At 28.6% G+C, this 107,722-nt stretch overlaps 10 protein-coding genes across 14 annotated transcripts; 4 read left to right on the top strand and 6 right to left on the bottom strand.

The window, feature by feature from the left end:
* Window positions 1-4,264: 4,264 nt before the first annotated feature.
* Window positions 4,265-5,657, bottom strand: LOC113866253 (transcription factor RAX3-like). Its single transcript, XM_027501132.1, has 3 exons — window positions 5,522-5,657; window positions 5,226-5,355; window positions 4,265-5,030 (listed from the first exon to the last, which is right to left on the bottom strand). Exons 1-3 carry the CDS (start codon window positions 5,655-5,657, stop codon window positions 4,265-4,267), a joined length of 1,032 nt encoding a protein of 343 aa, XP_027356933.1.
* A 7,581-nt stretch (window positions 5,658-13,238) lies between these two features.
* On the bottom strand, window positions 13,239-21,300 carry LOC113865197 (branched-chain amino acid aminotransferase 1, mitochondrial-like). 4 transcript variants are annotated; one of them, XM_027499601.1, is made up of 10 exons: window positions 20,993-21,300; window positions 17,196-17,263; window positions 16,898-17,069; window positions 16,049-16,225; window positions 15,790-15,921; window positions 15,560-15,658; window positions 15,224-15,340; window positions 14,627-14,722; window positions 13,737-13,849; window positions 13,239-13,492 (listed from the first exon to the last, which is right to left on the bottom strand). In XM_027499601.1, exons 1-10 carry the CDS (start codon window positions 21,068-21,070, stop codon window positions 13,378-13,380), a joined length of 1,167 nt encoding a protein of 388 aa, XP_027355402.1. In that variant the 5' UTR covers window positions 21,071-21,300; the 3' UTR covers window positions 13,239-13,377. The 4 variants fall into 4 exon arrangements, with proteins under 4 accessions (XP_027355402.1, XP_027355401.1, XP_027355403.1 ...); XM_027499600.1 differs by having other exon boundaries at window positions 13,308-13,492; window positions 15,790-15,924; XM_027499602.1 differs by having other exon boundaries at window positions 13,378-13,492; window positions 17,196-17,260.
* A 12,182-nt stretch (window positions 21,301-33,482) lies between these two features.
* Window positions 33,483-35,057, top strand: LOC113865645 (homeobox-leucine zipper protein HAT9-like). Its single transcript, XM_027500344.1, has 3 exons — window positions 33,483-33,973; window positions 34,464-34,543; window positions 34,742-35,057. The coding sequence occupies exons 1-3, from the start codon at window positions 33,491-33,493 to the stop codon at window positions 35,055-35,057; spliced, it is 879 nt and encodes a 292-aa protein (XP_027356145.1). The 5' UTR covers window positions 33,483-33,490.
* A 4,790-nt stretch (window positions 35,058-39,847) lies between these two features.
* Window positions 39,848-45,211, bottom strand: LOC113866252 (homeobox protein knotted-1-like 2). Its single transcript, XM_027501131.1, has 5 exons — window positions 44,849-45,211; window positions 44,573-44,695; window positions 44,322-44,454; window positions 40,313-40,566; window positions 39,848-40,051 (listed from the first exon to the last, which is right to left on the bottom strand). Exons 1-5 carry the CDS (start codon window positions 45,209-45,211, stop codon window positions 39,848-39,850), a joined length of 1,077 nt encoding a protein of 358 aa, XP_027356932.1.
* Window positions 45,212-56,768: 11,557 nt separating this feature from the next.
* On the bottom strand, window positions 56,769-62,592 carry LOC113865636 (endo-1,4-beta-xylanase 1-like). Its single transcript, XM_027500331.1, has 7 exons — window positions 62,385-62,592; window positions 60,223-60,590; window positions 59,967-60,132; window positions 59,377-59,729; window positions 58,986-59,163; window positions 58,282-58,818; window positions 56,769-58,068 (listed from the first exon to the last, which is right to left on the bottom strand). Exons 2-7 carry the CDS (start codon window positions 60,585-60,587, stop codon window positions 56,953-56,955), a joined length of 2,715 nt encoding a protein of 904 aa, XP_027356132.1. The 5' UTR covers window positions 60,588-60,590; window positions 62,385-62,592; the 3' UTR covers window positions 56,769-56,952.
* A 3,664-nt stretch (window positions 62,593-66,256) lies between these two features.
* LOC113865389 (zinc finger CCCH domain-containing protein 20-like) lies at window positions 66,257-67,857 on the top strand. Its single transcript, XM_027499893.1, has one exon. The coding sequence runs from the start codon at window positions 66,393-66,395 to the stop codon at window positions 67,179-67,181; it is 789 nt and encodes a 262-aa protein (XP_027355694.1). The 5' UTR covers window positions 66,257-66,392; the 3' UTR covers window positions 67,182-67,857.
* Window positions 67,858-81,337: 13,480 nt separating this feature from the next.
* LOC113866251 (transcription factor RAX3-like) lies at window positions 81,338-82,485 on the top strand. Its single transcript, XM_027501130.1, has 3 exons — window positions 81,338-81,473; window positions 81,769-81,898; window positions 82,083-82,485. The coding sequence occupies exons 1-3, from the start codon at window positions 81,338-81,340 to the stop codon at window positions 82,483-82,485; spliced, it is 669 nt and encodes a 222-aa protein (XP_027356931.1).
* Window positions 82,486-85,415: 2,930 nt separating this feature from the next.
* LOC113864955 (protein EARLY FLOWERING 3-like) lies at window positions 85,416-90,952 on the top strand. Of its 2 annotated transcripts, none has more exons than XM_027499224.1 (4): window positions 85,416-86,497; window positions 86,744-87,594; window positions 89,317-89,368; window positions 89,495-90,952. In XM_027499224.1, exons 1-4 carry the CDS (start codon window positions 86,282-86,284, stop codon window positions 90,521-90,523), a joined length of 2,148 nt encoding a protein of 715 aa, XP_027355025.1. In that variant the 5' UTR covers window positions 85,416-86,281; the 3' UTR covers window positions 90,524-90,952. The 2 variants fall into 2 exon arrangements, with proteins under 2 accessions (XP_027355025.1, XP_027355026.1); XM_027499225.1 differs by having other exon boundaries at window positions 85,606-86,497; window positions 86,879-87,594; window positions 89,495-90,906.
* A 1,208-nt stretch (window positions 90,953-92,160) lies between these two features.
* LOC113865940 lies at window positions 92,161-95,973 on the bottom strand. Its single transcript, XM_027500768.1, has 7 exons — window positions 95,815-95,973; window positions 94,801-94,887; window positions 93,549-93,818; window positions 93,258-93,419; window positions 93,046-93,099; window positions 92,765-92,908; window positions 92,161-92,547 (listed from the first exon to the last, which is right to left on the bottom strand). Exons 1-7 carry the CDS (start codon window positions 95,971-95,973, stop codon window positions 92,161-92,163), a joined length of 1,263 nt encoding a protein of 420 aa, XP_027356569.1.
* Window positions 95,974-98,083: 2,110 nt separating this feature from the next.
* On the bottom strand, window positions 98,084-101,176 carry LOC113865947. Its single transcript, XM_027500775.1, has 7 exons — window positions 101,018-101,176; window positions 99,775-99,861; window positions 99,426-99,701; window positions 99,159-99,320; window positions 98,964-99,017; window positions 98,738-98,884; window positions 98,084-98,467 (listed from the first exon to the last, which is right to left on the bottom strand). The coding sequence occupies exons 1-7, from the start codon at window positions 101,174-101,176 to the stop codon at window positions 98,084-98,086; spliced, it is 1,269 nt and encodes a 422-aa protein (XP_027356576.1).
* Between the last annotated feature and the right edge of the window lie 6,546 nt (window positions 101,177-107,722).

Genomic DNA, 107,722 nt, shown 5'->3' with positions numbered 1-107,722 from the left:
TGTTAGTGAGTGTCATTATCATTGCATAAACAAAGAAGGCCATTCCAAATTCCAATTGATTATATGATACGGATTTAAATTCGCTTAGGATTCAGAATCCAAATAGAAGGGGACTTGTTATTATTAAAAGTATTACACATTAATAATGGGATTAGAGAAGTCGTCGTTTCGCTGTTGTCATGGTTAAGGCATGCCCTGCCTACAGGGCCTCAATCACGGATCGGTGTTAATTTGCTTTGTTTTGTTCAATTATTAATTATTATATTTCTGTAAAGTATGAACTAACTCGCAAGTCAAGTTTTTTAAATCCTTGTTTTATGTTGTAGGATTCTTCTCTTATGTTTTTTTCCGGCTTCGGGATATTCCCTTTTACTTTACAGAGCGAAATTATTCATTTTATAAACTTTATTGTTTAAATAACTACTAATTGCTGATAGTTTATTAAGCATGCCTTTTCAGATGTTTATTTATTTTGCTTCAATTGAATCTATATTGCTATAACATGTTTAACTTATTAGTAGGCAAAAATGTTAGTTCTTTTCTTATGAATTATGATCAATTTGTAGAAAATGCTTCCTTCTTTAATTTCTAGAATAACTGCAAATGGTTTTCGTCCAACGCGGTACACTCTACTTTTTATTAACATTAACATCATTAATTGAGGTTGCTGAAATACGATATAGAGTACACAAAATGAGGGTGAAAGAGGGATTTGAAGGGAGGATATTCCGTGCAACTATATAATTATTGAAGGAGTTAGATCGGTAAATGGGGCCAAAGTTTGAAACTGTTGACAAAATCATTAGTAACGAGTTTCACGTATATGTCAACCAATTCTAACAAATGATGACCATTACTTACCAGACAATATCCATAGTCAACAAAAATTCATCTAAAAGCATTACAACTGTAATCAACTACATATATGTACACTCAGTGAGCTAAGCTATGTGTCTGCTACGACTACATGATAATGACTGCTTTGACCTTTTGAGCAAATAAGTAACAAAATGGTAGCGGTTGGTCTATAGACTAAATATTTTGTGTTGGTTGCGATGACCGATGATGTAAAGCTAAATCTTCTCTTTTTTTCTTTGTTTTCCACACTGGCTGAATAGATGAAAGTCATCACAAATGGGAGCTCTACATTCTGTGAAGATCCATGCACAGATCAAAACCAATGTTTTAGTTTATTTTTATAACTTTCTTAGTATAACTTATTAAAATTGCTATTTTCAGTTTATCTTAATAAATTTTATCATTAAATTTATGACATAAATTATTATTTTAAAAAATATATTAAATAAATACTTAAATAAACAGTATCTAGACACATCCTAAATCTTATAAAAAAAAAGAGTGGACAAAAAGGGAAAAAAGTAAAACACACGTTAGAATTCAAACTCACACTTAGCTACGTATTAATTTGAGGGAACCATTTTTATTTTGTAATGAGACTTTTTAATGCATATCTAAAGATACATTGTAAAAATTTATTTATAGTAAATATTTATTCAAAATTATAAAATAATATTCAGCCTAATATATTAATAATATTTAACAAATATATATATATATATATATATATATATATATATATATATATATGTGTGTGAGTGTGTGTGTACTTACTCATATTAAGAAAACAATTTTTTATTATAAAACTTAGTAAACTCTCTTTACTTAAATTTGTTTTTGGAATTAAATTGATTAAGCTTAATTAATCTATCAAAAAATTATTTACATTAAAACAATAAAATAGAACCCCCCCCCCCCTACTAATATTATCTTAATTTTTTATCACTGTTTATCATTGTGTTTTGGGATTTTTCTGTACTCAAACCAGAATTGTTATAAAACAAAATATGTTAAGTAACGTGAAAACTTTGACTTTATTAATAATGATGGAAAACAACTGTAAGAAGTTCCATGCGTCATAATCATATATCAATTATATCTGCTTATTAAGACTTCCATAGTCACAAATTTGGACGCATCACTGTTTATGCTCCATTATTGCTGTCACCGTGTAAATTTGGAAGTGGGGACTTTTTTTTTTATGTTTCTAGACGAAGAACAATAAAATACATGCGGGGTATTTTATGTTTGTAGAACATAAAATCAAAGGGTATATATTTCTCGAAATTAACCTAAATGCAAATCTTGCACTGAATGATTGAGCAAAGATACACAAATCCAGTACGAAGAGCATAAACAAATGTGATTTTAGCAGCATTTACCATGTATATTCAAATGAAAAGTAACGTTATCGGACGAAATTCCTTGAACTTTCGGCATCCCGGTACATAATATATATTAAGCATGTATATGGGACATGTTTATGATCACTTACTTGAAACTTTGATAGCATTATTTTTTAAAACTCAATAATATTATAATGGGATGGAGTCAATCCAAAATACAGAAATATATATCAACACTAAAATTATGTACAGTTAAATTATAAATTAATAAAGTATAAAATTAAAATATAATTTATAGAATATGCTTTAAAATTAATAATATTAAATCAAATATAATATCATGGTTCATAATGTATTTTTATCTTAATTTTGAAGTTTTTTTTATTAATATATAATTGTTTAAGAAAGTATAAATTTTAAAAGGATGTTGAAGCAAGTTAAGACAACTCAAAATATAATTTTAATTCTCTAAAAAATATACTTTGTTTAATTTTAAAATTCTAAATTCATTAAAATTAACGTGAAAAACGAGTTAGAGAGATGGGTCGAATATTGTATGCTCACGTAATTAAACAAAGTACTTGTAGTAAAATTGTAAATATAGAAAATTATAATAGTTTTCATGGTTAAATAAATATCGTTAAAAATATAACTTGTAGTGTACTTCGACTAATCTGACGTAGATTATTAAACACTTGCTAAGATACTCCATCTCTGCACCATGAACTACTTCAATAAAATCAGTTTCTGAGGTTTTCAACTAATTATTATATGCAAAACATTGCACTGCATACTACACATTTTCCTTTATGTTTTTAACACTTTGATCGATGGGTTACATAATCTTTAACCCTAAGATATCTATTGTGGTAAATTGGAAAGAAGAATGCTACTTTCTACACAACTATTTTTCACAACAATTCTTATAATTTAAGAGAGAAATAGAAAGACAAGAGAAAAAAAGTGTATATGGATGGGTGTTGTGAGATAAGGTAAAAATAAATTATAATTGTGAAAATTTACTGTAAGTATAACATTTCTCAATTATAAACTCTTATTTTATCGGTAAAATTTGCTAATGAAGCTTCTGCGATTCATGCAAAAGCTATATTAATGTTAAATATTGCTGCTAAAGAGGAACTCATACCTAGCTAAGAAAGTATTTTAGTGATAACTGAAGAATAATGATAGTTGGTCGGGTTCACTAGCTTCTATAAGCTTTGTACCCACATAGAAAAGCAATTCTGAATGATGTTCTAACAATGAAAACAAATCATTTGAGTAAAGACACTGAACTTCATGTTACAACAAAAAGAGACTCCTCTCCGTAATATAGTTAATGGTCTAAAAATGCTTTTCACCCTCGCAAGACTAGCTAGCTACCTAGCTACGCTGAAGTCATTGATGACCTGATAATGCTAAGCAGAAATGAACTTTGCGGGATATGCTTTATGGTCAACAAGGACCACGTGCTTCATAAGCACTCTTGCATTTAAGAGTAGCATATATATCCACACCTACCATATTATCCAGAGATGACTGCAGACTATATGGCACCGTCCCTAGTGCCCCTTTCTACGGTTGTCTAGAATTTAATTTAATCTCCTATTGGTATATGAATAAAAAATAAATGTCTGAAAATAACAGTACTTACATACCAGTTATAATATTATAGTTTTTCTGACAAATGCTTATCTCCTGCGACCCATGCAGTAAATAAAAAAGGAAACGAATCATGTGTTTCTCACAGGAAGCGCAAGATCAATGTAAACTAATTTTATACACTTGAATTTAGCTATGTCCAATGCTGCAAAATATCTTGTTAGAACATAAAAATAAAAAGATATATTGAAATGATTCTCAAAACTACAGCCAAATAATACTCAAACAAATCAGATAAATTGCATTGTCACAGTGCCACTAACGGATCAGCACACGAATCTCAATAACAGACATATTGCTAGTTATATATGTAGCTGATTTTATTATCCATATGGGAATCAAATACAAGCTTCCCTTTTGCTAGCTACAATTGGCTACAACAAATAATGTACATGATGCTATTGAGCCCCCGGGTAGCTCAACTCTTGGAAAGAACATTCTCGTGGCATCTCTTGCCTCACACCCTCATAATTGGAAGCAACAATTGGAGGATTCATCAAAGAACTTGTCTCACCCCAATTAGTGCTTTGGCCACAAGTTGAAGAAGTGCACATTATCTTATCAGTAATCATGTCCTCTCCATAGAGGAACTCCAACCCACTTAATCTGTGCGGATAATAATTAGTAGAAACCATTTCCCCAATTGCTGCAGTGAAACTACCTTGTCCTTGCATCAAGTCAGAACAGTACTCATTAATCTGAGCAAATTGAACTTCGTTGTTGTTAATAGAGTTCATGCAACAAGAAGAGCCAACAGGGATTTGCTCTTCATGAATATTTTGTTGTGTTGATGAGGGAGAACAACCATCTGGGAACTGAAGATTCAATCCATCAAGGATAGGTTGATAATCATCAGAGAATCTCCCTCCAAGCTTGATTAACAGTTTTCTAATAGAGTCTTGGTCGTTGAAACTTGGACCTTGGTTTGTGTATGGCATCGGTGGCAGCAAAGGAATCTGTGGCCAATATGGCTGTTGTTGAGTACTATTTTCCTGAACCATGGATGAAGAATAGCTCTCATGCTTAACAACACCGTTTCCTTTGTTACGTGCTTGTTGTTCCTTCCGATGCTTCCCTAGAAGCTTCTTCTTCAGCCTAGTGTTCCAGTAGTTCTTTATGTCATTATCAGTTCTTCCTGGCAATTGGGCTGCAATCACTGACCACCTGCGATTTATTACACAAAAGGGTTCAAGCAAAATCAAACTCGATTGCACCAAAAATATTAACAACATGTGTTAATTCAGTTCATTTAAAACAAATAATAACATTTTTTTTGTTATTTTAAAGTGGTTTTGTTTTCTAAATTAAATCTCTAAATTTAAGGGTTAACGAAGTTTAATCACCAAACCAAACACGTACCTGCTTCCAATACTAATGTAAAGGCTGCAAATAATGTTGTCTTCTTCTTCGGAGAAACCTCCGTGCTTAATGTTAGGGCGGAGATAATTCAGCCACCTCAGGCGGCAACTCTTGCCACATCGCTTAAGGCCTGGAAATTTAGAAACGAAATTCTGATGATATACATAAAAAGAAATTAAGAAAGAGAAGTTCTTTTAGTATAGAAGATTTTGTTTACTGAACGATGAGCTAGTCACAAAATAAATAGGGTTAATTGAGTAGTGTGTAATATTAGATATTATGAATAACTATAATACCAATCTTTTGTGGCAAAGCGATCCAGTTACCACCAGTTCCGTGCTGTTCGATGTAGGATTTGAGTTTGGCATCTTCTTCTGGCGACCATGGACCTTTCTTCACGTTTGCTTTGTCACAGCAAGGTGCCCTTCCCATGTTGTTGCTCTAAGCTTGCTTGATTGATTATTCGGGATGACCGTTCTCTACTTACGGTCAGAATATGAGCGAGAGAGAGAGAGAGAGAGAGTTATTTTTTAATTATAAAATTGGGAGCAGATAAACATGATTCCAAGAACATCCCATCGTACAAATTTTATATAAGGTGTGGCAGAAAAGAAAGGTATTTATATAGAAAATTCCAGAAATTTAGTATTGCCAGAATAGGAGAATAAGGTTCGTTCTTCTTGTCTTTCTTAAACCGGAATCAATATTTCTTGCACCTTTTTGAAGTCCACTCCACTCTGACCCTCACTGTCCAAGGATATACGAGCATACGACATGCCTAAATTACTCTCTTTTGCTCAGTATTTCCTGCTTCACTGTTCTTTTACTTATTTATTTCTCCATTAAATTATTTGGTATACACGTTACACCCCTTAAACCATAATTCATGACATTCATTATCGGTGACATTTTTAATTTGGTGAAGGAGAATTACGATGTGCGTATATTGGGATTTAAAATTTTGGGTGATGGCTTGCTTAAGTTGTTCTACTGTCAGATGATATTCGATCAAACAATTATCTTTTATCGTAAAACAAATATTATAGCCTTGACCACCTATTTTGATGGTAGTTAAGCTTTCAAAGGCAATTAATTGAGTTTTTAAACTCTCGAGTTCATTAGTTTCCCCCCTAAGACGTATTCAAAACTTTTAAAATTGCATTTATTTTAACATTCCGTCAAAACTCAAGATTGTGTTGATGCAGCTTATTTTGCGTTAATTGTCGGGTCTTTATTTTATTTTTGGTCCGGAGAGATAATCTCATTCGAATCAATAATATTTACAGTATGGTCAGATTAATTCTCTTGATTTTTTTTATGTCTAAAATTTAAATTCAAGACTTTACTTAATGAGAATGAGAATGTAACATGTATATATTGGAAAAATAAAGATTAAAAACATTTTATTCTCTGAATTATGACCCTAATTCACTTAATTTTCACCCTTTATATATACCTAATTTAATAATTTATTATATATGTATAGATTATATTTTATAAATATATTTAAAATTATTAATTTATAAAAATATTTTTATATTTATAATTTTAATTTTTTTTAAATTCATGATAAATGTTAAAATCTAAAGCACTACCGCTTAAAGAATGAAAATATTCTCTATGCATATATCACATGTTATTACTAAGATAAGTATCAAACTGAAATCTTTAATACTGGTTTAAAAAATAATAATTTTTTTTTATCATCTATAGAAGTCCAATACACTCTTTAACGTGGCAAAAAGAAAGTAATTTTTTTTATTTTTAAAAATAGTTTTAAAATTATATTATTTAGATAAAACAAAGCCTCTTATTTATAATATAAATAATTGATTAGTTTTGTAAAACTTTTGTTTTAAAATTAATTAATAAATTGGATTGAAAAGTAAACTTATAATAAAAGTTAAAGGAGTGAGTCTAAAAAATTTTACACTCAATTTAAACTTTTTATTTAATTTATATTTAACATATTATAATTTTTTATTTTACTACTATTAGATGTACGTTAAATAAAAGACTTAGATTAAATGTAAGAAATTTTAGATATATATTAGTATGAAAAGATGTTTCATCAAAGTTAAAAAATGTTTAATTGACTTATTTATGAAATAATTTATATCTAAAAATTTATATTAATGTTTTGATATATTTTATCCTCCATTATTATAAGGTCATTAGACACAATGACATTATTAATAATAATAACAATTTGTTTACTAAAAATGTTAAAATAATAAAAATAAAATTTTATATATAAAATAAAATGCAAATACTTAAAGTATAAAAACTAATTTGTTTACGGGAACAAATATATATTTTAAGCTATGTTAAATTTATAACTAACCGGCTGATTAATCTAGATGACATTTCTTTAAAAATCTTTCTGTGTTATGAAAAAAAAAAAAAAACGACACCGATAAAATTAATATAAAATGGTTCTATTTATATAAAGGCAAAAGCATAATTAGAATGATGGTTTTCCTTTCGAGAACTCAAAAATAGGATGGCGACGTACGAGGAGTGATATAACAACATATTTTTTTAACATGGTTTTGACATGATTTTTATGATTAGTTTTTAGTTTTCAAATTTTTAAAATATTTATTTCATAAATTAATTTTTCAAAAACTATTTTAATATTTTAAAAAAATTAAACAATTGCACAAGTTTATTTTTAATATTTCTAGTGGAAGGAAGTCATAATTTATTTTTATTGATTTTATTTATTTAAATAAAAGAAAATACAATTTTACTTTATTTTCTTGTCTTATTTTCTTTTGGTCCTCTTATATAGGATGGAAACTTTCTCTGTCAACACTTGTTTCCCCTAGCTACGTACTTTCATTGGCAGGCTATTCAGAAGATAGAAGTTATAAATTATTCATCCAATGGTTTTCTGCAACGTTTTCTATAATATTATTTTTTATATTTCATATCAGTTATTTTATTTTTTGAGTTTTCTTTTGATCATTCTTTGTTATAAAAAGTATACAAATAAAATTCTCAGAAAATAAAGTATACTTTTTAAGTTGCGTTATGAAAAATAGAAAATTTTATATACTTAAAAAAGAGTCATCTTTCTAAAAGAATAAATTAAGAGAAACATGAAATGAAAAGAAAGGTGTTTCCATTGGCCCGTAAAAATAAAAAGTGAAAAGGGTGGATAATTTACCCAGTGAAAAGGTGCAAAAGACAGTGCATGGTCTAAGAATTTGAGAGTCTAACTTGAGAGAGAAAGATAACTTGGATGGTAATATCGTAGGGTCAGTAATTCACTAACCAAACTTCACCCGAACGAGGAAATTAAAAACTATGACGTTGAAAATTGTCATCAACTATCAAATCCGTCGATATCTCTTAGCGTTTGCATCTCGTGTTCTAAATTTAAAGGTTGTAGAGTTTCTAGAAGCACAAGAGATAGGGCACAATCGGCATTGAAATTATGTGGAAAATTTGTAGGATCTTCTTCCTTTTTGGTTGGTGAACAAATGACCACCAAAGCAACAAAGATGATAAGAAGAACGCCGTGAGGACCGATGCAGCATGCAGGTTGACCAGCGAGCATGCTATAGCAACTTTTAATTTTATTTTCTTTATGTCATTAGCAAATATAATATGATCGTATTAAAAGTAAAAATAACCAATTTTTACTAAACAATAACTTATCATGATTGATTGTGAAGTCTATTAATTAACTTTAATAAAAATTATATTTTTTGAATTATAACATGATCATATTATATTAATCAATATGATAAGAACTAAGAAGATCTAAATCCCAATGTACCCCTTCAGTTCAGAGTTTCAAAGTTCAAACACCACAAACATTAATAACCAAAAATTTGGAAAGAGAAGAGCGACAAGTAATTCTAATTAAAAACAGAAAACAAAGCTTCACCTTATAATATAATTAGCCCCTCTGCCACCACAAATTGAAAATCCTTAAGTCATAACTCAGAAGTCTCAAAGATTTTTGTTGTATCAGAATAACCTTATTTTTTTATTGAAGAAAAGGAAGAATCGTAATTTAACGTATTAATGCGGTACAGTGGATGGTGTCACATCAGGGGCGTCATTTGATCGACCTTAGGATTCTCCAAGTCCTCCAGGTTGGTATGGCCACGTGTTAGTGCTTTACAGACTTGAATGAGCACCATCACAGCCATGTTACCATGATGTATAGCTAGGAATTTGGCACGCAACAAATCTGTTATCACCCATTTCACATCATTGATTTGGTATGAGAAGAACCTGAGTTTGGTACCGTTTTCTGAGGAGGCAAAGTGCTGGTTACTGTGTTGTTGATAGCACCAAAAAAGGTTTCCCCGGCTATTTTGTGAAGGTTGAATTAGTAAATATCAAATAAAAGGGATAAAGATGAAAGTCGTTTCTTGTCTAATTGAAAAAATAAATCATCTACTCAATAGGTTTTGATTTGTGTCAAATAAATCATACCCATTTATAATATGAATAATTTTGAGTTAAAATACGTATAAATTCATGGCTTAGTCAATCTTCTAGTAAACTAATGTCTTCATAATTGATTGTAACACAGTTAGCAATACAACTACAACAATATCTAATTAATCATATGTAATTGAAAAGTTAAACTGTTTAAAACTTGTTATAAATATTAAATAATATATGATAAATTTGTTGCTATATGATATTGATTAGTAGTTCACATCATTATATATAATGATGAAAACTCAAATTGAAATGTTAATTCATTTTTATATAAAAAAAAGATTTCGAGTTTTAAATATATTACACACTATATATTTTACCTATACTTTTATTTCACCTGGAGTCTTCTATAACTTAAGTAGTAAAGAGTTTTTTTTTTTTTATAAAAACATCATATCATCAGCTAAATACATCAATTGAAACATTATTTGTCTCCCTCAATGGCAAGGAATTCAATACACATGAATTTATATTTATTTTAATGTTATTAATTGTAATTTTTGTATTGAATTTATGTTTATAAGTTTTTTAACACGTTTCTAAATATACGCTTTATTTGTCATTAAAAATTGATTACCAATCACATAATTTCTAATCAAATGGACTCTTAATTGTTAATTTTTTTAAAAAAGTATAAAGATTATTGAAGCAAACTTTTGTAATATTTTATTGGTAAATTTCTGTATATATATATTCTTTTACTCAGTGAAGACGGAATTTGATTTGGACCCATTTGAGAAGTTACAACAAAAAACGAAAGGCATGGCGACACTTTTTCTTCTAATGCATGATTGTTTATGTCCAAAGGAAACTTTTAACATACAAAACGAAATTACGGAGTCAACGAAGCGATTATGGTGCCAATTAAAATAATTAAGACCGAGAACTTTGTTACATTAGGAGAGAGCTAAAACTAGCTCTATTAGTATCCTGTTTTCGGATTAGTGCATGTTTTCATTGACCATCAATCAACTTTCGAAACATAAAATAGAGACGCAATCTAAAAAGATGCGATAGGAAAAATGAAAAGACGATAATGAAAAGAAAAAGTAAAAAAAGTCCAAAGATGGTTCAGCGGAGAACTACAAGTAAGGACAGAAGTTAATTAACTCTTGTTTATAATAACACTTAAGCATTATTATAATTTTTGAATTTTTATCTTTCTCTTTTCATTATAATACATTATTTATCACGTTTATTATTTTTCTTCGTTTTTTTTCTCTTTATCTCTAAATATAAACAATGGAAATGTCTATTAAATATTTTTTTAATTAAATAATTGAAGGGTAAAGACAAAGGCCTGCGATGTCGAGTTGGGCCACCAGCATAAAATATACATAATGTTTTAATTTCCAAGCATGATTTGACCTACAAGTTTGAAAAATCAATCATTCCTTGACTATCTTATTCCTCAGTAGTCAGTAGTACAGCTGAAGCCAACTTCTCTCCAGGCCTTTTTATCTTTTATCACTAACTTAATAGATTAAATAAATAAAAAAATAAAGCAGTACAGAAGAAACCAAAGAGAAAGAAAATTAATGAGTCTAAACCAATGTATATCTACAGAGAATTTTCGCTTCAGTGTGATGTATTAGGATTCAAGCATGCATGTGGAGTATTGATGTGATAAATCATGCTAAAACCTAGCACTAGTTTATTTTCACTGTAAATAAATCAATCGTTCATACAACTTTCGGGTTTCATTATGTTTGAAAAATAAACATGACAATGATGACGTAGAAGTCAGCTAATTGGATGAACATAAGCACATAATTCAACTTAATTAAATTGGGTATTCGTATTCCACATTGATGGAGAGAACGTTATGATGAAGCTGGTTTAATTGTCATGAAGTGGCTGCGGATTTCGAATATTGCAGAAGAAGTTGCTCCCTGAAATTGACAAGGGAAAATTATTGAACTTGTGGGGAGTGAAAATGAAGGGTTCAAGAGTCGGACAACTTGACTTTTCATGGAATTGGGATGGGTGCATTGAACAGTGAGGTATGCTATTTATTTTGAAAAATGTTACAGATCAATATCTCAATGTATATATTCAAAGAAAAAAGTTATAAATGTAGTAAATAATATAATATAATAAAAAAGTTGTAATAGGGGAAAATAATGCATGTTATATTAATTTATTTTACTTGGATTTTTTATATATATAATCATTAACATGTGTCGCCTTTCTTTGTGCTAAACAATTTTTGTTTCCTGTAAATGAGTTCCGGCAAGTTAGCTTCGTGTAATAATATTACTTGAATAGCTTAGTTTGGACCCTTTTTTTCTTAAAAAATATGCTAAACATAATTTTACAATAATTCTAACAAAAATTAATAAGCGAAAAGAATCATATATATACTCATTTTTTATTTTATTTTATATACATCTTCACGTTTACAAATTTAAATCATATACAAATTAATAGTAAATGTTAGCAGTGAAATACCACGTCAAAGTACTCAGAAAAATATCAACACATTAGCGAAAAAGACTAGTTAATATTTAAAAGAGAGACAATTTTTAAGTAACATATTATTTTTCAATCAGAGAACACAAAAGAAAACCAACAGAAAAAGGCAACATAAGGTAATTTCAATATTTTCATAATATTCCCCTGTTTCAGCCTATTTCGCGATTCAACTCACAACGAGGTTTTATTTCTTTCCAAGCTTATAAAACGCAACACTACTTTTTATTCCTACAAATAAACGAAAATTTTACTTTGACAAGCGGCTTCTAGTTTGAATTTAAATTATATTTTGGAAAAAATACAGAACCCCTCTCCCCCTCCCAAAAAACAATTGATTTTTAAAACTTAAAACATAAAATGTGTTAAACAATATAAAAGGTACATTTCTTAAAACTTTGTTCAAGAATTTTAATGAAAGAAGGAAGGAAAAAATATGAAGGACAAAAGAGAAGAGTTAATACAAAACCCTACATTTAGTAAAATTTCAAAATATGAAATTATAAAAGTTTTGAAGAGTTTATAAATTCTTTTCTACTCACCTAAAAACTTCTAAATAAAAATAACTATCGCATAAGTTTCTTCTTCCTTTTAAAAATTTACCTCTCAAATAATGCCTAAATAAATCCAAGATAAAGTGGAATGTTCACACTTCAATAAACTAGATCGACCAACCAAAATTAAGGGAATGGATTGAAAAAATATATTACTTGTACTTTTAAACTAGATTAAGGGAAAATTGAATATACAAGTAAAATGAAAAAAATAGTATAATAGAGATTAATTATTAAAAAAAAACTTACTATTTTTTATGCAGTAAATTAAGATTAATTTTTAGTCCACAATTTGATAATAATTTTTGAGTTATAATATTTTCATAATAAACAGTCACAATAATAAATATTTTTTATCTTTCTTTATCACATCACTCATCTTATCAACCTCTCCTCTTTTTATTTTTAAATTTATATAAAAAAAAATAAACAAGTTTATTTTACACTAATATTTTAAATTTTCATCAACTTATCTACTAATTTTACCAAATATGCGCAATAATATGATTTCGGATGATTAACCACAGTATTTCAGTTATTTTTACTATACTATAGCATTGAGAATATTAAGGAGGTAAATTTTGTTTTGAGAAAATATTTATTTTTTAAGATTTATTTAATTAATTACATTGATCAAATAAACAATTCCAAACAGGCTCTTAGTCTATTTCAACGATCCATCCCTTCTTATCTTCAATAATACCCGTTTGAATTCCCGAAATAGTACTGTACAGCTCTTCACTAATGGTTCCAGAACCTGTTTTATATTCCATCCTGCATATATACAACGTAATGTTTCAGGAAAATTTGGACGCATGTGACGCATTTATACGTGTTCTAAAAATTGCAAAAAAACACGTATAATTATTAATAAAGTCTGATAATATATATAGAGAGAGTTTTGTAGAGAAGAATTCGTAGTGCTCACTTATCTAAATTTTGTGTGTAAAATACATTCTTACAGGTCTATATACTTCCGCTGTTGTTATTTGTTATGTGTGTATTACCATTGTTTTACCTTTTATGCTGGTATGTGATACTCCCCACGGGAGCAACACCAACCGCAGTTCCTGTGCAGAAAACTTCATCAGCCTCAATCAGTTCATCCACGGCTACAGCACGCTCCTCAACCTGAATCAATTTGGTCAATATATTAACAAGCATATCTGAAACAGAAAAATAATACACAAAATTTTTAAAGATGATAAAATCTACGATGTGATTGGTTTCTTATTGTTCTCTTCTAAAAGGTCTTTTTATCATGAAAAGAAAGTATAAATAATCTTAGCTGCTAAAATGATAAGAACTAAGTAACACAAATCATTCTCAAGAGTAATTTTAAAAGAATTGCTACAGAATCTGAACGATCCGTACAACAAAATAACCGATTAGGTGGGGCAGGTATCACTTGGTGAAATCCACCGTTAATTACTACGTGTATTCCATTGTCTGAGTGTTAGATATGTGAGTAAAAAAGAGTGTATTTAACTTCAATTTAATTTAAAGTGCACCAGAATTTAAAAAAGGATAAAAAAAAAAATCGTACTTATTTTAAAAATAAACTTAAGTTATAAGAAAATGCTACCCTGATCTTTATAGCATTGCTTTGTTTGAATTACACTCACTTTCTTTTAAAAATATTGAATAATCTCTTTTATTATGCGTCGTCAATAGCACTGCCTTGTACTTGCTTTCTAAAAACTTCAAAAATAGAAGTTTGTCGTATAAAAATTTGAACTAACAACAACTGTTATCGCTTTAGCAAACTTAATAAAGGATTATTCAAATTGATATCTCGTAGGGTGATCGGGAATTCAAAAAGTGAAAAATCAAGAAACAATTAAATGCAAATTAATGAATATTAGATCCCATTATCATGTAGAAGCCACAAATATGTAACACTACTACCTGGTAGCCAAGATCACGAGCAATTTCAATTAAGCTTTTTCTGGTAATTCCGGAAAGAATAGTTCCATTGGTAGCAGGTGTTGAGATGCATTTGCCCTGAGAAATTAGAGTAAGTTAGATTTGCCAGTTGTAAGCGTATATAGCGGTGGCAATTTGTTGTGCAGAGTGATTTCACCAAATCGTTTAAAACATTCATAATTGGGCAAGTAACAATTCAACCCAACCTTTCTGAAAACCAATTCTTTTTTAAAGTACAATCTTATGTTTTTTATCTTCAGTTATTTGATAATATGATCTATTAAATATAGAGAACGGCTCTCCTTCATTTCATCCCCTGTTTACATGCATACTACTTTTGAAAAAAAATTCGATCGCCATTCACATCCTTTGTTTTCTGTATGTCTTTCTTCTACCACTTTTGTGTAGATGCCACCTTAAATGGTAACGTCTAGTTCCGAAAGACATGTCATGTATGATGTTTCCCCATGCTAGCTTACAAACACTAGTTTTAACTCGGTGTGTCTTCTAACTTGCTTGAAAAAAAAAATGATCTATCTTTATAATTAAAGAGAGAGAGAAAAATAATGCGAAGAATACCTTGGCAATAAAGATGTTACAAGAAGAGACCTCCTCCAGATTTTTCTTGGTGAGGGAATCAAGGTATAGCACATCCGAAAATCCTCTTTTCTTGGCTTTAATTTGTGCCATCAAGACCTACATGTCAAGATATATTTAAGTAGTGAAATTGAGTGCTCCAATATGCATAGGATCTGAACCCCATCAAAGTCATTTTTGTATCTGTGAAATATGATGTAAATTGCTCGGCCTTGAACCCCTCTTTATATTTTTTATTTCAAATTGTTAGATTAATGTTTGTTCCAAGCCTAAAGAAAATAATAATTGATTTTGACTTGATTTGAGTGTAATACGTACCGGGGCATAATTGGAAATGGTTTTAACGCTTCCAGTACCGCGGCGAGAAGCACGGTCAAAGTTTTCCTCCACATACAAGTTGAGGGGAGCCGAACCTTCCTGCGGTGGCAATAAACCACTCAAAATCGAATTCTTGAAGTAATTTAATGTTGGATATATGGCAAACCAGCTACAACAATAACTAGCAAAAGAAAGAGAACATTCAATAAAAAAAAAAAAGTTAGTGTGACCTTGAAATAGTTGCGCACAGGGGAAGCATATATGAGGAAGGTGCATTCAGGTGCAGGAGCCAAACCCAAAACTGGACCAGTCCCAATGAGCAAAGGCCTAAGGTACAACGATCCTTTGCCCGGTGGAGGAACCTGCTAAGTGTTTAAAGTAATAAGTCCAATTATACGTTGTTGAACGAGAGAGTTCAAATCTAGCATACTCATGCAAAGTTTGTCATTTGTCTTAATTAGAATTGAAACTGAAGAGGAATAGTCGTACCCATCGCTTGTTTGCCAAGACAGTTTGCTTCAAAGCATCAACAAATTGGTCAATGGAAGGGGATGTCATGCACATTCTTTCCGCACCAATCTTCATGCGGATGCCATTTTCTTCTGGACGGAACAGCAGTATCTGCCCATTTTCTTTTCTGTATGCTTTCGTGCCTTCGAATAATCCCTGTTTTACATTTCAAATATGGTCCTCACGCATGTTCTCTTTGTTTTATTAACAAATAATCACTGCATGTACCAATTACTCTTTATTTTATTCCAGTTTTTTTCATGCACTCTCGGTCATTAAGTTAGGACTGAGATTCTATTAATTAAATTGATAAAAAATAATAATATATTTTTTCTCCATATCATGTTACTCAATAATTTTAGAATATTCAGATTCAAACGCCAAGTAAATAGGGGGACTAAACAATATGCCTGTTATTGCAATAAACTAAATAAGTGGATGTAAATTTAAATATGTTTATATTAATTTAATCAAGATACAGTTGTTTAACCTTATTTTTACATTAAATATTTAGACAACCCCTTATTTAAGTTGAAACATGATATTGACCTGCACTTGCTTCGATTTTTTTGGGCACTTGCATTTTCAGAAAGAAAACTTTCTATTTTATCACCTAATTTGTAATATTTGCATGGATTCCTAATTAAGATAACCAACTAACTATGTGGGCTCGGCTAAGGTCTCTTTCTTTCTTTTTAATTTTTTGGAACGATTCATTGCAATGAGCCAATGAGGCTATAGTTAAAGTCCTTTCGGAGTGTATTAATTAACTTGATGTCTCAGAAACAGTTTCTTAGAAAAAGAACAAATGAGAGTTTGGTATCACACCTGACCATAGTTTAGGACTCCAGCTGATGGACTAAGTTCAATGTTACAATAACGACTGAGTTGTCCTTCTCCAAAAGTTTGGCCCATTCTACATTTTGTAATGTACATGTAATCAGTAGGCATGAGTCCAAAACCAAGATTATCCCAGTCCACGTCAGCATACTCGTCATCACTATTAGAACAAAGAGTCATTTAAATATTTAGTACACATTAATCCCCCAAAATGAACCTTTAAAATAGTATATATACAACCATTAAATATATATAATATTGTTTGTAAGTGAAATAATAATTTTACCTGTAAGTTGGGTTGGGGACGTGAAGAGGGGAGGACTGAGATGCATAGCAATTGTAAGCTCCGATCTGCTGCAATATAATTTTGGGTTGGAATCGCAGATTTAAATTAGTTTTTCCATCAGCTCCACAATAATACCATACCTCAACCCCCTCTTTAATTGTTTTTTGTTTTTATTTCGGGTGTGAGGGAATGAATGTCCATTCATTTTTCCACTTTTAAGTCTCTAGCGAAATTAATATTTTAAAAAAATTAAATAGGCATTTGGTTGTTAGGTTGGAAATTTGAACTAGGTCCAAACAAATGCTTAAACATATTAAACTTTTAATTATGTACAGAAGAAAAAAACATTTTCATTTATTTAAAAATATTAATCAATACCCTTAAGGTGCTAATTAAAGAATTAAATTTATTTTAAAATAAATAAATATTAATGTACTTTTCTTAATTTTTAATAAAAAATATTATTTATTAGCTAATATTCTTAAAACACTAGTTAACAAGACCTTACACTTACTAATTTACATTAAATGACCTTATCCTAAATTATATATTTTGGTTCTTTAAAAATGTGATATCACAATAATTTTGAATTTTGTAAAGTGTATCAAATTAATTAACAAGTTTCTCATGTTTTACATAAATTTTATAAAAGAATATACATTAAAATTAAGGAAGTTTCATTTTTCTTGTAACGAAAACATAAAATTAAAATATAAAAATTAAAGATTAAATATCATAAAAATTAGTTTATTTAATCAAAATAGATTTAATAATGATTTATACATATTTTATTATACTTGATGCCAATCAAAGAAGTTCAGTTGCAAACTAAAATAAGTAAATAAAATAAAAATCTCATTTGATTGAATAATCAATTAAAGATAAAAAAAATACTAAAATGCAATCACTTGAAATGATAAATAAGACATGACATATATTTTCCTTAATTTATATTTGTACACATTAAAATAACAGATTAGATACATTTTATTATTATATTATGTTTATTTTAAATTCAAAATTTTTATAGGATAAAATATATATTAAAAAATAAAATAATAATTTAAAATCATCTTAATCTAGTGGTTTAAAAAATATTATAATTTAAATAAAATAAAATAAAAGTTATTTTATCACATTTTCTTATTTTATTTACCAAATTAATAGTATTATAAGGGTTATATATTTTTTAAGCTCATTTGACATAATCGGATAAAAAATAAAATATAAAAATTAAATGAGAACAAATATGATAAATGTAAGATAAAATTTTATTTTATTTTTTATATTTAATACAGACTAAAATAACAAACTAAATACATAATTTTATTATATCTTATCAGATTTTAATTTAGTTTTTCCCAAAATAAAATTTACATAAAAAATAAAAATAAAATAAAACTATATGATAAAGTTATCATATATTATTAGTTTAACAAATATTAAAATGAAAATTAAATAAAAATATGTCTTTTTTTATTACAAGCCTTATTTGTTTGGTAAAGAAAAAAAAGAGAAAACTTGTTTTATTTGCCAACTATATGTTTATGTATTGTAATAATATTAATTTTTTAATATTAAATTTTATATTTTTTAAAAAATAAATTAAGCTTTAAATGATTAAACTAATACGTGATACTAGTTAATATAAAAACTTAAGAGAACAAATTTTAATAACGTTATGATTGGGTAGACACATACGTCTGTTTTATTATAATTGTTTAATGTTTAATAAAAAGATTTATGACTAACAAGTGAGTTTTGTTAAATAAAAAATAAAAAATAAACGTGGCAGAAACGTTTAAAAACACTAAACAATAAGGCAAGAAAGAAAACACTAGAAACAGCATCCCACACGGATGAGGACGAGGGAGGTGGAAACATCATCAACGATTGAGGGATCCTACCAAAATTAAAAACATTATCTGCACTCTGTTTTGTGATAATGATAAATTTCTTTTTATAACAATAATAGTAAATTTGTCATTTAATATTATATTATTTGAAAATCGATTACTTAAATTATACGATATATATAGCCACACACATAACTAAAAGTCCAATTTTAACATAATTAATTATTAACTTTTAAAAAACTATAATATTTCCAATATAAGGTAAAAGACAATATTGAAAGGAGAGTTCAAAAAGATGATGAGGTTCTTTTGGGGCACTTGAGGATGCATAGTTGTTATCTATCCACATCATACCGAATTCGAACCCCAGCGTCCATACCGCTCTATTATTTTATAAAAAATGTATTTTAAAGTGAGCTTCTTTTTGTTTATAATTTAGACTGCAATTAATTCACCCCCTAACATGACTAATTCTATTTAGTCCCTAGGAGAAAATTCAATTGTAGTTTTTAAATTATTTTTTGACTATAATTAAAATAATGTTTTAATAAATTAATAGATATATTTTTTCTAAATCATACCCATTTTCTAATGGAGACAATTTTATTCCATTAGCCAATTAAAATTACTATAATTTTAAATATAATTTTATATTATTGTAATTAAAAATATTCTAAAAATTATACCTAACTTTATTTTAGCCTGTGATTTAATGCATAAACAAATGTTTATATAATTTATATTTATTATTTTAATCATAAAAAATTAATTATCATTATTTGGTTTTTAATTATTATAATTTTAATCTTATACTTTAATATTTTTAAGTTAACATGATCTTTCTAAAATTATTTTATCTTATGCATTAATTTTTTATTACTTTTTATCAGTATTTTTATAATAAAAGTAATATAAATAAAAAATTAATTTAAATATATCAAAAATATCAAAAAATTATCATATTAACATTAATTGTTAAATCTTGTTATAATTATTAAAAATTATATTTATAACATATTATAACTAACTAATAATATAAAAATTTTATGTGGGTAGTACATGAAAATTAAAGTTTATAAATTATAATATACACACGTTTATCTTTATCAGTTTAATTAAAATGAGGCACCTTAATTCCTTCAATTAAAAAGGTATCACAGAATTTATCATCCTTGAATCACTGTTAACATGATTTTAAAACAATTTTTTAATTTATAAAATAGATTTTGTAATTTATATAAAATTGCATATGATAAAAAAAAATTAGAATGATAAATATTGAAAGGTTTTAATGATATTTTTAAAAGGCATTTTAAATATTTTTCATGAAGTGTTTATTACGTTTTTTTTTTAATTTGCCATTAGCCATTAGCCCCTAACAAATGAAGTTGACAGAAACATAAATTATATTTAAGAAGTGTGAATATCGATGTTGAGATCAGGTACAATACTATTAAATAAGGGTTGATTTATTATGCTGTGATAATTTTTAAAAAGTTAATAAAATAAAATAACTTTAGTTATTTTGTTTGTCTGTGTAATTTAATTGAAAGTATTTTATAAAAAATAATATTTAACATTATCAATATATTAAATTATATTAAATATTGTGAATTTTAATATTTAAATTATTATATATCTTTTTATCATCTCTAATATCACATAGATTTTAAAAATTATAAAATATATCAAAAAAATTTACCTAATCGGTCTTTAAATAATATTTAAAAATCCTTAAATAACTAAACCAACAACACTAATCACTATTAAGAAAAAATAAACATAAAGATGAAACAGACAAGGAACTGAGGAAACAAAGATAAGGTATAAGGACAGGAAAACCTTAAAAAAAGAGAGAGAGAATTGTATTAGGAATATAACAAAGCACAGCCTCAGATTGTGGATGAAAAAGAAAGCGTTAGAAAGTGAGACATTGATCACCTTAGACGAAGAAGACGCACAAGCAGCTCGAAGAAGCAAATTCCTTAAACTGGGAAAGCACAGAGTCCTTCGAATCATTGTGCTCGCTACTTCAGTGTGAGGGAAGCCCAATCCAATCGTTTAAAACGCACCAAGCACTGGGAATTCCAATTAGTGGTTGTGATGGTGGTGGGTATGGAAATACAATGAAGACGAAAGCACAGACGTAAAATAATGGAGAGACAAGGACATGCAAGATAAGCAGAATAAGGAGTAACGCCAGCTCTGCATTGAGGAGCCATTTATACAATCGGGAGAGTGCTGTTTGATTTTTTTGGAACACTGCACATGGAAAACATTTATGCATTCAATTTTATATTACATTCATATTAAAGAATGGGAACCACTTTGTTACTTCTCCAAAAACGGGGAGGATATTATTATTATTATTATTATTAACTTATTTTGATATAATAATATAAAATATATTTATATATTATAATCAGACATCGGTTAAGAAAAGTGAATTAATGGTTGCTGAGTAGTTATTTTGTAAAGATAAGGATCATCTGATGAAAAAGTTACTCCAAATTGTTAGGGGTAAAACCATGAACATGGCCACACTGATTGGCTGGCTGGACATATCCAAAATGTTGCATTACCTATATCCACGTCAATCCATATCCTCTTTTAAGCGTTAGTGGAAATTCATCAATGGATCGTCGTTCAAGTTTGAAATGCGCTTCTTAAATTTATAATAAATTTTATTTATTAACTTTAGTATTTAAAAGTTGAATTTAAATATCAAAAAATAAAAAATTATTAATATATATATATATATATATTGTATTAAAATTATAAAAGTATAATAAATATTTTTTTAATAAAATCTGACTATTATTAATTACTTATCAATTTTTAATGCATATTTAAGGACATAATTTAAGAAACATTAAATACATATTATTAAATAATTCAGATCCAAAACTTAGTATAAGCTGGTGAAAAATTAAGATTAAAATTTTTAATATAAATTTCGACACTATGAAATAGCACACATCAAAATGCAGTATGTGTCAAATTTTAATTTGTATAATAAAAATAATAAATAAATATTTTTAAAATTATATCACTGTAGTACCAACAAAACTAACATTATCATGTCATGATTATTTTGAATAATGTGTCATGGATTCTAAATCACTAAATGCTAATAAAAAATTATGTTTTTTTTAATAGTTTATTTTGATTTAAACATGTATTTAGGATGTTTCTAGTGAAAAAAAAAAATTAATATGTAACTATTTTGCAGACCGTAAAATTTCTTAGCACAAAACTTGCATCGTGATAAAAATAACAAGTTAAAGTTTGTTACAATGTCTTAGTTTTAACTTTAAATAAATGGTAATTATAATATATAATATTTTATAATGTTAGTATTAGAAGTTTATATTTTATTTATGTTATTGGTACTTATTATCGCTTTACACTATATTTAATATTTTATATTAGTTCATAACAAAATGTGAAAATCACATTTTCGTTTTTATTGTTGTCAATATAATATGTTAGTTAACAAATTAAAATTATGAATAATGAAAATAAATATAAGATTTAGGTATCTTTGAATTATAAAAATGTAGATTAAAATTAGGATGCGGATCAGTTCATTTAATGCAGGAACTGAGTATGGATAATCTTTTAAAAATAATATCATTCGTTATCACCTTAAATGTATTTGGGATGATGTAACGTACAAAAATACTGTTCTAAAAATTTATATTATATATCTAACAGTGTTATTTAATTTGAATACTATGAAGATGTGGAGTGCAACAATCTCCTCTTTTGAACAAATTACATTGCATCAATCCAGTCTGAAAGAAGGGAGAAGAAAGAATAAATCCAAACGAACAAATCCACGTAACACTCCTTTCTTTATCTTTTAGGAGTCATCGTACGTACGTGACAATCCTTTCTAAATGATAAAAAAAATAACATTAATAATAAGATAAAGAGAAACAAAATTAGAAATCTATAACGTCAGAGCATATAAATTTTGACCAAAACTAAATAATTATCTGTTTAAGGATAAGGCGATAATAATAAAAAAAATCATTAAAAGATTGGTCAAATATTTTTGTTGACGTCGGGATTGGTCAAATAATACCTTATAAATTTTTAGATAAGAAGATTTATAGTTTAAAAATAAAGTTAATATTGTAAAAAGAATTATAAAACATTGTATGATATAAAAGTTGTGAATTATTAAGGTGACGCTAAAGGTGTAATCAAGGTTTTAGAAGATATTATATTAATATTTGATCACGTGTGAAAGAGATTTTAGAATGAAAGAAAGAATGATAAAAAAATTTGAGTATTTAGTGAAGTTGAAAGATGACAGTATCATTACCACCAACGTTATAAATGTGGGCAGACACAAACACGAAAGGAAGAGACTATATTCGAGTACATAGAGGTGAAAGAAACCTAAAATGAAGAGAATAAAAGGAAGAATGATGAAAATTTTGAGTACTTAATGTAGTTGAAAGATGGCAGTATTACTACACCAATGTCATAAACTTGGGTAGAGAACACGAGAAGTAAATATCATCACCACCAATGTCATCAATGTGGGGAGGCCACACTGTAAGAAGTAAGTATCACCATCACTAACGTCATAGATGTGAGTAGAGATCAGCAGAAGTGAGTGTCAACTGTACAAGCAATGCTAGAGAATTAACTGCCAAAATTAGAGAATCATGAGTGGTAAGATAGAAAAACGACATTACTTTGAGATGAAGAGGAAAGAAACAAAGTCATTTTAACTTATTATGTATTACTTAACAATAAAAATTAATATTATTATGATAAAACTAATAATAAAACTAAAATTGTCTAAAACTAATGAGTTTATGCATAAATCTCAAAAGAGCCATTTACCAACGCTCACAATTTCAGGCTGCTGGAGTTTACTCAATTTTGAATTCCAATATCGATTGTGCTTACCCACTCCTCACGTTACGTTAGCTGTTGTTTCTTAATGTGGGATTTAATTAAAGACCCCAAAAAATGCAGTATTTAATTAATAAACCCTCAAAATGTTCTTACCTAAAAAACGTGGAACATAGTCCTTTCAAGGTTTTTCAAAACACGCAAAGGTTAAAATATCCTATAGATACTTAAATTATTTGATAGGATTAAATAATTCATGATATTTTAAAAGTTTACAGGTATGTTTTTAATTATCTTTTCACTATAATTTTTTTTATAATTATTTAAAGATTAATGGTCTAATTATAATTTTAATTAATTCAAAAACTTATTAAATAAATAAACTTGCGATTTCTCTCTTGAATAATTTTTTAAAAGAATCAATCAAGTCTTTATGCTTAGTGAAATCTTGACAAAACCTTACAAAAAAATTTAAAATAATTTAAATATCCAAATACCAAATTATAAATTTTCAAAATATAAAATCTTATGTAAAAATTCTCAGATAATTTGATGACTTATAAATTAATTTAACCTTGAAAAAGGAGAGGGTCAAGTAATAACAAGAACCCAGCGGCCATTATTCATTTTTCAATCTAAAATTGAAAGTTTTCTCTCCATCCACCCATCCAAAGTTTAATTTTTTTGGATTTCTTTAATTGTAATTATTATATTTCTGGGACGGGTCAAGTTTGACCCAAGACAATGCACTGTACAAGACAGACGCCAGGTTGCAGTTTCAAGACTGAAGCTGCTGTATATTTTTTTGGACCCAGATTGAGTCCAAATTAAAATAATTGGGCCATAATTTGTGGTCTCTTTAGTAATACTTATGGACCATCCTATCTTGTCATTCACAAAAGCTATATTTCGTTGGAGTAGGCATAACCTTTTAATTAAACAAGATGTTGATGGCTATGGACAAAAAATATAGAAAGATAGGTTGACCGAAAAAAGAAGAAGATACGAATAGTTAAATGATTATTTAATCACATACATGAAAAATGATAAAATTAATAAATAAAAAGTTATTTTTCTTAAAATATGAAATTGAAAATAAAATCATTTTAAAAAATTTATTTTATATTAATTATTATGTTTTTCATTTTTATGTCTGACCGCTAAAGGATACACTTGTATACATCAAAAGATAAAACTTCATTTCTTGTGTGTATACCTTTTTCTACTTTTGTTCTTAATTGCAATATTCAAAACTTATTATAGGTCTATCATCGTGTAAGAACAAATCTTAGTAAAAGCAATATGGTTTAAAGAGTATGAATGGGAAACAGACACCAAATTCATTTGCAGTTTTTTTTATTTTTTTTATAATACAACATTTAATATAAAACAATCTTAAAATTTGAGACTTATATCGAATTATGTAATATTTAAAAATTTTCTCTCTTTGCATAGAGACAGAAACTTTTTAAGATTGAGATCATTTACAGTTTTTTCCCAGACTAATTTCATAAAACCCATTGTCCCTATTATTATTACTACCGAAGACAAACACTGCGATTATAAAAAGTTGGCTTCTTGATATTATACTGAAAGGAGTGAAAATTGGTTGACCTATGCTATTATTGATTCAATGAAAATGGATTATGTTTTTTTTTTTTTTTTTTTTACATGTGTACCAAAAATGTTTTTTAGATCGTAAACAGAGATAATTGTTTTCTGAGTTCTAAAAATTATTTAAATAAAATTAATCTCTTTTGATCAAGTTTTATAAATAGTTAGGTAAATGAGAATTGATTCAAGTGGTATATGTTTTATTTTTTTTTAATTAGGATCTACCGAAAAGAAAAATGCAACAAATTCATTATTTAATCATAAAATTATGGCATTTAAAGCCATGTAGATAATATCCATGTACTAATTTCCCCATTTTGAAAGAAGCATCCCGAGGATATTTCTTTGGTAAAAAAAAAAAAGCTAGTGCTAATTTTTAAGAATGTTAATTAGGCTTTCTGTATATGTGTGTATATATATATATATATATATATATATATATATATATATATATATATACCCGTACAATTACTTAAGTTGTTGGTTGCATGAGTTACAAACTTTTTTTTTTCTAAGATGCAGATACGAACATGAGTACTTGAGATTTTATTGAATTCTTACTCAATCTCTACTCATTTTTTTCTTCAAAAATAATATAAAATAGACTAAAGACAAAGTGGGTGGGGCTAGCTTTTTTGTAAAGTTGGATATGATTTGCTTTTGGTAAACATATAGTGAAGTGTCTCCTGAACATTGAAGCTTATGTGTTGATTTAATTCATTTTGCAGAAATAATCTTAAAAAAATCTTAGCCAAACATGTTTCAATCTCATTTTCAATCAATTTGTTTTCTCTCGCGTTCAATTTTTACATAATTTTGTTATATAAAAATTTCTACATCTATCTCTCTTGATAAATGCTTATAAATTTAAATAAAGCCTGGCCTATTTATTACCTATGAAGAGATAAAAGAACAAAAAATTCTTTATATAATAAAGTTATGTAAAAAAAAAACATAAAATAATCCATTTCCATCTAATAAATTTGTATATATCATAGGAACTAAGATTGAAAATTGTGTCCAGTATCATATGCCAATGATTAATGAACTAAGCATAATCTTGGCTGAAAGGCAAACCTTTTCAAAAAACTTTTCTTTATTTCACATGCCTAGATAATATGACCGATTAATAATTTGTGTGTATGAATCATGTTTATAAAGGAAATTTGAGTGATGACACGTTGGTTGGTATTTGCTAGTGGCATTGGCTAATCCCTGTTTTACTCAATAAGTGGGGTAATGAATGAGTCCAAAGAGAAAGAACTAGATGCTAGCTGATTAACGACAATAATGCACAAAGGGCATTGGAATGATTACGTAGATTACAATCAAAACGAAGCCTGTATTCTAAATGCAGACAAAAGTGGTGACTTTGTTGACATGGACGATTGGTAAGGAAGAAAAGAAAAAGAAGGGATGTGGAAAAGCCAAACAATAAGCACAAACCCAATTTCCCACTGGTCGACCAGCCTTAAAGGCCGGAACATATCTGAAACCTTATCTCCAACACCACCCTCTTCCTTCATCCCCCATCATTGCCAACTTCTACGCTCCATAACCATCATCAATTCATCATCATAATCCTCCTTTAGAATCAAATACCCAATCATGCCAAATTATTGGTTGGTCCACCAACTCTATCCCTTGCCTCTTGCCAACGTGGCACCGCTAATTCATTAACATATGTGAACCAAACTATATAAAAAGAATCAATGTGAACATGCCCCTTTACTTTCTTTACCATCTTGCTTGCTAACTGCTACGGAACAAGATGATGAGAATATCAAAATTAATTGGAGAACCAGCATCAATGCCATGTATCGGACATTGATCCTTCAATTTGAAGCTACTTTTCTTTCTAGTTTCTTTTTGGTGTCTAATCTAGTACTCCATTTTGAGCTAGAGACTGTTTTATGGTCCAATCCCAATTATTCCCAATCATACTTTGGTTTAAACGAGGCTTTTGATTTTGTCCACTGTGCCTAAGTCAATGTCTATCAAATCGTGCAAGAGGCTTGTCTGTTTAGAGACTATATATACACACAATATATATTTTCATGATAGAAAATCTTTAGTTCAACTTAATTAGTGCTATTGTTTATGCCTTAAAGTCTATGAAACCTATTTTATAAAATTTTAATTCCACAAGTAACAATTAAAGGTGAAAAAAAGTTCAAATAATTAATGGTTACTTGTCACTTCAATATCAATTCTCAATCATGATCCATTGAACTAATTGATTCGTCGGTGATTCATATCAATCATGTCCAACCAAGTATGATTTTTTTAAAACCAGTATTACTTTGTTTCAACCATGTGTAACTATTCAATAATCTATCATATATTCTTTCAAACCGACTGTCAGAAAGCATTAAATATACAAATTTACCTTTATACATGGATAAATTAATAAAAAAACTAAAGAAATTATACATATAATCAAATTAGAAACCCATTTTTCTTAGTTGAAAAATATATTAGAAGAGATAAAATTTGATTTTATAGTTTTTATACTTAAAAAATATTATTAGTTAGTATTTTCAATTTGAGAATCCTTTTAATATTTAAAAAAAAAGTGTCTATTGTTACTCTTTCTTGCTTATTATTCCTTTTCAATTATTTTTATATTTATTTTTAAAATATTTTTAATTAAAAATTAGTTCAAGTCCTAGTCTATCACCACTTCTTTTCCTAAAAGTAACTAATTAAAAAAATTAAAATATATATCATAAATCTTTATACAAGACGTACCAAAACAGAAAATGTCGTCTCAATGCATGTTAGACACTTTAGGAAGCAAAAACATGAAGAAATACTATCCATATACAAGGAACTCAACTAATCCTACCTATATACACATCATTCAACTCATTAAAAATGACACTTTTGAGTACTGTCATTTACTGGTCCTGAATAGCAAAGGATACGTAGGGTCCCGTCAGAGTCAAGCAAATTGCACTGGGACTGTACTAGTTTTCATTTCCCTATATCCTGATAATGAAGCACGTCGTCCAAGTACGTCTATAGGCAATTCAAAAAATATCAATTCTGCTTATATGATATACGTTCTAAATTACACTTGCTTATATTCTTTGCTAAAAGTAACCTAATTTAACAATTATATTAATTAGTAGCGTAAAACCTCGACATTTACCAACAATGATCGAGTGCAAGGATAAATAAGTTGACATCTAATTCTCCAAAAAAGGTTCAAATATCGGATAAGATAATTATTAAGAGAACATCTAAATCGTGACAATGTCTGATAAGTTAAACTCGCATCAATGTCCCTGAAGATACTATATGACCAAAGACTAAAAAAACTCATTTCCATATATTCATATCGTGTTTATTAGAAGTGGAGGATAGGATCATAAACACAAGCTGGTTTGGTGGCTTAATCTTGTCGACTTTATACTTCAAATTCTCGTTCGCACCTCTACGAACACCATATTCTTAATATCGTCTTCACGTATGCCTCTTGGTTAGAATTTTTTTTAAATTTGTGACATTAAGATTCTTACCAAATAGTTAATTATTAAACGTGAAGTTCCTGGGGATCTCAAAATTCCATATAGTGGCTGTCTTTTTCTAACCCTAGAGACTTGAAAACAAATCACTACTAATCCAAAGTTGACTTTAATCTCACTCATAAGCAACTTGCCCTTGGTAGGAAGTGCATCTAAACAAATGAATTTTTGGCATAAGAATAACTATAAATTTAAGAATTTCGCATTTGCTTACGACGATGCACCAAAACAGTACCCCCCCCCCCCCCCATATTCCAAGAGAGAGAGAGAATTCATGATGACGGTTGTGAATTGCTGGATGCAAAGATCAAGAGTGGGAAAACAAATGATAAAGATGTGATCTGAAAGCTTGAGAAACATGTTTCTCAGTGGATGTTGCTTTCGTTATTCAGTTGTCATTCTTCCTTGCTTCCTTGATGGGTGCGTAGCTGCCTTTCAACTCAAACCACCAACTTATTTGTCTTTCTTTCTTCTTGATGCGCTGCCCCATTTTCTCAATTATTTTCACAACTGAATGCTATTCAATCTCTATTACAAAAATCATAGATAAAAATAATCAAAATTTTTAAAATGATTGATCAACGTATACAATCAAATATATTTATGAATAACTTTTTAACTAATTAAGACATTAATAAGAATATGGTTGGAGATCTTGAAAAAAGTTGCTTTAAAAATAGGAATTTCACCTTCATAGGTCATACAAGACTGTTTGGTATCATTAACCATTTTCAAAAAAGGAAATGTCAGTTTGTATATATGAACATTCTTTTTTCTGTCACGTATGCGCCATATATTATTGTCTCTTTTTCTACTGTCTTTTGTTTCATATTTATGTAATCTAGTTTGTTCTAATTTGTTATTTCTTTTGATTAAGGTTCGCAGTGGAAATGAAATTCGATCCAAATCTTTCGTCAAAATAACATACAAGACTTGTCATAGTCCAAACAAAGCCAACGTCAGCTTATTGACTTCAGATGCAAGAGAAATTTTTGACGTCATAACCTTCATTACTCTAAAAAATTATAATAAAAGATAATTAAAATTTGTACTCTTTTTAAATTGAATGAATAAAAATTATTTTTCTCACTAACGTGACTTCGAAATTAAAGTTGACCTCATACTTATTATAAGCTTAATTACTTAATTCGGAATATATTGGGTGTAAAGTTATGATAATTATTAACAATTAGTGGATAGTGGGAATTACATTATATTGTATAGATCGATCTTGGATTTTTATTTTTATTTTTTTGTTGAACTAAAGATAATTTTTAGCCTTTTCACAGATATAGCTAAGAATTATTTTTCCCTCAACGCAATGAATTAAATCTAAATTAGGATATCTTAGATGCATAATTTGTTATATTTGTCAACGGAAAAAAAAAAGTGTCAGATTCCAAAAAATTCAAGTATAAGCTACCTTTATTTTGTCCATAAACTTATAAATATTGATTGCTTTAGTTTATAACAAAATTATAAAAATAAATCTTATAATAATAATATTTTAAAATTTTATTTATTTACTAACAATTTTGTGTGATTCATATAACTATTAGTAAAATAAAAATCATTAGTATTGTTATGATTAATTACTTTAATTTGTAATATTATAAAATGTCATTTATTTACATGTATTTTTATTTTTATTATAAAACTATTAATTCACCAATAACTTTGAAATAGTCATTATTAATACATTTAAACGTTGAAAATTTATAATAAAAATCTTATATTTTATACTAATAAATAATTTTGCTACTATAAAATTAATATATACCATCCATCGATATATTAAATTTTAGTATATTACATATATATACCTTCAAAATCTATATTAATAATATTTGATAATTTATATTATTTACTTTACACAAAAAATTAGTAAAATAAATTTTATAAAATGAAGTATTAGAATAAAAATTATAAAATTAAGATCAAAACCATTACGAATACTTACAATTTCCGATATTATACTGAAAGTTTGCTCCAACATCTTCTGTTACATAGTTCGAGTATTCGCAATTTGTATACTCCCATCGGTCGTGTGGACGAGGTTATAAGATTCTATATCTTAGGCATTAAGCAAATAAATGAGATGATTTTTTTTTATTAAAATTTTGTAAACTTTAATTTTTAGGATTGAGTTTAAACATTTATAAATAATTTTTTAATAAAATAATACGTAATTATTATATTAAAATTATAAAATAATAATAAATACTTTTTATAATAAAATTTTATTATTATTAATTATTTATTTTAAGACTGAAGTTAATAAAAAAAATTTATTATTATTATTTTAAGTAAAGCGTTTGAGTCAATCATCACGGAAAAACTTTTTGTGATCAACCAACTGGAGCACGCGTCCTACCATGGTCAACGCCCAATCCTTCCTACCACTGTCTTATCACACTCTATATATATTAACTGAAATACTTTACTTTATCTTTTGTACCAAAATTTTAGGAAAAATAGTGCTGCATTTTAGGGCAGGAAATTTTGGAACCTTCCGATATTTTTTTAATAATTATATAAATTTATTTTCTTCAGTTTTTTAAATTCTCATAATCAGATGTTTTAATTTTTAATTATTTTAATTAAAATTATTTAATAATATTTTATTTGAAACTCTTAAATCTTTATTTTTTTAAAAAAAAAAGAATTCCATGAATTGAACTCACTTTTCTTTGAACGCTCTTTAAAAAAATCACAAATTAAAATATCAAATTTTACATAAAAATAAACGATTTGAAGTTATGTTTTCTTTGAAACCTTAACCACATCTTTATTTATTATTATAAATCTAAAAAAATTAATTTCTGAAAGTTTTAAATTATTTTTAACAAATTTTAACTAAGAATTAAGAATTAAAAATTATTTAAAAAGTAGAGTTAATTATATTTTTAGTTTTACTAACTTGTATATGTGCAATTTTTGTCCTCCGAAAAGTTTGAGTTAATTAAGTTTTTTTTATTTTTAATATTATAAACAAATTAATCCTCTATAATTTTTTTTTACCTTAAATTATTATTTTTTTTCTCAAAATTTTTATGAACTGAATTGATTAACTATTTTTATTTAAAATTAAATGATCAAAATATTAATTTTTCCTAAAATAAAAAATAATAATTTTCTCTCTTCATGCTTTAATCTTACATATTACAAAAAGATTTTAATTTTTTAATTATTTACTAGTTTTTATTTTCAAACTTTTGAAATGATTTCATATTCTACTTCCATTACAACTCTACAATAATTTGAATAGAAAATAAAAATATGAGAGATTTGAAGTAGAAGAAATTAATGAAAAACTAATTATACATAATATTAACAATAAATACAGTTAATAAATTCATGAAAAAAATTAAAACTAAAATCATGCATAATCTAAACTGAAGGAATCAAAAGTATGTTTAAACTTCAAAGGTATAAGCAATACATTTTTAAAGTAATTGTCAATGTACCAACGATATGAATTTAAATTAAGTTTTTTAATTAATTTTTAGGAAATATCCTAAAGATACTTCGTAGCAAGAATTATTATTATTTTTATCTTAAATGTATCATAGATATTGAATAGAGAAAATTATTTGATGTAAAAAAAATTGATGAAGACTTAACGCTAAAAAATAAAAGTTTATTGGCACAATAAAATTAAAATTTTAAATGCTAAATCTAAATAAAATTATTAAAAAATTAGAATCGTCTGTTAGTTAATCATGATAAAGACAAAAAAGAAAACATTGCAATTAAAACATAAAGGACCCGAAATATTATCTAGATTATGGATTCTCTATAGTGCCACATGCTTTCCACGTATACTATATACCATATGTAATGGTACAACTGCATGACTTTTGCAGAATTTGTCCTGCATGAAGAGTGTCCGAGAGAGTAATTAACTTTATCATGGTCAACCTATTGGCCAAAACAGTGAGAATTTCACGTTTCTAGAAAAAGAATATTTCTTATTATATATATATATATATATTTATTTATTTATTTTTTATTTTATTTTATTTTCCTTGCATCTCTCAATTTCAACAAATAGGAAAATATAACAGAATGTGTATTTATTTCGTTTTACTAATTTAAAAATAAAACTGTTCAAATAGTAATAGTGTTAATAATATGACAAACAACATCAATATTCGAGAAGATGAAACTATATACTCATATTCCATTCTTTAATGCATTAATTATTTCATTTCTTGCTTAATAAATAGATAAATGAGTCCCCACAAACCTACTCAATCATAAATTGTTCTCTTCATCACACCCTCCCACAACTCTCCATTCTTTCATCTTACCTCACATCCTCTTCTCATTATTATTACATAATATTCATAAGATTGCTAGCCACATACTGCATCAATTAATTCAACGTTGTTCAGCAGGGCTTCCATCTCAGCATACCATGGGTTTTGATATCTCTAACTCAGGGATTCGACTTGGTCTTGGTCTTGGCCTCCATGATCAGTCATCAGAAAATTGCATGAAGATCATTGATGATGAGCACAAGCATATACAAAGCCAGAAGAAAAAGGAAGAGGATCCGTGTAATAAGGCTTCGTACCCATCACTTACGTTAGGACCCTCTCATGATGAGGCAAATAATCAACAAATTACAAAGACTGAATCGGATGAATATTATTATATTCATATTCATCCACATGCCTCTTCTCCAGGCGCAGTGTCTTCATTTTCTAACTCTTCCAGCATCAAGAGGGAAAGAGATCAATTCGCGGGGGAAGAACTTGAGCTAGAGGTAGAAAAGATTCCATCAAGGGTTGTTGTTGATGTTGATGAAAATGGTAAGCCCAGGAAGAAACTTAGGCTCACCAAAGAACAATCTGCAGTCTTAGAAGATAGCTTCAAAGAGCATTCTACTCTCAGTCCGGTATCTTCAAAGTTCTTAACCAATTAATCAATCATTCTCAAATTCACCTGAAACATCTTTCTACGAATAATTTTTTATTTAATGAATCAAGACTGAATTGATGGATTTTAATGTTTTTAAGATATTAAATATTTTTTTCCTTTTTTTATTTTATAAATAGTATAATTATTAATATGATTCTGGTATTGTAGCAGGATTATAGTTAAGATTTTATTAATTAGTGTCTTAGAAATCAAAAATATTTTTTTTATTGAAAAGAATGATAGTTCGATGTTAAAAATATGATAAAAGTATATTAATGATAATAATTTTTATTTTTATTTTTTACTTTTAAGACACTAGCTAATAATAATTGCTTCAAAATAATTATTCCTAGTTGATATTAATGCTGTGTGATTTTTAGTCTTAATTTCGATCTTAAAGTTTTCTAATGCTTGGTGGTTTTGGAAGGTCTTTTAATGCCTTTCATTTACTTTGACATTTGCTTCAGAAACAGAAACAAGAATTGGCAAAGAAACTGAATCTGCGAGCGAGACAAGTGGAGGTCTGGTTTCAGAACAGGAGAGCCAGGTAGTTTCTCTCTCATATATATATATATATATATATATATATATATATATATATATTCACATAAAATACAAACCTATACATGATATGCTCCAATCCATGTTCATTGACAATACAGTATTATTATTTTTCTTTTCTTTTTGCTAGACATAATTGTTCTTGTTTTAATGTAACTATATATGTGTGTTTACGTACATGTAGGACAAAACTGAAACAAACTGAGGTGGATTGTGAGTTACTGAAGAAGTGTTGTGAAACTCTATCAGATGAGAATAAGAGGCTGCAAAAAGAGCTGCAAGAACTAAAATCGATGAAAACAACGCAAGGACACTTTTATATGCAGCTTCCAGTAGCAAGCCTTACAATTTGCCCTTCTTGTGAGAGAATTTGCGGTGGCAACAACGGAGGGATTAACAATGGATCCTCTCCCACCACGGCTTTGCTTATTGGCCCGAAGCCCAATCAACACTTCTACAAAAATAACTATACATTCACTCAATCATCTGCAGCTTGCTAGCTAAGGAGGCTAAATACAATTTCATTTTCTGGCAATCCTTTTCTTTCTTTTATTTTTTTTTCCCCTTACTACTCACGAGTAATTAAGGTATTGGTTAAAAATTAATTAAAAAAAAACGATTCTTTAACCAATTTCTTAAAGATACTTGTTCTTTTTTTTTTTTTGGGAGGGGAGGGGGGGGGGGGGAGGGTATCGCTTTGCCAAGATATACCTAATATAGTCTACATGAATGATTAGGTAAAGCAATCTATCATGTGATATTGTAATTAATTGATGATAGCTTATTAAGGGATCAGATCGATTACACTACCATCACATGCTGTTTATAATTAATGCATGTGATTTACCTACAAGAATGTGGATCAACTTATGTGCATCTCATTGCTTTAAGAATTAATGAGTAATGTTATCCTTTTTAGCATGATTCACCTTTAAATGGAAAGGACCCCTTAAATTTCTGTCTGCAGTTGATGTGTATTGATCCTGCTCATCAAAAGTTGTGTATAAACTTTCAGCAAATGTTGCTTTAAAGAATTTTTTCTGCTATATAAGTTTGTGAGGAGCTTAGATCATTAGAAGAGTAATAATATAATTCTCAATTTAACATTATTTAACAAATCAATCTTTAAATAAATATAAAACATATAATAATGATAATGATGAAAATAATAATAATAATAATTTTAAATTTTATCATAATATATTTTGAGATAATATCATTGTTTAATCTACTTAAAAACTTTAATTTACTGATCTGTTTTTAAGTTTATATGTTCATTAACATATTCAAAAATAAATTATTAAAAAAAACTTACTGTAAATTAAGCTTTTAAATATGTTTTCAAGTAAATTATATTTTTAAGTAATTTAGGTAAACCAGATTTGGGTATAATTTGAGAAAAACTCAAACTTACATTGTATTATAATTTAAATAATTTTTATATATATATATATTTTATAAAAGTAAGGAATTAATCTAAATCTTATCTCTCCCAATAAATAAAAATAATTTTCATTTATTTTTTTCTCATCCTTTCGTATATGTGCACTTGTTTAATGAATATTTACAAGATGATTTTATCTCAATATCTATCATTAGAGGTTGTTATCGCATGAATTATATGCGTAAAATTTTATATTAATTTAAAATAAGTTTGGACGGTTGGGTTTTAAATTTTTTTTAATGATTTTGAGATAAAAAATATTTTTTAATAAAAAATTATTTTTAACTACTTATCATGAATTTTAACATATATTAAAAAATTATTAAATGATTTAATTATAATAAATATATAATGAGTTTAAGATAATACATATTTTAATTTTTAATAAAAAAAACTTTAACTTCTTAATATTTATTTTTGGACATACAATAATCAATATTTTGAATGTGTGCTCAACTGCATGCAATTTTTAAATTAACAAATAACATATTTTATTCAAAATTATAACATTTAATTTATTAATGCATTCGATACTTGATATCTTGTAAGCAATAGAAAATTGTTATATATATGTTATTGTTCCGGGCTTTTAAACAAACATTAAAAAAATTGTTCTTAAACATATGTTTTAGCTTGTTCATAAGGACTGATTATTTTTAAAATTAATTACAAGGTAAGTATTTTAACTTCTTTTTAAATTGATTAATCACAAAAATCATACTGAGAGTTTATTTTGAATAGTATGTGATAATATTTTTTATTTTAATTTAATAAGAATTTTAAAATTAAAAATGATGTTACAGAATAAGGCAAATGTTAAAAACTCTTTATTGTTTAAATCAAAAATAAAAAACTACTTAGTTTTTTAAACTAATATTGTAAAGATGTTAACTAAGAAGATCCACATAATAATTCAAAAAATACACACTGATTAATAAAAAAAGAAACACAAAAATATCCTGATCCGTTATTTTTTGAACGAAAATGTAAATGTTATTGCTTCATTGAGACATCGAGCAAAAGCGACCAAACGCAAACGGCTACAAAAGACAAAGTTAAATGGCACTAATGATTAGCATCGAGATTAGTCCCTATTTTGTTTCTCACGCGTGGGGTTATCTGTAGAAAGATGCATGAATGATTCCATGCCCAGCAACATGTTAATTATATCATACGATATATTTTGAAACCTTCTGTTATATCTTTCCATCATTTACTTTTAATGTTTCTATAACAATAATAAAACAGTTTTGAAACATATATTTAAAAATATATAATAAAAAATCAACAAAAATTATGATACTAAATGTTATAAATACATTGAAAATATATATAATAAATAATTACGTATTTTATGGGCACATAAAAAATATTAACAATAAAAATGCTACTAAATATATCTAATATTTTAAGAATATAAAAAACATTCTATGTTTATCTTATTTGAAAATTCAAATTTTATTTTTTTTAATACGTGTCAATAGACAAACATAAAAATATTAAAAAATATTATTTTTTTGTTTTTAAAATACTTGTTAAAATTAAAAAAAATACTCTTAACGTATTATTATTGTCAATAAAATTTTTATGAATATTTTACAAATAAAACCAGAGGTAGTAATATTTTAAAATTTTAAATTAGTGTTCTAAGGATAACAATCAAACAATCTTAAACAATACAAATTTATTGAAAAAGATGTTAAAAGATGTTAAAAAAATATAAAGATTGTATTTATATATTTTAAATTTTTTGAATTTATTAAATATTATGCTCCTAGAATTATCAATGTCTTGATCAAGCTAATCATTTCTGTCATAATCGAAATTCCGATGTGCACCAATTGTTTGTTTGTGTCGGCGTAGACCCAATGAGGCACTGAGGAAAAACACGGGCGTGATAATGATAATCAGTAAACTAACTACTTACGCGTTCTTCCCATTGGATGCAGCAAACAAGTTGTTATGCTTTTAGAGGATTGTATGCTTAATCACAACATTAATTAATTGGGTAAACTTTCCACGTTTCCGCACACACGCGTTGGTAAATCATTCACTCTTGCCCACTAGATTTTCATTCTAATTAACAATTGCTCCATTTTATTTTAAAAATTATTTCTTATTTAATAGAATAAAAAAATTCATTGCTAATAAAAAATATAATAATATTTTTAAATATTTCAGCTTTTTGTACAAAGTAAATTAAATAAAAAGAAATTTTGTAATTAATATCACACGTCAACTTTTTTTTCTTTTATTGTTGAAGGTTTGTAATATTACTTTTTTGTCGTAATAAAATTAATTATATCACATAAGTGAGGCCCAAGGTAATGATTGCAACTATAAATAGTTTTTGACCAACGGGTTGGTTTCTTCTTGGTTAAAATGGGCCGACCCATTAAAAAACAAATAAAGATTTTTTACTTTGACCAAAACTAGAAAACCAAAGGTTTTTGACAGTAAAATGAAGGATTTGGAAAACAATGACCAGGGTAGTAAACTTCCAAGCACAAATACTATTTATGAGTCTCAGGTATCACTGCCTTATTTGAGTTTATTTAATTAAATAACCGAGTTCATATTTTTTAATGTGTATCCCACCGTATCATCGTCAAGTTCAACTCACCCTAGATAGATTTCAGCAATATTAAGATCAATTTCATTTTTTTCTGCCTGGTTAGGACAGATTTGTCAAATAATTTTAGTAATTTAAATCAAATTAACCCGATCAAAAATAGGTTAATTTAAATTTAGTAACTAGTTTTATCTTAAATTCTGCAGCAAATTTTCGTCAAAATAAATGATTTTTTAAGAGTTTCATTTTGGGGTATTGTCAATATAATTTTTTTTATATTTTTTATCAATTAAAATTGGTAAATATAATTTTGTTATTAATTGTTACAGAAATGATTAATCTCACTGATATGACAATATATAATTGAGTAACAATGTAAGTTTTTTATACTATCAATGCTTTAAATTATTTTTTTAAAACATTTGCTTGTGTAATTTAATTTTTCAGGATTTGTATAACATGAGTTAAGACATGAGATATGGATTGTTCTATCGATTAAGTTATTAATTGTGTTTATCACTTATAATGTGATACTCCTTTAATATGAGCAAATCCATGTTTTAATTCCTAAAAAATACGCCCAATATCGTTTTTTTTCCTTAATATTTTTTTCATCAAATTAATTCAAGTCTATGATAATTTAGTTGACACATCCATGATCCATCCATGTCACTCAAAAATAGTTCACAAAAGTTGCACGAACCAAGTTGTTAACATGACCTCTAATTTATTGGAACGTGATCCATTAACTACATGCTACAGATATTTCCCTAAAAAGGATCGTGAAAAAGTAAGATTAACAAAACGTTGAAAATCACCATAGATTTAAAAATGAATTAATGTGTGCATTGTATACAATTAATACAGTACAGATTCTACATGTCGCAAATTTCTTCTTCAGGGAACAGCAATCAAACAACAAAATTACACACTAAATTCAGGCAGATGAGGGGATAAAAGAAAGATACAAACAATCCTCCTGAAAGCTAAAGATATCCAATTAAACAATGTAACATCTATATGAGCTACTGCTGCTACCAGAGACTACTTACATACTTAAAACACCAACAACAATCATTGATAATTAACCAAAAACAGAAAAAGAAAAGACCACTGTGGCAAACTTCCCAAGTACTGTCACATCCCACAAGCGAAACAAATTTTCACAACATGCCATATATATATAGAGAGAGAAAAGATGTAAGTGAATTGTCTTTTCGACAATGTATATGTTGTCCATACTACTTTGATTTGAATGTTTATATATTGGGTAGTTATGGTCCCAAACGGTAATGGCCATCAACCATGTAGTGGGCATCCATATAGAGAGCAGTGTTCTGCGTATGCAAGCCATCCATCACCATAAATTGCATGTCTTCCGATGGTTTCCAATGCCGCTTCCTTTGGTTTATGAACCAGTTATTTATTTGCTTCTGGTCCAAACCAGTTGATTCTGCCAGCGCCACCTTCTCTGATTCCTAAGGTTATATATTATATATTTCCGGAAGAATTCATTTAGAAAAGAGAGAGAAATTTATGAAATCAGAAGAATACATAAGCCATTCTATTAACTTCAACTCTAAATTAGACATTTAAATTAAAAAATTATCTTAAACATTTTTATATCTCTAATATTATAAATATTGAATCTTTTTTTAATAAAACTCTACTATTAATTTTGAAAGCTTAAACTCAATCTAACAAAACCGAAATGTAAATGGAGCAACAAATTTACATACCGAAGGATAAGGCCATTTGTAATGTAATTCCCACCAGCTAAGTAGCTTTTGCCTTGCATCTTTAGGCAGTTTTCCTTTTTTCTTCTTCTTTGAAAGTTCTTGCTTAAGGCTACTTAAGTAACCACTGTACTTCCTGAGCAAGCGGTTTTTGAGTTCACGGTCTTCTGTCCGAGGATCAATCTCGGGCAGTTCAGTTTCTCCGCCACTGTTGTCTTGATCCTCTTCCGATGAACCAATGTTTTCACATTTATCATCTGCTCATTTGCTCAACATGGCAATGCACACATGTCTAATAAGTAAACACATGATAAACCGGGGGGAATGTACATCTAGCTGGAAAGAAACTAACTACTATTAACTATAAATAACTATTGAAACGTACCATTTCATAAGACTAATGCACGGTCAGGTCATGCAGATTAAAAGGGATGATAACATTTGAACACACGTAAAGAAGAGAGATATGAAGAAAACAAAGAAAATAAGATAGATGATAAGTGATATGACAAAAAAGAAGAGAAAAATGTAAAAAAGAAAATACTATTGAATTAAAAATAACTAATAAATTTCAGTTACACATTGCTTATATATGTGTAAAGTAATTCTCTTGTGAAAAAATCATCAATTTAATTCAATTTCATATCCGAAATTCTTGAAATCTGTCTTCATCTTCTATGCTGATATAGTATTAGAGAAAGAAAAAATAGGGGACAAGTAATTTGGTTCCTATAACATATTTACCCTTATGCGTTTTATGATTACATGCTTGTAGTCCTAATATTTCCAAACATACTAAATTATAGACTTAGATCAACCTAAGAGAAGAGCCACAAACAATATAAGAAAATTTAACATAATTAATATCATGGAACCTACAGCTTTTGTGGGAAGTGTAGCTTCCTGATAATGATAAAGCTAGCTCTGTAATGCCAAAACGAATATAAACTAATTAAAAGCGACTCTAAATATCAATGGGCAAAAGCATATAAGGGTGTATTTCAAGGGAAGTTGAGATTCTTTTTCGTAGGAAGAAAACGGTAACCTTTCCTGTTATATTTTGGTTTTCTTCATTTTCTAATATTCAATGTACAGGTGAATTGAATGAACTAATATAATATTCCTTTCTCCTTGCCAATTAAGCCTAATTCATTCCACCGTTTTCCTCAGGTTACAAATTATTTTTTATTCTCGATCAGAGTTAAGGTACTCCAAAACTAAACATAGGGTTTCTAATACAGTAAATCTTGCGTAGTGAGGATATTTATAATTAAGAAGACAGACTACCTGAATTATGTATCATCCAATAAAAATACACCAGTTTTCCCCCTTTTGATTAGCAAAATTAAATTATATATTCATTTAAGGTGCATTCCTAACATTAATTTTAATATGAATTTGTGAATTATTAATTAATTCTTTAATCAATGCATTAAGAGAACTAATTAAAGAATTAAATTTTTTTATAAAAATATTATTAATGTATTTTAACATTGTTTTTAATGTAAAAAATATTTGTAATTTCTTAATAAGTGTCCTTACTTTATCTATAATACTTTATTTAGTCTACTTAAATTTTTATATGAACCAAAGATTATTAATAAAAAATAGTAAATAATATTATTTTAATTTTTACATGTGCAAATAAACAAAATATTTTTCATTTTTAAAAATAAATTAAAAAATATAAGTAACATTATATTACTTCTTATTGTGGGCCGTAATCTCATAAAATATTTATGCCAAAGTACTTGATAACAGCGTTCTCTGATCATAATTCATAGTTACTATATTTTAGTAGGTCACGATATTTTATCAAGTCACATGAAAACATTATAATTTTGTCAACAAATTATGAAAACACTTTTCTTATATATCATGGCATCACACTTGTTATACATCAGGCTGAATACAATACAAAGGAGAAAATACTTGGGTACATGTATCTATTAATCACACTCTTTAAACACTTACTCACACGCACGCTAATTTGTTGGTCAAAATTTCATTCATTTAAATTTTACATAAGAAAATTATAAAATAAAAATATATAAAAATAAAAAATTATTTGTTTTATATTAACTTACCACATTAACAAATAAACCTTTTAGGGAAATCGGAGACTTTTTACAATTTTATTCATTTAAAAATTATAAAATAAAAATAGATATAGACAAAAGATATTGAATCACGTACATATTGTGTGTTTTTCTTCATGTTAAAATGTTATTTGAATATTTTTTTATTAATTTTTTAACATGTGTTTAAAAAAACAATAAAAATCTATGTATACTATATTTTTATTAAAAATCATAAAATATAACATAATTTCTTACACTCATAACATTAAATAATATATTTTTAATAAAATTTTATTATTTTTAATTTTTTTAACATGTACATTTGAGTACATGCATGTTAAAAATATATTTTTTTATTTATCACTTTAAAATATTAAAAAAGTAATAATATTTTATTATAAATACTTTTTGTCAGACAAATTTAAAATTTGTTGTCTTCCAATTATTACAATAACATTAATACTTTTAATGAAATTATTATATTTTAATATAGTAATCGACAAAATTAATATTATTTCAAAATAAGTGCATTAGTATTAACTTACATCTACTACGAAATGAAAGAAGCACATGATACATTTATAGAGTCAATCTGCAAAACTTACAAACTAACAGTATTATTGGGGATTCGGGTGATTGGAACAGCATCCAATGCTACATTAGTACTTGCAGCTTTAGACTCAGAAGAAAAACTGAAAAATTAGGATTAAGATTAAGTGACAATATAAAATATTATGATAAATAGTATTTTAATAAAAAAAATATTTGTGATTAAACAGCATGTGTTGTGTTGTAAGACCCAGAACTGACCTCTGCAATGATACGAGTTTATGCGAAAACATACTATCCCCCAAAACCCAAGGAATCCTTGGAAGGCATTTTCAATTAAAGAAATAATAATTGTATGAGAAAGTTTTACAGCACTTTTTATATATAATTTAGTTTATATAAAAAAATAATAATTAAATGAGTAAAAAAATTGTTATAAAAATAATACAACTTATTCATTCATAATAGTTTTAACAGTCTGGTTAAATTAAGATGTTGATTAAAGAATTAAAATAATTTTTATTTAAATTATATTAAACTGCATTAAAAAATAAAATAATAATAACAATTTTAATCAAAAAAATAATTTAAATTTCTTAATATTTCAAATATACTAGTTAACATTTACTTGAATGGAATATATTCGTTGAATCGTTAATTGGGAAACTCAGAAGAATCATTTTGTCAGTTCTCAGAATCTTAGTAGTTTGGGAAAGGAAGAATTTGCAGAATAGAGAGACTAGAACGTGGGTGATTTGTGAGGATACGAACAGTGCTTATAGTAAAAGCTTACATTGAGCAAATGCTACTAGCTAGAACTGTAGGAAACATAAAAGTTTTTTATTAAAAATATAAAAAATAATTTAACACATTTTTAAATAATTGAAATTGTTTAATTAGGCATATTGGATGTTCTTTAAATAATAGTATCTGTAAGATACCTAATATGATTTAATACACAGAAACAGAATTTAGCTTTGTCAATTCTCAGAAACCTTTTTATAACATAAACACTTTTGCATATTCTCACTATTTTTTTAAGAGAAAAGGGATATATAGACTCGTAGCCCTAGGTGGGGTGATTAGGGTTATGTGCTTGATGAATGTTTCTACCCTCTTGTCTCTTCTGGGTCCCTCCCAAGATATGAAGGTAGAACTTTCGGTCAAAGTTTCCTGAACCGGACACCAGAAGAACTCAAGTTTACTAATGTCAAGAATCTCAGATGATACGGATTGTATAGTTTAGAATTAGTTTTTGTTTTCAATGACATAAAATTAAAATTAATGAAAATTTCTGTTCGAGAAATTGAAGGCAATTATATATAGTGAGAATAGCCAAATAGGGTCCTCCACTCGTACAAAAAGAAAGATAAATTAAATACCAGAGAAGATCCGCACGGTTCCATTGCAAAGCATGTTCAGCTGAGTTTCCGTCCTACGCATGAAATCCATAGCCTCTTGTATAGGCCTCGTTAATTCCTCTCGATACTTCGCCAGCATGTCACAGTAAGCTTCCTGTTTTCACACACCATATTTCCAAGTCTAAAACTCTTCATAATTAGCAAAACAAAGCCCAAAATGTGAAAGTGGAGGAAATTAACAATTCAAAAGCACCAACAATTTACACACACACCATGAATTGGTCAAGTTCTGGGTCCTTGCAACCTTCCCTAGACCTAACCGAAGATCGCTGCGGTGCCTCAAAATCCCGTCGTACCGCAGCCAAACGCGCCACAACTTCTGGCGGAGCTCCCACCTACAAATATGAAGAAGCCACAGTCACATAGTCAGAGAAAGGGGAAATAATTTATAAAAATAAAATATTAATTTAAATGTACATATATGGGGCATATACACGCACTTAAAACTTTTACGCTAATGAGAGATCAATTAATTAATCATTGCGGACCTTTTGGCAATCCATGTAAACTTCTAAAAGATTGGAGTAGTGAGGATGGGCAATGATTTTGGCTTTTATGGCTTCAAGTTCGTTAGAGCTCTGGCTCCCTCCTTGCTGAGTGTGGTGAAGATTTGTTCTCATTAGAGGATAGTGGAAAATAGGAGAGCGAAGGTGGGAATTGTTGGACTCGGTTTTCACACTAGGGTGTGGTTCTTGATCCGATTGAAAGCAGTGATCCGATCCACCAGATTGAAGATGAAAGGTGTTCATGGGAAGCTGATGGTGGCAGTTTGATCCTCCGCTTGAACCACCGGCCAAGGAGTACAACAAATTTGCCCTTGGACTTGGGTGATTATTAGTGTATTCCTCCATTTATTCAATTAAAATAATAATTTGAAAAAAGAAAAAAACTCCCTCAACAGCTATATAACCCAGCTGAACAAGAGCTTCAACCAACAGGTACTAGTAATACTTGAGTATGATGGGAAGAAGCGATGGCCACAAACCCTATGTTATTTTAGATTCGAGGAAATTAAGGTGTGCATGTACAGGTTAAAACCCTAAAGACCTAAGAGATTGATAATGAATAAATAAATATTATGATATGGACCGCACCGTCAACTGCATAAGTCAGATTCAAATTATGTTGAAATCTAAGGTGTCCATAGTGGGGGAAAGGGTATATATGACTTAGAGGACTTCAAAAGGAAGAGCAAAAGATGATTTGCACCACCAAAGTTTGGGCAAGGACAGGGTAGAGAAGAGAGATAATCACATGATTTGTTGCAGAGCTGAGAGAGGGAGAGAGGGAGAAAGGGAGAGAGAGAGAAATGGTGCAAGCCACACCGGCAATGACACCGTGGCTACGATGCAGTTGACAAAACTATGTTCAATTTTGAGGAAAATAAAAATTTAACAATAATGCATTATAGCCTAGAAGATAAGCCCACCGTTCGCCCTTGGCTTTCTTGCTTCCAACTTCTTTTTTTTCAAACCACATCTATTTTTGTTTAATCTTCATTAAATCATACAAGAACATTATGAGCGAAGTCACATGGGATAATCATAGGAGATAAAAATATTTTCTCACGATATTTAATACAGTTATACTCAAACTCGAAATTATATGTTAACATAGAATTCTGACTTCTACTTTGTTTCTCAGCCTTTTTTTTTTTTTTAATTTCAGGAAAAATTATTGCACATTTCAAATGAAACTCTTCCGCGTATTTTGATATTATATTTTAACTGTCATCATGTCCCTCGCACGTGAGCTCACTCCTGTTCTCTCCTTCCATCTTTTAGATACAAAAATATTATCTAATCCAAGGTTTTTTTTACTTAAAATATTAGTTTATATAAATACGATTAAATATAGATTTTATTTTTATAATTTTGAACTTTTAAAAATTATTTCCACTTTATATTCTTATTATAATGTAACATATATATAATTATATCATATTCACAAACATTTAGATATGACAGATGACATAATATGGCTAAATTTAGTCATATTATTAATAAGCAGTAATAAATATTAAAATAATTAAAAATTAATTAATTAATTTAATCGTATTTAAATGAACTAGAAATATATTTTACTTTATTTTAACACTTCATTATACATTGTTCTGAAATATGTATAGAGGGAGAAAGAGATTATTAGTATAATAGTCATATTATTACTTAGATTTACATTCGTATTTTAATTATTTTTAAACAAAAATTACATTAATGTATGTCTATTTTTAATAGTGAAACGTTAATAATTGTTTTTGACATGTCTTTTTTGTTTTTGATGCTGGAGGTTCAACATCCAGTGTGAAGACGAGAGACTGAGGCCTATCTGTATTAAAAAAAATGAAATATCGATAAAATTGAAAAATTTATGCTTTCAAGTTTGAACAATTAGAACCTTAGAATTGGTGAAGTCACTTTTACCTACCAAAACCTAATTGGTTAGATATAAACTCAGCATCAAGATGCTCTCAAAATGACCTATTGCCACTTAATGTAAAGTCACCCTTTGATTATGCTCCGTGACCCTGTATCCATTCTATGTAATTCAAAAAAATGTACGATCACTTCCAATGGCAAAGACTAAAATGTAAATTGGAAGCGTTGGAAATGGATGGATAGGTGGATCTATATTACCTTTTTACACATTTTTATTATATTTTTTACGATTTTTTTTATCACATCTTATGATGATATCTATCTCTTTTAATTATAAAAATATTATATATATATATATATAATAAATTTCTTACTCTTTTATAAATCAAATATTAAACAAAAACTATACATATTTATAATCTTAAAAATATAAAAATAAAATTAAAGTCCACATATAATTTATGAATATTATTTATTAAAATCATTTTTAAAAATTATTATCAAATAATATTTTTTAAAATTTGTTTGTTATGTTAAATGAATTTTTAAATTATATATTTACTTTTACATTTTAACATTAAATTAAATTTTAAATTTTTATATATTTTAATTTTAATAATATATTAAATTATTTATTATTAATAATTAAAAATTTTCAAATTTAATAAATGTAAAATAATTAGATAATATATTTTTAATTATTTTTAAAATACATTTAATTTAATTATAGCATTGTACGGAAAATTAACAGCCCAAAACTAGGTAATATTGCCCCTTTTTCTATCTCCACCCTGATGCGCGCACACACTATCACACTGTCTTTAGACCCCACGCGCCCCACCCTTTAATAGGGCTCCATTTCTAAAACACCCCCCCCCCCCCCGAGAGTCCCGCGCTCCTCCCTGTGCCTGTGGGGGCCACAATTTTCCGCCAAATAAATTATATTTAATGTTTATATGTATTAAATTTTGCAAAATATATTTTTTAATACGCGTACACAAATTGAAAAAGGTCCATGATATTTTCTGGATTCATTTTTTATATATAAAATTTGAAAAATATATATACTAAAATTGATATCTTAAAAAAATTTTAAAATATAAAATTAATAATTTTTAGTGTTAGTAACCATAAAATAACAATAAACAAAAATTAATTTGAGTGACAAATGACTTAATATTATTTAAGTAAAGTTTTAAATTTAAATATTTTTAATAATAAATTTACTTACTATATTTATATACGTGATCTAAGTCAAATTCAGACTAAATTGTAAGAGAAATTTTAAAAAATTGTAAAATAACAAAAATTTATTAAGTTTTAAAATTTGTTATTGATAATTTTATAAAAGTATAACACATTATAAAAAGTTAAAATTAGTTAATAATTATTCATTTTAAAATAATAAAAAATAAAAATTTATCAATAATTAAAAAAGTTATTAAAAAATGTCACTAATAATCTTTTATCAAAAGTTAATATTAACAATTTTAAAAAATAATATTTTTATAAATTTTTTCAAAATATAATGTTTTAATTTTTTTTTTCATATAAAAAGAAAAACCCTATCTTGCTCAGTTTTTTCCGAGACAGATTGGACGTTTCCAACTTTCCCAGCATAAAAGGGTCGAGTGTGGCCAAACCCCATCTATGGCTATGAGCTGTGTCCGTTAGCTTCGGCTTCCCTTCTCCACTGTCCGCTACTTCCATGCATTTGTCATTCAAATTCACCTTTTTTTTCCGCCCCTGCCTTTTTCCATTTGATATTTTTAATAAAATTTAATTATAAATTTAAATGTCTTTAATATTATTTTTAATTAAAATTAAGTTTTATTTAATAAAATATATCAATGTTAAATATTAACCTTTATTTTATATAAAATTTTAATTTTCATAAAAATTAACATTAATGCACTTAAGTTTTATTTTTCATCCTTTCACTTTGATGATATAGGCTGATTTTTATTGATTATTTTATTGTATGAAGTATTAAAATTAAATTTAATATAAAAATTTTATGTAAAAAACCTGTGTATTAAACTATAAAATACTAATTTAATAATTAATTATCAATTATTATTATTATTATTATAGATAAAACTTTTATATTTATGCGCATTAGATAAAAGAAACATTAAGATGATTATTTCATTTGAATTGTTTAAAAATATATGATAAAGTTATATATATCATCAATAGATTTGAAAACAAAATTTATTTAATAATTATTCATAAATTTTAAAATGTTACCTAAGATTAAAAAAAGTTCATATATAACCTTTTTATTACTTTTATAATTTACTAAATATATTAACTTTCAAATAAAACTTTTATCTGAAAAGAAACCTTTTAAATAAAAGTTTTGTTTTAAGATTAACCACATCCGTAAACCTGAGTTTAAATAATGCTTTGAACTTTGAAGCCTTTTTTTCCAGTCAACAGAAAATTTTCATTGAAGATTCTTTTACTTTTACTTCAGTTGTTGCGTTGGGTACAGCAGAGGTGCATTATTGGGCCTTTGCCTTTTGCCAATCACATCACCATCTACATCAACTTATATGTGAATGAGCTGTTACGGTCATGTCAATCAGAATTACTCGTGAAAAAGAAACAAAAAATCAAATTGAGGAAATCAACTGAGAACCTTGTCTGATTTCAAGTTTAATTTTTAGATAATTATGTTTATTTTATTATAATGTAATTTTATAAAATATTGATATTTTAATTTCTTAACACGATTAATTCTAACTTTAAATTTATGTTTAAATTATTGGAATAAATTATATTTTTTATATTAAATTAAAAGTAATTATATTAAATTTTATTAAAATGTTTATGTTAAATACTTCGACATTCTGTTTGTTTCTTGAAAAAAAAAAATAACTAAGGAACAAATAAAATTATAATTTTTTTATGTGTTCGAATTCTTTATTTTTAAATAGTTAAAAATGATTAGTTGGATTTAAAAGTATTTAGGTTTTTAAATTAATTTATATTTAAAAGTGAATAAAATAATAAATTATAATTCATTAAATATAATTTAAATAAAATATTTAAATTAAGTATAAGAATTTTTAAATAAGATTCTGCCTTTATATATATATATATATATATTAAAAATATTTTTAAATAATATTAAATATTTTTAAAAAATTTTGTCATTTAAATAACATGTTTGTTTTAATCTATTTTGCACCTATTTTTTTTTTTTAACTTTTTTCTCACTTCATTCTCACAATATTTTCTTTTATTAATTTTTATGCTTTATTTTTTACTATGCAAAAAAAAAAAACCAATAGATTACAGTGAACAAAAAAAATAATAAAAGCATTCACGAAAAAAAAAAACTCTCATGCCATAAAAATTACAGTAAAATGGGTGAGAAAGAAGAGGTTACGTGGAACACTCTTATGATTATGATAAATAAAATTTTTATTTGTTTAAATAATATTTTTATAAATTCTTTTGATTATTCTGTTTTTTTTATCACTACTATTTTGTTTTCTTCCTACATTCAAACTTATCCTAAATTATATTTTAAAAATTGTCTAAAGTTTCAATTTTAGACTTAACTTGATCATTTCTTAATTAAAAGTATTTAATTACTTTATATAACTTAAAGGCGATATCCACTTAATTAAATAGTAGGATTCGTGACCTGACAGGTCTCTAATTTTGTCGAGCTATTATTGTAGTGTAATTTTAAGAGATTATTCGAGAGAGAAATTTTGGAGGAAAAAAATAAATTTTATTTTAAAATTAATAAGATTATAAAATATTTAAAATAAAAACAATTGTGAAATAAAAATGTTATTTATTCTTTTCTCCTCTAAAACTTCCTGGACACAAAATTCCGAAAGAATGTGATATGATCCTCTACGCAATGTAAGTTAAAATTAACAAATAACAGGCCATTAACTTGGGTAATTATTCTTTTGATTATGAGCATGTACAATCTTGACATCTTGTGCCTGCCACAATCAAATATAGCAAATCTTTATAGTTTGGTAAAACGAAGAACTATTCAACAATATATGTTAAACGGGAGACAATAAGGACCCATGTCTGCCATTAAATCAAATCAAATATGTTGAGCAGTATATAGCAGCCATCTTTAGTATATTTAATTAGTCATAATACCAAACAACCAACCTTTTAACTATTCGTTAAGCAGCAACTAATCAAACTTTAGAGTAAGAGTCTGAGGGAATGCTTTACTTTTGATTTGTAAAATTGATAACAATGTCCATCAACATGCAATTAATAGATGATGTGGAAGAATATTTTATATTTATCTTTCTTTATATATCAGCATTAAGTAGATGAAATTTTATAAATATTTGTTAAAAAATAAAAATTTGCACATAAATTTTTTTTTAAAAAAATCACGTGACAGTGTTTATTAATACAACTTTAATGTACATTATAAACAAATAAACTTTTATTTCACATGTTTCATTTCTTTTTATTTATTTATTTTCACCGTATCACATTACTTAAATGTTATATTACAATGCAAAAAGTTTATCATTTACTAGCACTTTAATATTGGATAAGTCATTATTAATATATTTTTTCTAATAAAAAATTAAATTATTAACATGTATGTTTAAATATATATATATATATATATATATATATTTCAAATATAAATTAACCTCCTATCTTTTTCTAAATATTTACAGCTAACGAAGTCTATATGAACCACTTTCATTCTCTAGTTGAATCCATCTTCTTAGCTTCCATAAAATCAACTAATAAAGTACATGAATCAATAATAATCAATAACCAGCTTACGAATATGCACACACTTAACACTTTCGCTTGTCTCGTCAATAATGATCTTGGACATATAATGTGTCACATGAATTTTTGGTAAAATTAAAAATTCAAATTGGTTTCTCACAAAAATACAAGAATGATACCATTATTCTCCAAATTCCAATTTTTTATTCTCCTCCCTACTTTTTTTTTTCTCTTAAAAAATAAAATCTCCAAATTAGTAACTTTCATTTCCTACTCACCATTCCTTGGAGCCTCGTCTATCGCACGGCTCTCTTTATAGCCTCCTCTAACACATGGGATTGTTTAGTGCATCCACTGGGGATCTTAAACATAAGTTTCATGTTTGTCTTCATAACTATGTTAAGAGTTATATTGTTGGAGCCTCCAGCTTCAATTTCAACTACAAGCTAATTTAAAGTTACAAATGAAGTACGGTTGGTGTGTGGGACTAATTCATATCATAGGGAAGCAAATTGATTTCTTATACAAGACTCCAAACTAAAAACTTGATGATGTTGTATAAGATTTTGTGGTTGGAAGAGATATTGCTATTTTACTTCACAGGAAGAACAACATGATTGTATGGGGAAGGGAATTAATAGTTTGATATTGGTTAGATGTAAAGGTGGTGCTCATACCCACCAACAAAAGACAAGTTTTCGGGATTCATTATACAAATTAAAAGTTAAATCGTTCAAATCCCATGCTATTGAGCATTGGAGAAGAGATAAATCTTCTATATTATCAAGAGTTTTTGATTGGCTGTGTTCTAGAGAGAGGGCGAGGGAGCGAGGAAACAAAAAGTAATTGAAATTTTGAGATTTAGGACCTATTTATAGGAATTTATTAACAATCTATAAAAAAAAGTTTATGACTTTTATAAATTGGTTATTTCAGTAGTTTTTTTAATATAACTTATCAAAATAAATCATTTTTAATTTATTTAAATAAAGTTTATTATTAACTTAAGATATAAATTACATTTTAAAAAAATTAAATAAGTGCTACACATTCTTAAAAATTAAGGTGTGTAATCCTATTTTATAGGTGATGTGAGCGAATGCGATCCTGCAAGATGCTTCTATAAATTTCACATCCATTGGCATCCCTTCTCACATTCATTTCTTGTGTTTTACGTTTCTGATATTTTTGCCCATGTGAACTCATGTGCTTTGCGTCTCAATTCAAAGGATGCGTCATATCCTTCTTCCTCTTCTGCTCAATGTCGTATGAAAGCACACCTCCCTGTAAAATATTTTTTAGTTTAATCCAATTCATAATTATTTTTTATAGATAATTTTCTTTTATTGTTTAAAATTAGTCAATAACAAGCTTAAATAATAGTTTCTACAGAAGGCTTTATTAAACAGCTTTTGACCTAAAAGTTGTTTTTAAATTAAAATAGTCATAAAATTATCAAATAACTTCAAATTTATTTAAGTAGCTTTTAAGATGAAGAAAAGTTTTGTCAAATTAAAGAGTTTCTTAACGTACCACAAAGGTCATTCATACTTTTCCAAAATCCAACATCTTCCTTTTCATAGCTAACCTGCATGAAAAGTATGCATTAACCACGAAGCATCTCATATGCTTTTAATTGGCACCATATTCTGCAAAACACCCATGAAACCATTTCACGTGAAAGAGAAAAATTAGCTTGAAAGTCTTTTTGTTCCATATGCTGAGAATCCCAACTACTCTTCCTTCAGAAGGTTTGTGCACTCAATCACAATCAAAAGCGCCCAAAAATTGTTCACATAATCTTCTCAATTTCAATAGTCTATATTCTTTTTACATGAACTGCAATAAAGTCAAAATTTTCGGAGCGAATCATACAGTAGACCACCTTCTTTTTTAATTTCCCAGTTCTTTATATTTATAATTAAATTCTATCTTCATTGATTTTTTCCTTGTGATCTTTATCTCAGTAAGCTTATTAATTGTGACCTAGTTGCTTTCTTTTACATTTCTCACTTAACTCCCATATTCTTTCTACCATGGTATATCTGGTACGTAGTTTTGGGACGGAACTAAGTTTTTGTGATTTCTGATATCAGAATCAGAGAGTGAGTTGTCCAAGCGTCAGCTAGCAAATGAAATACAGTGCTTGAGCCTATGGTCTTTGGAAGAGCCTCACGATTCAATCACGAAGATATTTTGAAGTTTTATTACAAATGTAACTATAAAAACTGAGAATGAATTGAGAATCGTTGGGTACAAATTAACTGCATCTTATGCAGTTCTTTTTGCAGCAAATCCTTTTATGTTGAATTTTTATATGATTATATCATGTAAAAATGATGTTTTTATACTCTTTATTATATACATTAAACAGATGAGATCTTATCGAATTTTGAAAGTATTTATGAAGTAAGATAAATATAAATTTTTCATACTACAAGGTCACGTAAATATTTATCATGATAGAATTCATTTTCAAATTATTGTGGTTTTTTTTAAAAATTGTTGTTTTTTTTAATATTTTAGGGGAATATTACTGATACAATATAAGAGGTCATAGATGCAATTAATATAAATTTATGTGTCTTTTCAAGCAATAGTTTAAATTTTTTTCACTATTAATTACGACTTGATATATGATTTGGCATATGATCTTTAATAGGCGCAATTTAGACATTGGCATTAATATCAATCAAGTAGTCCTTAACATTATAAATAATTTAATATAGTCTTACATTGACAATAATCAATCAATTTGATTTTTAAAATTAATATCATGAGTTTAAATCTCTTAATATAATAAATTTTTATTAAAAAATATTTTTTATTTTAAAATTATAAAATCATAATAAATATTTTTATTTTAATAATTTTTTATTATTAATTTTTTATACTCAACTCTAAAAAATAAAATTAACATCTTCCTATAATCAATCAGGCTAGCTTGGTTTCTAAATTTGATAATAATTAATTAATTTAGTCCCAAAGTTATGAATCAAATTAATTGACAAGCAAAAAATTTAGAGATCAAATTATTGATAATTCTAAAGATAAATATTAATTTATTTTTCATAATATCAAGAGGTGTTTAAATTAAATGTACATGTTTAACTTTTTTAACAATAAAATCTTAAATTTAAATATTGTTTTTTTAAAAAAGATATCCACTAAAAAATTATACTACTTTGAGTACCAAATCTAAAATAAAGTAAATTTGTCTTTTTTTTCTCATAATTCTCCACTATTGTGCATAAAATGATATTCTCATTGAAATTTATATTGTGAATAGCAGTTATTGCAAACATATATATGTAAGAAAAAAGTAAATAAGATATTCAACTCAAGAATAAATTCAAGACACAACTTTTTTCTCATGCAAAAATTTCATTAACTATTATTCATGTTTTGTGTTGTAAACGGATATTGAATATATTTTTCTTCAAAAATTATATTTTTGCATATTAGTTCTACTTTATTATTATTTAAAAAATGAAAAAACATTTATTTTTGCATTCATTGTTGAAAAAATATGGATAATTTATACTAAAGATTATTATTTTTATAGTATTAAAGATTAAATTGATTAATAATTATTAAAATTAACTATTGAATTTATTTTTGTATTGTCAAATTATCCAATAATGCTGATTTTAGTGATTAATACTTAAGTCTTAATAAGTAATTAAGTATCCGTATCTATTTTCCAGTCACATCACGGATAATCCATTGCTTTGATGAATTAAAGCGAGAAATAAATAGCGATCATTAATTCTTTTTTAAAGGTTTGTGAGATTCCCTTTCCTTCCACTTTTTAATTAAAGTCACATCGTCCACAGCATTTCTTTAGCTATTATTAAATTTAATTAAAGTTAAATCATTAACACTAAATATTAATTTTTTACCATATTTAATAAATTTTTATAAAATGTAAAATTCATTAATTTAATCATTAAATTATTTCATGTTACATTTATAATCCTGCATATTAAATTTTATGTAATTTAAATATTTATAAGTGTATTAATCAAATTTAATATTTTATATTTTTAATATATTATATACATTAAAATAAAATATAATGTGATAGAATATATGTTTATATATATATATATATATATATATAAGATTTTATAAAGTTAATTTATTTAATAAGAATATTTAAATTAATATTAGATTGGTTAATTTAATATTTATAAATAATCATAAAAGTGGATGTCAAATAATTTTACTCATTAGTATGACTCTAAGTATATAATTTGGGGCAAAATTAATCGAATTAACTTAATATAATAATTCGAGTTAATGAACCTCAGATGCTGCCTATATCTCGGGTTAGTACATTTATAGACATTGCAGTCATCAATAATGGTAGATTGGTAGATGGAGGGAGGCTGTCAAGTTGACGTTAGCAGGCTTTTTGCTTTTTGTTTTTTGTAGAGACTGTATGGGCCATCGTACCCTGTTGGATTTCATGGCTGCTTCTTAATAATAGACCTTTATAAATGATGATAACAACCTTAATTACATGAAACTCTAACTCAGCACCGTACACCTATGCTCCATGTAACTATAATCACCACAATTTTTGAATTTTAGTTAATCTATTTGGATTGAAGGAAGAAAAACTCATTTGCATCCTACTCTGATATTTATTCTTTTTCCAATGGTATATAACATTCAGGGCTTTTTCATACATTTTATTAGCTCAATTCTATTGGGTAACCCACTGCTTGTCCAGTTGTCCCAACCTGAAATTGGTCTCAAATATTTTATCGTACTATTGGATGCCGTTAAACTCCCGGGTATTCCTTTTTTATTTATATTGATTTATACTTTCCTGTTAAAAAATAATAAATAAAAAACTTAGGAATAAAAAACATTTATAATAAGTTTTTTTAAGTTATTAATATATAAAATGTCAAATATTCATGTATAATATTTTAAAATAGGAGTATATTAATGTTGAAATAAGAAAGTAATCATCTTACATAAATACTATATAAGTTAATTACATTATTTATGTGGTTGTGAATTTTTTAAGAAAAAAATTTAAAAACTGGTTTAATGGACGAAGCTGCTTAGCCTGCAACCTACTCTGGGCTGGTTTGGACTAACAACTAAATTAGCCTAACCCAGCCCAATTCAAATAGAATAGCACAGCTCATTTGGGTTGTTTGAGAAATTCAAGTTAATATTGACCCCAGAGAAAATCATGTTCATAGTAATTTCGCGAGTGACAAACAACTAGTTTAACTTGATCAAAACAGAAAACAACTAGTTTAAGAACAAAAGCAGCAAATTTTATTTTATTTCTTTTCCAGAATGTAATGTCCAGCAAGCTATCATTAACGTCACACAACCAACTCTGTATTCAGCGAACAGCATATAAAAAAAAAAAAAAAATATTAAAATCATGAATGCATGACAAGACAACCAAGAAATACTAACTCCAAGGTGAAGCAGGACACTTATAAATTAATTGATACCACTAGTGACGAGTCACCCTTATCAACAACAAACGTCTTAGAAATTTTCTTTGCCAAGGTCACAACTTCCACACTGTATGTTCCACTAAAGCCTCTGAAGCTGAATTGACCTTGCTCATCAACATAACCATGGCTGTGAGATAGCCACTCTTGTTTGAGAGCAAGGTATCTTTTCCCAGCTTCATTGAGATCACCTTCTGCATCCACCAAGTGTGCATTGTCCCGGCTCATAAACAATTCCCAAAATCCCCATAGCATTATACCATCTATTGCAGAATGTGCCATTGCTTCCCGCAGCATAACTTCTAGATCATCAGCTCTAACATATTCATTGGTGGAAGACACATCAAGCTCAGTGAACCATATTGGAAGACCAAGAGTACCCAATTTATCAAGGGCAGAACAAACTATAGGTCCCACAGGACTATCTATGTGACCTTGAATTCCTATTCCTCCAACTGGGGCACCTTGCCCTTGCAACTCGAGAATATGTTGAATGTACTTTTCTGGAGATGATTTGGTGTCACATCCATCTTCAACATGATAATCATTCACAAACAGTGTAGCAGATGGATCTAGTTGGTGTGCATTCTTAAACATGTTGGCCCTGATATCCTTACCTAGTCTATCCTGATAAAATGAACCATGCATCATTTCATTATTAACATCATAGTGCCTGAACTTCCCCTTGTAGCGAGTCAATAAGCTAGTTAAGCGGTTTTGGACAGCTGTCATCAAATCATTTTTATTTAATGATTTGATCCATTGCTGAACAGTGCCATCCACTTCCCAGAAGATACAATGACCACGGGCTTCTATCTTGTTCTTCTGACAGAAGTCTAACATATCATCAGCATCCTTGTAGTTCAAATTCCCTTGTTGTGGCTCAGTCCAATACCACTTCAACTCATTCCCAAAAACAGCCCAGTTAAAATGCTTCACAAAGAAGTCAACAAAATCTTCATTGTCAATATTGGTTCTACTGATGCATGATCCAATTGGAAAATCATTTTGTATCTGTCTAACTTTCACAAATGTTCCAAGATTACTGCTTGAGTCTAGCCCAGAGAATTTTAGGATTACATCACGCTTACGGACCTTCAGAGCAGCAAGGGAGAAGTGTTTAAAATGAGAAACGGGGAAATGACAAACAAAGTAAATTATCAAGTATCTTAACATTCTTCTTCTGTCATATGTTACTCGTTCAAATCAGTTCAAGTGAAAGACATCTTGAACTTGATAACGTTCCATGTGTCTTAAAGCATTCTGAAAATCAAATAAGATATGATATAGAATAGACGAAGATGTTACCTTGTCTGTCTGCCTCCTTAAATATTTAAACCGAGCTTGTCTATCAACAGCAAAAATTTGAAGTCCAGCAACCATTAAGTCGACACCAGAAGCAGGACCTTGGATATAAACCATAACCTTAGATGGCTGCTTTTCAATTCTAAAGGACCCACCAATTTCATGCCACCTGTCATCAGCAAGCTCAACTTGTCCTCCGTTGACCCACTGGTTGTCAACACTAAGGGCAATGTTCACATTCTGAGGACCGGTTGATCCAGAACCAATCCGAACCCAAGCAGAGACTTGATAAGTTAGAAAGAGTTTCAATTTCTCAGTGATCATCTGAGCAGGACCCATCCATGTTTGTGTGCGATTGGTTACAAGGATATAGCGCCCGCTTAAGGATTCATGAGGCCCAAGAGAATCTCTTGCCATTGGTGGAATTATACGCGGTGAACCGGCTCCAACACTCAAAGTACAATTACCAAGTGAGAACCATCCGTTGGTGCCATTAGCCAGATTACTATTCTCAATTATATTAACACCAAAAGCAGCACTCTGCAAAAAAAAATAAATCAATCTTTAGGTCCTAAAAACATACAGAATTGGCTACACAAAGAAACAATATCAAGGCAATATAGTTAAGTTTTTTATTTTGAAAACGAATGTGCAAAACGAAATTTCAAGAACTACTAATATATATCAAAGTTATTTATAAATCCAACCTCACAGTCAGGGGGTGTAGAAGGTGGTGTTTTAGCTGCATGCTTGACTACCAAAGTATTGACAAGAATGTCAGTGCCTGCAGGAGGACCTTCTAAATAAACAACCACTTTTGATGGGGAACCATTCAAAAGGAATTTTCCCTGCATTTGAACCCAATCTTTATCTGTTGCCTGCACACTTTAGTACACATAAGCTTTTGTTCAGCAGATAAAAAAAATGTTAAGAGTGCATTCTAATATCCATTGTTATTGATTTTGAAAGAACTAAATCGTAAAGTACCAACACCAAGTTTCTTTTCTTTCATATATGCTTACTAACAAATTGCAATGAAAGTCATATAACTCAGATTATGTTGAACACAGTAACAAAGAAATAAGATAAGAGACTGACTTGGCAATGCCTATATACTGCTCTCGAAGATCTGGTGCTTGAACCCACAATGTAGCACGTACACCAGAAGTGGTGACATTGTTCCCAAATATCCGAACTACAGCAGTAACCTCATAGGCAAGCTTGCGCTGCACTCGTCCAGTGATCTCCTGCTGAATTCCATTCCAGCTTTGGGTACGTTCTGTTGCAGATACAAAGAATTTTCCAGACTTTGGAAGGATTTTCCCATCTCCCATGGAATCATGTAATACAATCTTGCAGCCTCTTCCAGACCAATTATTCAGGCCATCCTCAAACTGGGGATTTATTATGATATTTTCATCTTCAGTGGAAGCACACCCCTTGTTTGTTGTCTTCGGAAATAAGGGCAAAATGCATCACAAGTTAGTGCGTAAAAAATATATAAAGATTTCACCAAAACAAGGAAAGAAATGAAAATTATACATATTCATTGCAATTTTGATCTAGCAATCGTGGAAGTGAAAACTGCATGAGTATTAGCTTGATTATCAATGTTCATTTAATATATTAGATTTCACCAAGATGTAGAATTCACAAAGATGTAACAGTATTTGGAAGTGCATTATTACATGATTTTCATAATCAGTTGGGCTGGAGCAGATGATGTCTACTGATTGTATAAGCAGGTCAACTCCAGGAGCAGGTCCTTCCAAATAAAATATGACCCGATCAGGCATAGTGGACAATGAAAATGACCCTTCCAACTTTTCCCAGCTACCCTTCACACAAGAAGTTCTGTTGAAAATAATGATAAATGGTATAAGCATTTCCCCCAATCGCTTTAGAACATGAGAAACTACATAAAGGAATTATGAAATTGTATACCTTCCAATGCACAAGTAGTTAGCATCTGAATTATGATATTCTAGTTTCAGAGTAGCTAGAACATCAGTAGACCCTTGAGTAAGCCCAGATACTCCAACACAAGCTGAAACAAAGTAAGTGGAACCAACGGAAATTTTATCTGTGATATCTTGCTCAAGGCCTTGCCAGCATTCCTTCCGGTTTGTGATAACAGCATAATTACCATGCGAGTCCATTTCCACACCTCGCTGAGGACCTGATTCAGGTGAAATTACATAGCCATCACAGCGATTGAGATGCCAAGAGTTCAGCCCGTCTGAAAAGTCATGATTTAGTAACATATTAGTAACCTTGCTCCCACTAGGACCTGAGATGATTCCCTTCATTACCTGCCAGAGAAAGCAATATCAGAAAACAGTTAGAAACTTGAAGGTTGACTTTGGCAAGGTGTTTTATGAATTGTTGATTGTTTTGCCACTCACAAGTCAGATTTTATTTTTGGTGAATGGGTATTTTTATACATGAAAAAATAGGTACATCTTACATTTACGAGGACAACAGTTACCATATTATGAATAGATGAGCTGTTTTCTATAATCCATTTATTTCCAATGTTAATATTTCCTATGATTCCCCAAGCAAACTCCTTAACATTTCATTATGGTTAATGCAGAACTCTTATTAACAAATTAAATAAGGTAAGGCAACACAAGTATATGAAAACTTGCTGGATAGTGGGTAGTAAAAGTGCATGCGTCAACTTGGTTTCCTGTATTCATCTTCAGTAAGTTTTCCATAGCTTCTCTAGACTTCTAAGCCAATAATAATCCGCAAGGAGACCTTCAATTATGAAGAAAAGAAAAACAAATAAATACATATTTAAACAAATATGACTCCCTAACAGAACACTCATGGTGAAGATAATTTTCTTACGAAGAAAGAAATAGGCGTAGCAGGGAGCCTGAGGCTTAGGATGCTTGTGCTCTCAGTGGGAGTGAAAGTTGGAGACTCTGCTTGTGAAGCCGAAGGCCCAGAACCTCTTCAATATATATATATGCACTGACACAGCAAATTTGAGAGTGAAGGCTACGTAAAACTGTGGGACCAACCAGCCTAACTCATCAAAGAGAACCACATTGTTGAAAAGCTGTTAGCTTTTCGTCCCAATTGTCCTTTTGTCAGAACATACTATATTAAACGGGATCAAATGAATTTCATAACTTCTTATAGTTAAAGACCATTTTAAATAATCCCAAGAAAAAAAAATCCTTTCTGTTTTTCCTTCTTTTATTTTTGCTTCCCTATTGCTTTGTCTTGCAGATAAGCAATGCTTGAATTGGAATGGAAGCCTGAGGCTCGCAGGTTGAGGAAGAATGCCTTTGTTCCTTAATTTAACATTACCACTAAATTCGAATGCACGAGACTTGAAGGTTTTGCAAGAGTTAGGTGGACATAGCTGTACCGTCCATTTATTAAATTGGCAAAGTTACTACACATTGAATTTCATAATATATAACATACAAATTGCAGAAACCCAACCGAGAACCACCCTGACAATAATATCCACCACGATAAAACAAAATAAATAAATAAATAAACATCCAAGTGAAAAATAAACAAATGCCCACCACTCCTAAAGCATATATATTTATCATTCTGTTTTACAAAAGCCAAATATGGCATGGTGCAAGTTAGTAAAATGAAATGTTTATGTATGCTCATTCATCCAAGGTATATTATTACAAAAGAATTCTTGTGAGTTAGGTAAACCAAATGTAGCCTTGTCCTTGTGCACACATTGGGGGTTCCTCCTTCGTGAAACTTGCGGTTGTTAACGATAATTATTAGCTAATGCTGATAGGTTGACTTAACTCAACTAGAAAATATTTTTACTTTTCATCCTACAGCACGCGATGATACTTGTTAGCGGGGAAGACAGTGAAAGTGAAAGAAATCAAGCCTCGCATCATGATTCATGAAAGAGGGGAACAATGAGCAGTGTTGCTCCCTTCTAAATTCTAATTACGCAAGACAAGATAATGAAGTGCGAGATTAAATGAAAATGACCCAAGCACCCTCACCCTGCTACGGATCAAACAAGTTATGGCACGTGCGAAATTTGAAATTTAACAGAGATTTTAAAACTGGTAATGGAGCGAATTAGAAACAAAAGTTGTAGTTACCTAAACCCGTTAAATGTCTGCGATCCAACAGAAAAGCACCGGGTTGGTTTTGCTGAAGCGTAGTCAAATACATTAACGTAGGGAGAATGAAGAGCGCGACATTCCATGATTGTAGTTAAAGAAGGAAGACACCGCGCAAAGTCTACTGAATCACGCGAGCTTTGTTCTTTTTCTTGGATTTTTTTCCCATTTTAATTTTTTTTAAGCTAAGAAAACTCTTTTCGTTCTCATTTTCGGGTTAGTAGATGTCGTTGGAGGAGTCAATGGGCTGAAAAGCCCAAGCCTATATGCTGATCCAATACAAAAGTTTGACAATTCAGAATGTAAGAGCATTTTGGGCCTTTTCTAAACAGACATTCCTCTGCTGACCCAAAAACAAACAGATATTCTTCAGAACCCATTACCAAATAAATAAGGCAATTGATAATATGTCCTAATTTTTATACAACTTCAATCATATGTCCGCAATCATGGGGTTTCGGGTTTCATATCATTGATGTAATTTCAATGGTCATTTGGAGAAGTTTTGCGCAGTATAAGAATATTACACGGCCTTGATTTTTTTATACATTATTATATTATTAAATTTTTAATTAATTAAAATGTGAAATTTAAAATAAATATATTACAAGTTTTAATAATTTTTAATTTTATAGTAGTTTTTTGTTAAATAAAAATATAGAAATTTACATTGTCAAAAAATTTTAATTAAATTTATATTACATTGTTCCATTAAACCATAATACAAGATATTGCATAATTATACAAGTTTGAATATGCATCCAAACTTATCTACCAACAAGTTAGTTTGTATAATACATATTTGATTTTGTTTTAAATTTATATTTTGTGTATGAAAAAAAAAATAGACCCACATTATTATAAATATTTTTTACTTAAATATAAAGTCAAATGTCAATGGTTTAAATAACACACGCGTATGTGTTATATATATTATTCATCTAGTGTTCCATCGCTATCATGATGTTAGTGGGGAAAGAATCACTTTAATAAATGGAGTTGTTATTTACAGAAAAAATAATTATTGAGTTTTTGTCATTTTTACAGTAGCTTAATAGAAACGTTAACTAAACCTTACTTGATTGAAACATACAAAAACACACTTATCACGAAGAGAAAATTACCTGCTAAAAATTTTAGGTCTAAATATTTATCCGCAAAAACTACGTACACATAGGCCTTACTTTTCCATCCACCCATATCACTATATTATTTTAAGATAAAAACTAACACAACATAAATCACTATACATAATATAACTGATTATTTATTTTTACATAATATCACATAATCCATTGTCCCCAAATCACTGAATAATAATAACCAAGTGTATATTTTCAACTTGACAAATACATAATTAATGAGTGTTAATATAATACTTTTAAGCATATCTTAGAAAACTTAAATACTAAATTTCAAGTTTGTAAATTAGTTATTGTATAAAGTTTTTATATTAAATCTGAATTTATTTGAATTATTTTGATTATCAAGACAAGCTAACAATGTCTCTCTTTTTTTTTCTGAAATAAAAGAAACTATAAACAGTGGACTATATGCAAATATAAGATAAAAGACAATGTCAAGTGGTTTAAATGGAAAGAAATATTACTTTTTATGGGTAAGCTTTCAAAATTAAAAATTTATTTCTAGAAAAAATAATGAGAAACAGATATTTTCATTTATTTACTTGACTGAAATTAATTAAAAATCTAAAGTGACGTATAAATATTAACAGTTTCAGAGGGCAACTGATAAAAGACAAGGGTGGCTTGGCCAACTGAAGAAACGTACAAATGAACAATATATAGCGATCAAATTATTTGGTTCAATTCTTAAAAATCACATACGAGGATGCGCGTGAGATGAGCTGGCCTACGTTTTTATTTGATCTGAAATTTCTGTAGAACCATTTTTTAAAACTTAATATCGATTCCATAAAACTCAATAAAATCAGAATAAATTACGTTAATTTAACTTGCAAATAAAATATATTAATTTTAATATTATGTACAGTTAAATTATAAAAAATTAATAACTATACAATTAAAATATATATTCAAAATAAATAAAATATTATTTATTAATTCTTAAAAATTTTATCATCAATACACAATTACTTAAAAAATATATAAGTTTTGAAGAAAGAAATTATATGAGTTGAGACAACTTGAAGTGTAATTTGATGCGTCTTTAAAATTTACTAAATTTAATTTTAAAACGTTAATATTAAAATCGAAAGACGTATATATGCCGGATCCAATCTTTTACACCTATTCACAAAGAGTATTTCTTTTAATATTTATTTATTGATAATGTACTAATGGACTATCACGTGACTCGCGTGTCGCCACAACCAGCAGAATAAGCGATAGAGCATTTTTTGTATAACTAAAATTAAAAATTCATTTTAAGGGGAAAAATAGTCAGACTCAAAAACCATTCAAGTGGAGTATTTTTCAGACAGGGGTGCCTCCCAATTATTTTCGAGAATTTATAAATATTTGTGTGAAATACATCATCTGCCGTATCTTTGTTTTAAAACAATACTATGTTCATACATTACATGTTGACAGTTTTATTTTTTTAACTATTTTTACTTTTATTACACTGCTTAAGTTGTTTTTTTTTTTAAATTCTCACATGACTTGATTTAATTTTACACTTCATTTTCTTATATTAAAAGTTTATTTCCGTATTAAAAATTCTTTATACATCAATGTCAGTCTTAGTTACGTTATTTTTTTATATTATAATTATTTTTATCTCAAGTCTTAGTTACTTATGAAATGATTTTTAAATTTTTTTCTTTCTTTGCTAAACTTAAACTATTTATATTTTTTAACTTAAATTGAAAAATATCCATGCAGAATACAATACATTTAACGTTTCATCTCAATTTAACTTTTTTTCTAACATTTTATAGCCTAATTGTATGAAAAATTTCTAACCATTATTTCTAAAATGAAAAAATACAACAAACACAACGTTTAAATTGAAATTTTGTCTGAGAAAAAAAGTTCTCAAATATATTATGAATAAATAAATAAAATAGATACAGATTTAATATAAAACAAAAAAGTCGGCTATAATTTATGCATCGACAGTATAACCAGAAATTAAAAATATAAAATTTTCATTAAAAAAACCATTCATTGCATAAAAATAAAATATATGAATAATTTAAAATATTTAGTGAAATATATAAAAAAAATCGACGATGAGTTTATAGACACATAATAAAAAAAACCCTTAAAATAAAAGTTCATCTTGTCCTTTGCTCCTTTATAAAATTGCACCGAAAGTAATGCACACTTGTTAACATTAATGACATTCTCGACAAGTTTGTTTTACGGGTTTACATCGTCTTTCTCATTTTTAAGAATTAGTAATTTTAGGTATTGTATAAATATTATAAAAAAGATTTACATTTAAATTATGTTAATGAGACAAGTGGAGAGTCAAATTTGTAATTTGTCAAATATGAAATAATATTTTATTTTACTTGATCAATCCTTTAGAGTTAATTTATTGATATTGCACTTAAATATTCAATTAATATTTGGTATACAGACACTTAATTAATTTATAAATTAAAGAATTGTTTAATTATAATCATTTAACGTTAATAATAATTTTAAAAAACAAAACAGTGCCATGAATAACCTGTAACTGTCGAATCTACCATTCCACTGGATGGAGAAAAATCGGCGTTGCATTCTGAACAAAACTCGAAGCTGGGCTTGCACTTCTTCTCCTTGGCCACGTGGCTAAGATAAGAGCCAGCAGCACCAACTCTTGTAATCTAAGCTACCCAAAGCCACGTCGACTTTAGATATTTTGATGTTACTTATTGTTGACTCAACCTTGGTTAAACAAACCGCATGCTTCCAATCCTCTCCTCTGTGCACTATGCGCACCACCACTTTATATACTCATTCATAATGATTCACATTTCAGAGACGCCCCCTAACTCAACTACTCTACGCCATGATCCCAAACCTTCACATTCCTCAATCAGAAAATGGAACTCTCTCTCCATTCTCTTCCAATGCACTTGAAACACACGCGCTGGCCGAGGTTTTCGACCTTTTCTCCACAGATCAGTTCCGAATGTACCAATTCAAGGTGAGGGAGTGTCCACGTGGCAGGTCACATGACTGGACGGAGTGTCCGTACGCCCATCCCGCCGAGAAGGCTCGCCGCCGAGACCCTCGCAAGTACCACTACTCCGGCACGGCCTGCCCCGATTACCGCAAAGGAAATTGCAAGAAAGGTGACACGTGTCAGTTCGCTCACGGCGTCTTCGAATGCTGGCTACACCCCTCTCGCTACAGGACTCAGCTCTGCAAGGACCGGACTGGTTGCCGGCGCAGAGTTTGCTTCTTCGCTCACACCACCGACCAACTCCGTTCACTCTCGCCCGAACCGTTTGTTTCTTCTCCCACCTCCGTCATTAACTCTTCGTTCTCCGAGTCGCCACCCGCTTCGCCCGGTAACTCTCGATACCGTGCCTTACCTGTGAGTGTACGCGAATTGGTTAACTCAATGCGGAATGTTCAACTGGAGGAGGGGGCTTCTTCGAGATGCGTGTTTGGGTCGCCACGTGGCGGGTTTTTGAGTTTGAATGGGTGGGAAGAAGAACCTGCTATGGAGAGGGTGGAATCGGGAAGAGACCTTAGAGCGAAAATATACGCGAAGCTTAGTAGGGAGAATTCGATTGGGCCGTTTTCAACCCCTGCCCCTGATATTGGATGGGTCTCGGAACTGGTGAAGTGAAGATGAAACTTGGAAGGAGTTTATCGCTGGTTCTTATGAATGAATTCGATGCTGGCCTTTTGATTTGGCTATGTATAGTTGAGTTGTATATAATGCAATGGAATAAAATTCTGTGTACATAGTTGAGAAGCTTGAGACTGTTTGAGTCTCTCTGTTTCTCTGTTTTGTAATTTGACATTTTTAGTTATGTTCTTTGTCATGGCTGCCGAAGATTGAGTGGCAGTTCATTGTATCCATTGTTTATTTTCGATTTGATTTTCTGTTCCGATGTATGTCTGAGAAACATCAGAAGAAGCTTGAAAAATGATGTTCTTTTTATGCTGAATAATAATGAAATGTAAGTACATTTTATTCGAGTCTTGGAAGCAAAAATTCGATTACTTGAAGCGAAATTTCTCTTCTTCTCTTATTTGACCAATGGAATTGATTCATCTTCGGATTTCTTAACCTCTTGCCTACAATTATGTATGATAAATGGTTGGGAAGCTTAGATTCTTCAAGTATAATTGTTTGGGCTTCTTCATGATTTTTTATTGTTCTTAGTCATGCCCATTTTCTTTGATTTTGGAATTTTCAGATCACCTGCAATTTAGGCGTTTGAGACCATCTTTCTCGCGCTCTATTGTATGAAGTGGTCATTGTTTATCTCCATAAATTACGCGATTGCAATGTATGTGTTGTGCCAAACCTCGAGAACTAGGATCAACAGAGGCAATCAAGGTTATTATCATTCCACTAATCCAAATATCTGTGTAGTTATATCATATAACTGAAGAAATCTTGACCATTAAAATAACTAATTTATTTATTTAAAAAGTCAATTTATCCATGAAAATAATTAAGTTATTAATAATTAAAGGTTTAAGTTTAATACTACACCATGACAAGTTTTTTTAAAATGAAGAAAATCTGCTCCCATATCGTTATAAAAGTTGTGTGAAGGCGAGAAAAACATAATTTTCGTAACCATCCGTGGAATACAGAGAGTTATTATAGTAAAAGATTACTTTAGGACCTGTGAACGCGACGTGTGGAATAATATGATCCTTGAGTAGTTTCAAATTTAATACGTTGTCTTCCAGGTGTATATAATAGCATTCGAGTTCATTTATGTTTGGTTCTAATTTGTAACTCTCGTCTATCGAGTTGGTCAGGTGAAACGTGAGAATTTGGATCAGATAATCAAATTCGGAACGTTTTGAAATCCGAGTTATACGAATGCAGGTGAAGTTTTGTAATGGCCTCTTTTGTCAACAGAAGGTAAGCAAACATGAAGAATGATGGTGACATTCAATTATTTGTTTATCCAAAGATAAACAATTTGCCCCACAAAACCACTTTGATATCAAGGTTCACTTGATGTAACTTGGGATCTAATAAGTAATGGAACGAAAAACATTTAGATAAGCACTCAGTTCAATGATTGAAATTTAGGAAGATCAAATTTAATTGTAATTATTTAAATATTGTTACGTTATATATTAACTAAAATTAAAGTTATATTTTAATAATTTATGATAATATGAAATATAAATATTTTATTAAGTACATAAATGTTGTCCTACTTATAAAATTTTTTGGTGAATGTTGCATTGTATGCCTTTACTATTCTTATGTTTCTCATTTAACCCTTTACCATCCTTGAATTCTAAAGTATTTTTAATTTAATTTTTTAATAAAAAATAGTATTTTATTATTTTTTTAATAACAATTTTAAATATGAATGAAACGATATAATAACTTTATCATTTAGTTTTCCAACATAAAAAAAATGGAATTGCCGATCCTTTAACCAAAAAAGTATATAAAAAACGTATTGATATTTTATTTTAAAATAAATATATAATAAATAAGGTGATATGATAAAAAAATTGACAGAAGGAAAATTAATCTTGACAGTGTTTAAAAATAAGAATTGCTAAACCGATCAAATATCAAGTACGGACATTAAACAAAACGTGCCTTGTACAAGTGAAAACTTAAAATTCTCGCAATATTTCTGTATACATCATCCCATCGATACCTCTTATGTTAATTAGTATTAACTGATCAGAAAAATTTGTAAAATTTATTTGATTTTTAATACATATATATATATATATGAAAAATGTATAAAATGAATATTATTATGTGAAGACATAATAATTAATCAAAATTAATAGTTCTTAACATAAAGCATTACATTTTTAAGATTAGTTATGTAACTTTAATTAAATTTTAATATTAATCATTTATATACAACTATATAGTATGAATTTATCATTTTTATATAAAAATAATATTCTTCACTACATTTTCTGTGTGCCTATGAAAAGCATGAGTGGCCTTGTCATAGTAATTCACATTCATACCGATTCAATATTGCTGTCCTCTCTGATTAAAAAATTCAAAATAAAATAAAACAGTATTGCGCATAAATCACGAATTGTTTATTTACTAGTTCTGGCTGATGACAAGTGATTCGAGGTCCAAAATGTGCGAAAGTATGGTTACTCATTACGTTAGTGGTGATGAAAAAATGATAGAAAATTATGGAAGATTTGGGAGTTATCTCTAACCCCAATTGCTTATATTAATAATACAGTAGGGTTTATCTGAACCCAGATTAGATATGAGACGTGGATGGCGATGCTGACAAGGCGGGCCTTATCCGCTCTACTCCCAGAAGAATCTTATAATTTATCCATTTGATGCCACTTGTTGTTGGTACTTGACTATTTATTATTATATTCAAAGAACAAAATAAAATAAAGTGGATAATATCCACTGACGTGAAAATCTAGAGTTGGAAGAGACAAGATGTGGTCAAGGATGCACCATTGCTATTGGGGGCCCTTTAAGTTCAAACAAAGCAAAACGTGGTTGTTTTAGCCTTAAGTAAGAGGCAATAAAAGGGGTAAGAGGGGGGACAAGAAAGGAGCCATGGTAGGCGACAAATTAGTATTATTTCTTATCGGTAAGTAAAAGTATATCAATGAAAAAGAGACAAAATTGAAGTTGGTTTCTTTATTCCATAGTAATTCCACATTTGCTGAATTTTTAGGAAATGTTACTTCCAGTTGGGAAGTTCTGTAGGGGCCTGCTGCGTGGAACTGTTCATGGAGATTATCCATCACCAATCATAATCCAAACAGGCAATGTTTCTTCACAAAGCAAGCGCGGTGTCTATGCAGTTTGCTGGCTAAAATTTAGTCTTTGTTTGATTGTGTATACGTGCTTAAATTAATATTTCGGATCTAGTAAACAATATGTTGATGTTATATATTATCATAAATATATTATCATTACATAAATAAAAAAAATGGTTATATAATATTTTATAGGATTATATCACATAATTTTTTGTTATCTACCTAGTTACATTTAAATTATATATAAGTCACACATTTAAATGTGATAAATGAGTCTATCACTAAAATTATTTTATATACATAAAAACTGAAATTTGAGACTTTCCTTAAAGGCTAGTGAATCGTTTGTCATTCGGATGTATGATAATTTATGCTAAAACTTAAAATTAAATAATTAATTTATTAAATTTATATTTTATAAACAATAAAATATATGTTCGAAATCTATTCTTAAAATAAACAAATCAAAGCTAATATTTTTAATGGCTGAGAGCCTAAGTTGAGTAACGTACTCCGAACCATCCAAAACTGTCGTCCCCACCTGTCGCTTGATGGCAAAAGCCTCGTACTCAAAGCCACATGGTCGTCTTAATTAACTAGCGACCTATTGCGAGAATATTTTTAAAATTTAAGTATAAAATTAAATTTTAATATTTTAAAATAAAAATATACTGTATAATTATAATCAAAATTGTATTTAGAGTCTATATTGAATTTATATCACATAAAATTTTCATTGTTCAATTGTAATATGTAATTATTTTTTAAGCGTATGTAATCATTAAAACTTTATTTCTGTTGGACACCTCTTATCTAAATACGGATATTTTTCATATGAAAATTGAAATTTTCACACTTGAAGAGCATATATTTTAGGAGGAAAAAGCGATAAGAAGTATAAGAAAATAATATTAAAATGTAAAAAAAAATACAATAGAAAATTAGAGTCGCGTTAATCAATGCTGTTATTTCCGTACAGAATCCAAACCATATACCATTTATACCTGTTACCATTATCCGTCGACCATTGAACCAGTTCGAAGAAACCACTTGTGACTTTACGACACTGGCAGTACATTCCACCTTTTGCTGATTTAATTATTATCCCGTCATTCGGGCGGCAGCTTTGCCGTGCCGGAGACAAAGGGTAAGGTCCGTTCTGCTGATCGACATATGAATGACGGTGCGGTTGTACGTATAGAATTTAAGTTGATTTACGTAAAAGGGTGAATTTAGGTTCAATATCGTGAGTTTTTTTAATTAGTATACAATGCTGATTTTCATCACATTAATATTGAAAATTAAATATAATTTTTAGTCACTATATAATTTTTTTGTTTTTTAAAATCTGGTTTAATTTGAATTTAATCTGGATGGTGTATATAGTGAATGATTTTGTCATTAAAAATTTTTTACATATACAAAAAATTAAATTTAAAACTTTATTTAAGTGATATTAAACGTTTATTATTTGAACTAACTTTTATTAATAATAATTAATATTTTTATGTAAAAATTATTATACTGTACCATTTACTTTTAAGGTCATATTTGAGAAAAATAAAACATACTTGTGTTAGTTGTAATATTAGTATTTAGCTACAGTTTAATTAGATCAAGTTTCTATATTTTTGTTATGATATATTTTAATTAAATGATGACCTACAAATATTCATAAAAATTACTATATATTTAATAAAAGTCTGTTATTATAAAAAAATATTGTTATTTAAAGAATGAAGAATTTCAAAGTAGAATATATATGTTTTTATTTTTAAAAAGATATTTATCTTTTGAAAGAAACAAGTATATCGAAGTATTCTAATTAATTAATAAGAGCATATTTTATTATATTTAATGTATGATGGGTTAATTATGTGTGCATACACATGAATCTGTACATCTATGTTGAGAGAGAGAAAGAGGGAGAGAGATTGTAGCACGGAAGCACAGGATATGTGCTTGTCCTTTTTATTAAACATCGGATTCTTTAGTCTACCATCAATTGCCTGTTTGTTTTCCATGCAAACACTGATGTACAAATATTTTTGCTTTAAGTGAAAAAAAGTACAGAAAATACCCGCGAAAGAAAATAGCAAAAAAAAAGGTGAGGAAATGATATTAGAAGATTTTCTAGTTTCTTTTTTTGTTTTATAATTTTATTTGTCTTTAATTTTTTAAATTTTATTTCTTATATTTAACTCTTTATATTTTCACCTATTTAATTTTTTTATAAATAACATATTCCAATAAAATTATGATGTATCGTTGATTTATATGAATTATAAATATATTAAATATTAACACGAAAATAAATCATATAAATATACTAAAAATTTAATTTTTTAAAAATAATTTGTATTTATCTTTTATAAATGTATATACATTAAAAATATATAATATATCAGTAATATTTTTTTTTAAATAAAATATTAACTCGAACATTTTAAAAAACAAGGTTAATGTGGAAAGTTATTATTTACGGTGAAAAATGATAGTTTGTAAATAAATAATTCAAAAGTAATCGGAGAGCTGGATTTAGGTCTTTTTTGGTTCTTTTAAGTGTGTTGTGATTAAAATATGCGTTGTGCAACAGATTGTTAAATAGGAATAATGAACAATGATAATGTAGAATTGAATTAGAGTGTTGAGGTTTTTATAAAGACATGCTTAAACAAGAACTAAATTGTAGGAACGGAAAGCAAAACAAAGCAAACTAAAAGTTAATACATGGATGTAAATAATGCAAAAAAAATAAAGGTACGATTCTGTTTATGGTGAAAAATGTTACTTTGTAAACAAATAATCAAAGAGTAATTTGGGAACTGGATTTAGGTCCTCTTGAGTTCTTTTAAGTATGTTGTTTAAACGTAATGTCCGAATTGGCGTTGTAGAGCAGAGGATTGAATAGAAATAGCAAATGATAATTACGCTAAACTTAATCAAACTTGGAGGTTTTTACATAAATGTGCTAAACAATAACCAAATTTTGGAAACAAAAATAAGTAAAATGAACAAAAACAAATGCAGAAACGTAAATGTGCAAGAATGTAAAGGTACGACTCATAGCAACAACGAACAACGGGTACCGTGAGTCTCTTAATAGTTGGTGTCTGGCGTGGTGCATGGTTTCAGCGTGCAAAGAATTTTAGGTGCGATGTCTGGGTGCAAAAAGTCGTCCTCCGGAGAGTGAACCTTTGACGTATTTATAGGTAAGGGAAACTACCATCGTTCTCATTTTTTTGCAGACACTACTCTGTAACTGCCTTCAACTGTTGCCCGTTCTCCACGACTAGCTTTAATCGTGCTGTCGGTTGTGGTTTATTTCATAACTGCCATTGCTCATAACTCTTCTTCATGTTGAACTTTCGTCTAGTGGTAACTGTTGGTAACCGCTTCTGAGTCTTATAATAACTTTTGAATATATCATGACTCTTATAGACTTAGAATATTTTCTTTTTATTTTTTATTTTTTCAAGCAGTTTTGAGATAAACTTAAGAGGCTCATTTACCATTATGATCTTAGAATAATTTTTTCTTGATTTCTATTTTTTGACTAATTTTGGAGAATCTGAGAGCTTTTTTTGTTCTTGTGAACTTAAAATATTTTCTTTGCTCATTCCTATTTTCAAGCAATTCTGGAGAAAATTTGGAGCTCAACCAAGGTTGTGAACTTAGAATATTTTTTTATTACCTCCTAGTTTTCGAGCAATTTTGAAGAAGAATTGGAACTTAGTCAGTTTTGTGGACTTAGAATATTTTTTGACCACTTTCTATTTTTCAAGTAATTCTAGAGGGAATCTAGAACTCAACCAGGTTCATAGACTTAGAATAATCTTCTCCTTAGTCTTATTTTTTGACCAGGTTTAGCTATTCTGAGTCCAAAGACTAAAAAATCCTCAAAAGCTCCTTGAAAAGACTTTTAGTCTTATAAACTTAGAATAATTTTCTACTATTCTCTTGTCTTTCGAGCAGTTTTGAGAAGAATTGAAGGTATGACAAAAACCTCTAAAAGAACTCAAAATGTAACCTTTTCGATAGAAATTAAGGTTCTTCTCAAAAACTTTTCAACACTTCTTGGGTTCGAACATACTTTTCAATAAAGAAAAAGGCTCTTTCTCTGACCCCCTAAAACTCCTTGAAATGTAATTTTTTTCTAGACTCTCAAAACTCCTTGAAAAGTAAATCCTCTAACATGATTTTATAACTTAAAATTTTTTTCTTACCCCAAATAGGCTCCTAACAATGACAAGTAACAACCATATATCTCCTTGTAGTTGGTGTCTGGCGTGGTGAAGATTTTCAGCGTCCAGAGAATTTTAGGAGCAGTATCTAGGTGCAAAAAGTCGTCTCTTAGAAAGTGAAGCATTGACGTATTTATATGCAAGGAAAATCACCACCGATTTCCTTTTTTCGCAGACACTTCTCAGTAACTGCCCTCAACTGCTGCCCATTATCTACGACTGGCTCTAATCGTGTTATCGGTTGTAGTTTCTTTCATAACTGCTATTGTCTACAATCCTTATTTGTGTTGTTGAACCTTCGTCTAGTGGTAACTGTTGGTAACCGCTTCTAAGCCTCGTAATAACTTTTGAGTCATATCATGACTCTTATGAACTTAGAATCTTTTCTTTTTGTTTTCTATTTATCGAGCAATTTTGAGAGAAATCTAAGAGGCTCATTTAACATTATAGACTTAGAATAATTTTCTCATCGATTTTTATTTTTTGACTAATTCTGGGGAATCTGAGAGTTCTTTTTAGTATCGTGAACTTAAAATATTTTCTCTGCTCATTCCTATCTCTTGAGCAATTATAAAGGAAATCTGGAGCTCAACCAGATTTGTGGACTTAGAATATTTTCTAACCACTTCTTGATTTTTGAGCAATTCTAAAGGAAATCTAGAGCTCAACCAAGTTTGTGGACTTAGAATATTTCCTGACCACTTTTTACTTTTTGAGTAATTCTGGAGAAAATATTGAGTTCAGTCAGGTTTGTAGACTTAGAATATTTTTTTACCACTTCTTATTTTTCAAGCAATTTTGAAGAGAATCTGTAGCTCAACCAGGTTTATGGACTTAGAATATTTTTTTACTACTTCTTGTTTTTCAAGCAATTTTGAAGAGAATTTGTAGCTCAACTAGGTTTGTAGACTTAGAATATTTTTTGACCATTTCTTGTTTTTTAAGCAATTATGTGTGCCAGGAACTTTAAAACTCTCAAAGACTTCTTAAAAGACCTTCGGTCTTATGGACTTAGAATAATCTTCTCATCAGTCTTATTTTCGACTAGTTTTAGCTATTCTCAATCCAGGGACTAGAAAATCCTCAAAAACTCCTTGAAAAAGCCTTCAGTCTTGTGGACTTAAAATAATTTTCTACTACTATTCTGTCTTTCAAGCAGTTTTGAGAGAAATATAAGGTGTGACAAAACTCTTTAAAACAACTAGAAATGTGACCTTTTTGAAAAAAAAATGAAGGTTCTTCTAAAAAACTTTTCAACACATTTTGAGTTTGAACCTATTTTTCAATAAAGAATGAGACTCCTTCTCCAATCCTTTAAAACTTCTCAAAATGTAGTTTCTTCATTATAGAAAAAATTACTTTCTAAATACTCTCAAAACTCCTTAAAGAGAGAAATCTTCAAGATGAATTTATGATTTAGATAATTTTTCAAGTCTTTAATTTGTTAGTGTGAGGGTTTAAGATCCTTACTCTAATAAGGTCTTTATAACTTAGAAATTTTTTTCTTTCTCCAAACAGTTATACTCAAAGATTAAAATTACATGTAAAATATAATAATTAAAGTTATAGTTCAATTTTTAAAACATTTGATATTTATTTACATTATATATACACATTTTAATAGGAAAAACAAATAAAAATGTATAAAAAACAACAGACAGTGTAATATAAAAAAACAAAATAAGAAATATGTAAGAAAGTAAAAAAAAGGAGGGGAGGGGGGGTGTTAAATGTTACGATTATAATACATTGAAAACAAATAACACACAAATGATGCGGATGCCATTTTGGTCGGTTGTTGACACTTGAAAGCGGTGATGAAGCTGGAGTCCGTATCTCAAACTAAGGGAACTGACCCTTTTTTAATTATTAACACCTAAATTACACTCCCGAAAATTAGTTTTTTTTTAAATGAAATTTTAGAAACTATTTATAAAAAATACAGAATAAAGTATTTTTGTGTTTGGGATAAATTTTGTCATATAATAATAATAATAAAGTATATAAGTTATTTTTTTAATGCCAGAAACGAAAGGTGGCTTTCACCTAATATCTGACAATGGATTAATTCATCGTTCATCCTATTACTTTAACCTGCCATTTTAATTCATTGTTTCATTTGTTTGGCCCACACCGTTTTGTTATCCGTGCATGCACGCGCCACATTAGCTTTGCTTTCTTGTAGCGTTGTACTTTTTCTACTTTTTATTTTTTAATTTGGTCCCTCTAGTTTGGTGTTTAAGTTATATAAAAATTTGATTTTTGAAAATTTTCAAGTTATTTGTTTTTTTTTAAATTGCATAAATGCGATCTCCTTTTCCTTTACTTTAAATCTTTATTTCTTTATTCAAATTTTTGTAAGATTAATAATAGAATTGAATCATAAATTATTTTTAAAAGTACAAAAGTAAAAAATTTAATGAATATCTGGTAAAATTTAAAGAGTTCTTTATTTTAAATAAAATTTTGTAATTTTTAAAATATAAATGAATCAATTAAAAAAACCGAAATCGTATGTAGCCTTAAATAAAAAAATAAAAAAATACAATTAAGCATTATATAAAAAAATTATTCATTTGTTTAAGATAACTTTTATCACGTTACAATAAAAAAGTATATCAGTTTAGTTCACGTCAAATACGAATTATCATTGTCATTTTTTAAATAACATACAGTTAATTTTTATAGTGAGTGAAAATTTATCTCATTGACAAATAAGGTGGTGCATATACAAAAATTCAGTTGATATAATTTGAAGAATTAATACAGTAATATAAATTTTGTTGCGTTTACCTGTGTACTTGGCTAATCTATTTAATCAAAAAGAGTCACTTGTTTAAATTTCTTTAAATCAGTGACATTCATAATCTGCGACTGCGAGGAAAAAATAAATAGCTCATATACCATATATAAAGAGTAAAACAAAGTAAAATGAAATATTTAGAGTATAATATTTATGATTTTTCAATTTATTTAAAAATGCGTTATGCATAATAACAGAAACATATAATTTTATTTAACAATGAATATAACAAGATTTAATATTTATAAAAAATATTAAATATAATTATTTACGGTGTAAAAATGATAATTTATAAACAAATAATTCAAGAGTAATCTAGAGACTAGATTTAGGTCCTCTTGAGTTTTTTTAAGTGTATTGTTTAAATGTGATGTCCAAATTGATGACATAAAAGAGTATTTAACAAGAATAGTGAATAGTAAATACATAAAATTAAATTAAACATAGAGACTTTTACAGAAATGTGTTCAAACAAGAACTGAAATTACAAAAACGGAAAATAAAGCAGAGTAAATTAAAAGTAAATGCACGAATGTAAATAATGCAAGAAAATAAACATACGACTCCTAATAATGATAAGCAACAACCATATATCTTCATGTAGCTAGTGTCTAGTGTGATGCATGTTTTCAGCGTGCAGAAATTTTTAGGTACAGAAAATTATCCCCTGGAAAGTAAAGTTTTGGAGTATATATAAGCAGAAGAACCATCCCTGTTCTCCTTCTTTAGCAGACACTTCTTAGTAATTGCCTTCAACAGCTGATGTGCATTATCCACGATTATTTGTGATCGTACTGTCGATTAGGGCTTCTTCCATAACTGCTATCATCCACTTTATTTCTTCATGTAGTGAAACCTTTGCCTGGTGGCAACTGTTGATAACCATTGACGATTGCTTCTAAGTCTTGCAATAGCATTTGAGTTCTATATGAGAGAATTCTAAGAAGCTCATTTAGAATTATGACTTTAGGATAATTTGTTTTTGGTTTCTCGTTTTGACTAATTTTGAAGAATCTTAAAGCTCTTATTGGTTTCGTAGACTTAAAATATTTCTCTGATCACTTCCTGCTTTTTCTGAGCAACTCTAAAACTCAATCAGGTTTGTGGATTTAAAATATTGACCACTTTTTATTTTTTGAGAAATTTTAGGTGTAACGGACTTAAAAACTTCTCAAAAAGCCTTCAGTCTTGTGGACTTAAAATATTTTCCTGTCAGTTCTATTTTGGGTGTAAGGGACCTTAAAAATTCTCAAAAAGCCTTTAGTCTTGTAAACTTCAAATATTTTCTTGTCAGTACTGTTTTCAAGCAATTTTAGGTACAAGAAACTTAAAAACTCTTCAAAACTTATCAAAAAACAGACTTAGAATATTTTTGTCAATTCTATTTTTGAGCAGTTTCGAGTGTGAGAGACTTTAAAACTTCTCAAATAACTTTCAGTCCCGTGGACTTAAAATATTAGAGCTCTTTTCGTGATCTCTCAAAGATTATTAATTTTTAGCATGTAAAGATGCTTCTTTGAACTCTCAAAACTCCTTAAAAAGCATATCTTTCAATATAGTTTTATAACTTAAAAAAATTTTCATACCCCAAATAATAATTGAATTAAATTTTTAAATGGGCGTTGATGATATTTCGAAAGTTTGGTTCAGAAGTCCAGTTATTTTTAAATTGTGAAAATATAAAGTATTGAACTCTGTTTTCGAAAGAATAGATACCTTTAATTATAACACCGTTTGCATCAGTACCGTAATACTTTTTTTATTATTAATTATTTTTTAAAAATTATAAAAGTAACGCGAACCTCAAATTTAATAATCACTGTTCGTATTTTATATGATTTTAATAAAATTTAAATAATAAATAAAGACATATTAAAAAGAATACAATAAAAGTTATTATTCTAACCCTCGTCAAAAGGTTTAGCGGTCATTAAAAACACGACTTTGGGGTGAGTGTCATGATGCATTGCATTTGTTCCGTTCATGTAAACTACTTCTTGTTGGTTTCTATCTTTGTTTTTAAAACATATTAAAAATATATACATATAGCTAGCTATCCTGACCCTGTAAGTCAAAAAGCGTACCAGAATTTTACTTATCAACGGAATATCATCAAGATGGCATTTTAAAATAAAGATCTAAAAATCTAAATTTTATTTTGAAGTTAATAAATTTAAAAGTATTTTATTATTATCATCATTATTATTAAATATTTTATTACATTAAATAATTCAAAATTAAAAAACTATGAAACTTTTTAGATTCAAAATTTTATTTAGGCTAACGATAACTACAAATCGTGAATGTGGTATCACTTGAAAATAATAACATAAAAAAGATACACAGTTTAATAATTTGTTTTTTTAATCCTCTTATCTAACATAATTCTTAAAAATGCTGTTATTTTGGATGGGTCCTAAAAATATTTTGATTTGATGATGAAAACTTACATTTAACACATACTAGTTAATAGTTTATACAATATATAAGCATTATTATATTAAAACAAGTTTTAAAGCATTATATATACATTGCGTTATTAGTAGGTATAATAATTAATGGAAGACAATATCATAATGATTAGGTTCGTATGCCGGTAAAAATAATTTACATTAAATCATATTAAGTTAAAGAGAGAATTTTTAAAATTAAAAAATAAAGTATTTAAAATTAAAATTTAAAATTAAATGAAAAAAAGGAAATAGCTAATACAAGAACAAATATGCAATACAATAAAAAAATAACTTAAAAAATTGAATTAATTTTTAAAAATATTGTTATTTAGAAATTAAGACTCGCATATGAGTCGCTTGGATAACTAAATGAAACATCCGTGTTTCACTTTTGGGTGGGGAAACTTGACCAAAATTTGGTGATTGACCTGAAAAGTATCCTTTGTGTTTTGTCAACGCAAAGGATCCTTTCATGTATTAAAGATATGCTTTAATAAAGTATGATCGTTTATGTTGTCAGAAAATCTTGGTCTTGGGCTATTTTTCTAAAGCTGTTGGTGGTTTTTTGTTGTGTAGACTGTATATGCTCTTGGCCCGGATACTCTTCTGTTGTTGTGGAGTTTTAAATTAACATTATCATTGAAAGTGTTTTTTTAAACTGTGAACTCGGTGAATAATGACCAAAGTAGGCCAAGGAAATTAAACTGTTATTCCTGAATACAATTGATTTCTTAAGAGAAGAAGTGGAATTGTAAAGATGTACTCCATGTTTTTAGAGAATTGAATCCTTTTGCTAATGCTTTAGCCAAATAAGGTTGCTTTAAATCTTTAAACTTTCGGGCTTTTTTTTGGTTTATAATGATTGGGTATGGCACCAAATGCTCTATATATGCCTACTTGAAGGTTAAAAAAAAAATGGTGTCTAAAAGTAGAAAATGGGTGAGAAATCCCCCATCCCATTTTAATGTTTATGTTACAGCGCTCAATAAAAAGTATATATATATAATCACAATAGAGAGATAATTGGTTTTGCTATAAAATAACATAGAATATAGTTATGTTACTTTTGGTTCTTTTTATAATAAATAAAAGACTAAATTATTAGGATCAAGAAAAATAATTAATTTAATTATTTTTTATAAATATAAATTTTATTTTAAAAATATCTATAATATTAAATGGTGTAGTTAGTAATTTATATATTTAATGATATTACTAAAAAAAATAAAAAAATTTAACAATATTTGTTTAAAAAATTACTCTATTTTCTTTCTTATAAAAACACTAGAAGTAGTATTATTTAATTTTTTATAATATTTTAAAAATAAAAAATGTGAAAAATTTTCATGATCGAGAATTTTGAGATGGATTATCATTATTGTTATAAACAATAGAATGATACAAAAATAAGAAGTCAATATCTTGGAAGTTACTGTAGCGATTCCACCAACTTTATAAAACCTTCATCGGACGCTCGAAGGTTATTGTCCTGTGTTTAGCTCAGCACAAGTCCCTAGCGCGTGCCATGGGAAGAGCTCCTTGTTGTGACAAAGCAAATGTTAAGAGAGGGCCTTGGTCTCCTGAAGAAGACGCTACCCTCAAAGGGTATGTAGAGATTCATGGCACCGGGGGGAATTGGATTGCATTGCCCAAAAAAGCTGGTATGATTATATATTTTCCCCCACGGATACCCATTTTCATGAATAAGTATTTTTATTTTTAATACTCTATAGGAGCTCAGATAAACACGACTATTCATTTAGTTTATTCAACTTTGAGAGGGACACATGCTTGAGGAAGGAATACTTTTTCTTCTTGTTCGTCATACACACATATGCGTTTCACTGTTATGATATAATGTTGTGAAATCAGTAAATCATTATCTATATGCTTTAATTTTGCCCCTTTTGTTTCGTTAGGAAAAAACTTCAGGTCCTCATGTATATTATATTGCAGGCCTTAGGCGGTGTGGTAAAAGCTGCCGTCTTCGGTGGCTAAATTACCTTAGGCCAGACATCAAACATGGAGGCTTCACTGAAGAGGAAGACCACATCATTTGCACCCTCTACAGTCAAATGGGAAGCAGGTAAATATATATATATATATATATATATATATATATTTTGTAGTTATTCTAATTCAAAACTTTATTACTTTAATTTTCGGATAAGCTATTGATTGTTAATTGTTATACTTATAGGTGCACACCTTTTGCGTTTTGGTTAAACTAAATATGGAATTTTCATCGTGAAATTTGTGTTGTTCTCCAGATGGTCTACCATAGCCTCTCAGCTTCCTGGCAGAACAGACAACAATATCAAAAACTATTGGAACACGAAACTAAAGAAGAAGCTAATGGCTGGAAAAGTTAGCTTCAAAACGATAGCTGACGATGACACTCAAACTCAAAATGAAGAGACTCAAATTTCATATTTTCATGCTTCACAAAATCAAAGCTCTACCATAGTCTCAGAAACTGGTGCTGAATGGAGTAATAATTCCATGGTGTCATTGTCTCAAGGTGGTTCAAGCATGTCAGATTTGTCTTCCTTTGCAGTGGACAACGTTAACGATTGTGTGGCAGAACATGAAGGTCATAAAGCAATGGATTTGTTGTTGGATTTTGACTATGGATTTCCTTATAATATTGTTGAGGCCTTTTTACTATCATGAGATACGTGAATCTGCGCCAAGTAGCTATCCTTAGTTAATTGGTTGATTATAGCCGCGCAAGTGTTGAGCCAAATGGACAGAATAAAAAATGTTATAAGTTAAGGGATTCTAGAAGTGCCAAGAGAAGAATTAGTTCACATTTTTCCCATTTGATCCTGTATAATTCAGTACTTCTGTATTGTTCAAATTCAGATAGGAATATATAGCACAAGGTCATCGTTTGTTTTAAGCAAATAGGAGAGATTTATATTTTCAACAAATGCTGTATATATATATATATATATATATATATATATATATATATATATATACAAAAAATAAAATAAAATAAGATTATTTCATACTATCCTATATTCATTTTTTTGGGTTCTCTTTCTTTTATTTTTCTCTTTTTTATAATATCGTTAATTATATCTTTATTTATTTTTATTTATATCGTCTACCTGTTTAGTGTGTTTGAATTTACGTAAAATTTGTATGAATGGACGTCTAATTTTTAAAATAAAGACGCATGAGTGCTTGATTTATGTTGAAATATTTATTAATTTACGTTTAATTTAAAGTTATTAATAACTTATTTCTAAATATGCACTACATCTACATAGCAGTTAAAAATCATTTTTGATGCGAGACAAACATGTTATATGCACTTACTTTATACTAAAAAAGTGGAGACCAACGTACAATTTCCCATGTCTGCGTCTTTGCTAAGGTTCGTGCATGAAGGGGAATGTGGTTGTGGGGCCTTGGAGACTTGGGTTACTTTGATTTTTTCTGGGATGTGGAAATGGTGACAAGACAAAAGCATGTCTGCCATTTTTTAGTTTGATCAGAGCTCACGAAAGTTGCCTGGCGGTGTGGCCAAGTCAAATCCTCTGAATTCAATGTCGGATCCCTCTGATTCATTCTTTTACCATTAAAGATTCTCTATCTTTCTTTTATCCCTCACTCTCGTGATTTATTTTTATCAGTCACAGTAAACGGTGATTAGCCTTAGAACTCTGAAATTAGACTTTTTGTTTGCATTTGCGCTATAAAAGGTGGGCTGAGGTGGGGATTTGTGCCATTATCATCTTACTTATTAACCTAATATTTGGTCCGAATTTTTATACGAAATTTTGACGAATTGAAAATTGAAAAAAGGGTTGACTATCCAATGCTTCAAAATTAGCAAATGTAGATTTTATTCATATTTAATTTCAACAATAGTACTGTAGATATTATTATTTTTTACGGTGGACCGAAGCAAGAAAAAGAAGCAGTCTTGGAATTGGGTTCTTGGAACAAAATGAGGCACTGGCTCTTTTTTTATTTTTGTTCAAAAAGGAGGCTCTCTCTCTAATCAACATCTGCTCAATGTGAAGTACCGGTCCATTAGAGATGGGCCAGACCATGTAAAAAAACTTTGGGCCATTTGGACTGATTGCTATTCGGATACTCTTATGCTAATTGCTTACTACATTTGCATTTTTTACTTAGATCTCCCTTATATCTCTAGTGTTTTTGAAAAGGAGAGTAAACTTTACGTTTTAGTAAACGTAAAGTACGTATTAAATAAGAACTTGATATATATGCATATAGTTCTTACTTCTTAACTTTGGCCTAGAGTCAATGCAAACTGGTTCTTGAAATATTAAAGAAAACTATGTTTAGGCAATGAAGAAGTTTAGATTTGGAATATCGATAATAACATTTAACGGGCAGTTAAGCACTGGAATAGTTTCAGACTGACCCTTCAATATTATTTCAAAATTTTTAATATTTGAAAATAAATATATCACCTAGCCCCTTTAGTTAGTATGTGCTTTTAATTCTTTGACTTCATAAGAGTTTTTTTTTTTCCTTTTTTGCATGTTTTGTGCATTTGATTACTTATTTTTGTCAGTAATATTTTTTTTAAAAAAAAACTAAATAAATTTTTTAAACTAACCTATTACCGTGTCCGATGTTAATTGTTCTCATTAGTAGAGAAGTTTGTTTCACATATTTAATTTAGATTTTAAAATTTGAAGGAAAGAGAACAATGTCTGATTTACATGAATAGTGACTTGAAATTATTCAGTATGAGTGTTTATAAACATTTACATGAAATGTGTTTTTCAAACTGAAAATAAGTATGGGTTTTTTGGGTGCGCATATTGGGCACTTCTGCCATCTTTTGCTTCTGTTGGGTACAGAACAGATAACATATCAGTGACCATTGCGGATTTCATCGAATCTGCTTTATTTGGTGTATTTGGTGCTTTTCGCACCCTGTCATTTTAAGATCCCCCATGGACCCACTCAGAATTACGTGCAACAATCACAGCCCAACACATGGACTTACAAAATGCTCCAATCATTTTTTTTTTTACAGAAAATTCCGTATACATATACTTTACTAAATAAATAATTACTCAACTAAAGTTAAATTGAATTGAGTGAGTCTTCTGTTCTACTTCTATGTATTTAAAGACACATATTTTAATTTTAATAAAAAATATTTTTTAATATCTTAATACACATATAAAAAATGCGTTATTACATTAACTTTTCGTTTGTCGCCAATGATTCAACGTTGCGCACTATCATCAGGCCTGTTCTACTTGGTTTAGGAGAGCATTCCACTAACACAGAATTTTTGGATGCACAGCCAAACTTCTTTTTTCTCCTGATTTGGCCCACAGGAATTTATAAACATATAATGAAACAATTCACATATTGTTTAAAAATAATATTTATAATGTTACATGTGTATATCAAACATTGTAGAAAAGAATGGGCATGAACCATAACCGGAAAAAAGATTAGGCAATAAGAAACGAAAAGAATATTGATTAGATGTGAGATTGCTGCTAAAGGGAAAATAATTCCCTAATTTGGAGGAGGTGAGTTGTTGGATGATCTTTCATACTATAAAGAATGAAGAGTAGAAAAAGAAAAAGAAAAGTAGAAAAGTGTCATATTATAAAGTAAGTAGCCAAAAAACACAATGAAGTTATCCAGAAGGAAAAGGAAAGAGTAGATTAGGACAAGAAAATCCAATTAAAAAATTGAGGGCAGGAAGGAGCTTCTAGTTCTATCCAAAGGGCCCCACAAAGTATGCACTTTTTCGGGGTTCTCTTCTGTAAAATGATGATCCTTACTTCCATTCCCTTCTTCTCTTCTCTGAGGAATCCCTAAACACAACTCTGTCTCTCACATCACCTTATCTCTTCTTACAGCTTTTTCTCTCTCTCTTCTTGAATTTGTTCCCTCTCCCTTGTCCCCTCCCAACATCACCCCTTTTGGCTCCGAATTTCTCGGGTTTTCTACCATTTTCCTCTGTGTTTTCTCACATCAAGTACTATTGCTCTGACCCGCTCCTCTTCACTACTGTCCCTATATTTTCTATTACGAAATCCACTGTACTCACCATCACAACCTCTATTTTGATTTGGAAACTACGATATCTCTGTGAATTTTATTTACATACTATTCTTTCCCTTTCTCTGGGTTTGGATTTTGGCAACTGCTCTTAGTTATTGTAACTGTAAGCTATATTGAGCGTGTATTTTAGGTAGCCAATTGAGGACAGTTGAGATTTGGATCACATGGAGAGAGTGGGTAAATTCGACAGTTGTAATTGAAGTTCGGTATTTGCATAGCCAATCGTTTGCTTGGGGGTTTCACGAGATTTGATTTTGTTGTGTTGGTGGGATTGATTTGGGGGTGTGGATTAGATTAGGGGATTATGTTATGCCTTGGTTGCGGGTTTGCAATCTAACATAAGAGAAAAAGAAAGGGGGTGTTTTGTGATATTATTCGGAAGAATAGCATGAAGAGAGGGAAGGATGATGAGAAGGTGATGGGGCCAATGTTCCCTAGACTCCATGTGAATGATACGGAGAAGGGAGGCCCAAGAGCACCACCTAGGAATAAGATGGCCCTCTATGAGCACTTTAGTATTCCCTCTCAAAGGTTCAATTCTGGTGTTCTGCCACTCAACCCAAATACTTCTAGTAGTACAGCACCACCAGCATCTTCAAGCCAGGTAATTTTTAGATCCTGTGACTGTGGCTTTGCTTATAATCCTAATTCTTATTGCTATGATTTTTGTTTGGTTTCTTTCAGTATAAGAACAGTTTAATTTGGCAATTAGTGATTCTATTTGTTTTTTATGTTCTGACTAATAGTTGGTCGTATTCTGATATTGTGTAACTGTGTGCATGTGCAACTGTAAGAGATAGTTGTTTTTGTCTTTTTGAAAGTCTGGATTAAGTGGTTAACATATTTGCAGGGTACTGTCCCTGAGAGAAATTATGTCTTTCCTCTTCATTTACCCCAACAAAAACCTATTCGTCGATCTGAAAAATGTATTTCTCGCCAATTGGAAGGGGGGAATTTGAATGCTTCGTTGGTACAACTTGAACAGAGAAAGAAGGTAGATGAAGATGACTTTAGGGTTCCTGTATTCATTCATTCGAGGAATGGTCAATCTAATGATAAAAGTGTTGAGAGTTTTGATGGGAAAGAACTCCCTCCAACAGGCTCTAGGTTTTTTGGTTGTTCAGTAGCAGGGCAAAGTGATTCTGAAAGGGATCCAAAGCAATTTAGCTCCTTGCATGTCAACGTGAGAAAAGATGTGAGGAGTGAAACTGATGGTCTTCCACAAGCAAGTACAAGTAAGGAGCAACCATTAATACCCATCAGAAACATATCAACTGGAGAAAATATTGACACCTCGGTAAGGCAAGCGAAGGTAACTCCAAATCAAGAATTTCAAGATTGTCGTGTATCAAAACTTAACAGATTACGTCAAAATGATACTTGCTTACGGCGGGACAGTGGAGTGGGGATCCAACCCAATGACATTGGATATGGTGGTTGTCTTGTTGAGTCTACTAGGGAGACAGATAAGGGAAATGCACCTACAGTGAACCAAACCAGTCCAGCTGAGGCAATCAATGACACTGAGCGTCATGATACCAGGAATGACAGTCCAACAGGGAGGGTAAATTTAAACAAAAGTGATAGTGTTTCCAAGATCTCCAGGGTAGAAAATTTGTCAATCATGAAAATTTCTCCAGATGATGTCGTTGGAATAATAGGTCAAAAACATTTCTGGAAAGCTAGAAGAGCAATTGCCAAGTAAGTCATGTTACATGTCAATAACATCGGTATTTCCTATAGTGGTCTTAAATGCGAAGTATTATCTTGTGAAATCTTTTTCTGATGTATAAATTGTGAACTTGTTTAATTTCTCGGACCTGACAGTATCTTCATTGTTGAGTTTTGCAAATATTATAATTTTGTCATGAAAAATCCTTAATTTGTTTTCATGGACAACCCTAAATATTTAGAATACACAAAGGTACTATCTGTGGTAGATGCTTGATATGTCCACTGATTTGATTGTCCTTAGTATGTTGGAATGATGGGATATCCTCTTACCTTCTTTCTTATTTTTACCTCCATGTTTGATTAGCTAGAATATGTAAAGACAAGAAATGTAGGACCAGAAAACTTGAATTTCAGGAAACTGCTCCTTACTGATGTCTGTTTTTTCCCTATGTTTGTTATTAGATGTAAAGCATATTTCTTGCATCCTTAATTATACATACTAGGCAGATGGGCTAGATACTTTCATTTCAATTAAGGAGTTGTACATGTGGCATTGAAGAAAGAAAAATTGATAGTCCTGGGGTCCCTTCGAAATTGGTTTTTTTTTTTGGTTTGTACATTCAAAGTCCTTGACATTGTTTTAATGGTGGGTACTGGTTACAACAGGGTGGTGAGCAGTCTTAATATTATATTATGTTGGAGGGGACCCTTGTGACAGCATATCATCTCATGATTCACTGTCTTCTAGCAACTGGATTTTGGATATATTCCTGTCTTGGTTTCCTCTTACTTGGTTCTCCATGTCAGCACCGGGGCAAGTTTCTTTACACTGCACTGATGGACTTGAACTAAGAAGGGAACCAAGTAATGCAGGATGACCCTGGATCTGGATGTATGGTAGGAACACTTGGAGAGTATATGATGTGTCCTCAATGGATGTTATGATGATAAGGGGATTTTGTCCCCCACCTTTTCTCCAACTTATCTAGTGTCTTTGTTTTCTGCTTAAGACATTTTGGGTTGGGATTTTCTTTTATAATACACAGTTAGTTAGTTGAGGTGTTCTGATTCCTGCCATCTTTAGCTCCACCAGATTTCTTATCATATAGATATTCTTGTTTGATTTTGATATATATGTGCTTGCTCCCAGCTCAAGACCCCAGAAAGAAGAATACAGTTTTACAAATTTTTCTGGAGTGGTTGAATTACTGTGAATGCAGAATATTAATGTCCCCAAAATTGGTTGTATGCCCCAATGTTCCCTGGTGTCTGGTCTTTATTCTGAAGAAGGACAATGAAATTGTGCAAATATTTCTCTTGAATTATATATATTTTCTGCAATCAGTTAATTTAATTGGTCTTATATACAAGTTTTTTACTATTTTAAACCACACGAGAAAGTCTTATGACCAAAGATTAGGCATGTTATCTTTATGATGCAGGTGTGGTTATCAGATTTATGTCTTGTTAATTTACATTCAATCCTCCTGAAAGAATCATGTTTGGATTTCTATGAAGATATAATATATATCAATTGTAGACTGGAAGATATTCATTGTCACCAGTTACCTGCTGATTGGAGATACTTTGATGTTGTTAGTTAGTGTTTTATACATATCAGTGCTTCCAAAATGATCATATATTGTTCCAAATGCTTCATTTTCCGTTTTATTTTGATTATACATCTCAAGGCCTCATTGGATAAGTATTGTGCAATTTTCTTGATCCAACTCTTGTTCCTCTCTACAGTCAACAGAGAGTGTTTGCTGTTCAAGTTTTTGAGTTGCATAGACTGATAAAGGTAAACTATCTGTGACACTGTTCAGCAGCTTGTGCTAGTCCAAATTGGAAAGCATGTTAGCTTTTCTTGCACACACACACACACACATTGTCTGTTCGTACAGAGTAATTCCTTTTATTTAAGCAGGTCCAACAGCTGATTGCTGGATCACCAGATATTTTGCTTGAAGATGGTGCTTTCCTGGGAAAGTCTCCCCCAAAGGGAGCTACTCCCAAAAAACTCACACTGGAATATGTTGTAAAACCTCAGCAACAAAATATTAAGCACAAAGATGATTCTGAAAAGCTAAATCATAAAATGGAATGTTCTGCAGAGAATGCAGTTGGTAAAACATCTCTTTCATCAGTGAAAAATGGTAGCCACCTTTCAAATTACACCCGCTTTCCTGGAAATGCACCCCAGGCAAATGTTGGTGCTGCTGATAGTGGAATGGGTCCCTGGTGTTTCCATCAGTCACCTGGGCATCAGTGGTTAATTCCCGTTATGACTCCTTCTGAAGGGCTCGTCTACAAGCCATATCCTGGGCCCGGATTCACAGGAACAGTTTGTGGAGGATGTGGGCCTTTTGGGCCTACTCCTCTTGGTGGTACTTTTATGAATCCTGCGTATGGAGTCCCAGCTTCTCATCAAGGAATTGGGGCTCCACCAGACACTCCTCCCGGCAGTCATGCTTACTTCCCTCCATATGGCATGCCAGCTATGAATGCAGCAATGTCAGAATCTGCTGTTGAACAGGTGAACCAGTTCTCTGCACTAGGTTCGCAGGGGCAAAATGGTCATTTACCTGGAGGGGAAGCCAATCTTAATACAAATAATCAAAGCTCATGTAATTTACCACTTCAGAGAAATGGAGCAGTATCACATGTTATGAAACATAAGACATCTAAGGAGTTTGAGTTACAGGGGAGTACAGCTAGCAGTCCCAGTGAAATGGCGCAAGGTACCAACACAGGGCAAAGTGCTGAAGAAAGAGATGTACTTCCCCTTTTCCCTATGGTTCCAGCTGAACCAGAGTCTGCTCCCCAGTCTCTTGAAACCGGACAGCAAACTCGGGTAATCAAAGTTGTACCACATAACCGAAGATCTGCTACTGCATCAGCAGCTAGAATTTTTCAATCAATTCAAGAAGAGAGAAAACAGTATGACTCAATCTAATGATGTTTGTTGACAAGGATCGTTCCAGTAGGTAACTGCTAGTTCCTTACTTCCTGGGAGTATGGCTTCATGTAACTGCCTGTTGTATTTTATACTTTTTGGTTTTGGTTTTGACCTTGTTACAGCACATTGGTATGTAGCTACATATGGCATATCAAAACTGGTCGAAATGTAATGTTAATTGTATGTTGTCTTCACAATTACTTGTTTCTTATTGATTTATGACAGAGTGGGTGCTCTGCTCCCTCTGTGCTCGGGAGGAGGTTTTTGACCACTATGTATAATGTATTGTATTACTTGCTGGAAGACAACACTAGTGATTGTAATACATGTTAGATGTTATTCTAATTGATAATTTGTTGTAATTGATCAGCCACCGGATATATCACTCCTCTCAACTTGCATATGATAAATATTTTAACATTTTCTTTACGTGGGGACGCATGCACGCCATTCCAAAAATTATTTGACCTTTCCTTCTGTTTCTTGAAATACGTAATTGCGTCTCTTTAATCACACGTTGATTCTACTCCAGTAGAAGCATGGGATTCGGGATTTAAAGACCGGAGCAGCTCACTCGAGGAGAAATCTCCCAGTACTCTCAACCATAATGTTATTTCGTTCATTTTAAACTAATCATTCACAGCAACGCAAAACTCTCTAGATGGTTTATTTGGCTGAACCATACTCTCTTTTATGAGATCCATAACCCACTGCACCTTTTTTCTTCAATTTTAAAAAATTATATTCACTTTGTTTAAGAGATTAATATGTTATACTTTAATTTTATTTTAAGTCATATAAATCTTTAATGTCATCAACAGTTAGCTTTAAATTTGTACTGTCCATTTTGAGATTTTAAAAATAAAAAGATAATTTTGGATAACATCCTTAAACTAATAATAAGGGTGTTTGATGGTTTTATCTTGTACAAGGTTTTAAGCTGTGATGTGTTTAAAAATTTGTTACGTGACACTAAGTTGCAAAGAGAGGAAAACTGACATCCAAAGGCTTGTTCATAGTTTTTCACGTTGATGTGAGGTTTATTTATATTAAAATGGATTAAAGTGTAGGACATTTTATCTCTCGGAGAAAAGAGTGAATTTTATTAGGAAAAAGAGGAAAAACAATTTATTTGAAATGCTTTTAGATGGACTTATAATTTACTCTTTTTATTTATTAATTTATATTTCCTTTTGTATAGACCATATATTTTGAACCTTCTCGTCCCCACCAAAAAATATAGACCATTTATTTTTCCAAGTCATTTGTATAGTTAAAGCATATATAATCAATTGGCTCACTTTCAAGTGGCCTTGGTGCCTAGTGGCTGTCAATATCTGTTGAATTCAACATAGAATATGATGCCGCATTGGAGTAACTTAAGATATCGGAACAATCTATGCACCCACAAACATTCAAAATTTGTGGGTTGCCATGACATTTTTCAAAGGACATCTCAGATGAAATTTCAGGTCTCACAGCTGTTACTTGGGCTTTAGACGTTTGGCTCCAAAGAAGAGAAATTAATTATGGGAAACAGTCGAGTCCATTACATTTATGCATTTTTATTATATGTCAATCGCATTTAGACGAAACAACCACATAAATACAAAATTTACAATAGAATTGGAAAGTCAAGGACAATAGGGTGGTCTTCGTCCGGGCCCTCCAAAATAAAATGTAGGCTCCACTCCATATTTAACATCATTGAGGGAGCTGTAACAGTAGGGTTCTTCAGCCACTGCATTCACATTTTCAGGATACTTAAGAGAAAGTGAATAATCCTTAATTCTCACATTGCGCATGTAGCTTGCGTGCCCATATCGTCCATTTGCGAAATCTCCACTACCCATCCCTGTTGCTGTGTGAGGTTTTTCCTTTTTTATCTTTGCACTTGATACTTGTCCACCCCATTCAACCAATGTGGCACTGTGCCTTAAAGACCCCAATATTTCCGCAGGCCAATAACCAACAGGCACGTTGTTCTTTATTTTAAGATACCAATTTCCTGCATCTGCATCCTATAAAAACAAATAACTACGTTAGTTGACATAACCATACGGGGAATCAAATCAAACGTTTGACGTATAAATGTAAAGTTGTGTAAGATAGGTCATACATACACACACACCTAAAAATTTGTATTGTTTTCCTTACTAGTTACGTAATGTTTTTATTAATGTTTAAGGCAATTCAATATCACATGAACATAAAAAAGCATGTAATTGTAATCATTACCAGGAACAACCCAACGTTGAGATCATACTGTGGACCAAAGTCGGACGACAGAGGACCTATGGTAGCCCCAAGCGCTACCTGGCCTGTTTGCACAAACCCAGCGCAAGTAAGATCAAAGCAACCCGTTGACTTGTATGAATCCCTCTGAAACACAAAATCAAGAAACCAAAATCCAATGCTTGATTTCCCCCCTTGGAATTTGAGGTTACACAAAAGCAACTAAGATTTAAGAATATCAACAAACAAAATAATCACTTATCTTTCAATATTTAACTACTTACAGTCCAGTAGGCGAAAAACCGGGTAGCTCTGTCACGATATAACTTTGGATTCACCTACATCATACATAATAATCATTAAAAATCACGTTTGAAATATACTGAAAATCACAATCAATGTATACTTGATCATGCACCAATCATATAACAAAATTAAATTATTTTATATGGTTAATTGGGAATTGGATGTAGCAAGTGTTGTGACATGAACCAACCATCCACCCCGATTCGACGCTTTCAAAATCAGGACCGTTGCCGGCCTTAAGCCATATTTGAGCAGTGGTGAATTCGTCTGTCATTTCAACCTTTGGATTCCAAATGTTGATGTCTGCTTGTGCACCAATGTAGTTGTACCCCAATGTCACTAGATACGATGACTGCATCACCATATCAGACACCATTGGTTCTATTATTACATATTAAATTAGCTAAGCAAAATAAAATATTACCATTCACGCGTCCATTTAATTCTTTACATTAAATGTATAAATTAATAATATTAATACCGAGCGATTTTCTGGAATAAATGCACTTCCGGCGTTGAGGTCTGAGAAATTAAGGTTGAAGCCAATTGTTGAATTCTTAAAAACTGCAGGGGGTTTCTGCCCGAAGCGGTCAAGAGAAGCAGCTCTGAGTAAGTCTTCCTTTAGAATTCTTCGAATGGGGACAGTTCCTTTCCGACAACTTCCACTCTTCTGCCATGTCTGAAATATCATTGAATCCGATCCATCATTGCTGCTCGAATTTCGGGATTCCAGCAGAAAATCGGGCATCATCTGCGCAGTTCATAAACCACCATCATTCATACTGTTTTTCCTTTTTGCCGTAATAAAAAGTATTACTCTTGAGTTTCAGAAATTTATCGTTATTCTGGACGATGTCCATGTGTCTAACGACAAAAGTAAATTAAATGGTATTAAACTTGATGTTATTTATAATAGTGTCAACACTTTCAAAATAAAAAATAATGATTTTAAGAATAAAATGGTGAAAGGTTTAAAAGTAAGTTAATTTATAATTTTAATTGGGTAATTTATATATAGAGTTTAATGTGTTTGGAGTGTCAGGATTTTCTTTATCAGCTTTTGGAATATTAAGATGAAGTCAATTTATTAGGGTGATGATATGATTAGTGTGGGATTAATTTGTAATTTATCAGTTAAAATAAAGCGTGGGGTCTTTTAGAGCATAAAGTTAATTTTCTAAATTATTCAACTTTTTACTAAAAACTCATTTGCTAAAAAAATAAATATTTTTTCTCTAAAAATTAATAATTTTAAAATTATTTAAAATTTATATTTTAAAATTAAAATTTTTATTTTTTATAATTTTTTAAAAAAATTATCACTTAAAAATTAATATTTAAAAAATTAAAATTTCAAGCGTAGAAGAGTACGAAAAAGTAAAATAAAGAAAAAACTCTCTAAATTATGAAAACTCAAAAAAAAAATTAGTGTTAGAAAGGTATTAAAGAGTTTATAAAAATTCTTAAAACCTTTTACTTTTAATTAAATAACTTACAAATAAAGATTAACTTTTCTTAATTTCTTTTTTTTCTTCTCCTTCATTTTTAAATTCATATCTAAATATAGCTTAAATATCCATGAGATGAGAGTTAAATAGGTGGAGGGAAGAGATAGATAAAAAAAGAAAAAGAAAGAAATATAATAATATGATGCAAAAAATAGAAAGTAAATGTAAGAAAAAAAGGTGTATAAATAATAATAGTTGCACCCTAAAAATGATAGCACAACATACCTTGATAGTGTGGTTTCTTAAGGCAGGATGGTCAAAAGCAGGTTGCTTGTAGATATCCACGCAATCAATAATATCCCCATCTTCACTCTGAAAAAAAAAAAACTCAAAACAATAATATATGCAAAACGATAATTTAAAACATTTATAATTATTTTTAAAATTTTAAAATTATATATTCCATATATTTTTATATAATTTTTAAAAATTAATAGATACCTTCAATAAATATACAAAAGTATCTAATTAATGTATAAAATGCTCATAAATATTTTTTTAGAAATGAATTATTTATTTCTGATTCTAAGTCTTATTTATCCAATTAATAATACTAATTAAAGAATTAATTTTCTAACTAATTTAAATTATTTTTAAGCATTAGCAGTTACCCACGATCAATCAATAAATCATATAAATTCTACACACTAGTTATTATTTTTTTATAGTTCATTATTTATTCACATTTAGATTTTAAGCAATTTTTTTTATATTTTTCATTTTTAAAAGTTGTTTATTTAAGTATTATTTAATAAATGAAGCCCTCAAAATATATTTTGGTGAATCAAAATTTTCAAATACTGACAAACACAATGTTAAAAACGAATTTTAATTTTAATTTTGTTGTAGGTTATTCTATTTACTTGATATTTATTTTTTGTATTTTAATTTTAATTGTTAAAAATGAATTTAATATTTTTCTTGCATTAAATACTTTTTTTTAATTAGTTTTTATTTTGAAAATTTTCCATGACAATGATTATGAAGATGTAACTAACTTGTTGGTTTTGAAAATTAAGAAAACTGTTTTCAAAACGGAATTTGAAAATAATACTAATTAAGTAATTAGGGTTGAGGTAGGAGAAGAAAGAAAGCTTATTTGTAACGTGTTATTAGTCAATAAGTTCTCTTTCACATTTTTTTTTTAAGATTTGGAATATAACCCTCTTTTCAATAATGGTCACATATTCATTCTTTGTTGATTTTTGAGTATGGGAAGAGGGACATGAAATTGCAAACCTTAATGGTTTTGACAGCAGGCTTGTTGAGGAGCCTCAGTTTGGCTTCGATTTCTTTTTCTAAAGACGATGATGTTTTTGCTTCAACGTTGAAGGGTAGTCTGATACACAAAGCAAACAAGACCCAAAGCAGCAACATTGCAACCTTTCTTTTCCCCATCGAACTTTGACACCTCTCTCCATTTGTCCCTCAATAAATAAGGATAAATTCATGCATATAACTTATCAAAATTAAGGAGCGTCATTTACTTATGTATTTATTATAAAGTTTGTCCGTTTGCATTTTTAATTTTTTTCAAGGTTACACCTATTTATATATTTGGTTATTTCATTAACCAGTTTGACTTGTAATACGAATTATATAATCATATTTTTACAATATGACTACATAACAAATAATTATAAAAAACATATTTAGGTTAAATTAAATAATAGTTTTTACTCTATTTATAATAATAAATTTTGCATATTATTCTGCACCATTTTAATAAAATTTGATGTCGGTGAAGTCGTGCTGTTAATTGTTTTGTCGCCGTCTGGAATCAAAGTGTATGCATAAAAATCAAGTAACATTTAATATACAGTAATCAATTTTCAAATATATAATAAACTTTTATTTTATATTTTTCCTTTGAATTGTATTATTTTCCTTGAATTTTTTATATTATTTTATATTTTTCTTTATTAAATTACTTATTTTGAATCGATTATTCCCCCTAAATTACATGTATCCTTTTACTAAAATTAATTTTGTTCAAATAAAGTAAAATTTAATTTAAATGCTAAAAAATTTCGAAATATTTAACCCATCTGCATTAATCTCTTTTATAACGAGCTTGTTCTTGAGTGACCCATGTTTGCTAAAATTAGGCAAATTCCAAACCAACTTTATGCACATGTACATGTTTTAAAACTTTAATAACCACATGGATAGTTAGAAATCTCTGTGTATTTTGTTGCTATTAACCAGCTACAATTCTCAACAAATAATTTAGTAAGGAGATAATTATGGATTAAATTGATTTAGATTAAAAAAAATATCTCTTATCAGTGAGAATGATATTTATATGATAACAAAGATGATAATAATAATAATAATAATAATAATAATAATAATAATAATAATAATATGAGACAGATAATACAAGCGAATACCAAAACAAATGGAGTAGTTATAGAGTACACGGGATGAACATTTTTAAGATATTGGCTAAGAATCAGAAAGAGCTCAAGCTAAATATTTTATAATTTTATTCAATAGTGATGAATAATTTATACTTTAAATGTCAAAACTAAAATTAATTAGCTTAATTTATAGTCCTTTAAAATTTTGTTGAGTTAGTTATATTTTACTATTTTTAAAATTGTACAAATTTAATTATTTTTAATTAATTTACTTCTATTTGAAATCATTAATTTTTTATTCAAAATTTTGAGGGTGTGTAGTGAAAATAGAACATAATATATTTTAAAAGTTAAAAAGTAATAAAATTAACTTAAAGAACAATTGATGTAATTTAAAAGATTTTACAAGACACAATACTAAGGTTTTAAGAGAAAATAAAATCTTTTAAATTTTGGATAAAATTGTATATGTTGGTTGGTTAATTTTGAATAGTAAATAATTCAATTTGCAAAATTTTTTAGAACAAAATTAGAATTTAAGAATTTTAGGTAGGAAAAAAAGATGAGAGAATTTTTTTTTACAATTTTAAAAATAAAGGAACTTAATTAGCTGAAAAAAAATATTAAAATTACATATATTTCAAACTAAGAGAATAAAAAAGTGAAATTAAGCCCAAGTAATTTTAACATTCAATTTAAACTCTATACACAATTCTTGACTTAAAACAAACGCCAAAAATAAATAAATAAATAAAGTATATACTCTTTAAAAATAGAGGAAGAGCAATGCAATTAAAATATTTCTGTATTTAATTCAGTTAATCAGGCTGTTTGTGCAATTATAGCATTTAAAATTGACTCATATGGTGTTTGTATTCAATTGGTTTTTAATTTTATACCTAGTTTCTGTCAATTATAACATATGCATTGATTGCATTCACAAGCATTATCCCTTTGAAAAGAAAACTCCATGTGTGATATGGGTAAGGCTTGGCCATTTAGTTCCAATAAGAGAAAGTGGTGGGGAACAGTTTAGTCCAAAATGCAGACTCAGACATTTATGCTTTTCTTTAACAGTTTGTGGATTTGCATTTCAGCATCCAACAAAACGAAACACATTACAGTTCATATTTTACAATGAAAGTTCAAGGACAATAGGGAGGCCTTCGTCCTGGCCCTCCAAAATAAAATGTAGGCTCCACTCCATATTTAACATCATTGAGGGAGTTGTAGCAATAGGGTTCATCAGCCATTGCACTCACAAATTCAGGGTACTTAAGAGAAAGCGAATAATCCTTTATCCTCACATTGTTCATGTAGCATGCTTCCCCCATTAGACCATTTGCGAAATCACCACTTCCCATCCCAGTTCCCGTGTGAGGGGTTTCCTTCTTTAACTTTGTACTAAATACTTGTCCACCCCATTCAACCAATATGGCACTGTGTTTTAAATTGCCCAATATTTCCGCGGGCCAATAACCTATCGGCATGTCCTTGTTTACTCTAAGCCACCAATTCCCTGCATCATCCTAACAAAAACAAAAATATATATATACATGAGTTGACCATATATATGTGAAGTTATATGTAAGGTATGTTAAATATATATATATATATATATATATATATATATATATATATATATATCATCTTGGAAAATTTTCCGTTCGCAAATGTACAGTGCCCACCAAAAGAGTGTGTGGTTTTCCTTGAAACAAATAAAATGTTTTATTAGCGTTCAAGACAAATCAATCAATAAATAGGATTTTCTATATAAATAATATACAAGTTATTATTACCCAGAACATTCCAACATTTAAGTCAAACTGTCTGCCAAATTTGGAGGAGATAGCTGTTATGGCAGTACCAAGCGTTAAGACTCGTTGTACTTGCACAAACCCTGGGCAAGTAAGATCAAAGCATCCTATTGACTCGTATGAATCCCTCTGCACACAAAATCAAGAAACCAAACCCTCAGAATCCGAGGTTACAAAATGCAACTAAGATGTAGTACTCAGTACTTACAGTCCAGTAGGCAAACAATCGAGTGGCCATGTCACCGTATAACTTGGGATTCACCTGAACCATAATAGATATATACCATTTTTCATACGTTTGTATATTTATAGTATCTGGTACTACGTAGAATTAAGAAGCTAGCTATTGGTGCATATGGTTAACTTGGAATTGGAAGTAGCAAGTCTTGTGACGTGAACTAACCGTCCAGCCTGCTTCAACGCTTTCAAATACAGGACCATTGTTGGCCTTGAGCCAAATTTGAGCAGTGGTGAAATCATCTGGCAGGTCCACCTTTGGAGTCCAAGTGTTAATATCTGCTTCTGCACCTATATAATTGTATCCCATTGTCACAAGATATGCTGCCTGCATGATTAATTACATCACCATATTATTATTGCAACGTGTTAGTTTTACAGATGAAACTTGAAAGCATAATGATATAAAATTAATATCAATTGTGATATGTACCGATCGATTTTCAGGAATAAATTTATTGGTGGCATTGAAGTTGGGGAAATTAAGGTTGTAGCTATTTGTTGAATTCTTAAATACTGCTGGGGGTTTCCGTCCGAAGCGGTCGAGAGAAGCAGCTCTAAGTAAGTCCTCCTTTAGAATTCTGCGAATAGGGACAGTTCCTTTTGGACAACTTCCACTCTTCTGCCATGTCTGAAGTATAAATGTCTTTGACTGGGAACCATTTTTTGAGCTTGAATTTTGGGATTCTCTAAAAAAATCTGGTATCATCTGCGCAATTCACTCAGTTTAAGAAGTATAAAGACAGATTAAAAATATATCCAATAATAATTAAACAATGTACCTTGATAGTATGATTTTTTAAGGCAGGATGATCAAATGCAGGTTGTTTGTAAATATCAACGCAGTCAATAATATCTCCATCTTCACTCTGCAGAAAAATAGTATTGTAAATTGGGTATCCAAATATAATAGCTTAATGTCTAAACTTTAAATATTATTTACATTTAAGATATCAAATATGCGCTTTTATTAATTAAGAAAGGTTCACAGAATTTATATAAGGCATGTAATATAACTACACTTATATATTAAGCAATGGTAATATTTGCTTTAGAAAAATTTTTTATACCAAAAAAAATAATATTTATACAGGATTCCTTTGAATAATGCAGTTTTGCTATCTTCATCCTTTATGACTAAGTCTATATAATTCATAATGGTGAGATTTTATTAAAAAAATATTTAATATTTTTTGTATATTTAATATAAAAAATATTTTTAATAAAAAATATTACTTTTAAATAAGTTAACAAAACTACCCTCTTTGACTTTTATAAATGACCTTGTAAAAAATAAAACTTTATAAGTTAACAAAACTACACTTATTAATTGTTGTATTTTCTAAATAAAACATTCATATTTATAACATAGATGTTGATATATATTTTTTATAATTTTTTAAAAATTTATAATTTAATGAGATTAGCACTTTAAAGAAAATTAAACTTAAAATTATATCTATGAAAAAATAATTTAGTATAATTTAAATTGATTGTACAGTAGTCAAATATTGAAGTTGTGACAGAAATGTTTATTAAGTATTTTTTTTATTTAGAAAATAAAATAAATGTTATTTTCAGTCATCAAATGTAAAAATAACAATGGGAAAAAAAAAAATAACGTTTGACGATAAGCTATACACCAAGAGTATCAACTCTGGTTTAATAAAATTAGATATTTATAGATAGTTTAACATTCAAATTGAATAAACTCTAATACTAGATTAAATTTAAATTTAACTTATTTTGAAAAATATTATTCTAATTTTTGTAAAGAGTATTATTCTGCTTTTATTTTTAATTAATACAATATATCTTAACAATTTTTTACAATATAAAACTCATTTTGGAATTAGAATTATTATTCTGTTTTAAAATACATTTCTTAATAAAAATATATCAAATAATTTTCAATTATTGACTTTTTTGAATTTAATGTTTCAATAAAATGTTAAGAAAATATGCTAAAAGGGAATGTAAAATTTCTATAATAATAATTGAGAAAGGGATAACGAGATTGCAAACCTTAATAGTTTTCAACGCAGGCTTGTTGAGGAGCTTTAATTTGGCCTCGATTTCAATTTCTGAAGGTGGTTCTTTTTTTGCTTTGGCTCTGAAATCTGGTCTCATACTCAGTACAAAGAAGAGCCAAAGCAGCAACGTTCCAACCGTACTTCTCCCCATCCCACTCTTATTATCTTTCTATATCCGACCACCAACATATATACAAATATTTAAATTCAATTCTCAGTCTATTTGTTTATTGTTATGTCATTAATAAATTTGACTATGACATCAATTATATAATAATAGTTTGTCACGAGAGTATTTAATGTAACAATAAATATAATTAAATATATTAATGGTATAAAAATAAATTATATTATCATTAATTTTAAAATGTCATATTAGTGAGAGTTATTCGATTATTTACTTCTATAATAATTGTTTTCAAATATATATATTTACATTTATTTTAATTAGCTGACGATATAAAAATTATACACTGATATTAATAATGACACTGTAAATTAAACTATATCAATAAAGAATTAAAATTTCTTTGTTCTTTAGATCAATTTTTGCATGTTATTATACACCAATTTAGGAAAGTTTTATATCTTTGTCTACAATCAAAGTATGTTAAAAAATAACGTAAATAATATATATTATGTAACAATTGTTATTAAACTGTGCAGAGAATTCTGTTATGCTCTCAGCTGCACAAGTTTTCCATATATACTATAAATTAAAAAAAAAATATCAACAAAATCTATATCATTAATAATGTCATATAAGTCAACGTATACAAATATTTTTAAATATTTTTTGGGGACATCATTTTCTTAATGATATTGGAAATATGCATTAATTGTTCATATTTTGATAATAAATATTTGAAATATTATTAAGATAACTGTTATTGAATATGTGCTTATTAATTAATTAATTAATTAATTAAAATTTTGATATAAAAAACATTAATTTTATTTGTATATAATTATTTATTAAATGTTTGACAATCAATAAATGTTGCCAATTGCACCTGGACTGACCATTATATTCAAGAATTGATAGGAAAAATCCACATAATTTTGATAGAATAAAAAATTAGTCAAAAACTAATAATTTTTTTGTATAAATTGGTGTTGTTGAATTTGAACTGATATAAAAAATATACTGTATTTTTTTTTGTTTTTTTTTAAATTTAATTCTAATTTTAAAAAACCAATATTTAATTGTTTATTATTTATCTTTAAAGTTATATAATACTAACTAATTATTTAATATATAACTAATTCTAATTCTATTTAAATTTAACTATAACTAAATTATTAAAAGAGTTTGGTTAACTTCAATCTTTAGAACTGAATTTAAGTATTTATAAATAAAAAAAATTTATGAAAAAAAATCATAATTTTTATATTAAAGTTATAAAAATATAATAATTTTTTTAAAAAAATTATTTTTATTATTATTCTTAACTCTAAGGATTGAGATTAATAAAAATTTTATTAAAATCATAAATAAAATTTTTACTAATTTAATGATCAGGTCCAGTTTTAAACTCATTACTAAAAAGGTATCCTAATAACTATCAGAACCTTTGTCCATTATTAATGACATGAATTTGAAAGTTCAATGAAATTCAAGTCAAATAGTTGCATTTATATACATAATTATGCCTCGATACACCTGCTCGGTCAATAGTATATAATTATATATTTTAATATTATTAAATAACTTATTCATTGACTTCAAATGAAAAACTTTATTTTGTTTTTCACCTTTAAATTGGGAATGTGTAAATTGTTATGATAAATTAAAGGAAACAAGCATAAAAATTTTAAACATAATTTCAATCGTGAACATCAAACTCATCTAAAAGAATTACATTTGTCCACTTATACGTGTATGCCTTCATTTTTCAAATAAATTTTTTTAATGCATGAATAACATGATATTTATAGGATTACCATAAACGATAAATTATTTAGGCATTATTTCAGACATTTATATAAACATTTGTATCTTATGAATACTTTAAATTTTAGAGGTCCAGATCGTATGCAGTTCTGGCAAAAACTGCAAATTGTAGTTTTAGATTTGTTTAAGCAAAATTTGTTATAAAGTAATTTTAGCTTAAGTTAAAATAAATTCGCTTAAGCTATTTTTGCTTAAGCCAAAAAAATTTACTCAAATGAATTTAGAAAGAGTAATAAAAAAATCAGAAGAAACAGAAAGAAAGAGAGACTAAGAGGGAGATCAGAGATGGGGATAAAAGCACAAGGGAGAGGAAGAGTGGGAGAAGACTAATAGAGAGAAGGAAAAAGGAAAAAAGGTTAGATGAAGAAAGAAGAGGAGGGGGATGAGTGGGGGTGAAGGGGAAGGGAGGGGAGGAGAGCTAGACGAGGAAAGAGGAAGAAGGAGACTGAGTGGGCAGAAAAAATAAGAGATGGGGAAAGGGAAGAAAGAAAGGGTCTGAGTGAGAGGGAGGGAGAAAGAGAGTGATTTGATTGGAAAGAGAGGAGAAGAGAAGGAACCAAAATAACATAGAGAAGGAAGCATATTTTTCTTTGTGCGTGTTTTTGTTTAAGCGAAAATACACAAGAAGAGAAAATGTTACAGTGTATTTTTTAAATTCACTTAAGCGAATTTTTCTGGCTTAAACAAATTTGTTTTAACTTAAGCCAAAATCACTTTTTACCAAAATTTCGCTTAAGCAAATCCAAAATGGCAGGCTATTCGTATCCAAATTTCAGATATCTTTTTATAAGTTTTTATAGTTTTGTTGATAAAATTATTATTAAATATTTTTATATCTTTCAAAAATATTTAATTATGGAGATTAAATAAGAAAATAAACAGTCAATGAGTAAAATAAAAAGTACAAGAACATGCTTGTTTTATTTCTTTAAAATAATAAAAAAAGATATACTTATTTTTTGTTTTTAAAAAAATCTTTTAAAAAAATAAGCAAACGTGTTCTAAGTTTTAGTAAACGTATTTTTTTAAGTCTTCTGACAACTTTTTTTTCGCCTTCAAATAGAAAATCATCTCATTCTCCTAAAGAGTTTCACTCACCAGAAGAAAAAAAACTATTTTATTTTTTAATCAATAATTTATTGTTTATTGTAATTTTGTGTTAAAAATAAATTAATTAACTTCCATATACTGTAAACTTGTACATTTATGATAAAGAAACCTATTCATGTATAATAAAGTCGAATCATCGCACATACTTTTATTTTCACATAATTATACATTTCTTCATTTTATAATAAAGAAATTTACACATGTATAGTTAAAAATATAGATTTAAAAATATACAGATAATATAAATAATATATTTGCTGCAAATTAATTTTAAATTGAAATATTATTTATTTTGGTTGAAAGAATAATTTTTATATTTACAATATATTAAAATTAAAATGATAATTTGCTTTTACAATATTAATTAGTATAAAAAAATTGTTTTGTCCTAATTTGTAAGGGGGAAGGTTCGAGAAAAACACAGGAATATGTCATATGAAAAGAACCCAACACCTGGCTTATCTGTAGCGGAGTGTGATCCCCTGCGGTTTGAGAGAAGAACAAAAATTAAATGTTTATTTTATTTAAAAATATAATAAAATTAATAAATTATAAGAAAAAAAATCAATATATATATATATATATATAAATGTAAATTTTTTAAGCCTATCATGTTTTTGGCTCCCAATCCAATTCTTTAATTGCTCTTTGCGTTTCTTTTTAATTACATATATTGTTTACTGAAGTAATTTTTTTTAATGGGATTTTTTTTGTTAAGCATGTTTTATTTTAATAGGATTAGACTATTGTAATAACAAAATTTCGATTCCAAATATTTAAAATATTTATATCTTGTTGATATTTAAATTTCAGTATTATTTTTTTATGTGACAAAAATATAAATATATTTAAAATTTTAAAAATATTACAGTAAAAAAAATTATATATATACATATATATTATATTTCTAAAATATATAATAAATATTTTTATTTTAAAAATATTATCTTCAAAATTTCAATATTTTTAAAATAAAAATATTTATTATATATTTTAGAAATATAATATATATGTATATATATAATTTTTTTTTACTAAAAGAGGCTACAGTTCAATAAAACATAACTAATCTCCTATTTTAGAAAATATATAATATATATTTCATTTTTAATAGAAATTTTTTCTTAAATGTTAAAATTAAGGTAACTGAAAATTAGATAAGATGTAATTAATAACCTTAAGATTTTTTAAAATAAATCAATAATAATTTACATTTAAGTTAAATTTTAATACACTATTAGTGTTAATTTTTTAGATAGACAATCAATTACGATACATAATGAATATGTTAAATTAATTATTGTAAAGTTAATAATTTATTTTTATGCATTATATAATAAAAAATAAATAAGAGAAATATGAATAAAAAATTATATAACATATATATATATAAAGTAAATAAATTTATTTCTATTTTTTTAAAGGAAAATAAGAAAGTAAAAGAAATTAATAAATTATACACTATCTTGTATGTAATTTTTTTGTTATAAAATATGTATATATTTTTTAAATATTCAGAGAAAGAATTTTTTTGTACATAATAATTTTACTTAACTTAAACATTATTATTTTTAATAAAAAATACTTATAGTCTAAATTAAAAAGTATATTTTAACACTTTAAACGAAAAAATCAGTCTCCCATATTACCCATGTATACCATACATGCATTTCTTAACCGAGACTCCAGCTAAGTAGTTTCCTTATTTTTTAAGTAATTTTATCTATCATAAAAAAAAAAAGTAATGCTAAAATTCTGTTATTTTAACTTACAAATTTTCTTACTCACATAAAAGTTATATATATTTAAAAAACTTAAAAATAAAATTAATTTATATTTTAATTTTTTTAATTTTCATATGAATGAAAAAATAAAAAACTGAAATAGCTGGAAAACTTGACAAATTTAAAAAAGGTAATATCTATCTCGCACTTTTATTTTGGTCCCCTTATTTTCCTTGAACAGCACAAAGCGATGGTAAGAAACAGAAGCATCTCAGACTGAGAATGTGTTGTGTGGGGCTCAAACTGGGTTGGCGTCAAGTGGTAATGAGTAATGACGCAGACTTGGCCTTTTCATAAACAGCTGTAACAATGTCGTCGTCGTCGCTCATAATTTAACTATTATATTTACCCATTTATAAGCATAATTAATTTTGAGTCAATAATAAATAATTTTTAATTTTACATATCTTTGCACTTGAAAAAAAAAATCAAATTTCATTTATTGCCACAGAAGAAAAAAAAAAAACCTTCACCGTTACTCTTTAGTAGTTGTTGGTTACAAGAATTATTGGTGTGTGTTTCTCGGCAGAGATTCCACTAGCGAGGACAGAGGCCCCTCACGATTCCACAAAAGTGAGTTCATTGCTAATTCCTAATAAAGTAATAATAATAAGGGTAACGTTAATTTCAATCTTTATTATTTTTATTTTAAAAAGTATATTTATGATTGTTTAAAATTATTAAAGAAATAAATTATTTGTTAACAATTATTTAAATTCAGTTTTAAAAATTAAGACTAATATTCTGCCAAAGTAGTTGCCTAATTGATACAGCAGAACCAGCTGGCACAGCACACAGCACACACTCAACACTAATGCTACTTCGCCACTCTGTAAATTGGACCAAATACCCAAACTACCCTTAACTTCTCATTTCCCTTTCTTTCTATATAAACAGCTCTTCCTTTCTAATGTTCTTCATTGTTCTTCATTCTGCGCAATTAGCATTTTCTTTCCTCACAACACTGCTCCGATCAAAACAGAAAGCTTCACTAATGGCTTCTTCTCAACTCGTAGTCATCACCACAATGGCGATCTTTCTCGCGGTCTTAGCCGCAGCTCACGCCGCCGATGCGCCGGCTCCCAGTCCTACTTCTCCCGCCACAGTTATCTCTCCGTCTTTCGCCGTTGGTTTTCTTACCGCTGCCGTTGCTCTTTTGTTCGGATCTTCTCTCAGGATTTGAACATGCTCCGTTCCGGCCTTTGGATTTTCTTTTTCTTTTTTTTGTGTGCCTTTTTTGTGTGAATTTATGAGAGATGAGGTTTGACCAGTAGTGTATAGTTCTTCCCCTGTATTGATATGCAGAGATTTTACATGTTCATTTCTGGATCTTTAGCTATTTTGTGATATCTTCTGTATTATCATTTGTCATCATTGTTTTGGTACATAATGGATTCCTTTCATATTCTATTTTCTGCTTCTTTCCATTGTTTCATTTTTAAACTGTATTTTCTATTTTTAAGTTTTGCTGTGAATCCATGAGTATGCCTATTCATAGTGTAGGCGTAAAATATTTATTTATACAATTTTTTCTCACATCACTATGCAAATTTTCTGTTGTCTGGCACGTGTTAACAATATAAGAAATAATGATTTTTTATTACAAGTTATTACATTCAATATCATTATGTTAACTTATATATTATACATTGTAGTTTTTAATAAAAATATTATATATAAAATTTTATTATGAATTTTTTAACGCATGTAATATTATATGTAATTTATAGATATGATTTTTAAATTTTTATAAAGTTATAAAATAATAAAATTTGATAATTAGTAATTTTTATTTTTTAAAAAATTTATGCATAAAACAGTATTAAATCTGAATTTTTTTAAAACAAAT

The sequence above is a fragment of the Abrus precatorius genome, unplaced genomic scaffold (genome assembly GCF_003935025.1).
Source record: "Abrus precatorius isolate BTA unplaced genomic scaffold, Abrus_2018 Scaffold4, whole genome shotgun sequence".
NCBI classification, from domain to species: domain Eukaryota; kingdom Viridiplantae; phylum Streptophyta; class Magnoliopsida; order Fabales; family Fabaceae; genus Abrus; species Abrus precatorius.
This window is presented reverse-complemented; position numbering and strand designations above follow the sequence as displayed.

Bases quoted from the DNA above. Each gene is read 5' to 3' on its own strand.
- LOC113866253 (XM_027501132.1), bottom strand. From the start codon at position 5,657: ATGGGAAGGGCACCTTGCTGTGACAAAGCAAACGTGAAGAAAGGTCCA. The intron at 5,356-5,521 runs GTATTATAGTTA...CTAAATTTCCAG, and splicing joins CGCTTTGCCACAAAAGATTG to GCCTTAAGCGATGTGGCAAG. The intron at 5,031-5,225 runs GTACGTGTTTGG...AATAAATCGCAG, and splicing joins TACATTAGTATTGGAAGCAG to GTGGTCAGTGATTGCAGCCC.
- LOC113865197 (XM_027499600.1), bottom strand. From the start codon at position 21,070: ATGATTCGAAGGACTCTGTGCTTTCCCAGTTTAAGGAATTTGCTTCTT. The intron at 17,070-17,195 runs GTAAAATTATTA...TTGTTCTAATAG, and splicing joins GTCCCCAACCCAACTTACAG to TGATGACGAGTATGCTGACG. The intron at 16,226-16,897 runs GTGTGATACCAA...AATGTAAAACAG, and splicing joins GAGTCCTAAACTATGGTCAG to GGATTATTCGAAGGCACGAA.
- LOC113865645 (XM_027500344.1), top strand. From the start codon at position 33,491: ATGGGTTTTGATATCTCTAACTCAGGGATTCGACTTGGTCTTGGTCTT. The intron at 33,974-34,463 runs GTATCTTCAAAG...CATTTGCTTCAG, and splicing joins AGCATTCTACTCTCAGTCCG to AAACAGAAACAAGAATTGGC. The intron at 34,544-34,741 runs GTAGTTTCTCTC...ACGTACATGTAG, and splicing joins TTTCAGAACAGGAGAGCCAG to GACAAAACTGAAACAAACTG.
- LOC113866252 (XM_027501131.1), bottom strand. From the start codon at position 45,211: ATGGAGGAATACACTAATAATCACCCAAGTCCAAGGGCAAATTTGTTG. The intron at 44,696-44,848 runs GTCCGCAATGAT...TCATATTTGTAG, and splicing joins TTTACATGGATTGCCAAAAG to GTGGGAGCTCCGCCAGAAGT. The intron at 40,567-44,321 runs GTATTTAATTTA...GCAAATGAGCAG, and splicing joins AACCGTGCGGATCTTCTCTG to ATGATAAATGTGAAAACATT.
- LOC113865636 (XM_027500331.1), bottom strand. From the start codon at position 60,587: ATGAAGGGAATCATCTCAGGTCCTAGTGGGAGCAAGGTTACTAATATG. The intron at 58,819-58,985 runs GTTGGATTTATA...TTTTTTTTGCAG, and splicing joins CTACACCCCCTGACTGTGAG to AGTGCTGCTTTTGGTGTTAA. The intron at 58,069-58,281 runs GTAACATCTTCG...GCTGCTCTGAAG, and splicing joins TAAGGAGGCAGACAGACAAG to GTCCGTAAGCGTGATGTAAT.
- LOC113865389 (XM_027499893.1), top strand. From the start codon at position 66,393: ATGATCCCAAACCTTCACATTCCTCAATCAGAAAATGGAACTCTCTCT.
- LOC113866251 (XM_027501130.1), top strand. From the start codon at position 81,338: ATGGGAAGAGCTCCTTGTTGTGACAAAGCAAATGTTAAGAGAGGGCCT. The intron at 81,474-81,768 runs GTATGATTATAT...ATTATATTGCAG, and splicing joins TGCATTGCCCAAAAAAGCTG to GCCTTAGGCGGTGTGGTAAA. The intron at 81,899-82,082 runs GTAAATATATAT...GTTGTTCTCCAG, and splicing joins TACAGTCAAATGGGAAGCAG to ATGGTCTACCATAGCCTCTC.
- LOC113864955 (XM_027499224.1), top strand. From the start codon at position 86,282: ATGAAGAGAGGGAAGGATGATGAGAAGGTGATGGGGCCAATGTTCCCT. The intron at 87,595-89,316 runs GTAAGTCATGTT...TCCTCTCTACAG, and splicing joins GCTAGAAGAGCAATTGCCAA to TCAACAGAGAGTGTTTGCTG. The intron at 89,369-89,494 runs GTAAACTATCTG...TTATTTAAGCAG, and splicing joins AGTTGCATAGACTGATAAAG to GTCCAACAGCTGATTGCTGG.
- LOC113865940 (XM_027500768.1), bottom strand. From the start codon at position 95,973: ATGGGGAAAAGAAAGGTTGCAATGTTGCTGCTTTGGGTCTTGTTTGCT. The intron at 93,420-93,548 runs GTATTAATATTA...ATGGTGATGCAG, and splicing joins TTATTCCAGAAAATCGCTCG to TCATCGTATCTAGTGACATT. The intron at 92,548-92,764 runs GTAATGATTACA...TTGTTTTTATAG, and splicing joins TCAACGTTGGGTTGTTCCTG to GATGCAGATGCAGGAAATTG.
- LOC113865947 (XM_027500775.1), bottom strand. From the start codon at position 101,176: ATGGGGAGAAGTACGGTTGGAACGTTGCTGCTTTGGCTCTTCTTTGTA. The intron at 99,018-99,158 runs GTTAGTTCACGT...ATTATGGTTCAG, and splicing joins GCGTTGAAGCAGGCTGGACG to GTGAATCCCAAGTTATACGG. The intron at 98,885-98,963 runs GTAAGTACTGAG...TTTTGTGTGCAG, and splicing joins GATTGTTTGCCTACTGGACT to AGGGATTCATACGAGTCAAT.